General features: G+C 42.0%; 1 protein-coding gene across 1 annotated transcript; it reads left to right on the forward strand.

The window, feature by feature from the left end:
* The first annotated feature begins 31443 nt into the window (after positions 1-31443).
* KLF7 (Kruppel like factor 7) lies at positions 31444-116927 on the forward strand. The gene is made up of 4 exons (XM_039217481.1): positions 31444-31977; positions 74318-74948; positions 107808-107931; positions 114703-116927. Exons 1-4 carry the CDS (start codon positions 31876-31878, stop codon positions 114752-114754), a joined length of 909 nt encoding a protein of 302 aa, XP_039073412.1. The 5' UTR covers positions 31444-31875; the 3' UTR covers positions 114755-116927.
* Positions 116928-144179: the final 27252 nt, after the last annotated feature.

Consider the following 144179-nt stretch of genomic DNA (forward strand, 5'->3'; position numbering starts at 1 on the left):
AGGTACGGATGTTTATCAGGTAGCTCTGAGTCCATGATTATCATGGTCCAGAGCACCAACCTAGCAATTTAGCCATAAATACACATGGGTTCACATGGGTCAGTTTAACCTCTTCTAACTCAATCAGAAGCTCCTTGAAGGCAGAAGCCAATTATTATCCTACATCTATAAAAATGCCTTACACAATTATTAGCACATTTACCAATCATTTGTTGACTGACTGACTGGTCCAAGGGTAGCTGGGTCTCTTTAGGTGTGGACAAAGCAGCTTTCAACCAGGTTAACTGGCCTTGATAAGAAATAAAGCCCAAATCTGACTGTTGGAGCTTAATTACACTTTATAAACAAACACATCTACACCTACATCATTGCAAATTGGAGAAAATCTTCCATCTATAGCTATTCTTCATTTTCTCATTGGCTTTGTAGCAGCTCATTAGTGTAATGGAGATGCCTTAAGGCAAGCTTCGATAGCCTTAGAGCACAAGCAGACATCCCTGAGCTCAGGAAAGTACCTGGACAGGCCCTGAAAGCATGAGAGAAAGCTTTGGAGAAGGCAATTGAGAAACCTCCTGGCAAGACATTGTCTGCAGATCACTGGCCCGATATCACATAAAGGCCCCATCTGAGCCATTACAGCCTATTGTGTCAATGTGTTTTCTGGGAGGCTGTCATCCATAGATCACAGTCGGCAGCGAAGGTAATGCCTCCACGGGAACTGTTACTATTTCCCATCGGTGAATTCTATTAGAGGTCCGTGGGTTACTGCCACTGGAGTTCATATTAACTCAGTCAAAGGGATGGTGATTGATTCTGTGGAATTTTGTGAATACACACAAAATACATTTCATACTGTCATCTGGGTTTTGTATTGCACTTCCATGATCCCTGCTACATGGTAAATCCAATATCATGTACTCCAATTGCTACAGAGAAAAAAACAAATTTCCCATGCCATTTTAAAGCTAAAATATCTGCCCATTTCTTTTCTTCTCCAGTCAGAAAAGATTTAGACCTGACTATAAACCACTGACTTCTCTTCTGACTTAACTACTTGATCTGATGGGAAAGGCATTTATAGAATGCCCACTGTGTACCAAGAAATAGCAGTGGGTACTACAGGATGATATCAGAAAATTAATTCAGTAGGTTTGTGTCCCCAGGGAATTTACAATATAGTTAGACAGAAGGCACTTATGAAATGATTAGAGAATATAATTATGAAACAAATAACAGGAAGTACCAGATTAATACACATGGTATCACAAACACAGGGCAATAGTCATATTCTTGAAAAGATAAATGGGACTGAATCTTGTGAACCACTGAAACAAAAAATAGCTATTTATAGGGGTCCTTTATGGTAAATATGATCAGTTTATAGTCTAATTTATTGACACTAAATTTCTAAAGTTTGTGAAACTCTCTGTTCCTTAAAGTAGGTTACATACTTCATATCCCGGGCCAGGAAAAACACCAAGTTTAAGAGTAACTTGAGAAAGTTTCCTAGATAAATTGAATTTTAGATGAGATGCTGAAAGTGAAGGACATGAATTAGTAGTGGTTTGAGAGAGGACCCACCTTTCCATGTGCTCAAAGCAGAACAAAATACATCAGGCCTCCCTTTCCTTCCCCAATGGATGTTGCTCAACACAGGAAGAGCTAGTGCTGAAATGCTCATGTTATTTGCAATGGAGTTTTGTCACTGATGCATGAGTCCTCCCACGAGCCTTTCTGAAATGCATTCTGACATTTCTATGTTTAGTGCCTTGACAGCCTGAGACCTTATGTGTACCTATAGATAAGCAGTAGTCCATTGACCCCACATCTGGACTCCTAAAGGAGAAGAAGTTACTCTCAGGGCATCCTGTGTTACTGTGGTCAGTGGCACACTGAGTGGAAAGGCTAAAGGGTCTCACTCACTACTGGAAATCTTTTGTTTGCATGATCCTTCTCTCCGAAGGTCTTCAAAAACAGCAATAATGGTGGGAGCTTCATTAGATAGAGGTCTCTATTTGAAAAATGGAGTGATGATCTGGGTGGATAAAATTCCTTTTAATTCCTTCATAACAACTACTACCCCTTGAGTTTGTGCCTCCTTTTAATTTTCAAACTCTCTTTGTTGTTTGGGCTTTCTTTGCCAGATAGATAGATAGATAGATAGATAGATAGATAGATAGATGACAGATAGATAGATAGATAGATAGATGACAGATAGATAGATAGATAGATAGATAGATAGATAGGTGATAGGTAGGTGGTAAAGTAGGTGATGGGTAAGTGATAAGCGGAAGATAGCAACAGCTCTTAGATTATTCTAACATTCCTCTCTCCTTTGTCCAACCCATTCTAAAGTTAGCTGGAATGAAGCTGTAGTTACCCCACTGATTAAGAATTCCCTATTGCTTATATTAATGGGTTCAAGTTCTTCACTCTACACCAAGGTCCCTCACAAACTCCCTCCCAGTGCAACTAACCCCCTCTCTCTGTCCCTCTCTTTAATCATCAACATCTTTCCTTCCTTTGTACTCTCTGCTATCTCCTAAGTAAAGTTGGCTCCTTGCTCTTCTGTTGTTTTCTGGGAGGTATCTCACAGCTCAAAAGCCCCATTCACTGCTCCCTTCCAAGCCACATACTGTGAAGCACAGGTTTGTTGTTGTTGTTGTTGTTGTTGTTGTTTTAATAAATTGACTGTCATTTAAAGAACTGCTTGGAAGGTAGACACCTTATTTCCATGGCCGAATAGTTGTGCAGCCTGAAGAGACAGGATCATGGGGGACCGAGGAATGCTTGTGCAGCAGTCCCAGACTTGGCAAACATGGGACCCAATATCTAAACACTTCCTTTTCAGGGAGCCCACATTGGTCAAATGCAGACATTAGATCTGCAGAGCCAAGAAGGAATAGGGGATACCTGCCTCAAGCAAGACCAAAAGCTGAGAACAAACAGAGAAATGATTTAAGCTTGAAAATTACAGGAAAGCTGAAATTCAAGCCCCAGACAAAGAAAATCCCAACAACCAGTTCTGAGGTCAGAGGGCAAGGTTCACACAGCTGAGAGTTCAGAGGCAGGAGGAAGTCAGCCCCAGAGTCTGCAGGAGCTATGGCATCCCACAGTGCTAGTGGTGGGGCCAGGAGAGCAGGGTGTTGGCAGGAATGTGGTATGGGAGAAGCCATCTTCTGCCTCCCAAGGGCAGTGGAAGGGACCCAGGGATGCAAGGCTCCTCCTCACTCTCTTGGCTTCTGGGGACTGAAGTGCCCCCCTGACATAGACAACAGTTTTGTTCAGGGTAGGTAAACATTTATCATAGGCATGATTACATCCTCCTGTATATACCTAAGGGAGCTTAGCTCTATGAGAGTAAGGGTAGATCTGCTTTGTTCTCTATGTATGCATAGCCTAGTGGGCCACCTGGCACCATTTCTAGGTAATATAGAGCCACTGAATGGGTAAGTTTGTAGAGAAAATTTAATGAAATAATACATAGAAAGATGTAATTGGCTGAGTGTTTGTATTCCCTTAAAATTCATACAATGAAGCCCTAACCCCCAATGTGAAGGTATTTGGAGATGTGGCCTATGGGAGGTAATTGGGTTTGGATGACATCATGGGGCCAGGGGTCTCACAAGAGTATTAGTGCCCTTATAAATGGAAGAAGAGGGGGTGCCTGGGTGGTTCAGTTGGTTAAGCGTCCGACTTCAGCTCGGGTCATGATCTCGAGGTTTGTGGGTTCGAGCCCCACATCGGGCTCTGTGCTGACAGCTAGCTCAGAGCTTGGAGCCTGTTTCGGATTCTGTGTCTCCCTGTCTCTCTGACCCTCCCCTGCTTACAATGTCTCTCTCTCTCTCTTTCTCAGAAATAAATAAAAACATCAAAAAAAATTTTTAAAAAGGAAGAAGAGATCAGATCTCCCCTTCCCCATTTCTCTCACTCTCTCTCTCTCCTCCCCTTCTCTTCCTCTGCCATGTGAGGATACAGTAAGAAGGCAGCTGTCTATAAACCAGGAAGCAGGTTCTCACCAGATACCAGATATGCTATTATTGTTATAGCAATGTGAATTGACTAAATCCAAAGGGCTTAGCCACAAGTGAATCATATATTGTAAGATTGATTTAATGATACTAATTAATTGGTGAAAAGATCTAACTTGGAATCCTACATCCATATCTTAATAAGGGGCAACTCTTCTGCTATAATATGATATATATATATGCCCCAAAAAAACCAACAAAAAAGCTTGTGTTCTGCAAAAGCCCACACTAAAAACAGTAGCACTTCTGGTAAAAATAACATTGAAGCAGACCAACTAACACTGAGACAACATTGTAAGCAGAGTACCAAAAACATAATAATTTCAATTAAATTCTCATATTTTGGGTGGCACCTGGGTGGCTCAGTCCGTTGAGTTTTCAACTTCTGCTCAGGTCATGGTCTCACTGTTCATGAGTTCAAGCTCCGCATTGGGCTCTGTGCTGACAGCTGGGAGCCTGGAGCCTGCTTTGGATTCTATGTCTCCCTCTGTCTCTGCCTCTCCCCCGTTCGTACTCTGTCTCTCTCTCCGTCTCTCTCAAAAATAAATTAACATTAAAAAATGTTTTTAAAATTCTCATATTTTTAAAAATCAAAGTGATGCCAATTTCTTAGTAAATATATGCTATGGTATTATATATAAGACTTTAAAATTCAGGTCGCTTGATAAAAACGATGTTAAAGGAAACATTGAGCCTGCAGATGATGGAGACAAGGCCAAAATAGAAAAAGACTGGGGAAAACTGTGTAAATAATCACTTCTAAGACAGAACGGGGTGAACAGAACAATGTTGTATTCCTCTGTGACTTGCTGCACTGAGCTAGGCTAATGTGCTTTGTATCCAACTGTCATTGCTGTGTGACACAAAGCATTAATGTGCTGGCAGAAAACTCTGTGTGAACCAACGTGTCATTTATGTTAACATAGTTCTTTTATTTTCCAATCATAGATTAGCTCTTTTACATTCTGGAAACATGTTTAGAAGTAAAACAGACTAGATTCCACATTCTGAATAAAGATGATCTGGAGAATTATTCCTGTGGAATATCCTGAGTTTTTCCATTGAAGAAGGTTCATGATGACTTGTAGAAGTCTTCTGTGTGGCTTATGCATTACGTTTAAGAATTTTGAGTTTGTATGTTCAAATTCAAATATTCAGAGTTTTTCTTTAATAAAAATGTGGATTTGCTGCTTCTGAGTCCCATGTGGCGATAATTGAGTGGCCTGGCTGATGGCTTTCTCCATTTCAAGAGTGGTTGTATTCCTTCATGTTACCTGCATTTTCCTGTTGGCATTGGGGTTGGCAAGACTGGTTATACTTTTCATTCGCTAGGGCTCTGCTCTTACGTATGTGTATTCATAAGTTGGATATTTGTAATTTAGGGAATGCCTGCATTTTATTTATATCCACAGTCCTTTTGTGGACTTCTCATTACCCTAAAATGCATACTTTTCAATTTAAAAGTGACCCAGATCCATACTAAACAGGTCATAGGTAAGAGAGATAAATGAATCCCTGAAATAGAATAAGAAATAATGAGTTTTATGGGCAAATCAAACATTACCTTCCTAATTATCACAGTTAGCTGCTTAAGGAAGATCTGTTGATCACCTTTGAATAGTGAGTATTTTAGTACATTCTTCTAAATTTAATTTGATTTGATTGCTGTGGTTCTTCTGAAAAGACAAGTATATATAATGTCAATGTAATTTTATTAGCTGCCTCCCACATAATTGCTTTAAAATAAGATAATTTTTCATTACTACACCTTGAGGTTCTATTATTATTATTATAAACAGAACCTTTAATTTTTGTGTGACAACTCTCTATCAGTTTTACTATTGATCTTGTTATTGAGGTGAAATCAATACACATTTACATATTAGATCTTTATTTTTTCCAACAAGATGATGAATACTACTTTATATGGATCTAGAAAATAAAACTGGCACCAGGCTACTCCTCAATGTACTTCTTATGTTGAGAATGTTTTGCTTTGGAATTTGGCGTTTCTTTACATCTGATTCCCATGGTATGTAATCACTCCCCCACATACACTCCAGTGAAGTGAATAATTAAGAGCTTTGTTCCTGTGTTTGACCATGGAAGGGTTTGTGTTATGTATAAGCTTTATTTGAAACAGTTCATATTCCTTGACTTGCATTTAATGGATATGTGCTCACTACCTCAAATTCACCCTGTCCTGTTCCAACAATGATTGACGGCCTTGACTGAAGACCAGTGAGTTAAAGGCAGATTGTTCAAAGGACGGCTACCATTCCCTATCAGGATGTGAATGGTCTACAGATGATACACAGTCCACAAACTTAGAGCTTTTCAAAGAAAGGGCGGGAAGAGAGAGATCATAGCAATATAAGTGTAGGAAACTATTAGTGTAATAGGTTCTTTTCTCCTTATTATTTTACTTGGCTAAAAGATTATTGACACTAGGGGTGCCTGGGTGGCTCAGTCGGTTAGGTGTCTGACTTTGGCTCAGGTCATGATCTTACAGGTTTATGAGGTCAAGCCTCATGTCAGGCTCTGTGCTGACAGCCCAGAGCCTGGAGCCTGCTTCTGATTCTGTGTCTCCCTCTCTCGTTGCCCCTCTCTTACTCTTGCCCTCTCTCTCTCTCTCTCTCTCAAAAAAAAAAAAAAAGATTATTGACACCAATCATGAGCAGTCATGTAGCATGAGATAATTAAGTGAACTATAACTGAGTTGTTATAAGTCATTGTTAATTTCATATCCTACCAAACCTGGAAGCTCAACTTACAGTTCCTTTTGGGGTTATTGCTAATTAGTTGTTTTCAGGGTGAGAAATATTCGATGCATTTTTTCCCATCCTCCTACCACTCAAGTGTTATACAGATAAATATATTTATAGGATTTAGTTGTTCATTCTCTAGTCAGTCAAAGACTGTGATTTTCTACCTCCCTGTATTTCTGATAGAATAGTGTATTTTCATGGAAAGTTATAGAAAATTATTTTCATGTCCCAGAAAAGAATCTCTCTTACCTCTTCTGCATCAACTACTGTATCTACTGCTGTTGTTGTCTCTGACCATCTTTACAGATGTTTCTTTTTTAGCTTTTTCATCTCTGAGTTCCTAAGTCAATACAAAACTATTTCACACAAATTCCCCTTCCCTCAAATAGGTGCTTATTTTTTATTCTCCAAAGCTTCAAATCATCATGGTTCCTAACAAGGATTCCTACTCTCACCTTTGGTGATTCTATTCATGATTATTAAATAAGTTACTGAATGGATAAATGAATTGCCTCAATTTTTACCTCAAAAACATTTTAAAACTTCATTTTCAAGGAGGTTCCAGTTAGGAAGGAAGGCTGTAAGCGTGCTTCCCCACCACTGCTGGTCTTCATGGCCCTGGGGACCCGGCAGATACTGTCAATGACCATGAAGAAACAGTGAGCCCCAGGCTTCTGACATGCTACCTTCTTTGGAAAGAGCACTCGGATTGGAGGTTAGGAGAGCTCTCCTGACCTTTACAATATAAATATTTAGTCCCCCACCACTTACTGCAAATTGTTTAAGACTACTTACAACAATATCGCAACATTAATAAAGCCATAGATGGAAGTAATAAGGCAGGATAAACGAGAAGAAAACCAGAAATATGCCAAGCCTATAGTCACGAGAGTTGCTGTTGAGCCACAGCCAGGGCAGGGTTACTGTCCAGTGTCTGTCTCTAACACACTGGTAACCTTGAGCAAGATGTTGCATCTCTCTGGAAAGTACAGGGATTACATTATTGAGTGATTTCTGAAATATCATCCATCTTTAAAATTCCAGGTTTCCACAGTTTGGGGCTTTCATGAGTCATTCACCTGAATATAAAGAAAAAATGGTTTTCGGATGGATGGAGTATCTGGTAAGCCTAGCTAATTATCTTGCAGATGGGGCTCCTGTTGCTCATGATACCGACAGTGCAAGAAAATGCAGAATTGAACACCCTATCTTCACTGAGGGATGGGGGGGGAGCCTCAAAGCTGACCATGTTTTTATTTTCACAGGGATGGTATATGCAGTTAACCTCCGAAGTACAATATCTTCTGCTCTTCTCTTCTCTGCAAAGTGTCCTTTCAACTTTGGACACAACCAGTTTTTTAGATTTATTCATTCATTCACTTAGATATGAGTCTGACTTATTTTTAAAGGAAAATTACTTTATAGTTTGTATACAATATACTTTTTTACAGCACAAAGATATTTTAACTGATCAGGAGAGTAAAAGCAGAACGTTGAAACACAACAAAACAGCAAAGAAAAACCAAACTAAATCCTACAACTCAGGAATCATAATCATTGATCATTTAAATAAAGCTACTTTGAGAGAGTAGATAAATAGAAATGCTTTTATAAAACTGGGTAATAGTACACTTACTATTTTATTTTACTTATTAAAAAATTTTTAAATGCTTATTTATGAGAGAGAGAGAGAGAGAGAGAGAGAATATGTGTGCATGAGCGGGGGAGTAGCAGAGAAAAAGAGAGTGACATAGAATCTGAAGCAGGCTCGGGGCTCTGAGCCGTCAGCACAGGGACAGAAGTGGGGCTCAAACTCATGAACTGTGAGATCATGACCTGAGCCAAAATCAAATGCTTAACAGACTGAGCCATCCAAGCCCGATACTATTTTAAACACTAAGAATTGATTTCAGGGGCATCTGGGTAGCTCAGTCAGTTAAGTATCTACTTTTGATTTCAACTCCTGTCATGATCTCACTGTCATGAGACTGAGCCCCTTGTGGGCTCTGCGCTGGGCATGGATCCTGCTTAAGATTTTCTCTCCCTCTGCCCCTCCCTTACTTGAGCACACGTGCATGTGTGCTCTCTCTCAAAAGAAAATTGATTTTAATTTAATTTCAAATTTAAGACAAATAAATGTAAACTGAAATGAAGCTAAAGGAATTACTGAGTTTAAAAGAAATACTTGCCCCCCCCATCTGTTATGAGAAGGTGACTTTTACCTCACACATTTATCCCACACATTTATATTCATTTACAAGGGGGTACAGAGACCAAACCATTTAACGCTGAGCTCATTCTCATAACTTTATCATATGCTTCTACCGTGATAATTAAGTGTGACATATGCCTATACCTTAGAGTGTAATTCCAGTTCAACTTGAGTATTTGGACCAATGGTTCTGGGGGGATAGGTACTGCCCGGCCAAAAGAAAAGAAAAAAAGTTCACATGTTTGTGTTTAATGGTTAATCTGGAGGGAGTTTCTAGAGAGATGATGCGGTGGCCCTGAGTATAAGTAGTGCACGGCATGAGCTCCTTTGCACACTCAGAACTACGTACTTTTTAAAACTGGAGAGAGGCTGGATGACCAAACAGATGTGTGGAAGGGAGCCCAAGGATCTGGCCCCCACTCCCACACCGCAGGCAATAATCCAGTGGTTTCCAATTTTAGTATATGCGCTGCCGAAGCAAGCACAATAATCCGATGGTTTCCAAAGCAGAGAGAACGCAGCCTAACGAACAAATTTTAAACTCGTCCTTTCCAAATGTCTGTTTTTGGTGTATGCTTTACAATGTATCTAATGCATTAGTGCAGTAGTACAAGTATATCACTTACAAAGAAATGAACATAAAGGTATACTTTGAGGATGCATGCTTAAAATTTTCTTAGAGACAGGAGTGCTCAGTCACGATTTAGAGACCCTGCATTAAATGGAAGTGGAGCCAGCCTCTGTCTCTCCATTCATAGATTACAGTTCCTCTCCCCTCTGTTCCTTCCACCTCGAGGTCCAGAAAGAACTCTGTTGCCCTAAAGAGCACAAATTCCATAAACATTCTGCATTAACTGGGGTAATTTAATTCAGATTAAAAAATTGTTTTATAGCACTGATTTTAGTTCATATGTTAATGGTCTCCACTTCTTATGTTTAATTCATGTTTGTGGGCATTCTCCCAAATATATATTCTGAATTAAATTAAGATACCAAAAAAAGAAAAATGTCTGGAAGAGGCTGTTGACTGTACCTGACAGATTCACACTAAATCCCTGTGCCTTAATATACAACCAAGGGGGATAACTTAAGTGGACTCGGAATTTCTCCCAGGTAGCTCATTTACAAGAGTACCTTGGCTGCTAAGAATCTGCCTCTTGTTGGCCATCAGAACACTTTCAGGAATATTTATTAGTTATTAACATGGAAAGTGTGTTTGCATGTGTGTGTGCACATGCTGAAGGAAATGTAGCTCTCCGGCTGCTTACTGGGTTAGCTTATTATAATATGTTATATGTGACTTAAAAAAAAAAAAACTAGATCTAAGAGTGAATGGAGCTGAGACTCAGGACGAGAGGGTGATGGGCTGATGGGGGCAAAAGCAGAGAGACCCTCTCTGTATTCCTGGGATTCAGAGACACAGTCCCCCATAAATCTAGCTGCAGAACTATTTCTGCCTACCACTGTTGGCTGTACCAGTCTGCTCAGGCTACTAGGCAAAGCACCACAGGCTGGGTGACTTCCATGTCAGAAATGTATTTTCTCCCAGTTCTGGAGGCTTGAGGGCTGAGACCAAGCTGTCAGTAGGGTTTTTTTCTTCAGAGGCCTCTCTCCTAAGCTTGTAGATGGCTACCTTCCTCCTATGTCTGCACATAGTCTTCACTCCGTGGGTACCTGAGTCCTAATCCTCTGTTCTTATAAGCACATAGCAGACATATGGGAGTAAGGTCCACCCTAGTGGTTTCATTTAATCTCTCATTTTACCTCTTTAAAGGCCTTGTCTCTAAATACAGTCATTCTGCAATACTCCAAGTTAAGACTGTAACATATGACCTTGAGGGGCCACAATTCAACCCGCAAATAGTGACATGCCCCAAAGTGATGGCCGGGCAGTCATCCTAACAGCATTCCAGGTAAGTTACAGCTAAATGCACACTGGATAGTGGCTTTCTTTGGCCTGGACTATCTTGATTCACTATTGTGAAATGCTTTATTGTGTAGCTGTTAAATAGTTTGTTGCTTTCCATGCCAGGGGTGGCTATATTCCAGATATGAATGAAATGTTTCTTGTGCTTTTTCTGTAATGAGAGATGGTGAGAAGAGAAAATTGGGGACATTAGTACTGTCAATTATTTTTATAAGTGTTCAGAACTGCGTGTTTTCATCTTATTTGTAGGTTTCATTTTCATGGAAAGAATTTGATTTATAAATCAACATAAATTTGGTTTATTTTCCTCCTGATTCAATTCCACTAGAAGGGACTTGAACTTGAATTCCTGAGAATATAGAGGAGAGGGTCAAAATGCAATTGGTTTGCTAAACTGCCACACAAGATTCTCTTGTTAACATTTGCAGTATTTTTCTTGGCTGACCAAGCACTTTTCTCCCTGGAAAGTAAACAGCTATTTATGAAATAGGTCAGAGCAAATATATTTGGTCAGGTGCAGGATAAATAGATCATAGATTGACTGAAATAGTCCTGAACAAAACAGAACAAAACAAATCTCTAAGCCACAAAGATCCAACCTGAAGGCTTTCAAAGGCAAAATAGGCAAACAAAACATCTAATGTATTCATGATTAGTTCATATTTCTATTAAAGATATGTTTCCTAAAGCTTTATTCTGATAACTATAGATGACCAGAGCACCAATGAACCAACCAAAAACCATGAGCTTGACAGAATTTTTACAAACTATGGTATCTCATGATGTCATAGACCAGAGAGGTGGTAAAGATTCTGGAACCCTCAGAATCATAGAGAATGGAATGATTGCTGCCTCAAGAGATAGGAGAATATAGGAAGTTATAACCAAGCCGGATATTCCAGATAATGATGAGTATTCTTTTAATGACCAGGAGAGAATACGAGGAACTATATGGACAGAATTTATAGAGAAGTAAAATACTCAACTTGTAGAATCAAATAAACAAAATCTATCACCTCCACCGAAAATAATCGAGACAATGAGACATTTATCTCATCTGTGAGATATCGACTTTCAAAGGCTTTTGGATTTTTCCCGTTCTATGTCAATTATATCAGTCCCTTAGCAAAACCCAATATCATTACAACTGTCAATGCGGATCAGAGAATTCTAGATTTCAGTGGGAAAGTAGAGATAGCCCTTCCTTGAAACTCCCTTGGTTTTGATGATATTGTTCTTTTTTTTTTCTTACAAATAGTTTATTGTCAAGTTGGTTTCCATATAACACCCAATGCTCATCCCCACAAGTGCCCTCCTCCATGCCCATCTCCCCCCTCCCCCCCCCACATCCAACAGTCCTCAGTTTGTTTCTCAGCATTCAAGAGTCTCTCATGGTTTGTTGATGATATTGTTCTAACTTGGCTTTTCTTCCACCTTTCTTGTTGATTTTTCTTAGTCTTTTCTGCAACCTCTTCATTCTCTGTCCATCCTCAGGTTCTGGTGGTTTAGTTCTTTGTGTTTTTCTCACTCCATCTGGGTGATCTTAATCACTCCTGTGTTTTCAGCTGCCATCTTTGTACTAATGACCCGAGGGCACATCTTCCTTCTGAATCACAATTCACAAATCCAGCTCTCTGCTGTGCACTTCCACTCACCTTGATACTACATAAGTACTTTAGGTTCAAAACAACACCCTAGATTGAAGCCTTCACTGTCGCCAGCTGAGATAGCCAGCTGATGGGATGACCCCCACTATGATCCTTGCTTCTTGGCTTTTATGTCCTGTTGTATCCCTTCCACATTAGATAGGGCTGACCTGTGTAACCAAGAGAAAATTGTAGAAATGATGAAGTGTGGATTTCAAGGTTTAGTCATAAAATTGTGGCTTCTTTATTGCTCTCTCTTAGATTATAGGCTCAAAGGGAAGCCTGCTGCTATGTCATGAAGAAACTGAACAACCCTATGAAGAGGACCATGTGGCATGGAAGATGCCTCCTACCAACAACCAGCACTAACCTGTTAGGCCTCTGAGTGAGCCAAGCAAATCTCCAGCCCCAGTCAAGCCTTCAGATGACTATAGCCCCACCCAACATCTTGACAGGCACTTCTTGAAAGACCCTGAATCAGAAGCATCTAGCTAAGTGACTCTTGAACACTGAACCATAGAAATATTGTGAAAAAATAAATGTTTACTGTCATTTTGGACCAGTAAGTTTGGTGGTCATGCAGCAAATATATAACCAATATTCCAACCAAACCTAAAACTCCTCCTGTGTTTTCCTCCTCAGACATGTATGCCAGAGTATAATTTCAACAAGTGGTATAAGGAATAATGAGGACCTGGTTTAAGGTAGTGGTAATGGATGTGGCAAAAAGTGAATGGACTGTGTAGACATAAAGGTAGCATTTGATAGACTTAGTGACAGGAGGTGGGGGCATAAGAGAGTGACAGGTATTTAGGATGAGAGGCTTGTTCACTTGGTTTTATGTTTTGCTGAATTCAGTTCTAAAGGAATGAAGGAAAAATTCAGCCAAATAACCTTTAATGAGTTAGGTCTTCTTCCATAAGTCAGTTTGCCCAATTTCTTCACAGGAATCAGATTTTAAATATCATGACTGAAAAGAGAAAATGGCAAGAGGAGGATACCTTTATGGTTGGTCAACAAGGATTTTTTAGGGGCGCCTGGATGACTCAGTAAGTTATGGGTCTGACTTCGACTCAGGTCATGATCTCACCGTCCGTGAGTTCGAGCCCCGCATCGGGCTCTGTGTTGACAGCTCAGAGCCTGGCCTGCTTCAGATTCAGTGTCTCCTTCTCTCTCTTAACCTCTCCCCTGCTCACACTCTGTCTCTCTCTGTCTCAAAAATAAATAAACATTAAACAATGATCTTTTATGGTTTCGTATTTCTGCTTATACTCTTGAAATTTCCTTTATATGCATTAGCTCGTTTGCTGTTTACAACAATATTATGTATTAGCTCAACCAGTGTTTATGCAAATAGAAGCAGTGAGAAAAAAGTGAGATAATGTGCCAGTTAGTGCATTCAATTTTTAATTGAAATTGTGGCAGAAGACTCAACTCAAACTGGCTTAAGCTAAAAAGAGATTTTATTATTAAATTTGTAGGAATAGCTTAAGATCAGTGTGATTTATTCCTCAACGAGGCCACCAGCATCCGTTTCTTGGCTCTGCTTTAATTCTTCCTCTGGAATGGCTCCTCCTTAGGCTCTATGTGGTGTGGCTCAGTGGCATAGGCTCCCAACAGTCAGACTGATAGAGCTAGAACAAGCTTCTTCAGGTCGCTTCTGGTAAAGTCCCAAGATTCACTTTGAGTGGCTGTTTACCTCTAAATCATCCACCTAATCCAGGGAAATATGAAATGTTGACAGGGCAAGCTTAATGTACACTATTCACCCCCAGACCCAAGAAGGGATTTACTCCATCCTGAAGCTCAGAGGAAAACCAGAGTGAGGTTAGCAAAGCAGGCAACTCAGCATGCTAGAACAGAAACCAGTAACTGCTCAATAGTAATATTATATGTAAAAGCAGGGAACATGTACCCAATGTACAATCATTACCAAGAAAAAGTGTTGTTAGGTCTAAATGTGGAAATTGAAGCAAAGAATGTGCCTAAGCTAAACTAGAAACCAGCAAACCTGAGTGTTAGATTGATCTGAGCTACCTGTACGGGGCCCCTGCTGAGATGAGAGTCAGCTGTCCCGCAGGTTGCACATAGTGGATGGTTGCTCTCGTATCGCCAGCACCCCACCCCCACCTTCTCATTTCATGGCTGGGCTGAGTTATCTTGTATTCTTAATGCTGACAGTAGAGGTCATGGCCATGCTCATATATTATCTCTGAGCCTCCTGTGACTGCAAAGATCCCTGACACTTGCAGAACAGAACCAAAGTTGGGGGGTGGGGGCTGGCACCAATGGATCAAGCAGCAAACTGGAGAGAAGGGACACCTCTACCCAAAGCAGTACATCGGAAGGATGGCAGAGCAATAGACATATCGTGCATCCTTCATCGGTGCGGAGACCCCTTCCAGCTTGTGGTCCTGCGGAAGGGAAGCCTTGCCTCTAGCCCCACAGCAGGGGGCACCGTGTCAAGCAGGGACACTGCAGCACAGTTGCAGCAAAAACTCTGAAGTACTGTGGGAAAGTATGTTTCCAAGGAGGGGCCAAAGTGATTCTTCATAAACGAAGTGCTGAGAAAATGTGAGTAAGAGGTAGATGAAGCAGTCAAGGCATGATCACTTAGTCATGGCATCATAAGAATTCTACTCAGAGTCCTTAAAAGGTTGTCCACTAAATTCCCTGACTCAGGTGGGTCAGCTTTGAAGTCATCCAAATAGTCGTCTTCTGTGCTATGTTTAAAGGCATTTGGAAAGGAAGATTCCTAGTCTGGAGACGTGTTCTTATACTGAAGCGCTGTTTCAATCAAAAATTCCTTCTTGCATATTACTAAACTCCATTTTTGGTCTCTAAAGAGAGCTAAATAATTCAAATCTGGGAAATGAGTTGAAGAACCAATTTTTCATGACTATTGGACCTCACGTTTTGTCCTCTTCCTTTTCAGTGCCATAATTTTTACACCTATAAATCAGAAACGATAAGCAGCCTCCTTTATAGGAATATAATGAAGATGAGAAGATACAATATTAAAAATATATTGAGCCAGAGACAGAAAAAGCTCCCTTTAAATAAGTGTATTATCCTAACCTGAATTACTACTAATAATGATAGTTGTTGTAATATGTCTATGTGCAGAAAAAAGAGAATCAAGTATAATTTCTAGTTTGGGTAAAGACGTACACTTGAATCAAGAAAAGATGAGTAGTAATATTTAACTATGATTTTCCATTTGTTATAAGAAAACAATTGAGAATTTCTTTCTGTTAGAGAGAGACACAGAGAGAGAATGAACCATACCAAATAATAAGCAATATTTTGCACTTGAGGTTGAAACTGGAAATCTGTATGGCTTCAGGTTTTGTTCATTACTTTTCATACCTTTCTACAATAGCCCCCAGATATGTTAAAACCAACCTTTTCATTTCTAATCTGGGGGCATTTTCAGGTGTGGATGGTCATAAATTTCTAAAGGAGTCCTGCTCACTTCTTATAAGAATTACTGGTGATTTCTAGGTGGGAGCACAAAGTCATGTATCATGCCCATGAGCATTATGGTTTTCCCAGCAGAGATGCTCAATAGAAGTCTGGCAGCTTTCATAGCTGCCAGCAATTTCACGGTTACTGTCCAAAGCAGAAAGGGCACATCATCAAATTCTTCCTTCTAATGCAATCTTGTCTTCCTAGAATTTGTAATATTTTTCCAATATGAATAGGGGATATTTTTTGAGAGTGCACAGTCATGTTAAAGTAAATACCCTGGAGAAATACTTTCAATTAAAATTCAGAAGGTTTAAAAATCCAGGCTAGAAAGGATTTCCCTGACCTACAAAACCTAATAAGATTTTTCCTTTCCATTTTCTCCCTCCCCGTCCCCTCTAAGTGTGTGGAGTCGCCCTGCTTTCTTACCTCGTGGCCCCGTTTAGCTCTGCCCTCTAGACATTTAAGTCAGAATGTGGCTTTAAAGAATGTTTTGAGAAAACTTGACATACTGATCTACTCTCAAACTCAATGAAAATTTTTTTAAGCTGGAAAAGAGAAAAAAAACGCAAAAGCAAAGCAATAATAATATCTTTTAGTTAAGTAAGAAAAATCTGACCAGGAGACGAAGAGGTAGAATTCGTGGTGATTGAGGGAATTGAAATAAGAAAAACTGAGAAAGCAGGGATTTTTAGGGCTGAAGGGAGGACAGGATGCAGGCAGTGGATGTAGGAGTGGAACAAGGTGGACCCACGTTAGAGGGGCCGGGGGCCACTTATTTAATTTCTCATGGTCTCAGCTACAAGGTAGGACCTGGATGGTGCTTACGTTGCAGAATTTCTTGTGAGTATTACAGATAGTATACTTACAATACCTGTACAGTTTGAATACATAGCTACTTGCTTGTTTGAGGTGTCACCGTAAAAAATTAAATGCCTGGATCTGAGGGAGAAAAATCTCTTTTTCTGTGAATAGTATAGCTATTCAACTGAAAGTAATAATAGATCATAGTATCTGTTGGAGATCATTCTTATCCAAAGGCAGGGTGAAGACAAGAGAAGTGCCCAGGGTGAACGTTAAGAGGCGCTGGCCCTGTACCACACAGTGCGGAGAGTGAGCACAGGGAGGCCCTGTCCTGTTCAGAGGACAACCTGCCTCACTCATTGGTAACTACCTTCCTTGGCTTTCTCCCCAGCACTTTCCTTCCTACTTACAATATCTGGAGTCACGATAGCCACTTGTTGTCAGACTCCTTTGGCTCCCCAAAGATCCCCAGAGAGATCATTACAAGACCCAGCATGTGAAAGGGAACACAGATGCATTTAAGACTATAAATTTTAACTGCAGAGATGATCCCACATTCAGTCGTCAAAGAAGTACACGGAGAGACTTACTAAAATTTCCACTGTTGAGGGTAACAAGTCATGACCTCCTCTCCCACCAGAGCCTTGGTATAAATGCTAAGAATAGCAAGCAGGATCTTTTTTATCGGCTTGTCAAGAACAACACTGGGGGATGGAAGACACGAATCTCCTTCACGAAATAGCGACAAAGGGGAGCTTGATGGTTGTTTGGTGGACAGCCTCCAACATACATATTTTTCTTAGACGTTGTTTTCAAAATGTCTATAAAAGGTATGATGCTTCCATCATTCAATTCCTTCAACCTCTTTCTCAATCTAAATCATTTATAAGCATAGCCTGATAACAAATAGCTCTTTTACTCTGGATTATTGTATAATTTGACAAAAGCATGTAAAGCCAGTTATTTGAGGATGGTAATGTATATTAAGAATGTGTTTGGCTAGAAGTCATGGAAAACCCCACGGCAAGGACTTTTAGCAAAGGGGTTAATTTTCCTCTTGTAACAGATATGAAGAGTCAGACAGTTACTAACGTCAGTTCTACTCCTTAGTTCTCTTGGTCTATCTTTCCTACTCCCAACAAGGCAGAGCAGGTCCAGCGATTGAGGTAGAATATAAAGCAGAAAGGAGGACAGTGGCTGGACACCATGGCTGTCCCCTTCTGTGAGAAAAGCAAAAGTTCCCCAGGAACACCATACTCCTCCCATGTTTTGGGGTTGAATTGTGTTTTTCCTCCCAGCCCCCTAAGAATATGTTGGAATATTAACCCCACATTACCTCAGAGTGTGATCTTATTTAGAGATAGTGGCTTTATAGAGGGGAGTCAAGTGCAAATGGGGTCACTGGCATGGGCCCTAGACCAGTGGAATGGTGTCCTTATGAAAAGGCAGAACTTGGATATAGAAACACGCACACAGGGGGAGTGCCATGTGACACGTCAAGGAGAGATGCCGGGAACAGACCTCTCCTTCATAGTGTTCAGGAGGAACTGATCTTGCATCCACCTTGATTTCAGACTCCAGCCACCAGAGCTGGGAGACAGTGCGCTTCTGCTGTTTAAGCTATCCCTTGGGGGCACTCTGTTAGCCCCGGCAAACTCCTACAGCCCACGAAACTTCCATTTAGACCTCGCTGGCCAGAATGCCATGGGGCACCTCTAACTACAAGGAGCAAGTATGTATATAGCTGAACCTAATGGAAACATTAGGTTTCTGGTAGCAAATTTAAAAAGGAGTTGGCTGGGCAACTAAGAGCATTTTCCACAGGGGAGCAAGTGTTAGTGCTTGGTAAGTGATGCTGGGATGGGTCGCTCTCCCTCCAGCACTACTCAGAGATTTGGAGCAATAGTTTGGAGATATAGGTGTGCAGTGGAAAGAAAGCAAAGGGTCTGGATACTGCCACTGATGTTGCCACTAGTTACTATATGGTTTCACAAAAGTTGCTTTAAGCTGTAAGCCTCAGCTTTCTCATCTAACAAATGGGAATAATGAGCTATGCTCTGAACATTTTAACACTAGCTATGCCATAGAACTGCTGTGAAGACCAACAGCAGTACAATAGCAGCAATGAAAGTATTTTTGAATGTAGGATTTTCTATTCAGGTGTAAAAGGATGATTAAGGAGGAGATATTTCAGCTTCAGTGTCTTGGAAATGAAGGAAAGTTGGAACAAAATAGACTTGGAAGTTGGTGGAAGGGCTAAGGGAGTAGCAGTTCCTCTAAATCTAATTCTTATCAACAAGAAGGCACCCACTGATGAAGTGGGAGTGCCAGCACAGGAGACAACTTCATGATCTCAGAGCATATAGGAGGCAGGTAGGTGGGTGAGGTCAAGTGGAAATGGCCGTAGGCTTAGGAAGCCATTCATAACAAGTCTAGAAACAGAGAGGTCATGAGCCGTTGGCCTCTGACAATGCTTCTCAAGCTTTGTGTGCACACAGATCACATGGGCATTTTGTTAAAATGCATATTGCAGTTCAATAGGTCTGGGGTGTGGTTTGCCAGTGTGCAATTATAACAAGCTTCAGCTATATCAGTATAGCTGGTCCAAAGACCACACTTTTAGTAGCGAGGTCTGTGTCCCTGAAAGAGAAACTGAACCCGAGAGGAGTAGGAAGGAAACTTTCAAAACTGAAACTCACAATATATTGATGAATGACTCTACTGAGGAAAATATGTAAAGAATCTGAAGATTCTGCCCTGTCTTGGGGATATCTTTGATAAGCTTAGCTTCTAGAAGAGTATGTAAAAATTGGAAAGAGATACATAAGACCAGGGACAATTACAAGCAGTGTAGACTTGTCTAGAAGGCATTAGAACATAGTTATCTATAAATTACTTAAATTTATAAAACAATGTGAGGGGTACCCAGGAGGTAGACCCATGGCCAAGAATCCTATTTTTCTTAGTAACATGGGTATTCTTCTTCTTTTTTTTCTTTTTTTAACATGGGAATTCTGATAACAGTTTCTCTGGGGACACATTGAAATCCCTTCCTGGGTCAGATTATATTTTGATTCTTGACATCATTTCTTAGTCAAATTCTAGAATTAATTATTAAACTCATGACTTCCACAGTCCCCAAAAGGGAAGCCACCATCCCCAGGATCCAGCATCTATCGCACAAGATGGAGTCAGGCCAAAACAGGCCAAACGGTATTCTTGTTTGAGGGATGACCTAGCCAGAGGCAAAGGGCATGTGGACATCTAAGCAAAGCAGCCAGTGAAACCTTTCATGGTATCCTCAGACAGGGTGACAAGATATAGAATGTGAGATAAATAGTCTATTGACTTTATAGTCCCCTCCCCTTAATAAAGGCTCAACTTGGAAAGTAGTCTTTAAAAGAGTTCAGCATTTTAGTCTCATCTGTATACATTTCCCTCAGAAATCTGAAAAGACAAAGCATAGGAACTAAGCATGCAGGCTTTGTCTTCGATTACCTGACCTGCCACCTGGAAGCTGTGTGGCCCACAGCTTAACCTCTGTGTGTTTAAGTATGCATAATGGATATATGTTTAGTACCTAACTCAGAGGGTTGTTGTGAGCATGAAATAATACATGCAGACACTCAGAATGGTGCCTGGTACATAGGAATGTTTATACACATAAGCTGTTATTATTAGGCCTATCCAATTTGTAGGTGACATATAGTTGAGAGGAATAATAAATATGTTACACGGCATAGTCAAGGGCCTAAGAAGGTTTTTGACACAAAGAAAATCTGCGCTGAAATTAACAAAATTTTCCAGTGAATAACCATATACTCACCATTCTACCATTTGCATTTTACTATGCTTGCTTACATATCTGTCTACATACCATCTTTAAGTAGTTCACAATATATTACATTTTTTTCTATGATATTCTCTTTAACTTATAGGCTATATAGTAGTATATTTCTTCATCTCCAAATATGTGGGGACTTTACACTTATCTTTTTGTTACTGATTTCTGGCTTAATTCCCACTATAGTGAGATCATCTATTCTGTCTAGTTTTCACTCTGGAGTTTGCTGAGACTTGCATATGGCACAATGTATGGTCTGTTTTGTTAAATTTTCTGCATGCAGTTGAAAATATGTTTTCTATGAGCATTGTATCAGGTTCTATATTTCATAATTAGGTAGACATCTTTGTGCTCAAATCTTTTATATCCTTACTGATTTTTGTCTATTTGTTCTATCAGTTACCAAAAAAAATTTTTTTTAACTCTATCACTTTGATTGTAGATTTTTCTGCTTCTCTCCCACTTCTTCCAGCTTATTGTATCATTTTGAGTCTATATCAATAGATATAAAAGTGTTGTATCTTTTCATGGACTCTATTGTATTATAAAATACCTCTCTATGTGTACTGTGCTTACTAACTGAAAATTTAATATATTGGTATTCTTAGAGCTAAGCCAACTTTGTTTCAGTTATATTTGTACAATCTTTTATCTTCCTTTCATTCTCAACCTTTCTTTTTCCCTATGTTTATTAAGTATATTTTATAAATAGCATTTATTTCTGATGAAAATACTTAAAACTGCCAATATTAGACCATTTCCAATCTATAAAAATGGGAATTTCATTATACCCAAGTTTTGTTTTTTAGGCAGTTATATACATGGTCTTTTAATTGGATACCTTAGTCTGTTTGCAATGATTGAAATAACTGAAAATTTTGGGTTTAAATATGCCATCTATTTATTCTCTATTTTTACTTCTTATTTCTTTTGCTATCCTTTCTTCGATTAATAATTTTATTTCTCCCCTTTTATTAGCTTGTTACTTATGATTCTTAAATTATTTTCTTTAAGTTACCTTAGAAATGATAACATTTCTCTTTGATTTGTTAAAGGCTAATACACATTACTACTTTTCCATGTCTTAGGACAATGCAAGGGTATTAGACTATTTCTTTATTTTTATGCTATTTTAATTTCACATCACTTAAAACCTCATAGATCTTCTTCTTATTGTTTTATACAATCAAGATTTATATTCCTTTCTCTCATCCATCACCACACCTTCTTCTGGTACCATTATCTTTCCGGTGAAGATGTGTGCTTAGTATTACTTTAGAGTAGATCTGTCCCCAACAATTTTGGAGGATATTTTCACTGGGGATTGAAACCTAAATTGGCAGTTATTTTAAATTGGCAGTTGTTTTCTTATAGCACTTTGAATAGGTCATTCCGTTGTCTTTTGCTTCCAATGTTTCTGATGAGAATGAAGCATTAAGTCTTACCTAGGCGACTTGGCGAGTTTTTGTTGCATTGTTACGTCTCCAATTCCTTCATCATGTAATTTTAATATTTCATCTACATTTCCTAGTTGTTCTTGGTGGGGGAGGGAGGACGAAGGGGAGGGCTCATCCAATACAGCTAGTCTACATTTGCTGGAAGCCACATCACTCAATAGCATTTTTTAAGCTCCTTTTTAAAAATGTTTTATTTATTTCTGAGAGAGAGAGAGAGAGAGACAGTGTGAGCAGGGGAGGGTCCAAGAGGGAGGTAGACACAGAATCTGAAACAGGCTCCAGGCTCTGAGCTAGCTGTCAGCACAGAGCCCAATGTGGGACTCGAACCCACAAACCGTTAGATCATGACCTGAGCCGAAGTCGGATGCTCAGCCAACTGAGCCACCAAGGTGCCCCTAAGCTCTTTCTAAGATACAGCCAGTGCTGGGAATATTGAGTGTAAGAGTGCTCTGTGCCAGAACTGATGTTGAATCTCATTCTCACTTAAATTTTAGCCCAATGATTCCTTATTATCTTGTCAGCTCATCAATGCTTAGGTCCCAGAATTTTGGTTATTTTTGCACAGAGGAAGTCTGTCTCAAGAATCTAGTATGTCGTATTACCCATATTATTGTTTATTTATATCTCTCTTCATTTAACATCTCAGATCTAGAAGAGTAAGAATCATCTCATTCAGCCCCCAGACCACTGTTTGACAGAATAGGTGCTCAATAAATGTTGAGCAAATGAAATCATATGGTTTTAAATAAGACTACCTGGGCATCTTGTGGAGTCACCAGAATGGAAAAATAGGAAGTTCAGTGTTGCAAGTTTATAAACAATTAACTTCACAGAGGTGAGATTCTGTCCTTGAGGGGTATGGGTTCACATGAGTCAAATTTACAAGAAAATAATTTATAACTAAAAACATAGTTTGATCAGTGTTGACTAGGAGACACAGTTGGAATGATAATGGATTCTTATTATATTTCTTCTTCCCTCATCCTTTAGTACTGGACTTCTGTCTTTTAGTTAATGCTAATAGTTTTCTGTACTGTCATTCTCATATTTTATTGTCTTTATTCATACTTCCTCTCTAAACAGTGAAGAAATAATAAAGTATGTAAATAAATAAAGATAGGCATTACATGTTTACAAAAGGCAATCTCATATAAGTAAGTCGACTCAGAAGATGAAATCATAGGTCAGACGGTTGCTATGGTAAAGGTAAAACAGAAAGAGGAAATTCAAGGTTACTGAATACTTACTTTCAAGTTGCTAACATAGATCTCTATTCTATGTGATCTTTAAAGGCCATTTAGCACCAGGACACCCTTCATCCAGGTGAGTGAAAGAAACTTAAATTTAACAAATTTCCAGCTTTCTTTTGGCTAAAGTTGTTACTGGTTCTCAGAAAATTCTGTTATTACATCACTCTGTGAAATGTTACAATATTCAAGATTACAGTCTCTTTTACAGTGTAACAAATGTAACAGCCTCTGTTTCCTGATAGAATGGGAAGTGCCTTATATTTAAAAATATATGATCTCGGGTGCCTGGGTGGCTCAGAAGGTTAAGCTTTTGACTTTGGCTTAGGTCATGATCTCACGGCTTGTGGGTTCGGGCCCTGCATTGTACTCTATGCTGACAGCTCAGAGCCTGGAGCCTACTTCAGACTCGATGTTTCCCTCTCTTTCTGCCCCTCCCCTGCTTGCGCTCTGTCTCTCAAAACTAAATAAATGTTAAAAAATTTTTTAAAAATATATGATCTCTAAATCAGTCTGGAAACTGGGTTCCTTGACAACGTGTCTCATGTACTTTATGTAGATGTTGGTAATTTTAATTACAGACATTTTTGCTAAGTGCCTTAGATCTTCATTTTCTTTTAACCACATTTGACATCATTTGAGGTAATGCCATTTCTTCCTATTTAGGCTAGCCTAACAGAAGCCGGCACAAACAATACAGTGTCCAAACAGTACTGGAGAAAAGAGAAATATTATTTTTAAATTTTACTAAAAATATTTTGTATGATCTCTCTTAATTTGGGTTTTAAAAACTATGCATACTACAACAGATATTGGATTCTCTATAGGGTGATCAGACAAATGTCCCCTAGAAATCGATCATCTCAAAAGGGCAACGATACACATGAACATATGGAAAGGATGAAAATACTAGGGACCGGTTTAACATCAACATCTCTCAAAGCTCAAGAATCGATATTGCAGAAAAGCAAAGGCTACATTAATGTGAGGGTGAAAGAGAACTGGGTTAGAATTTTACATTTGGACATGCTGGGCGGAGGGAGTGAGCCCCTTTGTGTTTATGGCCTTTTGGTCTGTATCAGTGGAATTTCCCTACCTTCCCAAATAATGACCAGCACTGAAGTGAAACAGAAGAGGGTGTAGTATGTGGGGCCCAGTTTGGGAGAGGCCAAAATGAAATGACTCTCCGTAAAGCCCAACCACATTGGCTTAGAATGGTCTGTGAGCACAGCAAAAGAGTAGGGAGAGTGGAGAGAGGACTGTGAGGCTGTAATGGACACTGAAGCATCCTCCCCACACACCCATTTGGATCGTATACGCGGAGACTGGGGCATTTGCCTTGCTTACTCTTGAGCAGAGCAGTGACTAGCATTCAAAGCTGTGACTCAGCCGACTCTTCTAACCATTCAAATGGGAAGGCTTCTGGTAAAGAGAATTCAGTGAAATTCAAATGAGCAACCACTCAGCAAAAAACTGCTGCTGACATTATTAATCTTCCAAACTACCCAGATCTATCATACACATAAAAACTCTTCATTGGACACCTGTGGAATAGGTATCCCTCACTTAAAGGAATGGTCACAGTCAGCAAAGTTTGCGGCACAGAGACTTTCTATCAAATCAATCCTATTCTCCCATTGATTTCCATTACAAAATCTGAGATGCATTCTGCTGTTAAATCCCATTAAGCATGTACCAAACGCTTTGGAAATGGCGTGTTTAAAAAGAAAATGATAATATTCTGATAAAACATTGACAGTGATGTTTAATGTATTAATAGCAACGTTGGGCTGTATTCAACATGTCACAACAAAAAACTCAGGGTGAAACATAACACAATTTTACAAACTGTGCCTTACACACTGCAAAGGGTAATAATCCCTAAAACATTAGCAACTTCATTTCACACAGACTTCAAACTGTCTTGGCGTTTCGATCATTACATAGCCAAAGGGATTCTTTTATTATTTAAAAATCTTTTCTCATTTTCTGCTGGCCTCTGTCCCAAAATCTTTGTCCAGAAGCCCCTGAATAGATTCTGATGCTATTCTTAGGTGGGGAAAATGAGTCTGCGAGGCTCCGTCACAGCGGTTTATCCCAGTGTCTGCTGGGATTTCCCCAACATTGGAGCAACTGGGCCTCTCCAGGAAGGAATGTTGCAGAAGAAAGCAGTGGGCCTGTGAAGGTTGGACTAGACACTTCCAATGCCTTTTTAAACTTCTAAGACAAAGTACTACTAACATTGGTAATATGTCTGGTTACGATTCTATTTTCAACATATGCATTCTGCTTAATATCTATTAAATGACCAAATGTTTTGTGTACTATACGATGAATGACTGAATGTTTTGCATCATATTTGTTGAATAGCTGATTGAATTTATATGATGATTTTGTTCTTCATTTGGAAATACTGAAGCTTGTAAGTGCTGGTAGCTTAAGCCAGAAAAGTGACTTACAGGGGCACCTGGGGGGGCTCAGTCAGTTAAGTGTCTGACTTTGGCTCAGGTCATGATCTTACAGTTTGTGAGTTCAAGCCCCACATCGGGCTTTGTGCTGACAGCTCAGAGCCTGGAGCCTGATTTGGATTCTGTGTTTCCCTCTGCCCCTCTGTCCCCCCCCCACACACCCCAAATAAGTAAACATGAAAAAAAGTGACTACAGATATTAATCTCCATAGGAATAATGTACCACAGGTCATAATAACATTAAATGTTCAATACTAAGGTCTGGGAAAGACATTCCTGACAGTAAACTTTTAAATAAATTTTTGAATTCCTTACCTTTATCATTATGACAAGTCAATTTTGGTTAAGCAATGGACTCTTTGAGTCAGAGCAACATGCTCATCATGAGCAATGCGCCTTTACCCAGTTTGGATAACCCAGTGCAATGAAGAATCCAACTTTCAGGGTTGGCTTTAACATTTCATTTAAAAAAATGTTTTGTTTTTTATTAAACTATAACATACCAAAAGAATTCTGACAAGCCAATAGCAAGATTGGCATGTTTTCTGGAGATCAGCAAACTATCTGCCTAGAGTTTTTGGTTAATTCATTAAGACCTAGATTTCTTTCCTTCCTTCCTTCCTTCCTTCCTTCCTTCCTTCCTTCCTTCCTTCCTTCCTTCCTTCCTTCCTTCCTTCCTTCCTTCCTTCCCTTCTTTCTTTCTTTTAGCTCATCATGTCCAGAAACCTCAACATGTCAGAGTGTCAAAACTGAACACATTCAGGGAGCCAGGCCCATGCTAACTATACTCACAGAAAACACAATTATAACTAAAATGTCTTTGTATTGACAAAACAGCCAAAACTGTCAGGGTGAGCACCGGGCTCCTGTGGCTGTCGCCAGTACATTCTTTCCCTGCAGGCAGAACAAGGAGGAAACCAAATTATGAGCAGAAAGTGAGTACAGAATGAAAACAAAGGGAGATGTCTACCCTTGAGGAGTATTTTTTTCCAGGACATGAGAGCCCGATTAAGCTGCCATTTTTTTTTAAGCATGAAACAACTCTCTGGTTATATCTGTATATGTATGTCATTCACTGTATGACACATGTGGACACATATTTTTTCTTCCAGATTCAAACTGTGTCTCTCAGTCTTATTTACTAACCGCCACCTCCTCTGACATGCTTGTTTCCTGTGATATCATCAAAGCATGCTCCCTAAGTTCATACTTTCTTTCACTGTAGTGAGATTGTGAAGGGAAGCAAAAATCCTAGGTGTGTGGAAGTATTTATTAATGACACGGCCACCTACAAATGAGTTCCCCATTCAAATATCTCTTAAATACAAGGCTCCCCTTCATTACTCCCCATGGTGGTAAGCATTTATAATCCAATGCAAATAAATTCAGATCTGTTGCAAAGCGAAATTGCAAATCTAGCAAGAGGTATGAGGTTTCATGATGTCAATGAAAGTGAAATTGGTAAAGTAACTGGCAAGTGAGGGTCTATGAAGTTAAACAAACAATTGAAGGTAAAATCAACAGGGACGATGACTATATTGATGCTTTAGAAGAAGAGAGGACAATACTTTGAATATCAAAAAATTAATTGAGACCCTTCGGGAAACTGATGAAGCCCTCAAACATCTTAATAAAATGACCCTCTTTTTGATTATGGCATAGAAGTCAAAAATGAAATAAAGCATGTTGCAAGGTGCTTCCCATTTCGTAAAAATAAGATTTAGCCAACAATAATCTTGATTTATTGTTTATTCATTCTAAAATTAGCATTGTACTTACAACACAAATTTTGTTCAATATAAGATAGAGTAAATGTATTTTAATAATGTTGAGTTTTATTTTCAAGTGAAGTCTACTTTTCACCAACTGCTCTGAAATTTGGTCCCTGTTTTAAGTAGATTTATTTTTAGGAGGCTTTACCAGCGCTAATCATGCATGGCTAATAAAGACTTCCTATGCTAACGAACGAGACTTTTCTAGGAGAAACAATCTGATGCCTTGGTTGTGTCTACATATCACATTTTTACTATGTTGTTCACAAAATATCTCCAATCGTTAGTTTTGTTGGGCAGGGGAGAGAAACATTTACTCTTAGCTGTTCCCTAACAGGAGAACTTCCAAAGGGTGATATTATTAAAAGTGGTATTAGTGTCCCCTAAGGCAACGGTGTGTAGAGGACACAGACTTTGGCGTCATCTTGGATTCAGATCTATAGTTGAAAACGCTTCTACTACCTAACAGACGTCTGGTAATTGGTAAATTATGTACCCTCTCTTAACTTTGATACCTTCATCTGTGAGAATGGAGCAATGATAGCTCCCTCAAGAGACTGTGATGAAGATCAGATGAGAACATGTATAAAATGCCTGATACAGAGAAGGCATTCAATATATGGTACTTAGAGTGGTGCTGTTTATTTTTGGTTTGTTTGACTGTCAAAGTTCCCTTGTGATCTTAATTTGTTAATTATTTTGTACATTCAGATTCTTTGTATATGTTTTGCATGGGAGCCTAGGGTCTCTAGGCTATAAAAAGTAGCTAAAAATGACTGATATGGAAAATGTGACTTTAGAAGGGCCTTGTTGCATAAAATCTCTTAGAATGAATTCTAAAATATTCTATAAAGCTTTGAAAAAAGTCATAATGAGGTCTTTCGGATTTATCCTGTAAGACTTGGGTTGAGTTCTGTAAGTTGGATAGCTGATATTTACAAGGAGAAGAACGTCAAACTTTTGGTGAGGCTTCTCCACACCAAAGCATTTTTGTAAACAAATCTTGACTTAAAACAAGAAACTTCAGTCTTTCACTGCACACAGACCTCTATGCAAATCAAAGTCTTGAAAGTCAGAGGCTCCTGGATTTGAACCTCTGCTCAGCTGCTTCTTAATTGTGTGACCTTGACCGATGTACTATTTCTAAGCCTGGGTACTTTCATCTATAAAGTTGGAGATAACAAAAATAATTCCAATAGGTTGTCCTGAGGATGAAATGAGGTACTGCATATTAAAAAAAAAAAAGTGTGCCCATACAGCCTGGCATAGTGAAAGTGTTTAACTAGTTAACTATTATCTGTAAAATCTTTGAACTCAGAAGTTAACTAGAATGTCGTATTTTGTTCAAAAATGGTTAAGAGTGTAACACAAAAAACAGAAATTAGGTTCACTTGAGTTCAGACATCAGATTACATGTTTTGGCCTTGCCTTGCCTTGCCTTTCGCTTTGAGTTTCCCTATGTCTAAGTAAGTTCCTTTCGTTCCCCTACATACTCAAGAACTTGTTTTCTGCCTCAGGGCTTTTCAATGGTCTCTTCCCCATCCCCCACACAATAGGACCATTACATTTGTAATACTTAACTACAAATTGCCAAGCGGCTTATACCTCTCCTCTTAGTTTCTAAGACTTTGGTATGTCACCTCCTCCACCCTCCCACCTCCCCACTCTGCCCGCCATGGGTCTGATTAGTTCAGATATACTATTTAGTTTCCTTAGCTAAAGTCAGGAGATAATGATGGTTAACATTCAGTATCCCCCTAATAGCACCAGATACCATGCTAGATGAGTTACAAACCTTACTTTGATTCTTCATAACAACCAGGCGAGGCAGATACCACTATTTCGATTTCTGAGGTGGGTAATTAATTAGAAGCTGAACTAGTAAGCTCAGTCACAGGGCTAGTAAACAGCAGCACCAGTGACCGTAAGGATCAAGTTAACGCTTTAATTGGGATGTGCTGGCTCTAAGTGGTTTTCAACTTCTGGGAAAGGCCCATCTGGCCTTTCAAAGAGAGGCCTTCATGAGAAGTATGCACTGATGCTAACACATATGTGTGCTACCACGTATGCCGTTTAAACTTTTTACACCACTAATGTGTATACCTAATACGAAATGCACTAAGGTCCTTGCACATCTTATGCACATACACTCCAGGAACTACACCAATTATATTCCTACAATGGATGCTGTAGACCTAACCAACAGAATCCCAGAGATCACAAAGTAAATAAACCAGACTTTCCGCAAACTCCATAATTCCTGTTTAATTTCCCCTGGCAAGAACTAAATTTCAAACTGTGTTCGTTCTATAAAGCAGAATCTTGCAAATATTATGATATGGAGTTCCACATAGTCAGAAGGAGGGAAAGCGGAGAAGGGAGATTAAGGTGTTTCTTTTCTTACGAGTAAAATTAAGTTTCTCGTCTGAATAAGCACCTAATTCTGCAGTCGTTCCAAAAGCGTAAACTCAGCTCACGGCACGTTCTGGGGAAACATGAATCGCACTGAACACGGAAGGTCAAGCACACAACTGGTCGCGTGCGGGATTTTCATCTGAGAGGAGTTATCTCTGTGTATTTCTATACGCCAGCTCCAGAGTCGGATCCGGTTCCGACTCTTCACCACCGCAGCTCGGTAGACACCTCTCCCGGAGCCACAGGGCGGGGGGGGGGGGGGGGCTCAGCTTTGAGCCCCCACAGAAGCTGCCTGCGCCCCGCGTCTGCCCGGGTGCCTTCCATTCTGACTCCCACTCCCGCGAAATGCCCTCTTTCGATCAACTCTGACTGGGCGTCTGCCTCGCGACGCGGACCCCGCGTGGGCCCCGCGAGGGGAGGGCGGGTGGCGGCGCGCACGGGGGCGCCGGCGGGGCGGGGACTGAGTGCGGGGGGCGGGCGCCGGTTGTTGTCTCCGCGCCGCTCCCCTTTGTTCCTTTCCATTGTGTGCCACTTCCTCCTCGGGCGCTTCTTCCAGCGCCCTGGCAGCCTGTGGGCCATTTGTGAAAGGGCTCTGGGGGGCCTTTTTCTTTCTTTCTCGGTTTATTTTTCAGTGAGGCTCTCCTTTGCACGCCTCTCCGCCCCCGGGTCCCGGAGGGAGGCCGAGTGGGAAGTGTCAGCGCCTCCTCCCCCACACCCGACGGCGGCTCCGCCGGGCTCCCGCCCCGCTCCTCCTCCAGGAGGCATTGTAACCCCGCATTCTGGACTTTCACCTCCCGACCGGCCGCGTCACCGCCAGGACGGCGACACGCGACCCTGCCCCTCCGAGGGGCGCAGGCTCCCGGCGCCCCGGGCTCCGCCGGGCAGCCGGAGCGAAGGTCGGAGGCCGGCGCGCGGCCCAAGCCCGGCCGCCTCGGCGTCCCGGGAGCCGGCGCGAGCGTCGCCGCGGCCCTCCCCGTCCCTCGCGCTCGCGCTCCCCGGCCGCCGCGCGGCCGCCTCAGCCCCCTTATATAGCCCTCTAAAAATAGCTCGCCTCGCACCGCCTTGTAAGGCAGCAGGGAGATCCGCAGCCCGCCAATCCGCGCTCGCCGCCAGGGCCAAGCCCCGCCCCGGACCCCTCTCCGTGCTCCCCATTGGTCCTCAGTGACTTCATGAGCCCCCTGTTTACCTTACATGGTCACACGCGGCCTAATGGACGCCCTCCTCCGAGATCCCACGGCTGCGCGGAGAGCCGGGCGGAGGGGGGGAGTTTGGGGAGGGGGAAGAACCGGAGGAGGAGAAAAGGAGGGGGGAGAGACTACAAACTAGCAAGGATGGGGTGGGGGGTGGGGAGGGAAGGGACGGGGGGGAGAGAAGCGATCGCGAGAAAAAAAAAATGCAACCTCCCAAAATAAAGAGCAAAGATTGCATTAGGAGCGAACAGCGCTGCAGAAATAGATGGCAGCTTCGTGTCAGTGAGTTTGCATCCCCCTTCCTGATCCACGAGCTGGAGTGATTAGAGCCCTGGAAGGGAATTGTTACTCCCGTGGAGAAGTCCCCTTTTCCTGGCAGCGGTCTGCACTTGTACACGCTGGATGCGTCTCTCCATCCACCCCACTCACTCTCTCCTCTCTCACCTCCTCTCTTCCTCTCTCCTGCATTGATTTTTTTTCCTTTTTAGTTGACTGAAACAAAACAAAACAAAAGGGCCACTGGATGTCTGCCTTCTTGGGGGGTGAGCCAGACAGACTGACAAACAAACAGACCCAACTGTGTTCGGGGGAGGGTTTCTCCTCCCGTTTTGCCCGGCAGCAGCAGCATGGACGTGTTGGCTAGTTATAGTATATTCCAGGAGCTACAACTTGTCCACGACACCGGCTACTTCTCAGCTTTGCCATCCCTGGAGGAGACCTGGCAGCAGGTGAATGATTTAAATTACTTGTGTAAATCGTGTGGTGGCGGCGGAGGCGCAGGGGCTGCGTTGGTGCGGGCTGGGGGTTGAATTTTTTTGTTTGTTTGTCTTATTCCCCCCCACCCTTTTTTGGCTGTTTGTTGTTTAAAATGTTTTCGGAAACAGTCATCTGCGCTTACCTCTCCACCCACCCTCTAACCCCTTAGCGCGCGGAGCTGAGCAGCCGGTCTGAGCTGCCTGCGTTTCAGTCACCAACACACATCCTTGCGCACACGTTGTCGGGCTCGCTGTCCCCAGCACAGACCTGCGTAACTTCTGGGGTTCGGAGGACCCGGGTGGAAAGGTGGTTTGGGGCTTTATGAGCCATTAATGTCGGCATACCGCGTCCCTACACGCTCGAGCTCTACCTACTTGGTCCCTTAAATCGGGTTCAGTTCTTTCAACTGGTACTGAGGACCATCAGATGGGGGTCAGGAGGTAGGAGCATAGCGGAGTGTTTTCCCAGTAATTAGCGAGTGTCAAGACAAGAGAGAAACTTGATTTTGAGATGAGAAGGTGGGCAGAGGGGAGAGGAGCCCAGTGACAAAAGGTATTCAAGGATATCTAAGAGGAGGATGGTAAGATGTATCTATCTAACGCTGACCATGCATTGTAGGTTTCCCCGGTGCAATGCCTCTGTATGTGTCCTTGTTTCTCTCTCTCTCTCCTTTTTTTTTTTTTTGTTTGGGGTCCCTCCCTAGTTAGACAGCACAACCTCTGACAAAGGGTGGTGTGTGCTTCCATGCCTCTGACTCGGTCTTAGAGGACTAGTTAAGAAACTCCTATGATGCTGAAGGGCACCGATGCCAAGTTGGCTAGGCGTCCCACTGAGGGCAAAGTGGGTCTGGTGACAAGTTCACTGGGCTTTGTGAAGTGGAATAAAGAAAGTGCTGGTCAGTGGAAAGTGCTAGGTCTGCTGCGGAAACAGTGGTTTTCTCAGCGAGGATTAGGAGCTGCTGAAGGGACACTCTGCAGGAAAGATGGTGGGTGGGGGGGGGGCGCAGGGGGTATTCTTTAAAAATACTACAGTGTGCACCATGGAACGTCCACGAACACAGTCTGGATTTGCACATCGGAAGTGGGAACTCGCACAGTCCGTCTTGGAGAAACCAGCCTGCCCTTGGGGAGGACCGAGAAAGGGTTGGTGTGTGGCTGCTCATGTAACTTCTCTCCATGACAGCAGCTTGTTAAGGCTAATGAACGGCTGAATTTCTTCTGCCAGGACCCAATGTGGGATTTGCCAGCTTGAGGCTGGGATGTAACAGTTGCCGTTTTAGCCAGTGAGGTTTGGCTTTTGGTGCAGGGTGAAGAGGGGCAAAGTTGATCCTCTGACTGTATCTTTGTTACTAGTTGCTGTTCCCCCCGATGAGAGGCTGCGAGTTTTCCTCCATGTACCGGCCCCTGGTGTCTGTGTGTCCACACGTACGTTCCTGCCCAGGGATGCTGGCAGATACACTCGACTTTGTCTCTGAGCGCACACATAGTTCACACGCTTTTAGCACAAGGCATTTCTTCAGGGCATCCTTTCCCCCATCCTTAATGAGACTGTCTCCTAAGGGTCTCACTAGATCTTTTCCTCCTTTTATTTCACATGCTAATTAAGCCGAAATGTTGCCAGAATTTCATTTTCTGAAATAGCCTTCATTTCACATTGTCAGCCCACTGGTGTCAAACCCGTGGCATATTAACAACTGTCTAGACAGGTTAGGGTAGGGAATCTGTTGATTTAGTCAGCCTGCCCAAGGCAGCCCGTGTTTGTGACTAACTGTTAAGCAGTGTTGGAGAGAAGAAAGTTGGCTTTATTTGTTACAGCATTCCCTCCTGATGAATCACACAACTTTGTTTTGGTTCAAGTTTTCACAGTAGTAAAGCCTGCTTTGGGGGAAGGCCTCTCCAGAGGAAACCTGCTTTTCTAGATCTGGTTAGAACATCCAGGAGAAAGTCTGGATCTGTAAAGAAACATCCCTGGTTTGATAAATCGGGGATGTATTAGATCTATTGTTTCCTCAGAAGCCTTCTCTGCTTTTCTTCCCCCTCTCTACCCCTCTCCACGTACCTCCTTCAAGGAACCTCTAGCTTAGTTTCTACTGCAGGCCAAGGAATATCACCCCCCCCCAACCACACACACACACACACACACACACACACACACACTTACCTCCTTACTTCTTGCCTTAACCCTCTCCAACTGGCAACTACTCTTACCTTAAAACCCTTTGCCAAGCTGTTTGAGAAGCATGCTTACAGTCCGTACTGAAACAGAACTTGTGGGGAAGCACTACTAAATAAGACACCATTCCAAGGAGCTTTCTGCTCCCGTCTCAATAGTCACAACTGCTCTCTTTAAAGGTTACTATGACTCTGAGTTCATGCTGATGACAAAACCTTCAACCTCCATCTCTTCCTTCCTCCCTCTCCTTGGCCCTCCCCTCCCCCACCCCTTGCTGCTTCTGTGTGTAAGGAGAGGGGGATGGTTATATGCAACTGTTAGGGCCAAATCAACCGTCAGATGGTGAAATTTTGAGACTCCTTTGCTCAAAATGGCTTAAGAAGGTTGCTGCAAAGAACCCGAGGCAGGAGGAAGTTTCCGGATGCTCTGGGGTAATCAGATTTTAGAGGTCAAATGAGGAGCAATTATTAGATGTTCTCCGCAAGTGAACAGTGTACCTGGCCTCGAGACGAGCAAAATACAGAGATTCTAATAATCTGATTTGGTTTGTAGAGAAAGAGTGGCTTGGATGATAAACCCAAGAACATCTGTGCATTTGGAAATTAAGGAAGGACTATTTGGGGATTTATTTTAAACCTGGGGTCTGGGATAATTGTCCTGCTTAACAGTCAGTGAGCTTGGGATGGTCCTCCTGTGACGGGGGTTGTCATTTTGACATTGGGCTTTCAGGCAGTGATGTCTTTAGCAACATACAGCTCCAACTCTGAAAATCATTGCTGGTGTAATTTTAAAATCCATCTGGACATCCTACATTAACAGCTCTCCATTCCCGGGCTCTGACTGCGTACTTAAGCACTTGGCCCAAGTAACGTCATCTCTGCCTGTCGTGTAACTGTAAATTACACCGTGCTTATGTGGTCTTTTATTTTATGGAATTCAGCTGACGCACAACTCTTAAGGCTACTAGCCTTAAGTTCTTTGGAAACTTGCAGGACATTTTCCAAGAGCTGTCTGAGCAAAAGTAGGAAAAAGTCAAAGGTAGGACAGAAGCTGGAGCAGCTCAGAGGGTACCACTTGATGATGGTTAAAGGGGAACACATTCATGAGTTTTGGTGCCAATAGAAATCATGATTTTTCTGGACCCGCTGCTGACTTGGAAAATAAAAAGGATTTGATATGATGCTTTTGGTCATTTTTCTCCAAGATGCTACAAAGACTTTGAGAATTGGGCTATATTTTCTATACCCAGTCTGCTCTTTCAGGAAAGAGTGCAGGTCAACTACCGAGGTTCTGAGTTCATATTTGCACTTAGCTTTGCTTCATGTCATTCAGGAGCATGGTATGTTGGCTTGAAAACTCTTATGGAATTATGCTTGTCATTAATGCTGATTCATAATTGGCCGATGGGGTCAGTTTCAGGCCTCCTTTTTGCTCCGAGAAAATTTTCCACTGCTACTGGAAACAAATAAATAAATCATAGAATATTCCTCCCTCCTCCCCTCATTCCCCCATTGTTTTAAACTAATGGCATACTTGGCTACTGTAAGAACTAAAGTGTCCCCATAACACTGCAATTTCAGCTTGGTTTCAGGCACCCTGTACGCTTTTTACAAGGGCCTTTGATACGAGGCATCCCTAGGGGACAACCTACAAAAATGGTTGCCTTCCAAGAACAGCCTCATGATACCAGGGATGGGATTTGTTCTCTGAGCTGCATTGCTTCTTCTTCTTTATGGTGATCTTGCCTGTGCACTGCCTTCTACAGGCCTGAGCCGCCAGGTGCTGCCTCAGTCGGAAAGACAAAGCAAACTGTAGGGTCCCTGCATCTGTAGTTTGCCTCTGTCCCCAATTTGCAGAAAACCTTGTCATGAATTAGAATTTCTTGGCAACAGCACCACCCAGGGAAATTTGTAGACACAAAGGAGCCTGGCTAACCCCACTGAAAGGATAAAATAGCTGGCTTTTTTTTTCCTTTTTGTATGTTATTTGTGTGCTCTTTAGTTACCATAAATCCATTTTTTTAAATTTGAAATAGTGACTTGGGAGATGGAAAAAGAAATCTGTCCCGTGATTCAGGTTTTCTTTATAAGGATGCAGTCACTAAATACATGTCGCTTTACAAATGAAAGCACATGTGTACGCCATCAATCACACACTTAGCCTTTCTTTAATAGATTCTTTCCATGTTCTTTTTAATGGATACATCTTTGTGTGGATTTAGGAGCTCACAGACATGATCTTTTGGTCTACCTGTTTGCAGTTTGGTATGTTAAAGTGAGTGGATGTTACACTGCAGATATTCTTACTACATCTGTCTTTCGTGGGGGGATAAAGGAAGTGATGACTTCTTTGTTCTCCATGCAACTCCCACCCCCCTGCTCCCTACCCTGAGGAGAGTGTGATGTTGGGGTCCAATCCATTTAAAGGGCAGAGCAGAAGATGCACTGTGACAGCCTCACCCTGAAATGATTTATGTAAGGGTATGTCAACAGACCTTCAGTGTTCAGATGTGGGCTCTTCGTCTCTTCCAGCCCATTTTAAATATAAATGCCAGTGGGGGCTATTTGCCTCTCCACTTAAATGGGAATAGTTTCGAGAGGGTCCTGATGGGGCTTTTAGTAGCCGCACTTATAAATCTTCAGATTCTTCTCCCTTCAGAGAATTCCTATATTTCAACTTTTTGAGTACGAGAAGGCATCGCAGTCTTCCTTAATCACTCAGTGCCCACTGGGCAAAGGAGAATACAGGTTACTCTGGCCAGCTCCAACTGGCTCATGCTGATAGAATGGCTGACGCCCCTCATGTCTACAGTTTGTAGTAGTGCGCAAGGGGTCCTTCATCGCCTATGCTGGACCCTGTGGCTGGGGAATGCAGAGAAGTCTGTGATTCTGTTCGCTCAGTACATCAGTTAGCATGTATGTTGGAATTAGGATTTGCTGAAAGTTTAGGACAGCTCCCCAATTTAACCTGAGTGGTGCCAGAAGAGTGAGGGGTGGAGATTTAGTCTCTGCAAAGAAATCCCTTTGTTTTCCTGAATCCTCTGAATGCTTACTTAGCATAAACAAGTAGAAACATTTTAACCCAAACTGCCCAATGATAACAAATACCGTGATTAGGAATCTCTACAACTACTAATGGTTTAAAATCCGTGGAACAATTTGCATTACCTCATCATTGATGTTACATGCAACATGGGCAAGTTAAGAAATACCCCTCCACCCTGTTTCGTCATGTGTCTAGAACACCCACCTGAGAAACCATCCTTTTTCAATTTAGTGTAAGAGGTCCCCAATAAATGAAGCATTGCCTTTACCAGGACATGCTTTCGCCTAAAAATGGTCATGATCTTGTTCCTACCCCCTTCTTTGCCGTTATCTGTTGCTGCTGATTTGGAGGATTCTTTCTACCGCCTTGAGTCCTTTTTGTTTTCCTCACTTGGTGTTTGGTGTGCCGGAGAACTTGCTAGGCGTCCTGCTAAGTGTGTTGTGTCCATTTCTCCCTGTATTAGAGCAGTTTCTAGCTGCCCTCGCCACCACATGCGTCATCATGTTGGTATTACAGCCAAGGGTCAGCAACAGCCTTGGTTAGGGGTCCAGTGCCAGCCTGCTTGAAGTGTGGGTGACTTCTGATTTCATAGTGATATTGTTCCTGATTGAGCTGGTAGATGCAGTCAGTCACACCTTACGAGATTTTGTTTATATTAAAATATGGAAAATATTTCACAGTATATACTTCCCTCCTAAATTCTGGTTATGTGCAAAAAGACTCTTTGGGTGATGCAGAGTTGACTTGGATATAAGCTTATGACTGAAGGTTACACTGCAGGTATTTACTACATATCTGTCCTCTAAGCTCGACTCCAGTAGGGGAGAGTCAACATGTTCAAAATTAAGTAATACAGAATCAGAACATAACTGCCAAAAAAAGAAATGTTAAGTCCTGTGAGTTTTTGAGCACTTCCCTCTGCTGATCTGTATTTCCCCACTTGCTACAACCTTGTTTATAACATGTGCTTTAGAGTTACTATGTCCTGTTGTTCTTTTAGCTAATGGCATGTTGGGGCTGGTGGCCCTTGCAGGGCAGATGAGTGTACAGTGTGAATGCACATGTCCGTAATGGCCAGGAAACAGCATCCCTGTCTGTGTCATTAGGAAATGATTAGAGGTAGTTAAAATAATTAATGTAGAGCCACATGCGATATCTATTTCTGAATATGAGTTTATTGACATTCCCTGAGGGTCATATTGAAAGTCAGGTCCTAGGCCTTGTACCAAACCTAGGAACATAGAACCTTGGAATTTCAAATCCTGGAAAGGGTCTTGGTTTCTTCAGTTCTGAGACTCTAGTGTTGGACCAAGTGGTTGTTAAAGGAGATGAAGCATTGAACCCTCCAAGGTCATACATCTGTGGTTAACACTGATGGTGGCTCCAGGCTCAGGACCCTTATGGATGCCCACATCAGTTTGCTTGCTTTTTGTTACACTGTCTCAATATGCTTTGAGTCACTTCTCATTCTTTCCTCCTCTCTCTTTCCCTCTCTCCCCTTTAAGGGAACAGGAAAGTGCCCTTTTTACTTAGAACAGTACTAGTGCATGGAATTTTGGAATTATCTGGGACCTAAACCAAGCTCTTGGTTTTCTTGGCTAAGGCTTATGTATATGATTTAATCCCTTTTCCACTTTTAATAATGTGTGCTAACCTGGAAAATGTACACTGTCCTGAAGAAAGTGAACAAAAGCCCCCAATTATAAGTATAGTTTTGTCACTTAAATGATAACACATAGAGCAGGAATAAGGAGGGTGCAGGATGTGGACAGTAGGGGGTTGGATGGACCATAGAACTGGGATTTTATGTCAAAAGCATCAAATGTTCAATGGCTTTGTCACTGACACCAGGCCAACCAAAGGGCTGAACAAAACTAACAGCAATCATGTCCGAATTCAGGAAAAAATTTTTGAAGTGTTTTTAAATGTCTAGAGCAGGTTGGATGGGCAGTGAGGTTGTCATGTTCTACAAGTTTAAACAAAAACAAAATTCTCCATATTGGGATAAGCAGTTGGGAAGAAAGTCAACTTCTGTAACCTTTCCGAATGTCCTTTCGGGGCTGGTGGATGAAGCAGGCTTAGTTCCACAGTGGCCGTCCTGAGCCAAGGAAACGTAGGGTGCTCTTTGCCCCTCTGCCTGTCGTCTTGGGATACAAGATTGGGAGAGAAGATCCTAATCGTGGGATGCTCTCTGTGGGAACGCATCTCACTGATCTTAGAAACTGCAGTTTCCTTTCCAAAGGGGACCCCTTTCTTTCCTCAAAGCTGTCACCTGCATCTCTAGCTCCAGATGCGTTCCTGAATGTCAGGTCTCACTTTGGATTGAAAACATGGGAGTGACAACAAAAGCCTTTGGGGTTGTCTCCGGATCACCCCAGCTGAGTATGTTACAAAGCTTGACCTCAGCAGCTTCTTTCCCTTCTTCCTGGCTGCGCTGTTTCTTTCTATGAGATGACCAAATCTCACTGATTTGGCCCCTGACATACTACACCCTGGTCTTCAACTTCCTGCTCCCTCTTCCATTGCCTCAGGGCAGCCCCTTGCACCTCCCCTGGATGGACTTTCTACCTCCATCACCATGTTTTCAAGCCATCAATGGCTCCCTATTGCATCCCTAGGATGGGGTCAAACTTCTAAGAGTCAGGATATTCTAAGATGTTCCCAGCCTGGAATAGTCACGTTTCCCCCTCTCGTGTGCAGCAAATGCCATCCCAGCTGGATGACTGTGCCTTTCCTGCTTCTGGCTTTGTTTCTGTCATTTCCTTTAGCCTTTTCCTTCTTCCTCCCTCTTCCACTCTGATTCTGTTTGTCCAAATTCTACCCATCCTTCAAGTTCAGGTGGTTGCTATGTCTTCCAGGACCCTTCTTTCCCTTCCCTTGGCCGATAGTAATTGCTACTATTTGTACACCCTGGTGTAGAACTTTTTAATTTTTCATGATGCTTTTTAGTTTTGTCTTGTAGTACAGCTTTCCTTTTTTTCTTTTCTTTTTTTCCTGTTGACTTATTTTTCCAGTGAGGTTGTATGATTTAGAGCAGAGTTGATGCCTTGGTTATAATTTTGATAGTAAACTTCTTTTTTTTAAATTTCTTTTCTTTTAATGTTTATTTATTTTTGAGAGAGACAGAGACACAAAGAGCAAGAAAGGGAAGGGCAGAGAGAGAAGGAGACAGAGAATCCTAAACAGGCTCTAGGCTCTGAGCTGTCAGCACAGAGCCTGATGTTGGGCTTGAACTCACAAACCATGAGATCATGATCTGAGCTGAAGTCTGACGCTTAGCCAACTGAGCCATCCAGGCACCCGATCGTAAACTTTTTTTTAAGGTTTATTTATTTATTTTGAGAGAGAGAGAGAGAGAGAATCCCAAGCAGGCTCCCCACTGTCAGTGCAGAGCCCAAAGCGGATCTTGAACTCATGAAAAATGAGATCATGACCTGAGCCAAAACCAAGAATCAGATGCTTAAGTGACTGAGTCACCCAGGTACCCCAGTAATAAACCGTCAGTATGTAACCCTTCAGGTTTCTAGACAGCCTTGCACACAGTAGGCATTCAATAGATATGTAGGGCTTACAGTATGACAGGGAGTTGAGATTCGACTATGTCTGCAGCAGCGGTTCTCAATCATGGCTGCACCCCAAACTGCCCAAGCCAGTATCCCTTTGAGTGGAAGCCAGGCATCAGTGTTTTGTTTTGTTTTTTAAGCTTCCAGGTGATTCCAATATGTAGCCAAGCCTTTGAGCCATTAAGCTTTAGAGAGTTAATATCAGGTATATCAAAGTTGTCGGTGCCTGCTGCTCATATGGAAATACCTGATTTCTTGTGTACCTTGGAGTCTAAGTGTAACAGAGGTTTAGAATAAAGCAGGACAGTGCTGGTGGACGTACTTCATCCAGCTCACCGGTTAATAGCGACTGCCAAGCCTTGTTTCATCTTTCTCGTTTTGCTTTCCCTCACCTTAAAGTGTCAAGTGTGGTCCCATTTGGCTCACATTCCTGTGACCCTCTACAGGTTTACTTAACCTGGTCAGATTCCGTTTCTGGTACCTTTGTGGTATTGGGCATTCAACTGCAGCCATGCCGTGCTTCAAATAACTCATTCTCGGCAGGTCCTTGACCATGATTTTCCACTTACCTCAGCCTGCCTTATGGTTTTGCAGGGATGGATGCGTGCACAAACAGATGTTGGATGATGCCAGATAGACATTAGGAAGCAGCTCTCCATATTTCTTACTGACCTCACTGTTTGGAAGTAGACTTTGTTTATAAAGGATTTCAAAGAACCCATGTTTCTAGTAAGAGGAGTAAAAATAAACCGTGGAAAAATCGCCACTGAGGACATTCAGGCAAGGAGGCTGCCTCCTTGTCCGTGGAAGGCTTAGCTCTTGTGGTAATGACCGTAGCATGTGGTGATCTTCACAAAGAAGCCTTAGAAGTGCCTCTACTCCCTACGGTGATGTTTGCAAAAATGTATGTACTGTAGCTGCATCCTTTTATCTATAAACTGCCTTTGATGGGGGTACGGTTGGCAAGAAAGAACATCGTGAGAGGAGCTCAGAGCTTAGGGTTGAAGGATGCCTTTTGGAAAGCTCAACCCAGCTGTGAAAACGGCAATTAGCCGTGGAGCAGTTGCTGTGCAAGGGAGTGCCTGCCTGTTCCTCACCCTGCTCTCCCGGCTCACCTTCCGGAGCTCGGGTAGCAGGTGGCCATCGAAGGGTCCCGGTGCTGACTCTTATTTTTGGAGGGGCGGCACAGTTGTCAGCGTACAAAGGAGTGGAAATAGATTGCCCCCATCCCGTACCTTTTGAGCTTCTGGTGTTTGTTCCTATGGCCGCTATAGACCCTGATAATAGAGCAGAGTCCCTGCCTGTGGTGATAGAAGATGTCTTCTGCGAAGAAGCCCTATGTGGTGCTGATTTGCCCCTGAGCCACGTGAGATGCTGCTCAGTGTCAACTTGAGTCTCTGGCTTCACTTCTGTGTTCTAGGATTGGCCAACCCTCTCCTGTGCATTGGCCTCTCTAGATCAAGGTCCTTGCTTTTGTCAGTATGGACCAAGAGATTATTTCCTCTGTGATGGGGATTTTCTTACTGCTGAGGAGAGCCTAACACACATCTGTATTAAGCATTTGTTCAGGAGGTATTGGGGTGTTTTGCTCATGGTCTCGTCATTAGCACATTCCTTCTGTGACTAAGGAGCAGTTGCAAAGCCAGTGGTGGAACACACTTTCCTCCTCCCTCTTCTGCTTGGTGACTCTTCCTATCACCATAATAAGCATTATAATACTATCTAATATGTATCTAATATTTTCATTCCTGCCTATGATCTCATTGGAGCACCTTAGCTGCAGCATTTCATTTCATCCTCCCAACCCTATGAGATACAGATTCTGTGTATCCCCATTTTACAGATGGAGGCATTGAGCTTGGAGGTATTAAATGTCTTGGAAGTGACTGAGCCAGGACTCAAACCCAGACAGTCTGCTCAACACTCTGAAGTTTGAACATTTAGGCTGACTCTTGGTTAGATAGGACACACGAGGGCAGAAGCTAAAGATCATGGCCTGGCAGCCGATGGACCTGTATGGATTTGAACAATTCTCTGGTCTGGCTTCTTTCTGGGGCTTGGTGTCATCATCTCTAAAAGGACCGGATTGTGCTTGATCTCCTTTAGGTCGCAGTGTTTGGTGGTAGTCAAATTACAAGGAGGTTTTGGAATAAGGCAGAGCTGAAACCTTGAGCCAGCCAGTGTCTCTGAGTTAATAAGGGTAGGCATGTCGGCTCTCTGGCCCAGGGTCTGGCACATAGCACCACTTAACATGTTCTCGTTCCTTCTCCATTTTCAACTATCCTCCCTCTCCCCAGTAACAGTGTGAAGTGGCACAATGCTCTTTTCTCTAAATGGTATCAATGGAGTGTCTAGGAGAAGGTGAGTGATGGAAGGCAGGGCAAGAGAGAGGTCTGGGCATTGGGCATACCTTTGTCCATCCCACGGGCGAAGCTCTTGTGAACGAAGCTCTTGTGACGTCACTTGTACTTAGACCTGGGGAAGGTACCCGGTCCCCCTGACGGTGGACCTACATGATGTGCTGGCCCGCTCGTGTGTGTGTTGAAGCCATTCCCTTTTCTTTCTCTCCTGTCTTCCTTAGGACTTACTTCTCTTAAGTTTTTCCAGCATGTGGTTATGTTTTAAGAGCCAGAATTAGGCATATATAACATAATACAGTGCTGGTTACTATACCTGCCATTCCTGCCTTACCTGATGACTGAGCTTACAGCAGCTTATGAGAGTGAATCAGGTTTTATGAGATCTATAAATATCTCAGATAGGATTTTTATTTCATTTTCCTCCTTCAAATAAGACATAATGGAAGCACTCACATACACAAGGAATATTCTTTCTGTGATAAAGCAGGGCGTTTTTAAATGGGCTTCTGAAAAGCAATAATTTGATGTGGTTGTTCGTGGTGGGAGTTTTATGGGGGAGGGGGAGGAATCATGCACATGCTGCTATAAAACTCCAAGAGTATTTCCTCATATTGAAGGTTTAGCCCGGCACCTGTGGAGAGATTCATTTCAGAGATGCCAGCCCCGTGTGCAGACTGCCTTCCCTCCTTCTGTGGAGTGTGTACACTTGTGTTTTCTTAGCCACATAGAAGCCCAAGAAGGCAGGTCCCGTTGGTTGGCAGGAGGGGGGGCTCCTTGAAAGAACATTTCCAGGTCTTTTTCTGGTCTGCTTCCAGCTGTTTCAAGAGAAAATGTTCTCATCCTTCTCCCCACTTCATAGATTTCCTGGGAAGACTTCATACCACTTAATATATCAATGAGATATTTTTCCTGGAATTTCACTTAAAAAATGTCCTAAATTGGAGCACCTGGGTGGCTCAGTTGGTTAAGCGTCTGACTCTTGGTTTTGGTTCAGGTCATGATCTCATGGTTGTAAGATTTAGCTCCGTGTGGGGCTATGTGCTGACAGCATGGAGCCTGCTTGGGATTTTCTCTGTCTCCCTTTCTCTGCCCCTCCCCTGCTTTCTCTCTCTCTCTCTCTCTCTGTCTCTCTCACTCAAAATAAATAAACATTTTAAAAAGTCCTACATTTATCCAATTTCGTAAAAAATATACATTAGCCAATTCCAGGAATGGAAAGGATTTTTCTTATATTGCTCTTTGAGAAGTATCTAGAAGGAACATTGAACGTGTGACTTTAAAATACATATTTTGAAAAACAAGATGTAAGGATTCTAAGTACCCCACTTTTTCTGCCTGGAAAATGGAAGTCAGGAACTCCATTTACCACTAATCCAGGGCCATTGTGACAAATTTAACTACAGATTTAACTACCTGATTCTCCCATTACTTAGGTATTGTTTTGTACAGCCTCTCTCTACATAAATCCTCCCCCACTTCTGAGTAGCGTTGTGTTTAACTAGATGGTTAATTTGTGTTCAGGTGAATTTAGGGTACCTGAACCAAAGACATGTAGAGGGTTTTTGCTTTAATATCATTTAATTTTTTCTATTTAACATCATCTTAGTCTGCAACATAATCCTACCATTTTGGCTCTGCCACAGATACCCACTGTTTTGCGCTTATCATCAAACATTATGACCTCTCTGGACCTTATGTTTCCTTGTGTGTTATACCATGGGGTGGAGCTAGGAAAAGTCAGATTATCAGAGATACAAGCAGGAAGCTCCTAGGCTGAACTGGCTTGAAGAGATGTTGTTGTTTTTTTTTAATTTTTTTAAGTTTTTTAATGTTTTATTTATTTCTGAGAGAGAGAGAGAGCTCAGAGCGTGAGTGGGGGAGGGTCAGAGAGAGAAGGAGACACGGAATCTGAAATAGGCTCCAGGCTCTGAGCTGTCAGCACAGAGCCCAATGTGGGGCTTGAACTCACGAACCGTGAGATCATGACCTGAGCCAAAGTCAGGCCCTTAACCGACTGAGCCACCCAGGCGCCCCTTGAAGAGATGTTTTATTTGACTAACATACCCATTTTCAATTTTCTTTTTAATTTGAATGCTTTTAGACAGATTACGCGCTCTTCAATTAACCTTGTACCAATTACTTCTACCTAACTGCATTTCTTGATCTCTGACCTGGTGACCATGCATTTGGATTTGTGACCCTTAGACTGGCGGCTCTCAAAGGCACCTTTGCCTCCAAAATGCTGATTGGGGGACCACCTTTATTCCCCTGCCCCACCCAGTCACAAGCCGGTTTGGTTTCTGGTCTCACCCAGAACCCATTTTCATGGTGTCTTAGGTTTCTCTGCCTTGTTGAGCGCCTTTGTTTAGGATTCTATTTTATAAAGCAGCTTCCAAATTGCATCTGAATTTCTCCTAGTCATCCAGGTTCTGTTGTAGATCTTCAAAATCTGGGATGGAAAAGACCATCTGGTTTACCCCTCTCCCTGCCTGCACGGAGCAGCAGTTGCGCCAGAGATTGTTCATTCCTTACTGGGATTTGCAACATTTTCCAGTTTGGAAACGGAGTTTCCTGAGCATGCAGCCTCCCCTTGGTCTAAGTGAGAGCAAAAGGGAGAATCCAAAAGAAAAGTATTTTTTGGTCAGACAGCCTTCATTACCAAATGACTGCCATTTGTCAGGGTTTCTTTTGTCACTCCCAGAGACTCGATGGGTCAGTGGTGGGAAAAACTCCTTTTCTGTGGGAGAAAACGTGTAGCCAGTTCTGAAGTTTCTCAGTCTGACATAGAGGCGTGTTATACAGAGTCCTATTGACTGTTTGAACTGCTGATTTTTTTGTTGTTGTTGTTGAGGTGGATTTTAGATGACTCGTTTTACTGAGGAAGTGATGCTTTTTGTGTGGAGAACTCCAGAGCATTATAATAAAGTACTTTCCTGAGAATTCAGTAATTTGCTTTCTTCCAACCCTTGGCACGCAAATACTGCCAGCAAGGCACTTGGCCTTCATTTTCTAATGCTTTCAGGATGCTGTTCTACATTAGAGGTATTTAAAAAATTTTATTATTTTATAGTGGCTCCCTTATATTAGTAAGGATATCACTTAGGTTGACCAGATGGTGATTTTCAGGGTCGTTCTTTTCCTGTTTAAAAAAGCCATTCCTTTCAATTACTTGATGCTGGGGGTTCCTCCTTCTTTTTTCCAATCTCCAATTCCTTTTCCTTTTCAAAAATTTCTGAGTGCTAAGTAAAGGCCCAGGGTCATTATCTTGTTAACATACATGTTCATTACTTTTAAACTAATGACTATTTATCTTCCTGTGTGAATTAGCTACCATTAAAATATTTCTGAGAAAATAATTCTAGGAAGGAAGGAAGGAAGGAAGGAAGGAAGGAAAGAGAGAGAGAGAGAGAAAGAAAGAAAGAAAGAAAGAAAGAAAGAAAGAAAGAAAGAAAGAAAGAAAGAGAAAGAAAGAAAGAAAGAGGCAGACATTATGCGAACTTAAAATGTCTCAACGCAGGTTTCCATGAGAGAAGCAGAATGCAGAAAAACCTTTGTCTTTCCTACCCAAGATGTGTCTGCCTACTTTTCCTCCTGCTTTCGCACCCATGATCTCTTTTTATGCTCCTTATTCATAGAGACGAGGATTTTACAAATATTGGAATTTGAGGACCATGGGACATGTTATTGCAATTGCTCTTCCTCCTCCTCAATTTGCAGATAACCTGTCTGAGCCTTAGAGATCATTAGTTAAGTCCTAGCCAGCGTTGGACCTTTAAGAATTGTGAGACCCTTTTCAATATTTTAAATGCATTCTTGTGGTAACACAACGCACGCACGCGCGGTGCAGCATGGTTGAAGGCAGTGCCTCTCATAGGGTGGGCTGCCCTCCTTGAACTTCAAGAACCCTGTTAAGCAACAACAAATCACCATGGAAGGCAACATTTTACCCTTTAGGTTTTCCTTCCAATCCTGGGACTAACTCAAGGAGAAAGACTCAGCTTTGTAGTGGTGTGTTGTTAACACCAAAGGCTTGATAATCTTTCCTTTTTTTCCTCCTCCTTCTCCATCTTCTCTTTGTTTTCTTGCTTTCTCACTTTCTCTTTCTTTCTTTCCATCCTCCCCTCCCTCCTCCTCATGCCTCCTCCTTCTCCTTCTTTTCTTCTCCTCCTGCATCACCTCTTTCTCCTTCTCACAAAAAGAGAACAGATCTCAGACCCAGAACTTTTGGCAGGCAAACATCTAGCTAAAAGTTAATAATATCATTTTGGTTCTGTTGCTTTTAATTTTATGGTTATCTTTTATGGATGGACATTTACAGGAAAAGTATTTACAAATATATGCAGCCTTAGTACAGAATGCCTTCGCGAGACAATGAAAAAAAAATGATAGGGAAATGATTATACAGGTAGAATGCTGTTTTGGTATAAAGGTGGAATGGAAATGGGCTTTCCTACTAGTATGGTAGGAAAGTCAAGGGTTTTGGAGTCAGAAAACCTGGAATTTTGTTGTGACTTTGTAAGTATAAACCAGGGCAAATTGCAAATGCGTTTTCCTAGCTGCAGTGTGGGGATTAGAATAATAGGATTGTTATAATCAAATGATATATGGATGTGAAAGTGACTTGTAAGCTGTCACATGCTATATACAGTGTTATTGTTTTCTATTCTTCGGTACGAAAAGCTTTTGTTTCATGCCTTAAACTAGCACTTCTTGTTTGCTTTCTTCCTCCTTATGATTTCTGTTCAGTTTTCTGAGCGGGAATATGGTTGCTTCTTATTTGTTCAGATAGGTCTGTTATTTGTGCCTTAGTTATGGCACTTGGAAAGAATTTTCCTACTGGCTGTCTGAAAGCAGGGACACAAAACTTTCTAATTTCCTTGTGTGTGTATGTGTGTGTTAGTTTTTATATACATTTTGAAAAAGCAAACTTAGTTTATAGTCTATAGCATGTCAAAACTTCTGGATAAAGATAACGTGTTTGGTTTAATTTTTAAGATAAATTTTTAAAGATTAAAGTATTTTACCATTCATAAAACAGTTATGTGTATGTGTGTGTTTGTACCCAGAGATGAAAGAAGTTTGGGGTTTGTGTAGAAGTGAGAATTCTGGGCACAGTTTGCTTCTGAAACAGAAGTCTGTGTGACTCATTAACAATGTACTGTCACATGTTGTTAGATGGTAAGAGAATGGGGGCTTACCCGGGTAGGAAGTCCTAGACTTACCATGACCTCTTAGCTTGACTCCCAGGGAAACCCAGCTTACGTTGCGTAGGGACTGGAGCGACCGAGCGCCATGGATGCCATCTAGGTAACCCGAGTAGGAGGTTAACTATAGATGAAAAGGGAGGTTGATCTCTCTGACGTGACGGCCACACTGACTCCACTGAGGATGCTCAGATCTCCGTGCTCCGTAAGTGGGGGCCATATGGCTGAGGACTTCGGAGGCCAGTGTCAGGTCCTGAGGTCTAGCCGCAGCCTGCCTTCCCTGGAGCACTGGCAGAAATGAGAACATACCTGGATCTCTGTCAGTGAGGTGCCACCAGGGTTTTAGTCTGTCTCTCTTTTGGCGTTGAGTGGCTCTGTCTTTCTATATCCATTAGAAGTGGGTGGAAGTTTGCACCTGGGGTGGCCCTGGGGAGCCAGCCTGTGTGATGGCTTGGCACGGGTCTCTCTAGCTCTGCCTGCTGGGTCAGATGGCAGACGTGTGCTCCCTCCCACCCCCCACCAGTGTGGGTAGACAGGGATGAGGTCCCTGAAGCTCCTAGCTCCCAATCTGATCTAGCTCCAGACTTTGAATGTAAAGTGGCAATGAAGAGGGACAAGAACGTCAGCCTCTCAATCCACTTCTGTAGGGATTTGTCAGGACATCCTTTTGGCTCAAACTCCCACGTGAGAGATTGGATTCTGGGGTCAGGAATGCGACAAAACACTTGAGCGTACAGCTGGGGTTTTGCCATCAGTGTGATTTGCAGGGAAGCGCGGCCATCAAATGCTTGAGATCATGAACTGGATGGACTCTCCACCTGGAGAAGTCCTTTACCTTTCTCTACAAAATTAAATATTTATATACTTTTAGGGTTTAGTTTTGATTTTTTGATAGAAACACACTCAACTATTAAAAAAAAAACACTGTACAATGCTTTGGATCTAGTGGTAACATTTCTAAGTTCACAACAAATTGCTCCATTGGAAAACATTGTTTTGGTTTTGAAAAAAAAACCAAATCAGTCCTAAGACATCCCAAGCGCTGGCACGTGTGCAGGCCTGGCCGCCGGGCACCACGCGGGCAGCAGAGCCCGGGGGCCCATGCTGGCCTTTAGCGCGTTATGTTAGCAGAGAGCTTGGTCACTGTCGCTTCCTCCTCTGCCTCCCACTTGAGGGCTCCTCCACTGTAACTTGCCCCGTCAAGCACTGACTTATTTTCCCTTTTAAAAGCATTTTTTTTTTAATTTTTGCAGTAATTATAGACTCAACAAGGAGTTACAAATATGAGTCCTATGCACCTCCCACCCAACTTCCCGCAGTGGAGACGTCTTATTGTAGAGCTATCCGATGGTTCAGTTCCCTCCGAGGCACTTGCTCTGAGGGAGTGGGGTGGGTGTGGCAGAAAGAAAGACCTAGAAAAGGATGGGCAAAGGTTGCTGTGGGCAGGGATAGAGCCCGCAAGCTAGAAGGATTCCAGGCCGCCCAACCCCAGCCTCTTTGCAACTGGCTTCTCTTGACTGTTAAAGCGAAATGCCAATTATCTTCTGTGTAAATGAGAAAAAAGAGGAAATAAAAATGTCTATTATATATGCTGATACACTTAACATTTCGAATAAAAGGATATGTATAAGCACTTGTTGACAGTTTGGGGGAGAAGGAGGAGAGAATGATGGGGGGTGAGGAAAAGGAAATTTTTACTTTGTATACCCTTTCTGTTCCATTTAAATGCTTTTGACTTTCACATATGTCCATTACTTAATTTTTTTAAAGAGCAATCTAGTTGATGGAATAATAGGCCACTTATGTTTTCCTCCTTATATATGTATTTTTAAGTCTTACGTGTTAGTTTGAAAATTACGAAGCTTCTTGAGAGGATCAATAATATGGACTGTTAACAGTTGTCTATAATTATAGTACGATTTCTGTTCTTTTAGTGCAGTCGGTAAATTAAGCCCACTTCCCTCCCCCCTTAATCTTTGAGAAAATAGATTCAAGAATCAGAGAGACAGAGGTTGAATATCAGGTTTATCATTGATAAAGCCGGAGTTAGACCCAGTTGGGAAGTGCTGTTTCATTCTGGCTTCTCAGTATTTATCCTGTCCCATCTCCTGCTAAGCTTCTGGGCCAGCGCATCTCCGTAAGTATATGACCCACTAAAAAGCAGCTCCCCAGGATTCCCCAGGCCAACCTGTCCCCAGGGTGCTTCTCCCATGGCAGAGGGTAGAGTCAGGCCCTCCAGGGAGGGGTCAGGGTGACCCTGCACTGTTTTTCTTTCCTCTCCTCCCCTCTCCTCTCTTCTCTCCTCTCCACTTTTTGGTTATCACCAATTACTTTCTTTCCTGAGCAGGAGTGAGTGAAGTAAGTAAAAGGAAGTTTGGAAGCTTTACTTCCAGGATCTTCTGGGAGGTATTTATTTCTGGGGGTGGAGGGCCCTCAGGGAAACAAAGAATAAGGGAAAGGCTTCCCTCTACCCAGAATGAAGTCTGAGGAAGAAGGAGTACCAAGACTCCAGAAGAGGGGAGGGGGAGCCCAACAAAGCAAGAGAGAGGCCTCAGGGTGGCAGGAAAGAAGACCGGAGTCAGCAGTGATAGTTTTACGTTGGTCTGTCTGACTCAGGGGAAGGGATCAAGGGTACGCTACCCTTGGCCCTGGTACTTAAAGAACACTGACCAGAGAGGGAATGTTCAGGGAGTAATCAGGGAAGGGGAATGACCCAAGGTGTGTTTGGTTCTAGTGGATCTTGAATTCCCCAACCTCACCTACAAGTAAAAATGGAAAAAAAAAAAATTGAGGACTTTGGACCAGCAGCCTTAAGGCAAGAGTGGTATACGTGGAGAGAAGAGAACAGAAGAATCCCATGTCTCTGTAGCTCTCTGGCTGTGGGGATTGCTTTGTCCTTCACCTGTCCACCTGTCCACGACTTCTTCTTGGCCACTTCACATCAGAACAGAACTCACTCCTAGTCTCTGAAGTCAACTGGCCCTTGCTCATCTGACTATGTCATCCATTAACAAGGGGTGAAGACATTAGGACAATCACACTGATCCATAGTAAACCATTGAGATTATCGAAAGGGAAATTGAGACTACTTAATTTTGTAGCTATGCTTCATTTCTCTTCTGTGATTTGTTGAGGGAGGGTTCTCTTTCTTTAGGGGATTCTCAGTGGTGCCTTGTTTATGAATAGTTGTTAGTTGCTCATCTAAGAGAGGGAATGAAGTCAAGAACGAACCATGTCACCATCTTGCTGACATCGCTCTCCTGGTTCTCTTTCATTCATTCATTCATTTAATTCCTTCCTCTCTTTCTCCTTTCCTTCCTCCTTTCTTCCTTTTTCTGAGGGCTTTCAGTATGCTAAGCACTGGGCTAGGTGCTAAGGATGCAGTGGTGACCCAGGCAGGCATTGTCCCTGCTTTTATGGAGTTTAGAGTCTAGAAGTAGAACCCAAAGATAAATACACATGGAAGTTTGCATCATGACTGGGATATAAGGAAAAGAACAGGATGCCAAGAGAGAATATTTCTTCAGTGACTTGCCCAGTCACATCTGAAATAGTCAAGGAATTTTCCTGTTCATCTCACAGCTCTTTTGTATACTTCCCCAAAATGTTCCCAGAACATTTTCCTGGAAGTTTACAGTTACCGCTCAAAAGGAATCTAAAATGGAACAGACACTTTAGAACTTTTAGATACTTTTCTTTCATGTATGCCTAGCCTCTTGGGTTTATAACTTCCCTGCTATGTTTGTGGCTGGAGTTTTTAGCCTTGCTAAGCAAAGAAGTCATCACATTCCACATTCCATAGACATTGCTGGCATTGAGTACATGTATTACTATTTAAAGATTTTGTTTTTAACCTTATTTTCTAATAGATTTGTATTATTCCTTACATAGAAAAGAAAATGAGGGAAGTGTGAAGGAGAGGAAAAGTTAAAAGTCTTCCCGTGTTATATAGCAGAACAGAGCAGGTGAGAGATTTTGCCTCTGCGTGTCTGTGAAGGCCTTGCTTTGTAATAAAGTCTGTTCATGTACAAGCAGGAGGTGGTTTATGGTCATCAGTAATGCCAATTTTTAGAAATATAACTATGATCAGCATTCCTTTCCTTAAGTTCTGCTCCAGAGCTGATTGGCGAGTTGCCATTGTCCCGTTGAGTGATGTGAACAGTATCAATGAGTATATCCAGCTGTATTTGTTCTAATTCTGCCGTGGTATGTGGTGAAAGGAAAAAACCTTTCTGGGAAGAGTGATACCTCTTTAACAGCAAATGGGTTGAATTGATGTAGGTATGATTTGCCACTTGGGATTCTTAACCTATTGTTTAGAGTTGGAGAAGCTCAAGGCATTGATAGCCTTACAAAGGTAAGACATTTGTTTTATCTGCAGGGTTGGAGGAAGGATTTGGGGATTAAGATGTCCATGAAAATTTAGTTTGTTTGCCTTTAATGTCTGCCAGTTTGCAGCCCTGCAATGCCAGTTACTGTCACTATTGAGGTATGGGGGCAAGATAAAGGAGAGACCAAGGCATACCTGATATGAAAGGAAAGGTGAAACGAACCCCTCCCTGGTCGTTGGGTGTGCACAAGATTTGTTGGTGACACTGACTTGGTGCTAGAGACAGTGGGGTTGGGTCGTTGGATCTGAGAATGGGAAGTGGCAACCCAGCTGTGTGGGAGTTCTGGGTAAATCGGAATGGGGGGGCATAAGGATAGAGTTGGTGCTTTCATTTCCACTCAGGTGTACCAATAGCTCTGCATTTTCTTCTGGTGAAAACACTTAAAGCATTTATTTTGGTACTTGTAGGTAACCCAGGAAAACTGAGTGAAAAATTAGCAACAGTGAGATGCTTTCAGATTCGACACTGCCATTGAAAGAGCATTACATTTGAATGATGTATTGAAGAGTTTGTCCTTGGTTAGCCCCCTGGCATGACCTTTTGGAAGTTTGTACCATACAAAAACTCTTGGCCATTCAGACCTTGCTCCATCCAGCTTTACTTTCTTCCAGGTAACTCCTGGACCAAGGGCAAGATTTTTATGGGAGGCTATCAATACCAGGTTCATCTGTTGAGCTTAGGTGGCAGCTGCCTCCCCAGAGTTAAGACTTTAATGAAGCATCCTTCCCCCTTGGAGCCAGCCTGCTTCTACAGTCTTTCCTCTCCACCCAGGCAGAGAGCAAAGCCTTCTCTTATGATATTGCAAAGTTAATAATGCTGCTCTATTGATTTTGTGAGCCTCTCAGTCACTGGGGAATGAGAGGGGGATGGGCCCAGCACTCACAGCGTGCTTCCTCCAACTCTTTTTCCAGCCCAGTTTGTTTTGAATCTGGAAGCTTCCAACGAGGGCTGCATTTCCAAAGGTCAAATGTACCTGCACATTTTGTCCTTAACGACTTAGCTCTGCCCTGAAGCCCTCCTTGAACTCGCCTGAGCAGTTCAACCTGAGCAGTAGGAGTGGTAGCTTCATAACCAGATCCAATTGCTGACACTCCACCCTTGAGAAGTGCCTCAAGGAGCCACGGAGGGTTATTGGCCAGGAGAATGTGGTCATAAATGCATGTCTACAGGAATGGGTGAGGTTTCCTCTTTGCTTAGAAAGCCAGAAAAACATCAACAGAGACTACAAAGGAGAAAAACATTTCCAGGAGCTAAACCTTTGGTCCCCTCACCAACAAAACATTTGATGGCTTTTAATGAGGGAATTTTACCTTTTTTTTTTTTTTTTTTTTTTAAAGAGGGCGAGATGCGTTTTTAAATCATCTCTTTCCCCTTTTGTTCTTTCATCTCTTCCACATTGTCTTATCCTCTTCTCCTCTTGTTTTAAACCTGGTGTGCACAGCTCAACTGATCTCTAAGGAACTGATGTTTCTTTTATTTGATGATGAGAATTTCTTAACTCCTTTTTGATCTTTTTGCCTTGGCTACCAGGATACTCAGGGCTAAATTTAATTCTGTGCTTTATTCAGTAGCCTTTTTTTTTAAGCTAAATTTTTTTTGAAATATTTATTTCTGTCTTCTTTTATTCTCGTTTTAAGGAGTGTTACACGTGTGCTTTAAATTAGGAGTATAAATCTGAAAAGGAAAATTCCTGAGATGATTGTCTAAAGCATTTACGTTCAGGAATATTAGTTGGCAACATTAATATGACCGCTGAGCCTCACTACTGTCTTTTGAGCTCTTAATTTTTCTCTGAACTATCACTGAGCAGCTAAAGAAACAGCCACTGCTATTCATAAGTATAAAGGTTGAGGCCAGAACAAATGGTGGTGTTGGAGGTGGGGGAGGCCTGAGGACAGAGCATTGCCAACCAAAATCATTTGGCATTTTTGAGGACCTGGAGATGCATTTCTTGCTACCCTACAACATGCACCCCATGCTCAGAACCCCTAGGCTGCTCATCCTTTTTCAAATGCACAGCGGGGCTTTCATGTGTCTACACTATCACTCATGTCGTATACTCTTTCTAGGATGTCTTTGCTCCCTTTCTCCACTTGATAAAAGTTCACTCATTTTGCAAGGTCTAGCTCAAATGTGATTTCTTCCCATGGCCTTCACTGACCTCTGTGGGAGAGTGAATTGTTCCTTCTTTTTTGTTGCCATAACATTTTGTTCATTCTATTTATTAGTTACACATACACCTTGTTATCTTTAAGTTGTATGCATTTCGATCCCTCTTTCCCTGCTATATACCATGGGCAACTTGTAGGCATTGAACCCTAGGATTCCCTAAAGTGTCTAGCAAAGTGTCAGGTAGAAGAAGGTAGAAGCTCAGGAAATACTGTTAAAGTAATTTAAAAGAGATACAAGGTATAGTACCTCTCCTGAAAGGCCAGTTAAGTTCAAATGGGTGTAACTTGCTTACCCTAGCAGAGTTCTCTCTCCCTGGTCATTATCCTACTGGAAAAATCTACCAGTCTGATCCAGTCACCCAGGGAAGAGCATGCAATGAGAAGTAATAGTGGCTCTTCGTTAAGATTTTTAAAAAATCATTTAAGAAGTATTTATTGAGCAGTTGATTATGCCAACCGCTGTGCCTTAGCCCAAGGGAAGTTTAAAACTTGGTGCCAGACCTCCAAGCTTTTGTAGATTTGTCATAGTTCTCACTGTCTCTTGCTTGACATTTCATGGTGCCGCCTCTGCAAATTTCCATTCTTGTGACGAGATTCTTGTTGAGAGCAGAGGTTTGGGCTGAGTGGTGCTGGGCAAGAGTAGCTGAACAGAGACTATCGGAAGCGGAGTCTCTCCTTAAATAAGGAGTTGCATGGAAAATTGGGGGAAATGTTTATCACAATCCCCACCAGGCCCTACAGTCATACTCCTTGACTATTTTACTAATGTATGTGATCTTCTGGGTCCCTGTAGGTACTTGAGTTTGTGAATCTTCACCTAGATTTATCAGGAAGGGCACTGTTAACCTCTGGAGTAAAGCATCGGTGGAAACAATACTTGTCTACTCCAGCATCCCAAGGACAACCATGTGGCCTTGTGTTATGGGACCTCATCTGAGAGATAGGGCTGAAATTGCAGTCCAGAGTCTGAAATGGAGATACTTGGAGACATAGTACTCCTATAGGTAGGGGGATCACAGTAGTATATCCTGTCTTCCTCATGCCTTGGTTGCATTAAGCAAGCAAGATTTGATCATGAGAAGCCAAAGACCAAAGAGGAGTTCACTTGAGGAAGGCCAAAACTAATTACAGAGGAAGAGCTGGTAGAAGTCCTTCCAGCTTTGGTCTGTGTTCTCTCCATGACATTGAATTGTCTTTGACTTTATATATCTTTAAAAAGTCCCAAAGTTGAAGGACTTTGATATCTAAGATTGGTTAGGCACAGTATCCCAAATGCAACCCTAATTACCTGGTTTTTAAACAAAGATGGTTTTCTAACACCACACATTTCTTAATCACAGTAATTTCTTCACCCACTGACCATCTTCCTCTCTAGTTTGTTACCACCAGATGATTATAAACAAAGCCACTCTAAAATTAATGGTTAGGTTTCATGTAGGGAGCAGGGCCAAATGTCAGTTATGCCCTTGAGGTGATCTGCTGCCCAAAGTTTGATGGATTCCCTTGGTTAGAGGTATGTAATCTGATAAGAGCTATTGGCATCCAGGATTTGTACACAGGGATGAGATGCTTACTGTTCATCTATTTTCCATTGCTGCTATTTTTTCCCCTTTTCTTTTTGCTGCTTCTGTTCCTTCCATGTCCTTTTTTAAAGCTGCATATTCTATTTGACTCTTGAACAAAACTGAAGAGTGATTGATAATACTGGTGTTGAAAATGGGCCAAGAGCCACTATTGTGAATGGCACTGGTTGGAGGAAATGTTGAATCTGGTTTACTTAAATATGTATTTTAATATTTATTAAAACTGGGAAGTTTTTTTAATGTTGGGTAGCAGGTTCAAATTCCCCTTTAAGAATGTATTATTTCTAGTTTTCATGTATTTGACATTAATCCAGTAAACAAATAAAATTAGGTCCTCAGTCACAGTTATGATAAGTTTTCTCAACACAAGTCTTAAAAAATGATACCAGCCTCATATCTTCCTATCTCAACAGTGACACTTGATATGGACAGGTTGGAATGATTGAAATCCTATTTACTTTTAACAATTCAAGCAAGATATGGAGCAGTCAGAGAAATCCCAGGAATCTCTAGGTAAAGGGTGGTATCAATCCAAGGCTCTTCTTTCAGTCTCACCAGGAGAAATTACACAGAGATATGTAGTTGAAAAGTTTGTGAAGTTTGAGGTAAGGTGTGGTGTTTCCAATTTGGGAAGATCCTGAACCTTTGTCTGGAATCCTATTCCTTCATCCTGAGAGATGATGATTTGTTGAATTTTTAGAAATCTTTTTTTTTAAGTTTATTTATTTATTTTGAGAGAGACAAAGACTGCAAGTGGGGTAGGGACAGAGAAAGAAGGAGACAGAAATCCCAAGCAGGCTTTGTACCATCAACACAGAGGATCCTGATACAGGGCTCGAACCCATGAAACTGAGATCATGACCTGAGCCAAAACCAAGACAGATGCTTAACCAACTGAGCCACTCAGGTGCCCCTGTTGAATTTTTAGAATGTTTGAGATCCTGGTAGAAGGTTGAGAGTTGGACCAAACAAAGCCTAATAGTAGCCAAGAAACTTTTAGTTCTGTTTCTATACGGCTACAAAACTGTGGAAAACCCAGTTTTCTTTACCAGGTTGGGCTCCCCATAAGTAGGATGGGGATTTTAATTCTTTGCTGCCTAGATAGTCTTATGGGGGAACTCCGAGGTTACATGATCAATATTGTTAAGCATTTTCAGAAGCTGTTCACAAAGGAATTCTCTGTAAAAAAAAGTATACATCATTTCGTGTGGATTGGATTTAAAAAGTCCCAGTTTCATCTGGTTGCTGTAGTTATGGCTCTGTTTCTCTGTTTTTTTTGTTTTTTTTTTTTAAGAAAAAATGGAAGGTTTCTCTAGATCTCTGATTCAGTGGATCATAGGTTGAGAGCTCAGACTACTTTTAATAATAGCACAGATAAAGCACCCCTGTCTTAGCAAAAGCGATCCTTTCATTCACAGAGTTGTTTGCACATCCTGATAGTGTGGATGACATTTCCATTTTCTTTTTCCAAAAGGCATATTCAAGAACTCAAGTTATTGACGATCAAGCCAAATACGACCAAATTTCATGGCAATCGCAGATAGAGACACAACATCAAACTATCTCCTTAATTAAGGCAGTGGCACTGCTGGGGCCCACATTCCAGGATTCTCAGTAGAGAAAACATGTTTTCTTTATAGGGAAGTTTTATTAGCAGCAATGTTCCGGTATGTGGTTCAGGTTAATTAACGATGTAGTCACACTGGTGTCTTGCCATGAGTTTTATTCCAGCACGTAGGGCACTAGGAAATTATATTGGCATATCCTGTCATGCCAAAAAGGAATCCTTAATTTGGACCATCTCGACGTTTAAAGTAGGTCTTAGTTTAGAGTTCTGTCAATAAAGTAGTTTAAGAATTCTTAATGTGGGTCCTGCCTCAGACCGAGAATTCATTCTCCATAATCTACTAGGTAGCAAGTCCATTGGTTCCAATGAATATATACTGTTCTAAAATATTTTGCTGGCTGAGATGATTGAGACCTCAAAGCCACAGACCACCCACCAGCTCTGGGTAGAGTTGACCCTCATTGTGTAAGGAGATTTGTATCAAGAACCACCTTTTCCCCATGAGAGTTTTTATTAATCTTGAATCGCGGTGGTGTTTTAAAACTTAATTTATGTTGTGCATATGTAGGAACCTTCCTTAGAGGTTGAAACAACAAAGCAACCGGACTGGAAATTAGATTTTCCCCCTTATGCTGCTAATGTAGTTCTTGTTCCATTGGGATTTCCCCTTTGCATGGGCTGATGATTTCTTTGAAACTGTATGGAAATTGGTTCAGACAGGAACAAAGGGGAGAGGGGATGGCAGTGATGATTCAAATTAGTGTCTCTTCTTCAGTGAGAGTCTGGTGTGCCTGAGAGTACGTGTCATCTGATATCAGCTGAGCCACCTGAGGTTAAGCGAGGTCCCTGAGCTACTGGAATCCAAACTTCAGGGCCCCAGCACTTGATTCTTCCCTGTCAAGTTTGGTTGAATTCTTAATTTGAAAACTGTATATCGTAATGTGGCTCAGAAATGGGCCAAGCACAATTTTACTTCTCTTTACATGATGGAAAACCTTCTCTTCATTTCTCCCTCGTCTTTGTCCAGACGGCATGTGAAAGATTCCTATTGCCTGACATAATGAACAAGAAGGGGGGTAGCTTTGTGTCTCTGGAGCAACTATAGGTTTAGAGAAAAGCATCGGAAATACATGAAAAAGAATCTACATTTCATTGTCAGTGACACACGTGTGCGCACACACACACACACAAATCCTGTACAGCTATATTCAACATTTTCACCCTTAGCTCTTGCCTAGTTCAAACGCCATACCCTCTTAATTGGATTTTGGCTCACTTCCAGGTTCAGTGTTTGAGGGCTCTGTATCTGTGAAATAATGATCCCGAAATAAATAGCACCTCTCAGTAGAGATATCTTTTTATGTAAAATTCTTAAAGGGAATGGAGAGAAACGAAATGCTTCTGTGTCTAGGAATTTATGGGAAAGTCACCAGAACGGACCCAAGTAGGAATTTCTGGAGGCCTCGCCTATGTCAATGGAGTGTGGCACTATTTAGGATAACAGAAAACACAAGCCCCTGATGACTGCTCAATTTGAATGAGGCTTTTCATTTAAGGGCCTTTTATTTAAGGACTGATGATGCTAGTAAGGATGCCAATGTTGGGGACCCACCTGATGTGACCCTCAAGTGCTTTGAAAACCAGTGGCCAGAGTTACTTTTTTCACAGAGGTCCTTTAAGGTAATAGAAATGGGAATAAAGGATATAATGTGGGTTGAGCCTCTACCTTTAATCTATTCCCTCAAGGCACCAGCTAATAAGCACCTGGTGCAGAGGCCTGGAGAGGGGTGGGTTTTGTTCATCTGAGCGACACTCAGAGCGTATGATGCAATATACACTGCTGAGAAGAAATGCCCTTTTGGCATCTGTTTGAATGGGGCAGATTTGAGGACCCAAGACTGATCTGTTTGTGTTGAGCAGAGGCCCCATTTTACTTCTGTTTGATGAATGTGCACCGAGTGTCTTCTGAGTCCTAAAAGTTGAACTGAGGAGAAATGATGATGAAGCCTTAGACCTGATACGGTAGACATTTTAGGCCAGCTTTAGGATAGACCAGCTCGTCTTCCCTAGAATCCCAGGACTGATTAATGACTTTGCTGATTCATTTGTTTATTCATTCATTTGTTTTGGATGCCTTTTCCAGGTACTGTGCTAGGTCCTGGAGATTCATTGATTTATGAGGCTAAGTCTCTCTTCTCTTGGAACTTCCATGCCAGTAGAGAAAGATAGACAATAAGCACGGGAACAAATAATTTAGACTTGGTAAATACTAAAAAGCAAATAAAGTGAGGTAGTATGATGGTGAACAAATAGGGTGTTTGGGCTAGTTTATCTAAGCAGATCAAAGGACACTGAATAGGTGACAATTAAGCCCAAACATGATGGACTTAGAAGGAAGCAGGTGTGCAGTGGCCTGGAGAGTCTGCTTCTGGGATGTGGGAACAGCGGCACTGTAGCGCTGAGACAAGGTACAAGCCTGGCACGTTTGTGTGACTGGGAGAGGGGGCAAGAGAGGAGGGAATCACGGCAGATCAACGGAGCTGGTGCGCTGCGACCAGGAGGCCCACGCGACGGCCGGCCACCGAAGGGTTGTCAGCAAGGATTTTGAGCTGGAAGGGATTTATGAGAGTGTGGTTCACTCGTCTTACAGAGAAGGAAGTGAATGCCCTGCTCAGTTCAGTAGTTTAGTTAGTGGGGGCGGGAGAGACAGCGTGGGGAAAGGGGGGGATTGAATCTGATTCCTAGGTCAGGTTCTTTTCATCAATAAAGAATGAGAGTTGAAAATAGCATCTTATCCACTTGTCTTTATTGCTTCTCTTTCTGGTGGCTTCTAGAGGTCAGAGGAGAAAAAAGCAAGGGGCAGAAGAGAGGGAGACACTGACTTAGGTGAGGAATTGGTTTCTACTTCCTACCCAAGTCCATATTCCCAGGGCTACCCTGTGGCCTTTTGTGAACCTAAATGTGCCTCTTGGTTGAGAATACTGGATGTAGGTCAGACAGGAAACATGTAAAGATTTCTTTTTTCAAATAAAAAACACTGAAGAGACAAGTAAATATCACCTATAGCTAGATCTTTAAATACTGACATATCCTATAAGAAATAGTGGTAATAGATGCATACACCTTGTTTCTGATGTTGTTTGTTCTAAGAAGGAAGAATTTTTGGCCTTCACCAGACACCTGTATTCCTGCATGCTCAGGATTGTGATTACCGTTGACTTTTGACTGGCTTGTTTGGGAGTTGCTTTATTCATTCATTCATTCATTTGACAAATGACTGAGACAGGCCATGATGATTCAGGGACTGTTAGGTGTCTTTGAAGAGCTTCCATTCTAGTGAGGTTTACATTTAGATGCTGGTGAAGCTGATATCCATGGTGAACCAGAACATTAGTTTCACAGTATCCTGTGCAGAATGGAGTCCAAGGACCATCTTCTTCCAGGGTCTCCAGCCTCCTTCCCCCGCCCCACCCCGCTGGGCAGCGGAGCCATGTGTCAGTTTCTTGGAACCTGATCTTGAGGAGCCATACCCACATTTCCTTCTCTACCCTTCCACCATGATTTCACAGCCTCATAGAACCCTAGACTAGTATGGTAGATTCCTTAGAAGTCCCACCCATTTACTTGGTAGAAGAGAAAACTGAGTCCTCGGGGAGGCAAGTTGCTCAGCGAGAGTCCCCTGCTTTACTTTTTTAACCTTTTACACACAACAGGTTTATTTTACTTTGATAATTACTTGGTATTTTTTCCCCCTTTTTCTGCTGTTGTTATTGTTTATATTTACCATCTTCTTGGAAGCATAGTGAAAATAACACTAGTTAGAGAATAGCTACAACATACATAGTGTATGTTTCAGGCCCTGTTATAAGCACTTGGTATATACAAGTGATGGGATTCTCATATACTCCTTTGTGGTGGTCGCTACTGGTATTTATTTTACAGATAAGGAGACTGAGGCACAGATGAGTTAAGTAACTTGCCCAACAATGATTCAACCTAGTAAGTAGTATAGCCTAATTTTGGACCCAGCCAGTCTAGCTCCAGGGCCAATACTCTTAACCCCCTGTCTTCTGCCCCTCAGTGTGCACAGGGCTGTCTGTTTTCTTAACTGAGGTGAGCAGTACAGTGGCACATATGTGCAGTTGCCTTAAATATTGTGGGAAGTTGATTCTAGGTACCTCAACCTAAGTAAATGTACAACCTTCCATGTCAGGAAAAGTGGCTTAGAGCTTGGTTTCATTGTATTTTTGGCTGCCATTTTACACCGTCTGAGGAGTAGAGCAAATATTCCTCCTAGTATTCCCAGGTCATTCCACAATGGAAGTTCCTGAAAACTCTTGTATTTGAAAATATCCTCCATGATCACCAGCCACTAAATTGCATCTGCCATGAGGGGTCCCATGGGATTTGAACCTGTTGTTTTTGGGAAATTCAAGCTTTGAGTGTGGGTGTGTGTGTGTGTGTGTGTGTGTGTGAGAGAGAGAGAGAGAGCGACAGACCGACAGAGAGAGACAGAGAAAGAGAAAGAGAGAAAGTATGTGTGCACACATGCATGTGTCTATACATTGTACACATGTCCAGCTGTGCTTTTGGGGTAAAAGAAGCAATCATACATGTATTTTTAAGGGGGATTAGGGGAAAGGTATATTTAATTAATCCAAATGAGAAGGATATAGCAGTGTTCCAGAAGGGAGTCAATGAAATGAGTTTGCTTTAAAAAAACAAAACAAAACAAAACTCCCAGTAGCCTGAGTCAGCCTGTGCAAGTGATTTGGGAGAGGCAGGGGAGATGATGTCATGGGTTCGGCATGTTCCCATCTTGGCCACTCGGTGCAAAGGGGCCCGGGGAGTTTGGGGAGGGTGTGTGCATGTGTGTGCAAAGTTAACGGGAGCGGGCGGTGGTTGAGTAAGAGTGGGTTGTAAAACAGGATTAATAACCCCTTGTCAGACCTTTCTCTGTTCCTGTGTTTTTCAGTAATTTTGGTTTGAATGAAGGCTCTCTAGCCAATTAATGTTTATTTGTTTCCTTTGGCAAGACCCGTTGGGGGAAGGGATGAGATTGGTGAGTTTAAAATTTTTGTTTTGTTGTTGCGTTTTGGAAGAAGAGGCAAGTAATGTGAGTTTGGGTTTTCAATGAAGGCTCCCCTACCCTTCCACCCCACCCCCTTAAGAGGCAGGAGGCAAGACAGGACCAGCTGGTGCCTTGAACTGACACAGGTGCAGAGGCTGTAGGGGGTGGGGAGCCAAGAATAATTACAGGTTTGTGAAGCATCAGGCCCTGCCTGACACAAGCGCTCATCGAGAAAACTGCTCTTTATGGAAAATTAATGGTGAAGCTGAAAAACTGTCAGGGCCATTGTTGTTCTTGAGAAGCCATCACTCCTCCGAGGGGAAGCCTTCTCCCAAGGCCTTGGGCTGTCACGAGTGGTGGGGATGGTGGGCCTCCCTCCCTGAGCAAGGCCTGTGGCACTCTCATGTACAGTGATGGGTTTTTCCTTTAGGAGTGCCTCCTCTGCACTTTTTTCCTTCTTAAACCTCACTGTCAGCCCAAATCTAGATCTTCGGTCCAGAGTGGGATGAGTTTTCATTGACCGTTAAAGCATGAATTTCATTTCGTCCATGAAAGTGTAATGACCAAAGCAGGGGTGTCTAATGAACCTTGTTTTCAAGCTATAAATTAATAAATTGGGTTTCCTCCGCGTGCGTCAAACTAAGTTGAGGCTTGGTTTGGTAGCTTCTCCATGCGTCGCACGGGATCCAGCTGTACATGCGCAGTGGTGTCTCTTGATACAAATTTGAATTTAGATGTAGCCCAGTGGCCAGGTAATAGCAAGTGACTCTTCTTAAGGACTGGTGGAAGGTAGATGCAGCAGTTGTGGGTGACAGACTTTGAATCGGTATGATGTAACAGGTAACATCTGGAGAAACAACTCTGAACCAAGGTCGGAAGCCTGCTCAGGGCATGGGCCATCCTGTCCCTTATGGACACTTATTTCTGATGATCGTAGATATTTGAAGGAGGAAGTGCTTTTCCAAGCTGTTGGAGGTGTGGGGGACTCCAGTGCCTTCCTTCAAGGAGTGTAAGACCTGGGCCCCAGCTCTGCTCAGGTTACGTTAGAACTCACCTTAACATTTAATTTGTATTTGAGTTGTTTGGGGATTTCTTTTATGTGCTGCAACTAAGGAATCCTTGGAAGATGAAAGGGCTATTTGAGGCTGCTTATTTCAAAGGCAGCACCCAAACCCCAGGCCTTTAATCTTCTCTCCTTGCTCCCCTGCCTCCCCAAGGAAAAATATACAAACAAATATTTTCTTTGTATGTTGAAAATAAATTTTTTTTTGGTTGTTTATTTTGAGAGAGAGCGAGCGAGGGAGGGACAGAGAGAGAGAAAGAAAGAAGAGAGAGAGAGAGAATCCCAAGCAGGCTCTACACTGTCAGTGTGGAGTCTGATGCAAGGCTAGAACTCACAAACCATGAGATCATGACCTGAGCTAAAATCAAGAGTGGAACGCTTAACCTACTGAGCCGCCCAGGAGCCTATGTATGTTGAAAATAGTTTGGGCAAGGAGAGATGCTGAAGAATTTTTGGTACAAATTTCCTAACTTTCATGTTGGTTTAGTATTCAGTTCATTTTCACTGCATTGTCTGTCAGAATTTACAGATTACTAGAGGGAAATATTTAATTTGGTTTCATCTCCAGCCACCAGTTGATGTGAGAAACAGAAGGAAGGAATGCGATCTGACGGTATAGTCCCGTGGTTGTTTTGTGGAATTCAGCAGTTCTGACCGTGACATGCAATGCTCTTGCACCTCTGGGGTGTGCTATTGATGTGGCTTTGGGGTGGGTTCTTTTTTCTTTGAGGGCATTTATTTATGGTGGGGTTTTTTTTTTTAGCCTAATAGCTAAAAAAAATTCAGGAGGAGATTTTTACTTATGTTATATAATTACTTACCTTTATTTTCTAGACAAAATCATTGTCTCCTAACCTTCCACCTTGATATTTCCTGACAATAAAAGTCAAGAAAAAGTGAATATTTGTTTAAAGGAATCATTCTTTGCATCTTGTGTGGTTGATTCTTGTCGCTGGCTTATACACTGTCTCTGCCGTGAGTTAAACTTAGTATTATATTCTCCTCCTCGAACCCACTTTAAAATGTTGAAACCCAACATTTTAAACCCAGGAAGATGTGCAATAAAGTCCAACCACTTGGTGTCTGAGGTTCTCCCATGGGCTTAACTGAACTTATTAATCATAATCATGATGCTTCTTATCTCTCCTCTCACTCCTAAAAAAAATGGTACCAGAACTCTCTGACGGTGCTGTCCACTTCCTTTCCCTTCTTTCAACTCTGACCTAGTTTTAAAACATTTGAAACATGTCCGAAACATTCATTGTATCATCCTTTAAAGGGGAAAAAAAATCACAAAACTCCCGTACATATCAAGCTTTGCAATCCTACAGAGTTGGTTTCAGGAGTCAGAGGAATAAAGATTTTGCTAAAAAGTATAAAGTCTACACATATCTAATAAGGAATTAGAAAAATAAATGAGTATTTTTGAAGATCATTTTTAAAAAGAAGCTCCAATTACCCCTCTATCACTGGCTTATTTTGTGTTACTTTGTATTTCCATTCTGGGATGTGTGTGAAGATTTCAAAGTACAAAAAAGTAATTAAGCTTTGGGATAATCCCAGGAGAAAGGTAAGGGATTCATCTCCCTGTTTCTGCACTTTGTGCTCTTTGGGGATGGTGGTACCATGGTTAACAGCACGTGACAAAACCACACATAACAAATATCGGAGGGGGCTCCCATGGGTAGCTGGATGCAGTAACCTGCATGTGCAGTTACCTGGGTGAGCATTCTTTCTGGGAACAGAGTTCACTCCTTCGTTGCTAGAAGCATCATCATCATACTATCATCACCATCATCATCATCATCATCATCATCATCATCATCATTATCATGTCCAGGTCTGATCTCAGAAGAACATGACTTTGCAAGTTTCCATAAAGGGGAAATCTATATTTCCTCATATTTTTTGCATCTATATTCTTCTCCCAATTTGCTTTATCTCTTTGCCTTTTTAACTCTCGGGTCTTTTAGGTGAGTGAAACAGGTAGAATGATTGGGATTAAGGGTAGCTGGCTAAAGGGACCACAAATGACTGATAATTGATTATAAACATAGGTAGTAGTAGGTGGCCTTTTATTTAATTGACTCTATACTATTCTAGAAAAAAATAATTCACAAAATACAATTTCTTTTTTTTCTATCTTGTTTTTGATTCACCAACTTGAGTATTCATCGATCCAAATAATTAATCATAATGACACAGTAATGAGTGATGGCAAATATATTGGACCAATGGCTTTGTCTTATGTTCAAATTAAAAGACACAGAAATGAAAACAAGAAATTTTTATATTCTAAACACTTGGTTTGTAAAGGGATGGCCTTGAGGAGACTGGACTAGAGTGTGCCCAACTGAATATGGATGTAGTTACAGTGGTGGTTATGGGTGGGAGTTGTAAGGCGATTTTAGCTCATTCTTTCCGAAAGTTCTGACTTCTACAACTTTATTCCACTTCAGACACTGATATCATTGCCATCTGAGATAATGAGGGAGAAGTTTATTTCTAAAAGATTACTTTTATTGTTTGAGTACCCATGTGGTTTAAGGAAGATGATCATTGCTTTTAAGAAGATGGTAATTTTTAAAAATTAGTTTAATAAAATTTTTTCCTTATTGAGAAATATTGAGACACATTACTGTGTAAGTTTAAGGCATACAGCATGATGGTTTGACCTATATATTATTACCACAGTAGGTTCACACAATATCCATCTTCGCACATAAATATAATAAAAAGAAATGAAAGGAGAACACTGTGATGAGAACACTTAGGGTTTACTCTCTTAAAAGCTTTTCTATATATCACACAGCCATGTTAGCTATAGTCATCATACTGTGCATTACATCCCTAATTTTTATATATCTCATAACTGGAAGTTCTTATATATCTCATATACCTTTTGACTACCTTTTCCAATGTCCTCTCCCCCCACCCTCCACCTCTGGTAACCACAAGTCTGATCTCTATCTATGAGTTTTGTTTTTGTTTTTGTTTTATTTGTTTGTTTTTAGATTCCACATATAAGTGAGATCATACAGCATATTTCTTTCTGTCTGACTTATTTTGCTTAGCATAATTCTTTCAGGGTCTACCCATTTGTCACAAATGGTAGGATTTCCTTATTTTATTTAATGTTTATTTATTTTGAGAGAGAAATAAAAAGAGGAGCAGTGAGCAGGAGGAGCAGAGAGAGACAGAGACAGAGAGAATCCCAAGCAGGCTCTGCTCTGTCAGCCCAACACGGGACTCAATAGCACATATCCTGAGCCAAAATCAAGAGTGAGACACCTAACTGACTGAGCCACCGAGGCACCCAGATTTCCTTGTTTTTTTAATGGCTGAATAATATTCCATTGCATATATATTCTGCAACTTATTTACCCACTCATCCAGTAATGGACACTTAGGTTGTTTCCTTATCTTGGCTGTTGTAAATAATGCTGCTATCAACACGGGGGTGCAGATATCTTTTTGACTTAGGGTTTTTGTTTCCTTTGGATATATTCCCAGAAGTGAAATTGCTGGATCATATGGTAATTCTATTTTTAATTTTTTGAGGCTCCTCCATAATGTTTTTTATAGTGGCTGCACCAATTTACAATCCACCAACAGTGTATAAGGGTTCCCTTTTCTTTGCCCCCATGCCATGCTGGCATGGATGGAGAGAAAACATTCTAGAAAGAAACATAGGAATAAAACTCCTGAACATGAGTCTTGGTAATGATTTTTTGTATATAACACCTAAAGCAGAAGCGACAAAATAAAAAATGAAGTGGGACTACCTTAAACTAAAAGCTTTCTGCACAGCAAAAGAAATCATCAATAAAGTAAAAAAAAAAAAAAAAAGAACCTGTGGAGTGGGGAAAAAATACTTGCAAACCATGTACTCAAGGAGTTAATATCCAAAATATATGAAGAATTCATATAACTCAATAGCAGGAAAACAAATAATCCAGTTTAAAAATGGGCAGAGTACCTGAATAGGTAAACAGGTACATGGAACGATGCTCAACAGCACTAGTCATTAGGAAAATGCAAACTAAAACCACAAGGAGATTATAATCGTACTAAACCAGGCATACCACCAATCTATGGACTCATAGATTCATTTTGGAGATAACTGTTTAATTGTCCAGGATTGAGGAGGTGTGTATTTCAACACTTGGCAGCCAGCATATTTTCTTAATTCCATTTTTCTTCTAGACCAAGCTTCCTGAAGAAGATAGACTTCATGTTGAACTTTGAAAGAATGATTGGTAGGAGGGAAGTTGAAAGATTATATCAAGCATATGACTACAAGGGAAAGCAGAGTGGAAAAAATGGTAAAGGAAATCTTTAAGGGAGGGTTGTAGGGGAAATGGCAAAAGTGACTGGAGATGTTTGCAATCCTGAATGACAAATTTCATATAATTTATGATGAGAAAAGGACAGGTTTAATGAAAACCATTTGGTAACCTTGGCATCATCATGCCCATATATGGCCAAATTTTCTTACAAATTTCTTGATCCCACGAAAGTAACTACCTCTTGCCAACATTGAGAAGGTTTGGGGGAACTTAATTTGTGCTACAAGACTTGGGTTATCTTGTTCTCTGTCAATTTCTGCCTCCGGAACCTGTCACAGAAGTTCTAGGCATGGCAGTAATAGGTTTGAATTCTTTTTCTGTTTAAACTAAGCCTTGGATTATCATTTTTAATAAGCATGTTTCAACGAGTAATATGAACAAAATGGAAAGAGTATTAAAACAGATTTTAGGATGATCAAATTTTAGGGTGATTTCAAAACCAATTTCAGGTGATATTTGTTAGGAAACTAGGAGAAACAGCCACACATTTCAAAGTTGAGATGTTGGAAGAATCTTCACAAAGCTCATTTGGACCTCATAAATAATAAGAAAATCACTTTGTACTTGGGCACATTTCCTTCCCATTGCTGACTGTAATGGATTTTTGAGGGAGTGGAAGTTGATCCAGTGACTCAAGTCTTAAGTTTATTATTAGGTCAGGTTAAGGGAAGCTTCATATCTCCAACATGAAGTATTGAAAAGGCATAATTTATGTAATTAAATTGACATCTGCTGTCTCTGAGTTGAGGTTTACTGGCTAGAGTATCATTGGGACAGAGTGAATCTCTGGTTCTGGTAGATAAACAAATATTTGAACTTTACATCCAAATTTGCAATCTGGAGATACTCCTAGTTTGCTAATGGTTGTTTCTTTCTTTTTCCCCTCTCTCTCTTTTGAAATAATTTGGACTTACAGAAAAGTGGCAGAAATTGTGCATAGAGTTCCTGTATACATTTGCTCAGCTTCCCCTAATGTTACATGACCATAGTACAATGAGCAGAGCCAGGAAATTAACATTGATACAATGCCATTGACTAATATGTATACTTTATTTGAATTAAATGATTTTCCCCATCCATATCTTTTTCCTATCCAAAAACCATTGCATTTAGTTCTCATATCTTCTTAGTCCCCTCATCAGGGACAGCTTCTCAGTCTCCTTTGTTCTTCATGATCTTGATATAATTTTTAAAGGTTTTAGTTATTTATTTTGAGAGAGATAAAGACTGTACATGGGGGAGGGGCAGAGAGAGAGGGAGAGAGAGAGAATCCCAAACAAGCTCCACACTGTCAGTTCAGAGCCCAGTGAGGAGCTCAAACTCATGAAACCATGAGATCATGCCCTGATTAGAAACCAAGAGTCAGAAGCTTAACCAACCAAGCTACTCAGGCATCCCTGATTGTGATATTTTTTAAAGACTACTAGCCAGTTATTTTGTAGAATAGCCCTCTACTTGGATTGTTCTGATGTTTTCTCATGATTACATTATACATGATTATATATTTTTGGTAGGAATGGTATAGAGTAATTTTGTGCCCTTTTCAAAAAGCCTGTCATACCAGGGTACCTAATATGATTTTGTTTTGTTACTGGTACTGCTAACTTTGATCATATATTTAAAGTGGTACATGCCAGGCTTCTCCATTGTAAAATTATTATTTTTGTCTATGTAGTTAACATCTATCTATCTTGTTGTGGGGTGATACTTTGAGACTGGCAAATATCTTGTTTCTCATTATACTTTCATGTACTAGTTTTAGCATCCATTGGTGATTCTTGCCTGTAGCCATTATTACTTTTATTTTTTGCCTAATGGCGATTTTCTATTTCCATCATCTCTTCTCTGTTTATTAATTATAATTTTATTGTAAGGAGGAACTAACCCTCTCCATTTGTTTATTGATTCAACTATTTATTTATATCACTGTGGATTCATAGATATTAATTTTATTCCATGTGTTAAAAATCCATTATCACTATTCCTTTCTATTGCTCATATTGTCCAGATCTGGTCACTGAGAGGTCCTTCAGATTGGATCTTGAGACTTTTTGACATATCTCTATCACTTTATGAACACTTCCTTACCTTCCAGTACCACAAGATATTCTAGGGTCATCTTTTATTTACTTTGCCCCACACTTTGAGTCAACTATTTCTCCAAGGTGCCCTGGTTCCCTTTATTGGATAATGGTATTTAGAAACCAAGATCTGTACAGTAGGTGTGCTCACTGCTACCAAGGTGTCTTTGCTTGTAGACTTTTCCTATGGACAGAGCTAGAAAATATATGTATGTATACCCCCCCACACACATATACATGTTCATTTCTATATAAACCTCTGTCTCTGTGTATATGTATTAATATCTATGAGCAAATACTTCAAATTCCAATTAAACAGCAGTCATTCCTTGAGGGAGTCCTTGTAATCATTAAAGAAAAACATTGGAGATAAACTTTCTCTTTGGCTTATAAATAATCTAACATTAAAATTCTCCTCATTCTTGACATTTTATTTTCCAGCACTCCTGATGAGTTTTTGATTAATAAAATCTCTTCTCTCTAAGTAGAATATTATAGGAAGTGGATTTTTCAAGACAAAAACCATTCCTGAATGATTTCATAGGGTTATCCAGCACATCCTGATGAGTACTTCTGCTTCTCTGATTCTTTGACGGAATAAGAATGCCCTGTATTAAGGTTGCAAATGATAGCTGCTCTTAAGTGGTCTCGCATTTCCCATATTTTAGTAGATGCAGTGTGACCTGTGTGCTCCTGGGATTTAAACTAGGGCATACGGGGTAGATTTTTTTTTTATTTCCCACAAAAGTGTGTAAATGTGATTAGAATTTCCCAGTTCCCCAGATCTCTGAATATGAAGAGATCTGAGCTTCCTAACGATCACAACAATTTCTTAGTGACTTTCAAATCTTTGAGCTAGAAAGTATGTAAAAAGACATGACATACAGATATTCTATCAAACTCTATGAAAAGAGTTATGTTGTGAAATAATCTTTGTGTGTAAGGCAAGGAACTGCCTCAAGGACAGTTTATAACCCATGATTCAGCTGATGTTTACCCAGGACATATCTGTGTCTCAAAGGTCTCCTTCATCCCTTTGGTCAAAGCTGAAGAAGCATTAGAGTTATGTTCCAGAAGACATATATTAGTGGTCATTTCTAAGATTGCTAGCCTCAGCATGGTCCAGGATAGGGTGTCAGGAGATGACTGTTGTGGAGTGGAGGAGATAGAATAATCAAAGTAAGAGTATAAAGTTGATTTTGTCCTTGTTTGATAGATATTATATACCTGTTGGGTGCCAGGCACTGTGCTTGGTAGGTGAGGGTTTTAGAAGAGAAGAGGAACTTAAAGGGAGGTTTTAGGAGTGAGATTCAGAAGTGAACTCACTGAAGCTAAACCTGAGGGTTTCGTTATTGGAGAGAGGTAAATGACAATTTCTAGCAACAAGGTGGAAAAAGGGAAGGGAAATTTTTGAGACATGGAATTCAGAAAGGGAGCAACTGAGGATAATGCAAATTTCTAGACCTGAGAAGGCGGTAGGGTTGGTTTCAAATATAAAGTGATGGGAAGCTACTCAGCTAGAGCTATTATTTAATCAATAAGTAAAATAGAATAAAAACTTACTTTCCCAATAAGCTTTTCTTCACTAATACCATTGTATTATAGACTGTAGAATTCATTGTCCACTCATCCCCTAAGAATTTATCAACATACTTTATATTATGTTATTTGGTATTACTTTGCTTTGTAAATTCATGTCATTTTTAGATTTTAATTACCTATTCTGCACCTACATCACATGGATCTATTAATATCTTCTCCTTCCAGCACACCAAAAGCCTTGTACCTTGCTGTGAACACAGTAGTTGAATGAAAACTTGTGACATGAGTGTTGAATGAAGATTAGACTCATTCATTAGTTTATACCACTAAAAGTCAACAGTGAAACTCAAAGTTGATTCATAGTTAAAAATCTGGTTTTCTTAATCATTAATGCAGACTTTTACCGTGAGGCTGATTAAAAACCAATCTTTTTGGTAACTAGACTTACTGTGGTGATCATTTTGCAGTGTGTACAAATATTGAATCATTATGTTATACACCTGAAAATAATATAACATTATATGTCACTTATGCCTCAATAAAATATAATAACAAAAAATAAACAGAAGACAGAAGACAAATAAATATATAACCAGTGAGAGACTATAAACAGTGATTTAAAGATTTTTAAGATTAAAGTATATAAGGTGGTATTAGATACTTTGGCAAATAGGAAAGAAAACTTCACAGGGAGAGGTTGGGTAACTCAGAGAGGAGGAGTGAATGAAACAAGCAAGGAGGAGAAGTTGGGCATGAGATGTCATTGGGGACTGGCAGCCCTGAAGGGGAGGCTGGCAGAGAATACCAAAGGCAGTGACCACCAATGGATTCTGATTTAGAGGTTAAGTACTAACCCTAGTACTAACACAGCTAGAACCTTGTCAAAATAGTGAGCATGGCATGGCTATTGCATGCAGTCCAAGAAAAACGGGTAAAATGCTGACATATGCACATGGTAGAGAAGTACAGTCTATATAAAAGCCAGACAAAGGGCTCTGAAACTCCATGGTTCTATGATTCTGTATCTGGGGAAATGTAAAACTCCACATTGGCTGAAATGGAAGATGCTCTACAGAGGCAGTAAACTAGGAGCTAGTCTCATTTTAAATTGGTCGTCAGTGTTTCTTTGTTGAAGCCCAGAGGAAGCCAGAGCAAATTGAGCTGATGGTGGAAGTTAGTGCCACGGTTTTACACAAGATTCCGGAAAAGTCGGATTTTTAAGTGAGGAGCTTTCTAGTACAAGTTAAATATCCACGCTGTTGCCATAACGTAACAGCACTTCCCAACCTTACAAAGACTTAGAAGCACATTGGGTGAAGGTTTGTTGTAACTCTGAACTTTGCAGTTTCCTCTATTTCTTTACCAGGTGAAAGCTTTATGTTTGAAATATCTTGGGTCCTATCTTTAGCAAGTCAAACAGCTGTGTTTGAACTTATTTTTATCACATAGTCAGAGATGCAAAACCATTGTAATGGGGCTCATGCTTCTTGCCACAAAATAGGTCACGATAGCATTTTGAAAAACTTGCTGTAAACAATGAGAGTTTTGTCTTGTATATCAAAGGTTTTGTGAGAGGCATTCTTTAGTATCTGGTCCTCCTAGTTAGGGAATCCAAAGCAGGACTTGCTGTTGGCTCATTGTGGCTGAGGTCACCTCAGCTTGGATGGGCATGGTTTGTTCTTCAGAGCAAGTTGGAAAATTGATTTATTTTTGTGGCTTGCTCTAGTCTATTTGAAAAATGAACTTGGAGTATGGGAAGTCTTATTTTGGTATGAAACACTTTGTGATTCCATCTGCCTCTTGCTTACACGGGAACTCCTGGGGCTGCTTGGAGCATCTCACCTGCTGACTTGGGTTGTGGGGCAGGAGATGATTTTAACACTGAATATTCTCTGAGATCCTGATGGGGGTGAGACAGCTCTTCTGGGCCTCCAGTTCCCCTTCATTAAACTCACATGATGTGGCCCTTATGAACCTTTCAGAAGTCTTGAGGGAGTAAATAACAAGGTCAGACCTTCCACCAAGAGAGTTTTAGACTCCGGCCACAAAACCATTCTTTGTGTCTTCCTGCCCTGCCCGTCAACATGTGGCCTTGTGGTGTTCTTTGCCTCTGATGGCTGTTTCTCTCCCTCCCGCCTTCCCCTCTGCAGACATGCCTTGAATTGGAACGCTACCTACAGACGGAGCCCAGGAGGATCTCCGAGACCTTCGGTGAGGACTTGGACTGTTTCCTCCATGCTTCTCCTCCCCCGTGCATTGAGGAGAGTTTCCGGCGCTTGGACCCGCTGCTGCTCCCCGTGGAAGCCACCATCTGCGAGAAGAGCTCCGCAGTGGACATTCTGCTCTCTCGGGACAAGTTGCTATCTGAGACCTGCCTCAGCCTCCAGCCAACCAGCTCTTCTCTCGACAGCTACACAGCCGTCAACCAGGCCCAGCTCAACGCAGTGACCTCATTAACGCCCCCCTCGTCCCCTGAGCTCAGCCGCCATCTGGTCAAAACCTCACAGACTCTCTCAGCCGTGGATGGCACGGTGACGTTGAAACTGGTGGCCAAGAAGGCTGCGCTCGGCTCGGTAAAGGTGGGAGGGGTGGCAACGGCAGCGGCGGCCGTGGCGGCAGCTGGGACAGTTAAGAGTGGACAGAGCGACAGCGAGCAAGGAGGGGTGGGGGCCGAGGCATGCCCCGAAAACAAGAAGAGGGTTCACCGCTGTCAGTTTAACGGGTGCCGGAAAGTTTATACAAAAAGCTCCCACCTAAAGGCCCACCAGAGGACTCACACAGGTAGTGGTACAAGTTGGCCGCACGTGGTTTCTTCCTCTTCCTCCTCTAGCCTCGCGGTGGGAAGGGAGTCGGTGCTGCGAGGAGCGGCCGCGTGCTGCCTCGGGGGCGGTGGCCAGGCTGGAGGGCCAGGGCGGGGCAGCTGAGGCACACGTGGCCTTGAGCTCTCCGGAGGCCCCGGGCGCAGGCCACGGGCTTGTGGCTCGCTGGCAGTGCGGTACTTTCAGAGGCCGTGCCAACCACGCGGTGCAACCACACGGTTCCAAGGATGCCCGACTGGGGCTCTGGCAGTGTGACTCACCGCCGGGTGCTCACGGGCACTTGTCACCCCCCGACTCTCCCCGTTGTTTAGGAGTGTAGTTCTGCAATTTTGATCAACCCCGGAATCTGAGAAGGCACATTTGCAAGAATTCAGTTACACAAGGTAGTCGGGGTGTCCCTATTCACTCTTTTCCCAGCATCCCTGATCTTTCATCAAAGTCACCAACAGCAGGAGGGTTTCAGAGTTCATTTGATGTGATCATTCTATAATTAATTGGCATCTCCTCTTTTGCATTGTTCTCTGGCGCGTGCTTTATGGAGAGATGGCAGAATTGCTTTTTAATGAGCTTGTTACTGAGAAGTTGCTAAAGTGATTACATTGCTATGTGTGTGGTAGGGGAGAGTGGGGACTGGCAGGGACTGTATATTTTATTTGGGACTTCTGCGTGATTCCCAGGAATCATATGGATCTTTGGAGCAACGGGATAATTTGGAAGAGTGGGGTTTATAGAGAAAAGAGTGAGATCGTCATTTCCTTGAAACCTGGCCTTTGTTGTATGGTTTAAGGTACAAGCTTAGAGCTGGTGTTTCTTCTCGGTGTTAGCGTCCTAGGAGCCATTACTGTCATTGGTGGTTTTTAAAGGAGTCCCGACTGTGTCGTCTGTATGGTTTTGCATACTGCTTGTACGTTGCAACTGAACCGGGGAAAACTCCAGGAGTAGAAGCAGCGGAGTAAAAGTGTGGCCAGAGAGAAATGGGTGATTGGATTTGAGCCAGAAGTGGCTGGTGAGAGTTCTTTTTGGTCTTGCAGCCTGTCTTCTTGGCACTCTATGGTGGGTTTCGGCCAGTGCCACCAAGAAGATGTGCAGTGGAAAGTTCATTGGCTGGAAAATCAGAAAAACTAACTAGTTCCAGTTCTAACTCCGCCACTAACTAGCTCTGTGGCCTGGAGAGTGTCCCTTTACCTCATGGGCCACATCTGTCAAACAGGCTGGCGTAAGGCCCCTGGCGGCTCTGATGCACTGGTGTGTGGGGGCATGAAATGCCTTTGTGCAGTACAGGAGCACTTCCCATGAAGTAAGGTGCATCATATGTGTCCGGAAGAAATCACCATTTTGAACCTCAAAATCATTCCCATGGGAGGATGAGAATACAAATCTTTGCTGTACAGGACTTTGGCACGTAAGTCTCCTCCAATTCTGTACTTGACTGTCTATGTAGCTCTTGCTCGGTTCATGGGAAGATCTCCTAACCTGACTTTCAAATCCCACAGCTCAGACCTACATAGGGTTTCCCATGAGTTTGAGGGTGAGTTCTCCATTCCACAGACACCAAGGCTAACGTTCCCTGCTCAAGTTAGCTTTCTTTCTCTCTCTCTGATATTGTCCTGGAGGTCATAATTATTTATATTTCTTTTTTCTCAAGTCAGTGAGGAAGGTAATGACAAGACATTGCCGTGCTCCCAGGCTTCGTTGGTGACTCACTTCCTGTTCTCCCCAGCAAACCAGAGAAAGCAGGATGAGGCAAGACTGTGGAGCTTCGTTGGGGGTGCGGAATTCATGAGTATGGACACATTGTTGAATTATTGACTTTAAGACAGGCTATATCCTGCCTAGTATGGAGGCCGGAAGGCTCTAGGGAAACAAGGTTCTTTTTTTTAAGGGGGAGTCCAGAGCGTTTGCTTCTTTTTCCTATCCCCTTTTCCCAACAGATGTGTCAGAAGGAGACCTCTTAGGAGTAATGCCTCATTCGGTGCTTTGTTTTTGGGGCATTGTCTACGCAGAGCGATTACTAAGGTAGAGCTCATTATGTTCCCCAGCACCTGCAACCACTTGCTGTATAGTGGACTGAAGTGGAAAGACTCCTCCCCATGGGGGATTTATTCAGGGAGGCACCATGCATTATTGAAAGGCAGTACTGCAGGGCGGTTAAGAGTGAAGCTTTGTGGTTCGGTGCACTTGGGTCTGAATTCTGGCTCTACTGCTTCTTAGATCTGTGACCTGGTTAAGTGCTTTGTCTTCCCTAAGTCTCAGTGTAGTCACTTATAAAGTATAGGGATAACTTTATCTACATCCTAGATTGTTTTGAAGCTTCAGTGAATAAATGTGTGTAAAATACGTGGCAGATCTTAAGAGCTCATTAAAGATCGTAGTGGAATTGGTTGTAGTTATTACAATTGCTCTTGATATTGATTAGTGATGATTGTGTGAAAAAACGCCTCTATGTATACTAGAAATAAGGCTGTAAGCTAAAGTTGAATACTCTCAAAAAGGAAGAAGCTTTATTCATCACTCTGTGCAGGGGGCTACAATGCTTGGGTTCATCGGTGTGGAGAGTGCATCGAGATGTGCAGCCATTGGCTCATTGAAGGTGGCAGCACTGTAGAGCTTGGTTTTCTTAAGACAATACAGAAAGCAATCACCTTGCCTCCTCCAGAAGCATCTTGCCTGTGAAACCTTCCTCTAGATAAGCATGGAAGGAAAAGCAGGTGCTATAAGAGAAATAGGAGGGGAGGTAGAGGTGGGGATGGAGGATGGAGAGAGAGAGAGTATGAATTAATTTGGATTAAATGGATGAGAGTCAGAAGTATTTATTTGGAATTGGTGTGAATGGGGCACATGGGGAACTGAAAACACAGGTGATAATTTATGTGGTGTGGATGAACTAAGAATAATGAAAAAAGCATGAAGGATGGAATCAAATTAAGTGCAAACATATAAAAGCAATGGACTAGTAAAAGCTTGAGGGCAAAGGTATAAGGCAATGGGAATTCTGGTTGGAGGAGTCAATGATATAAGTGAGTGAAGGGGCAGAGCTGCCGACCAAATGTTGAAATGGAATTTTTTAAAAATGGGCTCTGGTTGGATTCAGGCTCACTTTAATCCAGTGGAAATATTTCTTTATTTGTCAATTGAGGAAGTGTTTGGGGACAGAAAAAAAAAAAAAAAAGAAGAGGAGAAAACCACTGGGTAAAAAGAGGGAAAATATTGGCCTTCTTTTCTCCAGAGTTATATATATGCTATATCTCTTCTATATGGTAATATGTTGAAAAAGAGACACAGTTGCAAAAATGAAATACAATAAAATGTGTGGGTCTCCCTTTATGCATAAGAAAGACAATACGTTATTGGTAACATGGATTTGCTTGCACTGAAGAATTTTTAAAATGTTATTCATTTAATCTTTATATAGATAGAATTTACTGAGCTGGAAAAGATATGCCTTTTTTTCTCCCCCTTCTGCGGCTGTTCTTTTGAGGATGCTGAATCCTTCAAACTTTCTGCCCTGGAGGATGTTAGGCAATGAGGTGATTTTTCTTTCTTTTTTTTTTTTTTTAAAGGTAGCAGATGTTCAAGTTGGTAGCTGGGGCACAAATACCGTTTGCCCAAGGAGGTGAAGTTAGGGATGGGGGAATCGAGGGAGGGGGAAGACAAGGCAGGGACTGGGACAAAGGGAATATTGTGAAGTCTCAGGATCTTAGTGAAAGGAAGCATATAAAAATGGACATATGGTTTATTCATTGCGAAGAGCACTTAGTGCTGGGATGTGCGTAAAAATGTCCTTTAGCAGCCAAACCATTACAGACCTTTCTCTCCCACTCTGTTTTCTGGTCTTTGTGTAACAGATTTTTCTTGCTCAATAATTCAATCATGATCATAGTTTTATTCATTTTCTTGGAGTCAGCTAATTAGTTCTTATATTTTGATGCAAAGGAAATCTTCACTTTCAGTCGAAAAATCACTTTATTATGCCCATGTTCAGCACAAGTCAGTTTGTTAAAATGTTAGTGGTTTCTATGCAAAAAGAGAAAGAATTGGTTTCCACATTTCTTCTTGATCACTTCCAAGAAGAAAAAAAAGCCCGTGATGGAATGGCACTTTGTGTTAATTGAGCAGACTTTTCTAATATGGAAATTCGTATAAAAACATTTCCACATGTATACTATGCAGGGTAAGTCGTGTTGACAGAGTCAGGACAAAGGCCAGTCATGAAATCTTTGATTGTTGGTCACAGAGGAGGGAGAAAAGGAGGCCATGTTCTCACATGTTCTGCTTGCAGGGTTCTTCCTCTGGACACGGGGTTGTTTTAGGCTAATCAGTGGGTGTTGACAAGTACATTCTGGATTTTGTACCAAAGAAGGTAAAGGGGTGCTTTTTAGGTGGACAGATAACACAAGTGTGCAATTTACTTAACAGTTTATATCTGCATTGGGACAGGCCTCATTGAATCATGAGTGGCACCATTTCTAAGTTTAACTCAGATGTGGGGAAATAGTTTGTTTTCCAATGAAAAAGTAGCTAAAAATATTATAAACAAAAAGATGAGTGTCATGTTTAAAAGGCAGACGAAAATGCTTAATTTATATAATTAAAGTTCTTTAAAGTTTGAAATATTTATTTTCTTTGTTCAACAATGATAAAGCAGTTACTACATCCTGGACATTGTTCTAAGTCTTTTACAAATATTAATCCTTTTAATCCTCATATTAATCTAATGACATAGGTACTATTCTTATTTTATAGAGGGAATGTGGCCCAGAGAGGTCAAGTAACTTGCCCGATGTCACACAGCTCCTGGGTGGTTGGGCCAGGATTCAAACCAACTGGTATTGCTCAAATATGAGCTCTTAACTTCTATGCTAACTAACAAGGGGAAAAGAAATCAAGTAGATATTTTTTTCTTAATAACTCATTATTAAGAGGAAATGAGAAGCATAGTTTAAACACAAATTGACAATGAAAACTACTTTAAGTGTCTTCTAAATAGAATAAAGTTGGGAGGGTCCTTAAACATATTGCCTCATCAGGTGACTAAGTACCAGAACAAGGAAATTACGAAGGAATGGTCTTCCGTTTCTCGGCCCATTATTGTTACTGTTATAGTTACTATTATTATGATCATTACTATTAAGCCATTTTTTTTTACCTTAGGATTAAAGAGAGACTTCTAACAGTCCCAATGCACTCATTAACATGACGAATGCTAATACTCTAACCCTATGAAATCAGGCAAGCATTATCACGTGTGGGGGAAACTGAGCACCAACAGTGTAAAAATGCCTTAGCCCAGGTTCTGTGACCTGTCATTGAGAGAATTAAAATTTGACCCAGGCCTCCTGTCCCTTGGGCTTGCATGCTATTTAATAGATCATCATCGTATTCGCTTTGTTTGTTCTATCAGTCATTCCTCAACCGGGTAGTAAGTGCCGGTAGATGTCAAGCACTGTGCCACTGAGTAAGCAAGCAGTGCTTGGGGAAGCCCTACCAAGGAAGGGTGCAAAAGGAGACAGAGCGCTGAATGAGAGGGGGGTGCCTATCAGAGGTCAGAAGCAATGAGCATGATTCAGAAAAAGTTGCTTTTCTCTTTTTGGACAGGGTGTTTATTGATGCTATTCATCGCTTCAAATGATGCCAATGTGATAATACACTAATTTGTATAAACAGAAGCCCTAATTCAAGGTCAGGCATATCAGCAGGATAAAATTAAATACCTCAGTCGGGAACTGTAGGGGGCCCATCGACCACTTTCAACCTCCTCAGCCCTATAGATAAGGATTCTTTGAATTTATACAATAGCAACTGAAATAGGGCAATTTTAAGACGTTAAAGGGCCTTTAATATGCTGAGACACATGGCTGCTAATGAAGTTTATCCATGTGTTGAGGCAGAAACTCATTAAACCCCTATTATGGGATGGAAACTGGAATAAGGGTTAACTGTTCAGTTCACAAGGTGGAGAGAGTTTAATAGGAGGGTGTGATAGTTTGGGTTTAGCATATTCAAGAGCTTAAGAGAAAGAGTTTGAAAAGAACGGGTGTGAATGAGATGATGGAAAACAATTGATAGGAGAATTTCATGATTCAAGAAATTCTTAGAGCCTCACCACATGATAATTTAGCAATATGCTAGCTCCTAACATTTATGAAGATAAATTTAGGTAAACATATATTGGATGGAATGGTGTAAACTTGGCATATACACAGCAAGCATATTTATTTTATTATTTTAATATGGTAATAAATGTAGGCTTCATGGGATGCCTATTCCAGATGTCCTTTTAATGGATAATTGGTAGTCACAAAGTAAGTAAGCATGTTAAAACAAGAATGGAAGGAAAAGAAAAAAGTATGAAATTAATAACCATTTCATCATAAACGATATTTCTTGAACACCCATTATACTAGACACTGTTCCTTCCCCCATCTCTCAGGACTTTGCTTTTTGATGCAAAAGCCTGAATTGTGGTTTTATAAAGTCACTATATTTGGAACCTGATCTCAAAAGAGAAGAGAGCATGGATTGGGGGTGGGAGGTAGGCATGAGGAAAGAGAAAAGAGGAATCGCATTTCAGAAAAGGCAGTTGAAGTAATAGAATTTTATAAATTCTAAGACTTAAAGGTTAGGCTAGCTCTGTTTGAAAAAGAAGGTCATGAGAAGTCTGTGCAAATGAAGGAATGACATTGGGAAGGCCGAATGTGAACTTAAAAAAAAGTAACTGTTCTGTTTAATAAATAGATAATGTACAGAAGCTGTTTCTATTATAATAAGAATGTTAATCACCATGATTATCGTGGCTATCCTATATATATATAATAATATATATATTACATTGGGAGGTTTGAGGAGATTAAATGAAGGTTTGTAAAGAGTACAGGCTAAGTGATATTATAAGAATTAGCTGGGGGTAGACAATACTTATGTCTTATGTCTGCTGAGGTTAAAACAACAGTGGAGTGTTTCTGTTTGAATCAGACCAACAGAAAGGAGTTTAAGAAGGTAGCATGTAATAAAAAAATTTTTTTTAACTTTGGAATATCCTTTTCAAAAAGTTAGAATATAAGGAAAGATGAAAATGTATTTGTAAAATGATTGTCTTTCTTTGAAAACTATCCAGTTTGAATTTAGTAGAAATTATGGTTGAAGCCTGGAAAATGGATGAAGAGAAAACAAACTTCTCATGTAAGGAAGTTAGTTCTGATAAGTAAATGGAACTCTTTGGGGAGCCAGCCTACTACGCTGGGCATATGTGTGGTGGGCTCAAAGCTCTGCCAGGTGACGCAGGTATTAAATGGTGAGAGCCTGGTTCTTTCCAACCAGGGGATTTCTGTTTGTCCCCACCCTAACGGAGGTGCCCTGGATGGCCCTAGGCAAATCTGTTTCCTAAACTCTCAGTTCCTTCTTCACGCCCCCCTTAAGAACCTTATACCTGATGCTTTCCTGCAAGGAGTTACTTCCTGCCTTTGAAGCCTTCCTTCATTACCCTTCTTTACGTCAGAATGACATTTCTTATTGTTATTATTTTTTTAAATTTTCGATTACGGGAGGCTGTTAGCGGAATTTCAGGAATCTTCAAGCAAGCAGGGAGACAAGATGGGGGTGTTTTGGAAGCTGGGACCGCATTTTTCACCTTACGTCTTCTGCTACCAGATTTTCTACATTTTCAAAACGTAACTTCTTTTCAGACATTTTAAAAAGCCTTTTTGACATATTGACAGTTATTAAGCTAAATGTTAGTGGAAGCAAGACTGTTCCAAGTAATCAAAAGTTAGTGACTTTTTAAGTGCTAGTTAATTTGGCCAACCGAGGACAAGAGTTATTCCTCATTCCTGCAGTGTCTCTGTGTTTGGTTGCCAGTGTTCGAATCGGACTAGCTTATATAATGGAGGTCAACCCACTTAAATTATTTAAGAGTATCTGCAGTGAGAATAAGCTTTTCATGGTGTGTCCCATATTTCTGTTCACCTCTCTTTCTCCTTCACCATTTGTGCTTATTGAGGTGGAGAGTTAGGGACTGACCCAGGATTGGACCCCCTAAACTAGGCCTCATTGGCACACTGCCCCTGCCCCTTTCCTTGGATCCTGAGTCTTTTGCTTTCTTAGCTTCAAAAGTTACCTGCATTCAGGTTAGACCCCTTTTATTTTGTTTGCAAAATAAAATGCATTTATAATTTAAAACCCATTTTATATTGTAAACCACTCATCCAGTATCATAAAACATAGAGTTGGGCTTCTTTTGTTGTTTCTGCCTTTAGAATATATCCCCTATTCATTACTATAATTGACATTTAATTTATGAAGTAAAGTAAAACAGTATTACCACACATACTGTTTTCACGCAAGCAATACAATTTTTAAAAATCCCAACTTTGTTGGGATAGAATAGTTTCAACTGTTTTACTAGGTTAAGCTAAAGTTGATAAAGGCAATCAATTCTTTTGTTTTAGGGAAGGAAGCCAGAAACCTTCTTCAGTTGACAAAGAACTTTCCCTTCATGGCAGATTATTATTGCCCAGTTAAGTGTGTCATGGTATATAATGTCTTCCTTTGGAGCCCTTGCTATTTTCATATCAGGGAAATTTTGTAAAAAGGACTGTAAATTGTTCCAAAAGTGAAGGCACTGTTAAGCAAGAAAGGTTTTGGTGTCTAATGGATGCCCTAAAAATTGTAGAATTATATAATCTATGCCCTGATGAATAGAACCCAAGAAAAAGCTTGACTGGTACATATTCTAGTATCTAAGAGCAGCATGATACAGTAGGAATATCTGAGGATAGCTGTGCAGCAGTCATTTTTAAAAGTTTTTTTGTCATCATTTTGTGTGTTCACATGGTTTAATGTCACCTTACTGGAATTCGTTACTGGTATTATGAACTTCTGGTGTTTGAATCTCCTTACTGTGGGGTATGCACAGTCTTTACCCCTACTCAAGTTCTCTTGTAGAAAGGAAATAATGATCGTTCATACTGAATTCTCAATTGGTCACAAGCTTGTTGAAACTAGTATTGGTATTTTAAAAAGAGCAACAAAAGATACATCTCCCTTCTCTGATATAGGTAATAAGACATTTTATGTTCCTAGCGTTCAGGAGAGAGTGTCAGAAAATCAATATGAATAAATTCAAGTACACAGAAGATTCAACCTATTCGGAAATGTAGCGTATGGCAAAATGACAGTATGTATTATTAAATATTTTTGCTTCACCCACATGTAAATATTAGCGTATAGAAAAGGTACCATAGGCTACTTAAAAATTTAGGCAGAGGCGATTTGCTGGCTTTTTTTTTTTTATTCTTTGTTGTTGTTGTTGTTGTTGTTTAGTGTCTCAAGGCTTACAGCTAATCTAAATTTGAAACTAAATACTGTCATTACAGAAGATATTTTTCTGAGTTCTTCCAATTTCTCTGGGGACAAAATAATGGCCGCTCGAAGCAGTAGAGAAACAGTAATTAGGGCAAATAGTAATACTGTGCATGATTGAGGAAAATGTGAGGAAGGGAGGGAGAAAAATGCAACAGACAGACTTGTACAGCCTGTTACTAGGAAACCACATCAGCATTAAATACAGTGTGCTAATTGGCTATCCTGTTTCTGCCTGGGTACCAGCCTGGGCCTGCTACACAGCTGTTTCTGCTCTTTCTGGTTGCTAGGTAACTGCATCATTTTTTTTTCCCCCCTCTTTGTATTCTGGAGGCTAATTGGCTACTTCTGCTCCTGGTGTTGCTGCTGGGTACCAGTCTGGGCCTGCTGCTCTGCTGTTTTCCAAAGGGATTTAAAGGGGGGGAGGGAAGGAAAAAGGAAAAGGAAGATATGCTGGCAATTAATGGAGCATAAGTGCAAATTCTACACAATGTCTGGCACCTGCGTCCCCTCATCCTGCTTTCTCAACTAAATCCTTTAGCTATGAAAACAGATTCGAATCTTGGAGTCTTTCTTTTCTCTGCATACCTTTTGAATATAACTTAAAAGAAATAAGACATTTGAAGACTACTTAAATGATGGATTTGGTCTTCTTTAGACAGAACTGGCAAATTATGACACATTTATATTTGATATGGGCACTAATAGCATTTGCACAAACATTAAAATTACTAACGTAATAACAAAGCAGCATCTTTAACATCTTAAAGGCAGTGCCTCTTTATCTCTTAAATGGACCAGAGTCTTTTGCAGCCATTCTTCTTGGTATCATACAGAGTATAAAGTAAAACATAAAATGGACTAAAAGCAATCATCGGATTTTCCCAAGTGTTTTATTCATTAAGAAGGAGTAAAAGGAGACTTCTAGACACATGACTTTTCATTGTGGATTTCATTCCTCTGATATGCACAGCACAGGTCTCAAATGCTTTTCAGTGGGGCATTGCCTTACACAGAAGGAATGCATGTTTTGTACACCTCATTTTCTCTCCTTATAACAAATGAACAAATGTGGTGCAAAATAACCGAAAATCGGTTTTGTGACTTAAAAAACAGAAAAGTGTAACTGCTTTCCATATAGCTGCATCTCCTATTGAAGTAGAGGTTTCCATTTCATCATTATTGAAATCCTCCTTGGAAGTATGAGGATGAAGATTCTTCAGAAGTGACGTGATATTTCAAGGGATGGGGGGTCCACTTTAAATGGTTGAAAGGTGTATGCAAATTGAGGCCCCTTGAAGAAGCATCTTCATTATCCTAGAAAGGAGCTGTTTTATTGAGAAGACTCTCACACTGTTGTGTGACTGTGCTCAGAAATAGTTAGCAAAGGCAACTCTTATTTGACGTTAATAGCGGATACTGGTTCTCTATACTAATGACAACTACCACTCCCTCTCAAAAGTGAAGAAAGACGAGTTCTATTCAGAGGAACAAGCCACTCTAAGACCAGATCAGCCTCTGTGGAATCTTTTCTGCCTAAAGTTCTACCTATTTTAAGGATACTAGTTTGAGGGAAACCTCAAACTCGTCTAGGATGATGCAGAGAATATTATAATGTTCCATAGGCCTTAAACCAGCTAACCATTAGCAACCACTGCAAAAGGAAACCTTACCATCAGAGGGTAACTTCAGAGCAGGCAAAATATTATTCCTGCTATTTCTTTTCAAAGGACCAGTTGTTAATCACTCAGGAGTATTTCCTATTAAAGGACTTAGCCATTTGATTATGGGGAGCCATCAGATGCCGGAATATTCCTTCATTGCTTGACAGGTTTTACATTCTGTCTTTGAGAGGGAGTGGTTTTGAGTGCTTGAGTGGTTTTAGTCTTTGTTGATGGAGGATTGTCAGAATACCAACTTTCCCTGTGTGTTGTGGATCATCCCTGGTCAAGTGAAGCAGGATCTGGAATGAACAGTCCAAAGATGTCCTGGTGTTTGGCTTTTCCACCCTTCTTTACCCATCCATTGGGTGCGGTTACATATCTACACTCTGGCTCTGGTAAGACCTGAGAAACGGGGGTTTTTGAAGATGGATGTAGTCGGGGGTAGCCTCAGCCATGAGTGAACACCAGTACCCAGTTCTGAGCTTCCTATCTTCAAACCCTTGTGGGTGGGCAGTCTTTATTCTTTGGAAAGCAGTTGTGGGAATGCAGGCCTGCTTTGGGCGTTGAGGAAGGGAGGTATTCCACCTACCTGCTTCAACCTTTCAATTCTCCTCCGTCACCTGCTTTGCTAATTCTCATCTGCATGCAATACTACCACCTCGTACATGAGGTAAAGCAGTTGACAAACCTAGCAAAGAGGAATCTGATGGCTGCTGCCTGCCCAGCAGGCCTGCTGCGAACCCATATTATGCCTTCATGGGAATCAGGAAAAGGTGCCTCTTTTTGGGGGGCAGGTAGCAGCCCTGTGTCAGAGAAGGGCTGAAGTCAGTGGGCAGCTGCACACCCTGTGCTCACAACCTCACATGGCCGCCTGCTCACCGCAGGTGCTGATCCACTCCAGCGGGCCTTCCCTGACCCTTCAAGAACTTGTGAGGCTAATGAGGTTCCAGCAGGAACAGAAAAGTCGTGACTGTTTAAGGCCGTGGGGGGAGGGGGGTCCTGGGGCCTGCTCTCAGTGGCTAAAGAGGCCATTATACATGAGAGCAAACCTTTTAGCCCAGCCACTCTCCCCAAATGTGAGATCATTAGTTGCCTAATGCAGTGATTCTCAACTCGGACTGATTTTGCCCCTCAGGGGACATTTGACAATGTCTGGAGACATTTCTGGTTGTCCATCTTGGAGGGGGTGTGGCTACTGGTGTCTGGTAAGTGGAGGCCAGGGATGCTGCTAACCATCCTGTAGTGCATAGGACAGCCCCACAACAAAGAATCACTGCCCTCTGAAGGCCCGTGGTGCCAAGGTTGAGAAACCCTGGCCCAACACAACTGTAGCTATCCTTTTCTTCTCTTTGTGTTACTCTGCACCACTTGCAAAGTATTTCCTTATCCTCTTAAGAGTACGCCCCAGGTTCTGGTTCCCTTTTATGATCTTTAAAAAATGGACTAAGTATAAATATTGTATGATTTATTATTTCTGTCAGGACTTAGACGTGCTGGTTTCCCCTCCCCACTCCCACCCCCATACTAGGAGGGAACTCTCTCCACCTCCGCGAGACGCTTAGCTTTCTAGATTTAACATTTGTGATTGGGACTCTTCACAAGTGACATCCCCTCCCCGCTTGCTGACGGCTCCTGACCTGTAATAATTTGAGATTTTGCTGAGGCAGGGATTTGAATCACATGAGCTGCCAGACTGGTGCGTGGGAGGAAGGCCTTTAGCCAAGTGGGCCCCAGCCGACTGGGCACTAACGATCATATTCTACCTGTCCTCTGACTTCCGGCAGCCTCACTGGATAATAACAATTGTTTCCTTGTTATTAAAAAGAAGTTTGGCTGTTGGTGCAGAAAGAAGTGTTTTCAGTCAGAAAACAGAACTTCCGTTGGGGAAACTGTATTGCATTTGCATGTGCTACCACAGCGCCTTTCCCGTCGTTCACGATTCCAGTTCACACCAACACTGTGTGGAAAGCACTGTGAAGCATTTCGAGTTCTCAGGGAGAAAGGTGCTATCGAAGGTAAAAAGACTTAAATGACATTATCTAATGGCCACGTACTTGATGCTTGCATTTTTGTCAGGAGATGTGAATTATGCATCGGCCCTTTCAGCTACACTCACGTGCATAGAAAATAACATTGTCAGAAGTGTCAACCCCAGATACAATGGACAATATGCTATTAGAATTGTATGGCATTGTCCTTGCTGTTTGGAGATAATACTGCTGACATTATTCCTCTCATACATGTGAATGTGGCTGTAGGGAGTACGTGACATCTGTGTCTTTCACACAGATTAGCTTATCCCTTGCCTCTTGGAGGGATTGCGATTCGTGAGCTGGCCTCCTGGGGTCATGGTAAGTGCCATGTTTTGGATCACAGTTGTTATCGGACCTTAGTTTTAGGCCCAGTAGGGAATTAGTAATATTTAGCTTGATGACCTGAAGAGGCAGTGGTTATTTAGACAGCTCCCCAGAGCAGATGGGCTAAAAGAGGGTAGGCTGAGGCATTCCTACTCAGATTGGCTTTGGGAATGAGGAGGCAGTTGGGTACCAAGCCTGGGAACGGCTGCCTCCACATTATTGCTTTTTCCGAGTAAACAGGCAATAATATAACTTGCATTAACCTTTAGAGTTTACCAAGTGCTTTCACACACCTCATTTCATTTCACCTTCCCTTACCTACGGGGCAGATATTCTCATTGTTCCCATTTTATAGATGAAGAAACTGAGGCTCAGAGGGTGGTTTTTCACAGGTTTCTCTGCGGGGCCATGGAGCCTGCCTTATGCTGTTTTTCCTGTAAAAATCAGGCGTGGTTTTTTTTGTTTTTTGCTTTTGCAAGGGTGCCTAAATTAAAACAGGATATAAATGGGGGCGCCTGGGTGGCTTAGTCGGTTAAGCGTCCGACTTTCGCTTAGGTCACGATCTCGCGGTTCGTGGGTTCGAGCCCCGCGTCGGGCTCTGTGCTGACTGCCAGCTCAGAGCCTGGAGCCTGTTTCAGTCTGTGACTCCCTCTCTCTCTGACCCTCCCCTGCTCACGCTGTCTCTCTCTCTCTCCTAGAAATGAATAAAACATTTAAAAAAAAAAAAACAGGATATAAATGAATTCAGGTATATTATTATAGTTCAGCAAAATAAAGGGCCTGCTATTTGCCATTCTACTTATTTCACACCTACGCTAAGTAACACAAGGTATTATCGTACTTGCCCCATACAACAGCACATTCAGAAGAGCTAAGAGAACAGAATGATATATGTATAGGGATATTGTTATGTTCCTATACCCTGTCTATTTTGATTGAACTTAAAAATCCTTGATCTTAGGTTTTTTTCCATTTTAAGAAAGAAAGCTAGTTTCGAAGATGCAGACACACATAGGGTATAGATTCCCAAAACGTTATCTCAGTACTAGTGCCTTTGCATGTTGTCGAAAATCTGTGGAGAGTGAACAGACCCTTCTCCCAGATCTCCTAGAAGAATGCACCTTGAAGTCCTCATTTAGTACTAAACTGGCAAATCCGAACGGAGGTGCCTTAGGGAAGTTGGAAGAAGCTATGGGCGGACGGATCTTGGTGTGCAGGTTGCACATTGCTGCCGTAGGTCCACCCCAGCTTTGCTAGGGGCATGTGAACAAACAATTTGTGCTTTTATTTTTATTTGTATGATAAATGTCAACTCAGAGACAATCCTGCTTTAGCCCCTTTCGCGCCCCACTTTTTGGAGGATATTTGTGGATATATTAAATGGGTTCTGGAGAAAAATCCTTGCGCGATGCAGGAATTCTCAGTCCCCTGAGGGGCAGCGACCCCAAGCTCAGGTTAAGATTCTGCTGCCGTGTTCACAAAAGCACGCGGTGAGGAAGAATAGCTTGTTTCTAACGCTCGGCCAGGGGATCTTCGGGAAGCGCCGAGCGACAGGCCCTGGCATTGTCTTCCAGAGATCTGCAGAAAGAGAAGGTTTTAACACCAAAAGACAAATCCCTGGAAGGTGGTAGGAACAGCACACACGACCTGTGTGGGTTCTTAAGGACTGTTCGCCTACAGATAACGTTTTTTTGTGTCTGAGACTGTGTTCCTATCTATCTTTGTATTTTCAGATTTACTTTCCCCTTTTGTTTATTCTACCTGCTAAAGAAATAACCTTCATAAATTGTTATATTCGGCAGGCTCCCCATCTGCATTTGATATTCGCCTTTTGCTCCCTACTGAGTTTACTGCCAAGCATGTAGAGTGCTTCCTATCCCACCTGTGAGCCTGCCCCTTGCCACAGGCAGGTCTTGAAGTTGTCCTGTGGTTTTCTTTGGTGTCCATCTTCTCCACAAAGAATGTTTAATAAGCAAAGGCAGAGACTGGAAAGAATCCTTTCGTACCTCCTTCCCACACTGTCCTTGCCGGAGCTAGAAGGACCATAGGCACAAAGCTTATGGGATCAATTACCACGAGCTCACTGTTAACCATTTTTTTTTTTTACTCTGTTGTGGGAAGAATAAAGCAATAATTAAAATTAACTGAACAGCTTTTGCTCTATTGAGGCGTTAAATCTTTGTGTAAACACAATCACATTGTGCAAACATAGGTCTTTTCAGCTGGCTGATTTAGACAGTGAAACCACTGAAGTTTTGAGGTCTCTGGGTCAAGGGCCCGTTTTGACACGGTTTGAAAGGTCACCTGCTCATTTGTGTCTGTGCCGCGCTGCTCGGAGTGCCGCGAGCCGGTACGCTCCCTTGCCCGCCGCAGCCGCACAAAGAAGAGCTGGCTGGCATTTGGCAGATAGCGGGCTGGGCCGAGGGGGCAGGAAATCTGCGCCCAAAGCAGGACTGCGGCCCGCACGGGGTGGGTGGGGGCTGCCTGCGAGCCCCTGGGGCCAAGGCAGCCAGACAGCTCGAACGTGGAGAAAACAGCGGTTATAAAATATAAATGTGTTTATTATTACACTGGGCCCATGCTATATAATTTTACACACACTCATATTAGTGATTTATGGCTGCAGCTCCATGCGAAGGAGAAGCGCGCTAATTTACCCAAATTGATAGGGAGGCCTCTGAAGATGATCAGATTTGAAGGAGCAGTATGAGAAAGAAAAAGGGTCTCCTTAAAACAACAATGACAACAAAAAGTGGCTGCTATGTCAGGAGCATCCTTTGTTCATTTAGTTTGCGAGCAGAGCTTCGCTTTAATTATTCATGACAATGCCTGCCCTGGAAGGAGTGTGCCTCCCACATCCCTCGGCACCGCGCTCGGTCCTCGGTGTGGCGAGCACCCAGCCAGGCTGCCCGGCCTTTTGGGACTTGTGTTGTGCTCTTGACTGCGACAGGTGAGCCGGCTAAAGGTTGGAGGGGGCTTGTCCGACACACCTGCTGCCCCTCTCTGGGGGGCGGGTGTGGCGCACACTGCAGCGAAGGAGAAAGGCATAGCCTCCCAGCCCGGATTCATTCCCGGCGCCCTGTCTGCTCAGCAGGAAGCTGCTGGTGCTGTACCCGTGTCCTTGTCCTAAATCCTGCGGGTGGGGCTTTCCCCACGGAGGAGAGGTAAACCTGGAAGAGCCCAGGGGTACCCAGGTAGGAAGGGGCTGACCTGACTTTTGAGTCTGCTGTGACTCCAAAGCCCATTCTCCTGCGTATTCTCCTGGAATTTCCTAGGAAAGAAGCCAGGAAGAGGCCTGGGAGCGAAGACCCCACCCTGCTTCCACTGCAGCCCATCCCCTGTGTTGTGCTTTCAGCCCATTTCCTGGTCTCAGCGGCAATTACCCTCATCGTTTCCGACAGCTCTCCAAAGTGTTTTTGTCTCTGCAGAATCTCGCGGTAACTTGTTCTGAAGCTCTTCAGAAGGAAAGCACTTTGGAACAGCATGTGCTGGTTCCAGAGTCCCAGAGCCTCCATGACTCATGCCCCTTGCAGGGGAACTTCATGTAGACAGCCTCCTGCGTTCCCGGGATAACCTGATGGGCTGTTTTTACCCGGATGCGTGCTTGCTAGGGTGTGGAAGCTGACTGACCACCCAGTCTTCATAGCAGAGCACCGGGGAGACATTCCTGATACACATCTTTTCCTTTTCCCCTTATTCAGTCAGTATCCATATCTTTTTGGCACTACTTTCTAAGCATGTTTTATATTCGTCCACTTCTCTCCCTTTCTGCTGCTAGGGGCAATGCCATCTGCACTTCAGCCACTGTCTTCTGTCTCTCGGAAGTCCTCTCACATCAGCTCATTTCCCTCTACAGCCCATTCTCCATTTTATAGCCAGAGTGATACTCTGAGAATTCACATCTAATCATGTTGTGCCTCGGCTTAAAAGTTCACAATGGCCGCCATAGTTATAAAGTCTAAATCTTAAATGTGGCCTATAAAATCACTGCCCAATAGAAATAAATAATGTGAACCATGTGTATACTTACATATAAAATTTTGAACAGCTTTATTTATTTCCATTAGTTTATTTCCTTTATTAATTATTCATTTATTATTTAGTTGTACTAATTAATTACTTTAATACTAGACTTTACCTCAATATATCCAGGCTTATTTCAACATGTAATCAATATAAACAATTGTTAATGAGCAATCTTACATCCTTTTTTTTTCATACTAAGTCTTTGACATTCAGTGTGTATTTTACATTCAAAACACATGACAGTTCAGATTGCCCACATTTCAGGCGCTCAGGAGCTACGTGTGGCTGGCGGCCACCAGATTCGACAGAGCTCATCTTTTTTTTTTTTTTTTTTTAACTTTTTTTAATGTTTTATCTATTTCTAGGAGAGAGAGAGAGAGAGAGACAGCGTGAGCAGGGGAGGGTCAGAGAGAGAGGGAGACACAGACTCTGAAACAGGCTCCAGGCTCTGGGCTGGCAGTCAGCACAGAGCCCGACGCGGGGCTCGAACCCACAAACCGCGAGATCATGACCTAAGCGAAAGTCGGACGCTTAACCGACTAAGCCACCCAGGCGCCCCTGGACAGAGCTCATCTTTAAGCCCTTGTCATCTAGCCCTGCTTGATTCTCCAGCCACACTGTGACTCTCTATCTCCGTGAGACATCTGGGCATCCGGGGTAGGTGTGGGAGAGGAGGTGGCAGAGGAGTAGAGAAACTCACCCCTGCTAAGGAGTAGAAGACATAGCCCAACACTGGGCCTTCTTCACTTTACACTCTGCCCTGCAGGGCTCTCAGGCAGCTGGAGGTGTGGAAGCCTTGGCTTTGCTTTTGGCCTTGGAGGGGTTTCCATTTTCAGTTATCTAAGGCTGTGTCAGGCTAAACAGATGGGTTTTGAGAAAGTGAAGGGAATTACGTGGAACACCACTGGTAAGGTTGATCTGTGGTATTCTTTTCTGAGGACATTCAACTACGTATCCCACACAGACATCCTGTAGTGTGTAGCACTGTTCTGAGAGCTCAAGATGGATCTGGGGGAGGAGGAGGGAGTTGCACTCCACACCCTTGGCTTCTAGTCTCAATAGGTTACATTCCCTCACTTCCTCACTTTTAAAAAGTTACAACAGCTATTATATGGGTGCACCTAAATATTTTTGACATTCTTTCCGCTTGAAAGATTCACTTTATCAGAAAATGTTTCCAAGGGGAATGTAAACATTTATTCTATTTTAATTGCTGGCATTTCAGTAAGAGTCAGAGTGAGGTGGTGGTTAAGCCTGTGGACTGAAGGTGCAGCTGCCTGAGTTTAAATCTTGACTGGACCACTTATAAGCTGGAGAACTTGGTGAGTGGCTCTTTTCTCTGGCTCTCAGTTTTCTCATCTGTAGACTGGGGAGGATGTATCTCGTAGGACTCTTGAGAGGATTAAAGGAGAGAACATACATAAAGTCCTTAGTTTCCTATAGTGCCCAGCGCATAAGGAGAGCTCGCTAAATATTGCCCAAGAGCCCATTGCCCCAGGATTTGTAAAACACTATCATTAATTGAGGATGGCTTGATTGGGCCACAGTGTTGGCTCAGGATGGTCATTCAAGGTGCTTCCTCTGAAAAGATACATTTATTGTCCAGTTTGTGTATGACATTTTGTGTCTTTCTCTCACATTCAGCTGTCTACACTATGTATATCTCTGTGAGGAAGGAAAATATAGACATCTCATCATGGTTTGATTCTGCCATCTATATCTCCAGCAGAAAAAGCCAAATATATTTTAGTGCATGGTATATGAGGCATGGTGAGATACATACCATATTTTATTGGTACATGGGCGTTGGGCTACCTTTCTATATGTGGTGTTGGGTTTGTGCTGTTTGGTCTAAACTCTTTCGCTTTCTAATCAATGACGTGTTGCCCGTTGAGACACTGAGGCTTGGGGTATTGAATTAGTGGAAGGCCAGCCCCAGGAGACACTCTGCTCCTAAGTCCAGAACACAGATCTCTGCTCCTCTTGACTAAGAACAGTGACAGCAGGCCATTTATTCACTAGGAAAGTCTGTTCAGGCACAAGGTGTTTTTATGAGCCACCTTGCATAAAGGAGGATTTTTGTTCGGAAAATTTTAATAATCACCACACCTATAAGTGCTTTACAATATACAGAGCATTAACCCAGATATTATCTCTCGTCATACTTCACAATAGTCCTGTAAGGCCAACATCGAAGAGGCGGTTAGCTCCATTTTGCAGAGGAGGAAAGTGAGACTCAAAGAGTTTGTAACTTTCCTAAGATCATATACTACGTAGTGAGAACGGGGACTAGAACCCAGGTCTCCTGACTGTGAGTCATGTGTGCATGTGCATGTGTGTGTGTTCTACTAAACTGTACTTGTACACATGAGACACCATTTACAGGAGCTCTGGTAACCTTTCTGAGTAAAAGACGTGATTGAGAAATGAAGTAATGTTTATACTGCAAGAATGGGCCATTTAGGCAGGTATTGTTTTCATTCGTCAGTTTCTGTTACCCTTTGAATTATTAAGAACATAAATGAAGCTATGTATAATAGAGATCCAAGCTAGTAGGGGCTAAAAAAGATATACGATTTTTTGCTCCTTCACATAAAAACCGAGAATCCCAGACAGCTGTTCTCAGAGAAGTTGTCAGCAGCCCAGACTCCTTCTCTCCTGTTTGTCCCCCATCCCTAGAGTTTCTGTCCTTCAGGAATTGCCTGTGTCCACACAATTCAAGATGGCCACCACCAGGCCTGCTTTCCGGGAACCTAGTTTTCACGAGGCAGTTTTGAAAATGGGAAGAGGAGACGATGTCCCGACCTTTAAAAGTACAGCTTGAAATTGCACTTGTCACTTCCACTCACATCTCATCAGCCAGAACTTAGTCATATGTCAACAGACTACTGCAAAGGAGCTGGAAAGCAGTTTTTATCCTGGGTAGCAATGAGCCCAACTAAAATTTGGGGGTTCTCTCATAGAGAAAGGGAGAATGAATATAGAAAGTTAGGTGGCAGTTGTGCTAAGCTCTCTGTCTTAAGAATCGTTTCTTTTTAGCTTGTAATGCAGGCATTTGAACATGAAACAGGTACCTGAGTTCTGAAACTCCAAATGTATAACATGGTAAGGGAAAAACTGTAGTATATTCTCATTGGTGGCACATTGCAAAATCAAAATAACTGCATGAGAACTAGGTTCCTGTGGAATGCCAGAAGTTTTGAATGGAAACTTAATTTACATTTTGCATTTTATGAGAATAGTCCATTACTGGAATAATACGAAGTGAATGGGAAACTAATAACTAGAGAGAGCAAGCTTATAGTGTCAGAATAACCACATCTTAATCTTTCTTGCACTCCCCCCCCCCCCCCCCCCCCCCCCCCAGAGAATAAAGTCACATTGCCTTGTCATTTTTCCCGGGATCAAAATTAAGGAGAAGAATAAAGAGAAAGTATTTTGTGGCTGTGAGTTTAGCACAGACAAAATTAAGGCTGTTTCAGGTTAGAGGTATGTAGGCTGACAGATTGTGTGGGGGTGTTTCTATATATGTGGGTGTCAATATGTTTGTGCTGAATTGTTTGCAGATTTGGGGGGGATGTCGTGTGTGTGTGTGTGTGTGTGTGTGAATGTAGATTCCATGGGTGGCTTCAGTCATTGTGTTTTCTTCCTAATTATTCATATTACAGAGCAGCAGAAAGAGCATGTAGGAGGATCTAGGTTGCAGTGTTTAAAGAAGCTTTGAAGAAGGACGAGTAACATGCGCATGTTCACTCAGTCCGGTTAATCGAGGGTCTTTGACATGTCTTCAGCATTCTGAGTATTAGAAACGCTAAAGTCAATAAGCCTGGTCTCTGTCCATGAAGGAACCGTTTGGTTTTATGAGGCTACAGCATGTGGAGAATTATTCAAACAATATGATGCGACTCTTAAAGGAAGTTATGGGAACAGAGAGGAAGGAGCACCCAACTCTACCAGAGTTGGTACAGAATCACTTCCCAGAGGTGTGCTTTTCAAAGTACCAATGCCCCACGTTGGGCTAGGCTCTGAGGATACAGATACGCAGAGACATGGGTTCTGACCCCAAGGCAGTCGTCTGTCTCCTGGGGTGATAACTTGTCATCAAGGCCCCACAAGGTCTGGCTCTTACCACCTCTTCAGCCATTCTTGAAATTCCTCCTTATAAACTCGTCCTTTACCTCAGCTATGACAAACCACTCTCTCTCGTCTCTTGCCTTTGCACACGCTGTTCCTTCTCCCTGAGATGCCTGTCATCGTGTTCCTGCAGAGCACTGGGGCTTCCGTCCTCCACATGTTCCCGCACACACATTTACCAGATATGCCAGGCCTCGTGTTTGTATGCACCCATGGGGCTTCCCCACCTGGGTACTCCTCCAGTGCAGAGACCCTTTGCTTTTGCCTTAAATCTCCAGCACTGTCATTGCTCAGTATGTATTAGACCAACAATTAATGTCGATTGAATCCAACTTGTCCCATTAAAGAGGCTGTATTTTCACCATCAGTGAATGAGACCAGAAGGCTAGACATTTGACTCTGCTTGCTCACCCATGGACAGAGATGAGGTAGTTCAGAGATGATGTATGTTAGAGGTTTTGAATCTGGAAGGCAAGGTGGTAACAGCTTTTTGTGCTGTTAATTTTTGATTGATCTTCAGTCTGTTAATTAGCAAGCCTTGTATTGATTCTGTATGATGTGCCTGAGCCTGTGCTAGACATTGCGGATGATGACACAGAAGCAAGTGAGAATCATCTAGCCCCTTTCCTGGACACGCAATGGATTCTTAATCCCATTTATTGAAATGGAGGTGTAAGGCCTCCCAATGTGAAAAGCACTTTCTATGTAATGTGGGCAGGGAAAGCAGAGCGAGGGATCAAGACGTAAGAAATTAAATATCTCATAGGATGTAGTAAGTAGCCAAAGAATGAAAACTCTGACAATACTTTAGGTTTCTAAGCAGGAGAACTACTTTAGGCTGGGGTGACATGTGGAAGACAGATACATTCTGAGTGGAGGACGTTCTAGTAAGTGGGACAGGCTGGGGAGGGCTGAGTGGAGGATGATGGAGAGTGAGGGGTTTATGTAAGGAGTAGTGGGTAGATTAGGGTAGAAAAATAAGTGAGATGGTTTTGTGGACATCTTTTTTAAGCACATAGGCAGTGGTATGTGAAGAGCATCTGTCTTAGGTTATTATTTGTCAAAATAAGACACTTAAATTTCCCTTTTGAGTTACCCTTTTCTTATATTTCATACTCGGGTGAGGTACATATTTGGGTTGCCTTAGCTAATGAGGAAGTTCAGTCTCTGAAAAACAGTGTTTGATCATCTTGGAAGAGAGTTAGGCAGACAAATTGATGTTTTAAAGCTTGGCTGATTTAATATTTACCTCTAAAAATCTCTGGAGAATTAGATCCATACTTTAATCGTAGCCGGTCCAGGGGAGGGCCCATCTCTTTATCATCTCTATGTAAATTACCCAATTTGTGCTTCTTGAAGACTGATAAAGTTACCTTTCTTTTTCTTTTTAATTTTAGGGCAGATTGCCTTATAAAATAATCATATGCTTGGGTCACTTCTTCTCCACCATCTGCATTTATGTAATCAGGGAATAACAATTAATATTAGCTTTAGCGTAATCAGAACAAATTCAACATGCTGCAAGCAATCATTTGCTAGCTTCCAAAATCCAATCGAGGTGGTTTTTGGATTTTTCACTCCCATGGGTTTTCTAGACCATTGGTGTATTTCTTTCCATATTTATCAAATGTGTACCAGAAAGTTAACTTTAATCCTAATAGTAAATGATTTGGGCTTATATTTTCCAATTTTTAGTTAGTAAAAACTTCAGTGTGCTCAGGACGATATAGATGATCAACTACTGTGATACGTGCCAGTTGATGGCTGCCATGGGTCCTGGGTCTCATGAGGTTTGTTTCAGCCTCCCCTTACCCCCCCCCCCACCTATCCTGGACCTCCATGCACCCCGTTTCCATCACCTCCAGGTATAGTCCTCACACAATGACCTCAGTCGTCCCCAGGAGCTGTCAGGTACACCCGCCTTTCCTCCCGCTCCACATTTGTGCTTTCCCTCATTACTACCCTCCACGCAGAAGACTCAGTTCCTTGCAATACGCATTTGGAGTTGTACACCTGAGTCGCCAACCTCTGCAATGAACTGGATCTTTGGGGGAAGGGTTGTCACCCGTTATTGGCTTACTTCTGAGGGACCTCATCTGCTTTAGAGATGTCACTTTCTGAGTGGCTTGTTGATAACTTAGGATATTAACTAAACTTGGAACATGTACAGAGCAAAAATAACATTTCTTTCTCTTCATTTACAAATTCTTAATTTTTAAAAGTGATTCAAAAATTAGTAGTTTGGTCACTGTGGTGGTCTTAGGCTGTGCCTGCGTATGTCCTCTGCAATATGACCATCTTTTCGGACCAAACCAAAGATTGTCCCTGAGTTTAAACTTCATATTTTTAAACAATCATGTTCCTATCTAAATACATCAAATTGAATTGTGGGAAATTGGCTTACAGAATAGTACCTTTACTACTAAGTGAAATAAGTGTTCTATAAATTCATTTTTAATAAATTCACACGGGGTCATCATCTTCACAGGATAAAAGATAAATGTTTTAACTTTTCTCTTCAAATTTAGTTTATATCTAGCCTTTAACTTTTTGTAACTTTGGTAATCACCAAAATGTACTTAAGTTTCTAAGTTGATGTTAAACTTGCTTTGAATTTATCTCTACAAAAGCTGATAAAAATAATTTTAAAAATTAACACAACAAAGACAAAAAAGAATGAAGCCAAGTAAGAAAAAAATGCAAAAATGCAAAAAAATAAATAAACAAATCTCAGTGTGAGAAAAGCATGGAGGGAACTGCATAGTCATGCTTACCTGTTTTATGACTTGAGAACCTATAACTTTAGGTATGAGTGTTGAAATCTAAATTTTGGAGTGAGTTTACAGTCTTTTGAGAATTACAGTAATTCCTATCTTAAGACTTGTGGGATTTTATTTTGGTTTTTGGGGGGAGGGTATGAGCCCACTAAAAATATTAGAACACTGCCTATGTTTCAAATTAAATAAAGATTCGATTTGACTTTGAGGCTATTATGATACCCCTTGGCCTAAGAGAAACACGCTACGGTTTCTGAAACACGTATATTGGAATCACAGGCTGCACATTGAAAAAACTGCAATTGCCAACAGCTATACTTATTCCAGCATCTGGGATAGTTGCCAGTTTTCATGACCAACCCTGTCTTCCTCCAACATTTCAAACAAATTCACCAAGAATCTTTCCTTCCAAAGAAACTTTTTGGTAAAAGTTAAGTCATTAAAAATGGAATCTAGCCCCCAAAGATTTTAATCCTGTGTATTTCCTGGCTGTGCTTCACAAGGTAAGGTGGGTCTGAGAAGTGATGCTTGTGCTCTAGTTTAAGTCTCATTGGAGAAGCCCTTGCGCCCACAGCCTTCTCTGGCCTCCACGCCCTGTACGCTCCCTTCTGATATCCCCATCATCATGATAACACCTTTCATGCGTTTGGGACTTTGTAATTGACCAGTCACTTCCATAGAGTAAATGCCATCAAATCTTCATAACTAGAAGGGGAGGAGGGCAGATTTTTTTCATATTCCTTCCCTATACAGTTAAAAGCACTAAAACCTGAAGAAGTTTACTGACCCTACACGGCCACACTGCTATTAGGCAGCAAAGGTGGAACTAGAAGAATCTGGTTTTGATGACTCATCCTTGTTCTTGGTAATGAGTCCATTTTTCTCTAGTAGAGCAAGGATTCAAGTCTCATCAAGGCGTCAGCCGTGGCTACCCGAACGTTCCTACAGGGTCTTCAGGGTTCTCTCCTCCACATGTCATTCACACGTATTTGTCAAACACACGGGTCTTGGGTTGTTTTTATGTGTGTATGGGGCTTCCCCACATGGGAATCCTCTACTACAGAGATCTGTGCTTTTCTTTAATCTCCAGCAGTGTCATTGCTCAGTACAGATTTGAGCCAACAATTAATGTAGATTGAATCCAACTTGTCACGCTGAAGACACTGTAGTTTCATCATCGGTGAATGAGACTTTAGTCTAGGTATTTGACCTTGCCTGCTCAGCTGTGGACAGAGATGAGGTGTTTTGGAGATAATGCCAGCTAGGGTTCACGGATCTGGAAGGCAAGGTGATAACAAGCTTTTTGGGCTGGGCATGGGGAGAAGTTTAGGAAGGCTGAATCCTTGTGCTTGAGGTGACAGTGGAGTTTCCACATAGAAAATATATTTTAAACCAGTGCTGTCTAAAATAGAAAGCAAGCCATGTATATAATTTAAATTTTTCTAGTAGCCGTATTTTTAAAAAGTGAAAAGGAATAGGTAAAATTAATTTTGACAATAATATTTTACCTAAACCAATATATCCAAAATTTGATCATTTCAATATAAAGTCAATATGAAAAAAATTAATAAGACATATTTTACATTCTTTTTTAAAACCAAATCTTTGATATCCAGGGTGTATTACATATACTTACAGCATATTTAAATCTATATGCTAAATTTTCCATGGTTAAAGCTAAATGTAGTTAGTCCTACCCAAACAAGAGTATAAATTATGCTTTTTGTTTCAGTTTCTAAATTTTAATTAAAATTAAATTATAAGTTCAATTCCTGAGGTCACCTTAGCCACATTTCAAGGGCTCAGAACCACATGGGGCTAGTGACTGTTGTCCCGGACACCAAACAAGATGTCAGTAGTTGTGGGGTGATGTCAGAATTCGTTCTTGTCTCTCTCCATGCGCTGAAGTAGGACCTCTTTCTAACTGAGGGTGTGGTTTAAATTTTAGATTATACATTTTAAACGGTCATTTTAAGGTGGTGATCCAGGCTGTAAAGATTTATCCTAACGTCAGTCAGTTATTGTTTTGTTAGTTGTTTTATGAACAACAAAAAAAGGAAATGTGTGCTCGGTGCAGCAACCACTGCCTGATGCAGAGTTAACCACTCAGGTCCTAGCACCTTATAGCTTTGGGTGAGCAAGTAATGGATGAATGAAAAACCCCACATGGAACCTGAATAAATGAGTACACATTTTCTTTTATGTTGTGGTTAGAAATGCTTTTCAAGTTCTGGAAAAGAAAGCCTGCTCTCATTTTCCAACAATCACCTGATCTAAAATACCTTGGAAAAAGAAAATATTGAAGATTCAGCTGGAAGGTAAAAACTCTGAGCCAGTTTTCCAAAGCAGAGTTAATAATGGGTTTTTTTTATTTGCTGCTCATATACCCTGAGAAGGGATTGCCAAGCTGTGGAGTGATGTTTACTGCTTACTCTTTCTCCAGTGTTAAGAAAGCTTAGTGACATTTTCTCGCTCGGTGTCTTTATTCCCCAGGTGGCTTAAATTCTCTAGTGCCGCCGAGTGTGATGTGAAAGCAATTGATGGGTCTTTGCTGATTTCCTCTAGATGTACTCAGTGGCAATATAAACCCATTACGAAATATTCTTCCTCCTTTCCATTTTCCTTTTTCATTTCCTGGTCTGCAAAATTTCAAGTTTCTAATCCAAGTTCTAAGGAGACTAGGACCTTGACATGCCCAGATAACAGAAATCTAGTAACGCTTTCTAAAAAGTAAAAAGCAGTAGATAAAATTAGTTTTAACAGAAATCTGGGCATGTCAAGGTCTTAGTCTCTCTAGGAATCGGATTAGGAACTTGAAAATTTGCAGATCAGGAAATGAATGCAGAAAATTTGCATTAACGATGTTTATTTTCAAGGGATTTTCAACCTGGAATGCAAGATTCTGAAATGTTCAAATTTTATTCTACAATCTATATCTTAAAGGCAAATGTAGGGTGCAATACATTTGACATATCACTTATGCTCTCCCAAACACGTATTCAGTGAGAACCTTTACAAATGAGTTCCATAAAATGACGCACTTGGCTTCCCAGAGGGGCTGTTGCTCAGGCGTCTGTGGTCCCAGGTGTGAGAGGAATATTACGGGGAGATTTTCAGGATATGCCTTTCTTTAGGCTCAGGCAGATAGAGAAGAAGAATGACCTTTGATGGTGAGGGAATACTTAATCCACTGTAGTTCCATACTTGAGTCCCTGGAGTAGAGGATTGGCCAGCAAACGAACATTTTCTACTCTTAGGCCAGTTCAATATATAGAAAGACAGGGACTGAAATCACACAGGCTGCCTGCCCCTCTGTGTGCACTTGGTTCTTTGTTGTGGCTCAGGATGCCGTATTCATTCACTGTATTCTACAGGATTGAGCCAGGCCCTGCCTTAGTGTTGTTGTATCACAGAGAACCAAACAGGTGCCTGCCCAAAACTTACGCTCTAGTAGCGGAGGCAGACAATAATATACACAAACAATAGGCAACCTAACTTCAGAGTGACTGAGCAGAGAAGGTGACAATCTGCTGTTCCATGGAGGATGGTGAGGGTAGGTCTCTCAGAGGGAGAGACACTGGCGCAGGGGCCTAAATGGCATGAGGGAGCAAGTATTCCAGCCAGAGGGTTTAGTAAGTGCAAGAGCCCCGAGATGGGGGTAGGAGATGAGATTAGAAAGGGGCCAGATATGTGGCGTCTATACTACAGGGCTGCCCACGCTTTTGACTTGGATTCTGAGAATGACAGGAAGCCAGTGCAGCATTTATACTTTAATTTCTTCTTAACCTTGTTTGGGTCATGAACGTCTGTGGCAGTCTGGTGAAATCTGTGTGTAGAATGTTTCATAGAGTGTTTTCGAATGCACAGGGGATGCCAGAGAAACCAATTGTATGGAAACATAAAGACTAAAATCCCCTGTAAATGACCCACCTGCTCTGATTTATATTTTCAAAGGATGTCTCTGACTGTTGTAGGCAGGATGGGCTGCGGAGACTGAATATGGAAGCACCGAGACCAGGGGGCTGGGAGCCACACTGCTCCCATGTATCTATGGGCCAATGGTCTCTAAAGTAGGGTGTGCAGCATAGTCTTTTTGAGTACAGGAAGAAAGATGCATACCTCCCATTTATAGTTAATTCACTCTCCTTCTTTTTAGTTTCTATAGCGAATGCATATTTTATCATATCCTAATGTATTAGGACATCAGTGTACTTATATAATTCATGAATAAACCTACTTATACTGGAGGTGCATGCTTAAAAGTATTTATGTGCATTTTGACCAATCACATTTGATGATCGTGATGTAGAGAGTTACTCTGTAAGAAACTAAAAAAAAAAAAGTGCCATACTGGTTTTGCCCACATTCCATTTCAGAGGCCATTCTGTGGGAGAGCATGAATTCTTGCCATGATTCAACCTTGCTAAATGTCAAGTCCTGTTTCTCAAGCATCCTTAGCTCTCCTTAAGAGCCCTCGTATGGCTATAAATCCATTTACACCTGATTAGACCTACTGTCACCTCTGAGGGAAACACGTCTCCTGGGGCTAATTTCCAGATAGGAAAAGTAGATCTTGATATTCCCCCTGCAGTTCAGGAGGTTCTGGCCGAGTCTCCGCCTGTGGCCCTGCGAGCTGTGCAGGCACGGGCACGCTCCCTCATCCATCCAGCTACAGCCCACCTTCATCCACATACTCCTTCCAGACCTGGGTCCTCATGTTTTAAGCCTCTCTCCATCTGCCTGTCTCATATGGACCCCTCCCGGACATTTTTTTTATCACTGTTGAGTTGCAGTGAGCTGGGTGGCGGGCATTAGCGGAGTGCCATACCATAGAGCGCTGTGCAAGGGGCATGCCATTTTCTGTTTTCTACCCTGAGTAGTGCCTGGATTGGAGCAGGGAGAGGAGGAAAGTGAAAGAGAGGGCAGGATGAAGGAGATAAGCTGATTTTGGATGAAGTCTGCTCCAGTTACAACTGAACGACCCTTTTCTCTTTTTTTCCTCCTTCCTTACTTTCTTTCTCCTTTCCTCCCTCCCTCTGGCCCCTTTCTCTTCCTTTCTTCCTTTCTTTTAGAAAGAAAGCTGTTCTTTTATAAAGAAAGAAACCCAAGCTTTTGATGAAATGCACAGAAATCTTTATGTAGGCTGTTCGGATGAAAACTAATGCATTGTGGATATAGGTAGTTCACTTCCCCGCCTCCCCCACTGTCTCACCGCCGCCCCAACCCCGAGATTAAGCAATGGATGCTGGGGTCCAGGGAGGTGTAATCGTGGCCATGCCAAGTACTGACAGAGGATTTTCACTGCTACCTTTCAAGTAGATGTTGCCTTACCAAAGCCAGTACAGAACCCAGAAATGAGGCCAGCCTAACCCCTCTTTCTGAGCCCTAAATATGAAGTCTTGTTCCCGATTCTTTAATTTTATTTATTTATTTATTTATTTTTGCTCCTCTGATTTCTGAACTCTGCACTGTAGCAGGCACGGCTTCTTCATTTGGTTGAGTTCTTTCTTGGTTACTGTAAATTTCATATTATTGCATATTTGCAGAAGTGGCAACCTGTAGGTAAATGAATCAGACACTGGAAAAAGAGCTTGATGAAGCACTGTGTTATAACTTGGCTAAACTTAGCAGGGCACAAAGGGGCTTATTCCGGGTGCAAGCTGGAAAGTACGTTAAGTGATACAATCCAAAGCCAAGTCAAACTCTCTGTAGTTACTCTGTCTATACACTGGCTAAAGGGACACTGAAGTAGCTACTGGATAGGATAGTTAATTTTGTGCCAGAATTAATTAAAAGTCTACATTTTTTTTCTAGAAAGTGACTAAATCCTTGATATTATTTGTCAAAATAAAATGAAACCTATTTTTAAAAATTCACCAAGAGGAAAACCAAACAGTTTGAAGTAATAATTTTTTGAAAAATACCCAAAGACATCCACTTGAACCTCCATTTTCTCTCTGTCCTTCATGCGTCCTTCAAAATGTGGTTGCCTTATGATGGATGGGTTAGTCCGATTGTGGCATTGATTTTAGGGACAGTATGTCTCTGCTTGGTGCTGTAGAATGTCACGGGATTTCCAGATGCCTTGTTGCATTTGGGGTGTGTTTAGTTCCCCTGGGTTCCAGGAAACTCCAGTTTTACTTGCATTTGAGGGCATTGGGGTGGAGGGCATTGTGAATTTCTAATACGTTTGGTGTCTCATTCTCCTTTGTTTGTTTGTACCAGATTTCCTTGAAGTAACGGAGCCCGGTTGGTAATCAATCACATTAAGTAAATGATGCCGGCACACCTCTCTCCAACTGGGGTCTCTTATTTCCCCTTCAGCGTTTCACTCATTCTGAGTAGATCTAAAGAACGTTCCATTTTCCTGGTGCATTCTCCATCAATATACTGAGAAAATATTTAGAACTTAAAAAAACACTACTTTCCAATCTTGAGGTTGCCCAGAGTGATTCCCAACTCAGCTGTCTGGAGCCTGAGCTCTGGAAGTTTTGGGTGACGGCCGTTAGACAGCTCCTGAGAACACAGGTGAATGTGGGAGGAAAAGAAGTTGAAATCGATTGAATATTTACCTCGTGTCAGGCTTCAGGATATGTGTCTTCTACTCGACAACATATTTAAACCTCATAACAAACATGGGAAGCTCAGCCCCATTTGACAGAGAAGGACACTGAGGCATAGGGTCTGTAATGAACTCGGATTCCAAGTGTGCTAACCCCAAAGTTGATTTGATACCCCCATTCTGCTACCTTCTCTTTCAGCAGGTACAATTTTCTAAAATTTTGGCTTTAAGGATTCAGAAGGTGAACTTTGAGCATTGCTCAGTGATTTTTTTTTTTCCTGGTTTCCAAAACTGAATGGGTTTCCTCCTGTGCTTCAAGCCGTCCTTCATGTTCTCTTGGTTCCCTTTAAAAGAAGTGCCCGTGTTTCTCATTCCTCTTCTCTATGGGCCTTACAGAGCCGTGGCTCACTAGGGCATCGATTTAATGAAATAAAATTTTCAATCATGTTTGGTTCAATTCCAGGTGATACAAATAAAGAATTGTGAACACTTTGTAGTCAGGCTTAAAGGGAAGGAGAAAGGTGGAAAGAAGAAAGTGGGTCAAGTATAGTACCTGGGCAATGTCTCCTTAAGCACTGCCTAGTGAAGGTCTAGCTATTAAAAATAAAGATATAATGGGGTAGCCATAGTACTACTTTGGCACCCGTGTGTGTATCCTGAAGTTGTGGCTTTGGCGATTTGTAATATTTAACAGTTACGTCAATATTAAGTGTGTCAGACACTGTACTAATTAACATATAAAACATAGGTATATTAAGGGATGCTCTTCAAACACTTTGAGGTACATACTGTTATTATCTCTAGAAAGACAGAGGCACAGACAGGTTTATCAGCTTGCCCAAGGCTAAACAGTTGGGGGGAGCATGGGAAGCTGAGCCCTCGAAGGTCGACCCCAGAGCTCATGACCATCGTGCTACCCTGCCTCTCAGTTAGGAGGGCTCCGTACTTCTCATGATTTCGTGGGGTTTTTAAGATTATTTTTCTTCTGAAAAATCAGAACCAGCCCACCATACAGTTGGAAGGGTAAATATTTGCCATGTTTGGTGACAGACGTTTGATGGGTTAAAGAAAAAAAAAGAGGGTCTAAGGAAAAATCATGTACTTTCTCTTACATATCCCTCCATCTGTATTTACTGTGCAAAAAGGTCACTTGAGCACAAGGAGCTCGAATTTCATACTTATAAGCAGCTTCACTGTGGCTAAAACCTTGCTCTACAAATTGGCTTTAAAAATATTTTGTAATACTCTGTATCTCTCTCTACTATGAAAGCTCTGGAGCCATTAAGTTATGGGCTTCGTAAATAGGACTCTGTGACTGTATTTTACATAAATGCCAGGAATCGTCAAGTGATTTTTGTCTTACTCTCAAACTGTAGCCCTTTCTTCGGACTGTCCATCCACTCCCGTTTACTGGAAGGCACCGTGGTTCTGGGAGACCTGAGCTGTTTGCCTTGTCAGTCAAGGCCCTGGCTCCAGTTTGTGGGGGGAGGGAAGAGGAGGGAGAAGGCTAAAAAGGCTGAAATGGTAAATTACTGTAGGTTCTGGAGAAAAATAGAATTAGAAGCATTTGTGGTTCAGATGAAAATAGCACATTTCCTTTCTGCTTGGACAGTGGGGGTCAAAGTGCTCCAGGGAATAGAAAATAAATAAAAATTGATCCCTCACCAGTTGAAGGAAATGCTCTGACTCTGTGAACTGAAATGGCAGCTCCAGATTAGAGGATCCTGTGAAACCACTTTTGAAGGTTAAAAACAACAACAGCAACGGCAACAACAACACACCAGGAGATAAAGCAAAAGTGACACCGTGTATTAGGCAATGTAGTCTTTCAGGAGTGACTTCCACAGCCCTTTTCCAGCACAATGGATGGGCAGCAGAACGCGATTGGGTGTGTGGCCAGTTTGTTCCTGTTGTTGACCATGATTGTTCCCTCTCTTCTTGCAGGTGAGAAGCCTTATAAGTGCTCATGGGAAGGGTGTGAATGGCGTTTTGCACGAAGCGATGAGCTCACGAGGCACTACAGGAAACACACAGGTGCAAAGCCCTTTAAATGCAACCACTGCGACAGGTAAAGAAACATAGAAGCTTCCGGGATGGGGAGGGGAGAAGGTGAGGTGGGTTGGGGGGTGGACTGCCCATATGCTTCTGGGGTTATCCCACCCCTCTGTCCCAGAGACTCGGGCTTGGGAATGCCTTTTACTTTGCCACTGGGAAAACCAGGGAGATGAGGGTGCCTTCCAGGGTAGAATCAAGAGATCATCTGGATTCTTGGTCCAGTGACACAGGTACTTAGTGAATGCCAGCTTTGAGCCAGGAATCCTGTTAGTCGCTGAATGGCAAAAAGACACAGTTCCTACTCTCAAGGAGATGATGTGACAGATAATTTTACTGTAATATGAAAAGTAATAGGCTAGAGAATGGTCACCTGTAGCTGCTTCTTCTGATCTTTTTATTAACATCAATACCAGTTTTCCTCACTCTTAATAACATGAAAGAATAGAAAGCCTGCTTAACGGAAAGAAGGTTACTCACAAGGCTCTCCTCGGAAGCGTTATTAGAAATGAATTTACTGGAGAGAGGTCCCCATTCTTTGGGGGCCAGGATTCATTCTTTCTCCTTTGAAAATAGGCACTAAAGTCTAAAAGATGGCGAGGCTTTGAGAACTTATCCTATAATTCAATTTCAAACCTTCAGCATTTGATAGTGGAAGAAGGAGCACGTAGCAACAGATACTACACAAGTAATAGTATCTGACAGCCTTGGCATTATCAACCAATAAACCCCAAAATGGAGACTTTGCAGGCCAAGGTGAAGGCAGGATTAGGTTTAGACATAATCAAATAATGGGCTTGCATCTGAGCATGTTATCCTTCTAATCCTATTTCTGTGTTTAAAAGGAAGCTTAAGAAAATTAACCATCTTTTTAATGCAATACTAAAGGTCTCAGTTATGATGAGAAAAATGCTCCTAATACGATAAAAGCCCTGAAAGCCTCAGGGTTCCCCAGCCCGCAGGATGGCAAGAGGGGTGTGCAGGATGTCCGTGGAGGCCTGGCTCTCCGTGGGAGGAAATGCGATCGCTTTCACATCCTGCCTCCCCGCGCCTGTGCTGGCACCTCCCCGCGCCAGGCCTTCCTCTGTAGTCGTGTGTGTGTGTGTGTGTGTGTGTGTGTGTCTGTGTGTGTGTCTGTGTGTGATGTGGAGAGCAGGGGAGCAGTGGCCAGCTCTCATGGGTGGCCAGTTGGCTTGGTGCTCCTTTAAGATGCTTATAAAGGAGCATTCATGTTTTTCCTCCTTTTTCCCCCTTCTTCCTGAAGAGGCTATTTTCCTCTTATCTTCATTCTTTAAGAACTAAATAAAGCCCCCATGCCTCCTGGAGTCCAGAGATAACCTCCCAGCCCAGGGCCAAGGAAGTCCACTTTACAAAGCTATTGTCCTTCATTCCCTCGGATCTCTCTTCTGTTACCCAAGAACACAACCTGATTTTTAGTTTCTATCCCTTACCACCAAGGCCTCCTGAATTTATGTGAATCGGCTGCTTTTCCACAGATTATACTTCAGTAATGTTTCTTATTTGACATCTTCCCTCCACTGCCATCTCAAGTTCATTTCTCTCTAGTCCTGGCTGCTAATAAAGAAGCTGCACATGGGGTGGCTCTTTGCCCACAGCTCTTTGAGGGAGAGGATGGTATCAACTGGGGTGAAGATGAATCCTCTGTGAGTTGTCACAGTCTCGTGGTAGTAACCATACGCCAAAGATGCCCATCCCTGAAGAATGGTAAGGCACTCAGAAATTGTGCCTTACAGATTGCGTTCATCCTTAGAAATGGAAAAACAATTCTTATTGGGAAATTGCCAGGGTTAGTATTCCTCTCTTTAGATCAACTGACTTAAGGAATTTACAGCTGTTGATAGCTTAGGACTGAATCTGCCCATTTGTATGATTTCTGTAGAGAAATACTGCAAGCCAACTGGGTATTTCAGTGAAGGAGATGTCAGAGATGGGTAATTTGGTTAGTCTTTATTTTCTGCACCAAAATGTATGGTTTCTAGAGCTAGAAGTTCACGGGGCAGATGGTACATGTTTTATGACATGGTATTTGGGGGAGATTGTGATTCAGGAGAGATCTGTGTCAAAGTCCTGTGGCATTGGCATTCTCAGCAGTGCATTCTCAACAACGTCAGGGATAAAGGGTTGGATTCTCATTTAGCGTCTCACGTCGGGCAGCATCTTACATTTCAACTGTGGCAGTTGGTGCTAAAAATAGAGCAGGTCCAGGAGGTGGCATGGAGGACCGGAGGGGTCCCAAAGCAGACGAAAGTGTAGCGTGACAGGGGAGCAGGCATTCCTAAGAGGACTCTTACCTTCAGAAAAGAGGGCGTCTGTAGGTAGAAAAGCAGGACTGCGAATCCCGTTGGTGCCACAGTGGTAAGTGTAAGAAACCTCCCTCCTGCCTCTTGTGCTTTGAGAAAGCAGACCACTCTAGAGGCTAAGCTAGCAAGGGGGCTTCTTGTCTCTAAAGCAAGTTTAATTTAGACTTTTGTTTTGCCTGTTGGGTAGGTTGAAAAAATAAATGAGTTTTTCTTTGTTTATTTGCTTTGATTACATTTAAAATCACCAGATGCCACAAAAATGTCTGCATCTCTGGCTTTGTCCGGAAAAATCCGAAAATCCAGTCACCCTGGGCTCACATTCCCATGTGGCCATAATTTTCTGAAGCTAAACAGTCATCACTATGCATTTGTGACGGCCATGTGACCTCTACTTTCTCACTGTTCCCACCACACCCTGGGGCGCCCCAAGGTGAAGCCAGACCACCCGTTAGCATGCATCCGTGCTTGCTCAGTTGTCCCTTCTTAGACAAGAGCAGCATCACTTCATATCCGTGCCTTATCAAAAGTAGAATCCGATAGTCCTTGGCCCATTGCGCTTGTTTACTTTATCTGCCCGGCCCCTGAAGACTTTGGGTTTTGTGACTTCTGGCCTTAGGTTTGGGGTGGGGGAGAAGGCCGTGAGGCTCTGCCACTTCCTTGCCATCAGACTAAACGGGATAGCCCGTGGAGTGACCACTTGCTAGAGGCGTGAGCCTTGTGTCTCAGCCAATGCAGCCTAAGGCCACTGGTGCTGGTAAACAGGGCTCTGTTTCCACGAGCAGTGATATATAGGCCATTGTTCTGCCAACTCAGCATAGTTATAATTCAGAGAGACTGCTATGAGCGCAGTACCTTGGAGATCTTGGGCAGTGGAGAGGAAACATTGTGATCTTTGCGTCAGCCCACTTATAGGTGGTAAAAAATACCAACCCATATCCAGCCCCTTTAGTGCCCTAGAGGGTTGCTGTTGGCTTAATGCCCACATGACTTTACCCTGCCTTTTTCATAAGCAAGCAGAATGACAATAGCAGTTTGACTAGTTCCCTGTAGTGAACAAATTTCAATCATTAAGGACCTTCTTATTTAAGGTCATCTGACTGTTGTATAGTCATAAATACCCTCTGGGGGTATATTACCCTTAGAATTATTTGATTCTGCATTTCTAGATGGGGAGTTTATGCATTACCTTTTTCTATTCCTATGTGGCTCTAAGTAAGTATAAATTAATAAGTATAAATTAATCACGACTAAGTATCTTGCTGGTATATTGAAATTAAATACAACCCCAGTGGTGAGGGATCTTGTCTGAATTCTAAGCACCATACACTAACAAGAATTTGCATGAATAACGATGCTGGTTTGATTCAGGGGGAGTGCACTTACATTTCCTCTCACGTGAAAGACTTGGTTTGTTTTCTCACCTTGTTCCCTGAAAGATCTTGAAGCGTAAAGATAGATGCCTGTGCATGTATTGCTAGATACCCAGCACATAGTAGGCAACTGGTAAAGCAGAATAAACATCTGAATGCATGCATCACTGAGTTGTTTCTTAAGATGAAGCCCTGTATCAAGAATACTATTTTCCCTTAGGTTCTCAGGCTATAGAAAGGAAAGAGGCTTTGTCCAGAAGGCAAGACCTGTCCTTTACTGCCACCATCTCCAGTTGCCATGTTCCTCTTTCAGACGGCCAGGGCTCCTGGTGCTTCTGCTTACTGCTTTCTCACAGGTGCCCACCACTCAGGCCTGAGCACATGGTCAGGAATCCTTCTGGATTCATCTTCTAGTTGCTGCCATTACCAATTGCTACACATTTAGTATGTTCATTATTTAACTTTACAAATGCATTCTCTTATAGGCACCCTCTTACAGGTAACCTTCTGTAGGTTACAAGGTCACACCGGGCTACAATCAAGCTGTCAACAGGGCTGCATCTTTTTCTAGAAGCTCTAGGGAGACTCCATCTCCTCATCTTTTCCAGCTTCTGGGGGTGGCCCACATTTCTTCTCTACTCACTCGTCCCTTCCCCTCCAAAGTGTTGAGTTCTTGAGTGGTGCCATCTCTCTGTTTTCTCTTTCAGTTCCTTCTTCCATTTTTGAGGATATTCGAGATGACATTGGCCTATCCAGATAATCCATAATAATCTCCCTGTTTTAGAATCAGCTGATTAACAAATTAATTCCATTCACAATCTTACTTCCCTGTTGCCACGTAACCTAGCGTATTCACAGCTTCCAGGGATTCGGTGTAGACACGTGGCAGGGGGCAAACCCATTACTCTTCTTGCTACAGACTCCTTAAATTGACAATTCAGCCCTCCGTTCTTAGTGTTAACAGCAGGTGTGGCTAGAGCATGGGCTCTGGAGTCACACTACTTGGGTTCACATTTTGGCTCCGCTTCCCTCTGGTGACTGTCCCAGCAGGTGGAGACAAGAATGGCGTCGTCTTTGTAGAGTTCTTATTGAGGATGTTAACTTTTTTTTAAACGCCTACAAAAAGAACTTCCAACTGAGATCCTCTTTCTCTAGGCTGTTGGGCTGAAGGAAAGGAGGGAAGAATGAAAGGAGGAAAGGCAAGGAGGGAGGGAGGGAAGAAAGAGAGCAGGCAGTGGTCAATACTGAGTATACCCTCGGGATAGGACAAAGTCCTGGGAGTTAACTGCTGGATTCCCTGTAGGCTGTATTGCTAATCTGTATACCAGTGACATCAAACACTTACTTTTAAGGAATATTTGTCACTGTTTTATGGTAAGTTAAATCCCTTTAGATGGCACCCTAAGGGATTATCCAAATATCTTGCTCATATTAAATTAGTGCCAGAAATAAGTGGGTGTAATCAGAATTATTATTATTCAATACCTTATTGGATTAGATTATTTTTACTGTACTTTCCCCATTTTTACGTGTTTTTCATTTTCGCCTTTGTTCTGTTTTGTTTCATTTCCTTGGGGTTATATCCTGCATGTGTACCTATTTAAGAAGTCAACACAGAGCAGGTAGAGTGGGTTAACTCAACACAGAAGGTAGGGTGGGTTTTTCGTTTGTTAGTTTGAAAGGATGAACAAACACCAGGGAAACCCTGCCCCAAACAGGAAATCTTGCTAACCTGATCAGGGCAGCTTGCTAACATCCTAACAAGAAGGTTGGACTGTGAGCATGTCTTGGGCCTCAGGAGAGAGCCTGGGAATATTCTCACAGGTAAGAGAGTGGCCAGTTTCAAGAGAAGAATCCAGAGGGAGAGCACACACTCAGAGCTAAGACTGATTGCTGTCTTAGTGCTGACTGCACTGGGATTCTAGCCAGAACCTTAGACTGTAGGCTGCAGGGATGTGGAAATGCCCACCCTATTAGTTACATGATACAGAAACCTGCCTCAGACTGCTCTTAATCTCAAAGGGTATTTGGTAGCTCAACTGACTAAGAAGACCAAAGTTGGATTGGTCTTTAGGTTTGGCTGGATCCAGAGTCTCAGATGTTGTCATTGGGACTCTTTCTCTCTCTCTCTTATCCTGCCCATTTTCCTCTGTTGACTTCATTCTTAAGCAGGCTGTTTCCCACATGGCCAAATGGATACCAGCAGCTCCAGCTTCAATCTCAGTAGCTCAGCAGCCCCAGTGGGAAAAGAGCTTTTCTCTTCCAATAGTTTCAGCAAGCGTTCCAGGACTGGCTCTCATGAATCTTCATGGCGCACGTGATTGTTGGCCACTGTAGCCATAGTGTTAGTCTTAGGAAGAGGGTCGGCTCCACCCCCCTGGGAGTGCAGAAACTTGGCTACCCAAGGGAAGATAAAGTTGCTGGTGTCAGAGGAAAGGGGAAATACCTAGCACAGGCCTGCATGTCCTCTCATTCTCAATAAATCTGAACTTACTTCTCCATTTTTGTTCTTGACTTACTATATAATAGAGTGTCTGTGTAGACCTGTAGGTATCACAGGCAGCATTTCTGGGCTTTCCTTGTAAAGCTCAAGACTGAAATCTGGGTGTTGAGATGTTAGAATTCTACCATTAATGATACAGGCTCATCATTTTTTGCCATGCTTCCTGTATACAGTCATGTCCCGTGTTTCTGAAGCACTTTTACATTAGTTTCTTCTTTAATAATGGCAACCTTGATAATAGTTAACATTCACTGAGGTCTTATGTGCCAGGCTATATTCTAAGCACTTTACATGGATCGTCTCGTTTAATCCCCCAGACCATCCTGTGAGGTAAATGCTACATTTATCCCCATTTTACTGAAGAAGAATTAAAGCACAGAGAGGTAAACATGCTCAGAGTCACACAGGTATTGGAAGAGCTGGCATTTGAACCCATGCAGTCTGACCTCGAGCCCACCTTCCCTACATACTCCCTTATTTCTCAATACATTTGTACCGGCTCCCTTTAAGGTAGGGTTAGTCATTTTCTCAGGGGTGCTGGAAATTGTTACCTGGACCCCTCTTATATCCTTATTGTTGTTTATATTTCCTAGGTGTTTTTCCAGGTCTGACCATCTTGCCCTCCATATGAAGAGACATATCTAAAAACCCTAAAGGCCAGAGTTGCCATGGCGTCGGCCGTTGTCTGAAGGAAATGCCGTGAGGCAGGGGGCTGGACTTCAGGCGGGGAGCCATTGCCTCGCAGAAGAAAGTTCTCACGTATAAACCTCTGTGTACACACACACGCAGACACACACACAGACACACACACACGCACTCACATAGACCCACACACATGCACAGTCATGCACTCAGCTATATTTAAAATATATACGTCTATTCTTTATGCCTTGCCCTTGCCAGATGGTAGAAGACGAAGAAGAAGGAAACCAGGTGAACTCAGCAAGGCAGACTGGCTGCTTACTTCAGCACTATTGGAATTATTTCCCGCTGTTGCCAATGGAAATCAAAGAAAATGGATGTGACGTCTCTGCAGGTGGACGGCAGTAAGAGGGGCTTATTTAACTTGCTTCTCAGTGCAACTTGATAGGAGAATACAACGTCTTAAAGTTGCATATGTGTAGCACTAATGTTTCTTTTTAAATAGTTGGGGGAAAATGACCTAGAAAACCAAATTGCAGTTTGGTAGCCAAAATTAACTCTTGGTTTATTTGTCCTTTGTGTGTGAAAAGTCCTACTATTCCGTGCGTCTGACTTCCTCACAGAACTGTTGATCGGTTTTGGTTCTTCTTAGTACTATCGAGATCTTTCGAGTCAATACCAACGGCCTTAGCGGCGGCAGACTCTGGAATAACACCTTACACCTTTCTGGCCTGCATTTCTCTAAACTTCACTCTCAAGGGAGGAGTTTTCTTTTCTTACTTTTTGACTCTTGCACACCATATGCACTAGGGATTCTGGAAACTTCTAGCATGACTGCAAAGTGGCCAAGAGAATAAAGTCCTTGATGATAAATCACAGTATATCCCTTGAGCCTCACCTTATTGCCAGTGCTAGATTTTTTCTTTTTAATCTCTCTGTTTTTGCTAACGAAAACTTGAAAAGCTTATTTGGAAGCTTAAATGTTTTATCTTTTCTCCATGGACTAAACCTCTCCAGGACTCTCTCGGCACCTGGATGTCCAGCTCTCGAAGCAGCCAATCAGATGGGACATCACAGTTCTCTCATCCCCCTTGAGGCGTCATGACCTCAGCTCATAGTGACCAACCCCGTGCTGTGTGTCATTGCCACCCTAGAACCACTTTCAGCATAGATGTCGCTAGTCTCAAAGGGCAGCTGCATATTTAACCTAACTCTGGGTTCTGACCTGACAAAAGCCAAAAATATCACTCTTTCCAGGAGTGGGGAAAACTGAGGATGCCTCCCGAGGCTAGTGACTTCAGAAAACATCATCCTATCTTCCTCTCTCACACCCACTGAGCTCATATCCCCCCACTTGTTAAAACACACGATTCAAAATGCCATTATGGGAACGAAGGGTGGACGCTTAAGGAAAGGGTCGAGAAGTTTCTCTCATGGTCTGTCTAAAAGGAGAGACCTATTTCTAATTCTTTTTTGGCTAGACACCCTCCCCATGACTTGTGACCTAGAGCACCCAGGATCAACAGAGGCCTCACATGTACTCCGCAAGCTGACTCCAAGGGGGTTTACATTCCTCACTTTCATCCCACAAACATCCAATATCGGTCTCTATCTACCCGCATTCTTAGCTAGCTGGCACTGGCCTCAACTCCAAAGACTGCCTTTAGGACCATTAAATGGCCTATGCAAGCAAGCGGGGTGGTTATTAGGACAGATTGTATATTTTGTATATTCTGGGACCATCCCTTCAAGACACGTCTAAAAAACAAAAATGGCGTTTGGTCCACACATGGTTGCTGCTTCCTCATACCAGCTGGCTCCCCTTCCGCCCTCCTTTGACTGTTTGACTCATTGACTGTTAAAATGCCGCCCCATATCTATTTGGGATGCAACACTGAAGTCTTTAAAAGGAAATAATAATCTAAGAAACACAAACACATTTCTGACAGCAACCTTCAAGATCCTTGGCATTTGGTTTCTCAGCTTTCTGCAACCTTTGATTTCACTGAAATGTTGAAACTATTCGTCTAAGGGTAAAGGAGCCTCCTTATCACAAATGCTGTAGCTGCCAGTTGGACGCTTGGGCATTCTGAGGTCTGGCCCTTAAAGTTTTCTTTCTCTTTCTCCTTTTTTTCAATTTAGACCAAAAAACAAAACAACAGCAACAACAACAACAGCAACAACAAAAACCAACAACAACAACAACAAAGAAAAGAAAAAGAAAAACCACCCTAAAACACACACACACACATACACACACACACATAAAATAAAATCTGCCCATTTGCCGGAGGCAATTCTGTATATGTTAGTTGGAGGGTATTTAAAAAAAAATCAGTTTTATTCCAAAGATTTAAAACTAGACATGACTTAGAAACATTTTCTGGAGCACTGCTTGCTGACAATCTTGTAGTTCTCTACTGCATTTGAGTGCATTTTGTGGCCAGTCCATCAGGGCGTATCATGGGATTGTATTTGAATGTGTGGTGCATCCTTTCTGGATGAAGGATGTGTGAGGGACCCTAAACCTCAGCTGTATTAAACTGTAGCGCCTCCAGTCAGTGCACTAGATGAAACTTTAGACACCCCAGATTTTGTTGGTTTGTTGATTTCCCTTTCGATAGCAGCTTCCAGCATGAATGCACGCACATACCAGTGATGGCATTAGCCGTGGCTGCCACAATTTACAAATGTTCTCTCCCCAGCTGGAGCTGCTCTTGCCTCTCGAAATGCTATTATTAAGGGTTTATAATACTGAATTTAACTTTTGAACTGACCAATGCAAGGCTCTATTAAAAAGAAAGTTTAAAAAAAAAGAATGCAAAAGAGTAATCATTGCTTGTTTGCTCCCTGTTTTCATCTGTGGTCTTGAAAAGTTCTCATTTGAATGTGGCAGAACAAAGGCCGCTTTGGTCTTCCTCAGTGTCTGAAATGTTCAGCAATTCCTCTCTCTTTTGTATCAGTGAGGTCCTTTGTAATCTGCTCCTGACCTTTCTCAGAGCAGGGTGCGCTGAACCATGATGGTGAGGCTTGCTTGCTTCAGAGTCATTTGTGGACTGTGAGAATTGGCCCGAAATTCGGTGGGTGCTAAGTGTATGACTTTGAAACTGTTCTCTAGCCCGGCTGACACCTGTGATCGATGACCTAGCCACAAAAGGGAGGCTAACACCCAATCATTTTGGAACCGGATGTGCTAAAATGTCCATCGTCTCTGAAAATGGCAGACATGGTTGGATAGAGCCTGTGAGAGGGAACAGGCTTTCCCCAAAATAACCATCTGAAGATGCTTTGCTCCCCAAGAGGACAGGTTACTTAAAACAGTGCTTTAATGGACATTTAAAACACATTAAACCGCTTTCTCATTTAAATCGTTACCTCCCGACATTCCGGGGATCCCAAATTTGGAAGGAAAACCCTGGCATGGCTGTTTCCTGTGGTTGTCCTCTGGAGCACATTCTATCCAGGGTTCAGAGCTCGATGTTCAGAGCAAGAGTGTTTCTAAGCCGTTGACCATTTCCTTTATTTCAAGTTGTGCTTCTTCCTCCTGCCACGTGGCTGTAAGTCAAAGATGTGGCAACGTGAAATTATAATGCTTCTCCTAGCTGCTGGCCTCCTGCCCCAGTAACGGTTAATTGGCACAGCTTAAAGCCTGGTGGTGATGAGTCCTGTGTCCAGCAAAAGAAATGTTCAGATTCCATGACAAAGCTGCGTTTTATAAAAATATCGGAAACCCCAAAATGAACTCATGCTGACCATTTCCTTCTCCTCTCTGTGTGCTTTCCCTTGCAAAACCCTTCAGATACCCTCATCTCCTCCCCTCCTGCACCTCTTGTGCCCTTTTTACATCTTCGATTGCCTGATGATAACAGGGTAAAAAGACAGCCAACCTCACGCATGATTCGCAGAACTGATTCCTATTTTTTAAAAAATCTTCTTTGAGTCTCGAAGCCAAAGAAGATTTTTTAAGGACTTTAGTTTGGGATAAGCTTCCAGATTAGCTATGTCTGTTTGCATCAAAAGAGGAGATAAGCGGGACTTTCAGGGCAGCTCACCTAGTGCATTCAGAACATTCCGCCCATAGCCCCCATGCCCGAATTGTACGGCAAAGGCAAAAGAAATGAACTCAAATGGCAAGGACAACAATATCTGGTGATCATTTTCATTGGTTCAAAATGATTTCCACCATGGAAGTCACTTCATAAGATATAAACTGCAGAGCAGAGTGTTTTTGTCTTCTCTTTTGCACGAGTTGGTTTTAGGAGAAGGAAGCAGGTAGGGAAAGTCAGAGAGATGTAACGTGTTTCACAGCAAAAATCAGGTTTATCGTTTCTTTCTTTTTAAAAAGATCTTACGAGGGCCAGCATTTCTGGCCATAATTTTGCACCCAGATCTTTGCCAAAGTGAAAATTCGTCAAGTAGAACTTGTTTGAAATGTACTTGTGGAGGCTTTCCCTGGAATCTTCCAGAAGTGGCCGCCTGCCAAGTTGGGGTTAGGGGCAGGAGGAGAGAATTCGAATTCCGAGTCTGGGTTCAATTTCGGTAAACATGGTGATATCTCAGTTTGGAAACGAGAGGGGCTGGCCTGAGCATACATCGGTGCCTCTTTGATGGCCTACTTTCCTCAATGAGGATCTTTGGGAATACTTGAGATGGAACAACAAAAATGTGTCCAAGGAAACAAAAACTGCTTGTAAATGTGAGATGACATGACTAATGGCCTGAGGCGTCAGGGTTTTCTCTTGCTTTTAACACTCTTAACTCCCCTCTGTTGGTTGGTTCCTAATAGATCCCGGAAAAGGAGGGGAAATAAACTAAAGCTGCAATTCACTTTCTTATGTGCGCCCTTCCAGTAGAGTACTGTATTCTTCAGGTGTTTTGCATTTATGTTTCTAAGTCCTCGGGAAACAGGTATCAGAAACAAGAGCGAAATCCTAGGCCGTCACTTCACTAATATCCCAAACCAGATACTCTTTTCAAACAGGGCTCCCTCTCAGCGGTCATGAGGAAAGGGTGATACGTTCTTTGTTGGGGACTGTTTATACCATTTTTTTCAACTGTAAGCTTTGGAATCGTAAATTGCTTTGACTCCAGCTTCTGTCTACTGCCATAAAATGGACCCCACGTCAGAATAATGAGGGTGGTATGTGTGCACACGCCTAGACAAGTGTGCAGATGTACCTATTGTACCTTCGCAGAAGGAAAACAGGCTACTGACGTTTAAGAGGAGTAGCCACCAGTGCCTAATATCTTTTGGGGGGGATGGATGCTTATAATGCCAGTATATTGAAACCACACTGGGAGTCCCACATGGAGGGGAGGGGCGGAGGGGGGGAGAGGGGACATTTTAATCCTAGGCCTTCAGACTGGAGGCAGAATGATTTCTGCAAATCTAGGTCCTGAAAGGCTTTGGGGCTCATTGGCTGGTTCTCAACCTTTTTCTTTTTTCTTTTCTTTTCTTTTCTTTTCTTTTTTTTTTTCCAGCATGCATTTCTTATCTAAACCCAGACTTGATTTAATCTCCTTTATCTTTCACTTCTGCTTCATTCCAGGGAGGAAAAATACACCTATTATGGCCAAGATCTCCTTGCTAACACAGAGGCAAAAATAAATGTTTAATGTTTTTGCAGCCTCCCCTTCCTTTCCATAAATCGCCCCAAACTCCTCCTCTCTCTCATCACCCTGTCCCCATGCCCACCACACGACTTCCCAGCCACCACCACTTTTCTTTCAAATCTCTGTTATCCTCTTAACATTTGCTTGAAGAAATTTATTTTTGCACTATACATTTTCTTTTTGCCAGATGTGTCTAACAAGTGTGTTCGGAGAGACCTACTCCCAGCCCCCGCCCCTCCCCCACCTCCCCCGGTCACATTCTCTCAGGCCTTCTCTGGTATTTATAATATATCACAGAAGTACCCAGTCTTATAGCCCTCGGTTATGCCTTTTTTTGACATTTTATTTTTTTTAAGCTTTTTATATATATATATAAATATATTACTTTGTCAAGTTTTTTTGCTGTACAAAAGTCTTAAGATTTAAAACTATTATTTGTATTATATGATGGTGGTATGTTAATGTTACAAAATTATTAATGAAGAAAAAATTTATTTTTGTTACTGGTCTGTTTCATAATTCTTTTTTAAATTGGTATATTGTAAGATATCTATGCAAAAAATGTTATGTGACGCATTTTTATTTAAGAATGTAATATGTGTAATAAACAGTAGAATGTGTTTGGCCTTGGAATGCCTTGCTGTATTTCTCCTTAGCTTATTTTGACGGGAAGAAGAAAATCCTCAAAGAGACACAAATGGGTCCTTATATACCTCACAAGAGAGTTTTCTTTCTCAGAGAGAGAAAGGGAAGGCGAGATTATATTAGGCCATTTTTCTTTGTTTGGGAGGCTGTTGGTCATGTGTGTGCATGTGTGTGTTTGTGTATGTGTGTTTTATGGTTTCGCTGAGGTAGCTCAGTGCCCAATAAGAAGGAACTCTGAAAACAGTTTGTTTCTTAGAGAGGAGGGGAGCGAATGGTTGGAGGTTATGAAAAGCAATATTTTAGAATGAGGTGGGTTATGGGATGTTATTTGTTTAGGGGGTTAGGAGAGGCTTATTGAAAGCAGTTTATTTGGCGAGAGAAGGGGAGAGTTTGTTCCGGGACGGTGTTAAATAGGAACATATTTGGAAAGGATACCCGGAAGCAGTTTGTGGAGGAAGGAAAAAGGGGCAAAAGTTGGAGGGAATAATTGAGGTAAGGGTTTGTGGGGAGTCGATGTCCAGGAGATGGCTGGTAAGGAAGTGAGGAAGAGGTGGCTGACTAGAGGTGGAGAGCTTCAGGTGGCCGTGTGTAGTGCAGGAAGGGAGATGCAAATGTAAGGAGCCTCAAACACCGAGACGGGGATGAAAGGCCTTGGGAAATGTTTCAGAGCCGAAAAGAACACTCTCTAAAATTTTGTCTTCCACGCATGACCTCCAGGAAAGAACATCCAAGTGAGGAGGCAGGTAGGGAATCTAACTGGTGTGATTAACCCATCACCCCTTGCAGGGTGATTCCCTAAGAGATGTGGTATCGTTATCTGGAAACAGCAGCAAGCACCTTTCTCACTTACCAGGGACACATCACTACTCAAGCTTTCTTTTCACGCTTTGGATGTGGAAATGGATAGAACGGTGAGTAACTTCAGTTCCTCATCAAATGAATCTGACAAGAAACTTTTCAGTAAATTTTCACAGAAAAAAAAAAAACTGGTGCAGGGGCACCTGGGTGGCTCAGTTGGTTAAGCGGCCCACTTCGGCTCAGGTCATGATCTCACGGTTCGTGGGTTCGAGCCCTGCATTGGGCTCTGTGCTGACAGCTAAGTCAGAGCCTGGAACCTGTCTTCAGATTATGTGACTTCCTCTCTCTCTGACTCTCCCCTGCTCACGCTGTCTCTATCTCTCTCTCAAAAATATATAAAACTTTTTTTTTTTTTTTTAACTGGTGCAGTGACCGAACTTAGTCCATTGGCACAGGCATGTCACAGTCTCTGAACAGGGAAACTGGTGTAAGGAGGGTTGGTGGGTTGGGAAGGGAAGCTGAGTGATTGCGTCCTCACCCTGGTAAAATTTAAGCTACAAAGACCAATAGGTGCTGCAGGGACCAGGAAAGGTTTTAAAAATTGTAAATATCAGCTGCCACATCTCTCGAGCAGGCAAGTGAGTGTGGGCAACAGAGCAACCCAAGGCTGACTGAGGAGAAACCTCGGGCTCCAGGGGAAAATCACTGGCCCGGCAGCCACGGACTTGTCTTCTGGATCTCGGTCATTCAGTAGCTCCATAACTAGAGGAGTGATTTAATTCTCATAACCAAAGTCATTTGCCTAGATATTTCTTTGCAGGAGGAAGGATAAGATAGTTTTGCAGTATGACTTGGAACAAAGGTTATTATTCTGTAATGAGAAGCTGACTGATAAAAAGCTATCGATTTGGATATTTTAGCTGGAGGACGACCAGCTCTGTGCTGAAATGAGAAACAGGTAATAAGTCTGATCATTTCACATAAGGAAACAAGCTGGTTTACATAAGGGGATATTCTAGACAACTGAAGCTTCCACATTTAGAGACTTAACTTTGGCTTAAAATATGTCGAAAAATACACTACCCACTTTACAACCTTTTTGAGCATCCATTTTTGCAATATAATACAAGTTCAGGGAGGACTCCAGACTTTGGGTTTTCTCAGCTCACACTAAATGACTCCTCACTTTATATTGGGTGACTCTCCCTTCTCTGCTGTGTCCTCCCCATCACAAATTATACTCTCTGTGTCAGCTTTTGTCCATATTTATCGCCTCGTCAACTAGCAGATTGGAGAAGCAAGCTTGGTAACTAGTGAATGCAAAAATAAAGATAGTTCTGATTCAACGGGCTGTCATCTGAAAGTGTAACCTGGCTGTCCTGGGGGAGAAAATGTGTAAGCCCCGTGACAGTTGTAATCTGAGGCCGTGTATCCAGTTGGGTACTCTGTGCTAATGGAAAGGAACCTTATAAAAACAGAGCTCAGTGCAATTGATAAATAATTTAGTCAATTATCAAATAATGTAGCTTATCCTCCATTTATGAGTATAGGTTTAAAAGAGGAGATGGTTTAAACTTTTACCTGAAACAAGATTTCGAGATGACTGCTAGGGGATGGTTTTCAGGTTACCCATGATGAGCCAATCCATGATTTTGTCTCCAACATTGAACATTTTATCTGAGCTATCAGAAACAATCAACATTGACTGCTTGAACTTGACCCAGTTCTTTTTAAGAGATTCTGTCTGATCATGATATAGCTACACATACCACCAGACCGTTTACAAATAATGAAAAGAAAAAGACAGGTTAAAGGGTGGTAGAACAAGGCTTATGTTTGTATAGAATTTTCTCCTCACATGCGCTGCATTTGAGCTGTCCAGCAAGACTGCATAGTAATGGAATAGGCATCATTCACCACCATGACTCTTTGCCCTCACAGATAGAGAACCTGGGGCTCAAAGGGGGCAGGTGACTTTGTGAAGGCCCAGGGGGCAAAGTAAGTGACAGAGCTGGCTCCTACGTCCTCTGATTCTCAATCCAGGGGACAACAAGCCAGAAAGAGGTAACCCTATACCCCCTGCTTCTGGATAATCCAGGAGCTAACTTGATGCTTATGTGTGTCTAGCCATGACATCACCACTGACAACACTGACTGTATTTCCCTCATTTCCTCCTCCATTCGTTACAGTAGGTAACCTTTAATATGGATAAGTCATCACACAGTAGAAAGGGAAGCTGGAGATCTCTTTCAAGGCCACCATTGCACTTGAGTAAACTGTGGCTCGGAGAGGTTGCCACTTGCCCGAGGCCATATAGCACATCCTTTGCAGAACAGAAGTCAACCCAGGGTTGCTGATATGTAGTAATGCTCTACTAATATTGGCAGTGTTTCTCCACATTTAGTCACTTGAGTACAAACTTCAAGATTCTTGTGATATCCTTGCACTATTACTTCCTTAATATGTTTTTTTTTTTTACATCAAACCACTGTTTGAAGCCTTAAATGCCTGTTATAGCTTCTCTTAAGCAAAAATATACCTGCAAACACCGATCTGACTGCTTTTGCTTTCAATACAAATGAAAATAAACATATCGCTCAAAATAAAAAATGTTCCTCATTGTGTTACATTAAAAGACAATTACTCCTGGTGGTAGTAGAGAGACACTGTTTTGTGCCATCGTCTGAAATCTATTCTGTTCCATTTCTCTTCAGCTAATTATTTAGTCCATATGATGCTCCTTGGAGCACATTTCAAATTGAATCTAAAACTAAGTGCATGTGAAAATTTAATAAAGACTGATTTGATGACTGGGAAGTTACTTAAGGACCCAGAGGTCTCTTAGGAGGAAGCAGATAATGTGACCGTGAGTGAAGTGTGCATGCATTCTCTGCCTTGTTTCCCCATCTTTGGAACACCCATCTTCCCTCAGGGAAAAGCACTCTCCATGGATGGGCTCATGGCCAGGTCATACCATTATCCTGGGAATGGCGCCCTAGACGTTAGGCATTAAGACTGAATCAAGGAAATCACCTTTCCTTTGTGTCCCCCCATCAATAGTCCCTGCCTAGAAATAAATGGATGTACTATAAAATACAACTTCAAAAATGTACTCACCTCTGTGGCATGTTTCCTGAAATTCCCAGGCCACCATCTGTATGTGCACACATATACACAATGTGGCCCCCAAATATTTTTCCAGCCAGTTTCCAGGCATTTGATAGTCTACTCCTAAATATTTATTTTTTGCCTAGTGGCTTTCCTGTTTTTAAACTACAGCTAGCCAGAAAGAAGTAACTCTATGCCTTATCCATCATGCATGCCTTAATGTGCACAAGTTTATTCTATCCTTTCATAAGAAAGGCTTCAAGTGCAAGGTGAATGGGAGATGTGGGGATCATGGATAGAAAAAAAAAATCATATACCCAGGTGGCTAACTTTGGGACTTGGGAAGTGGAGAGGGGTAAGCACTCAAGCAGGCAGTTCTTTGCCCATCACTACACAACCACGGGAGAGTCAAATGACTTCATAAAGGGACTTAAACAATATTTTGTTGCTGGCAAAGTCCGCTACATGATCAAAATAAGAGTTTACAGGAAGCTGGTGTGCAGAGCTTATCACAGGAAACAGCTACCAGTAAATGGGTGGCTTCTAGTTAGATAATAATAGCAATGACAGACCCCCCCAGTTGCTGGGCTGGGTTCTGCTGCTTGAAGCAACAGCTTCCTGGGTCCTGATCTTGTGAGCAGAAAGTCAAGTTCCCTTCGTAATAATGGGAATGTGCTTGAGTGTTTGGGGGAATATTTAAAGGATCATCACCAATGGACTCTAACTGATATCAAAGCCAAAGCAAGAAGATATATTTTCTGCAGCTTCACCAGGGAGTTGAGTTTGCAGACTGTTCTGAGACGCACATGACCCAGGACCATGGGCTGCCAGTCAAAGGACTCAGACTATACAAAATAAATACCCTGACCTCATTTACATGCTCTGTAGAACTCACCGAAACATAAACAAAGGCTTGTCACTTGAAACCTTACCTGAATGATCTCAGTGTCAAATTTGTTACAAAATCATTTTCTGTCCCTGCTTAGAAATAGCTAATCACACCCTAGCGTATATAGTATACAATGACAGTATTAACGTATGGCTATACTTTGTATCTTCTCTTTGGCCCTGGGAACTTTTAACACCTTTCTATTCCCAATCTTGATTTCTTTTTTTATTTGTGGTCCCATTTATTCTCTTTTCCTCTTTTTTCCTTCCCTGCTCTCTGCCTCCTGGTATCTTCAGAAAATGACTGTGAGGAATTGGCCCCAAAGCCCATATTGGGCCTGCTTCTCTGGTCTTGTCCCAGTGACCTGGCCTCATCTTCCCTGGTGCCCTTTCTTCCTCTTCTGTATCTTTATAACATCCCTATTTCCCTGTGGAAGGGTGTACATTTTTCAGCATAACTTAAAATGGTGCCACTAAGAGAATGCTTTGGGTTGTTTTCCTGGTTTCCCTGGGTATAGTTCAAAAACTGCAGGATGACATGGGAGATTCTAACCCGTCTTCATCTGCTGAACACTGTGGTCTCCAGGCAGTGGGCAGTCACTCTGATTGGCTCAGAGTTGTAGAAGATTTGTCAGCTACATGCATACCTCTTTGAACATTTCTTTAATAAGACACATAAGCAATCATGAAATAATAATAAAATGGACCTTAGAGAGTCAGGACTGTAAAATACCAAATGTCGATTTTCTTTTTTAGCGCACAGTCCTGTCCATTACAACATAGGTGGGTTTTGATTCATACAACATATTTGTCCCCCACATAGAAATTGACTTCTGTTTAAATGCATACAGAAGCCAAGTGTGTGCAGTGTTTTTCAGAGTGTAGACCAATGACCACCTGCATCAGAATCATCAAAGGTTCTTTTCAAAAACATGGCTTTCGGAGTCTCATCTCAAACCTGAATCATATTCTTTGGAGGTGGGATCTAGACATGAACATTTTAGCATGTTCTCTTGGGGTTATTTTCAGAGCATCTCAGCATCTGAGAAACCCTCACATGTAAAGCAAAGCAACAGTTCAAAATTTCATGGAAGTGTTTTCTAGTTGTTATTCTGTGAAAATATGGATTTTCGTGTGCACTTATGATTGGCTCAGAGTATAGTGTGTCTGACCGCATTGTTTAGGATCTGTCACTATGAGGATGGCCCTTCCACCAGTGACTAGTGAGGGACGTCCAACAAGGTAGCTGATCAGGTGAAGTCCGAGGGATCCTCACCTGAATGCAACAGGTGGTCTCTGGGTCTTTTCTTAGAAATAACTCCAGTGGTAATTCTTTGGGATAGTAAAGTTCATCTTTCTAGGTTTTGATTCAAACTTCTTGTATGACCTTGGCAGCTCATGCCCTGTGCAGAGATGATCTTTGGCAGAGCCCTAACCTGAGCATAGAAATGCCAGCCTATTACCGGGCCTCAATGGCCCATTCCCTCTGGGCACAAGACCAAAGTCTGGGCCCTGTCTTTGGCTTCTGAGATGCCGACAACAACCTCTCAGTGTCAAGTCCTATTTGTTTTTTAAACCTTTGCCTCCTTCATCACTGCCCCTTGATACCATTGAAGTTCATCTTTTAACCAGAAGTCAGCTGTGACAAGAGCTTGAGGACCCCAGAGGAGTCTGCTGTCTGTCAACAGAGCCATTGAGCTAAGCCTGGTTTTTACATCCAGGCTTTATCAACTAAACTAGAGGAACAAATCCATGTCACAGTTGGAGAATGTGGGTTTTTCTATATTCTGAGAAAGTTGTTCCAAAAATAGGCCCGTGGAAGACCTAACAGGGAAAACTAGGAGGAAAGGGGAATTTTCAAAATGATTACAAAAGCTCTCCTTAGAAATACGGCCACAGCTTCCTGCTTATCTCCTTCCTCTGACCCAGAGCACCCCAGAGATGAGGTGGTTGGCTCAGAGAACAGGAAGGGAATTGCCATAAATCTGAGCTAATTTGGAAGGGGAAGGATGAAGCAGATACTCGGCAATCAATAGAGCGTCGTCTTGTTTTGTGGTGAATGTTTACAGCTCTGTTGCTGGAATGTAATCCCGCCGCATCAGAACATGGGCCATTAGAGGTGAAATGAGTTCACCTAATGCCCTCCTGTGTAATTGGTACGCATCACTCTTCAATGTACAGGATCCAAAGTCCCTTGCTTCCAACTAGAGAAAAGGTTTTAGATGATTCTCCACATCCTCTTTACCTCTTATTACTTCATGATTCCCAAGAAAGAGAAAATGACCCATTTCTCTTTCTTTTAGCTCCTCATGTTTGCAGGATGGGATGTACAAACACCACTTAACGTTTCCTTCCACTCCTGAAAGTGCTGTTGGAAGAGCAAGCAAGGAAATGAAGCCCCAAGAGAACAGGGACTAGACTGTTCCCTCGCTGAGTAAGCTCAAGGAGTGATACATCGCTCGGCCGCCTAAGCATGTGTTTCCTTGTCACAGAGAGGAGAGGGTATAAAAAATGCTTTGACTGAAAAGCGAGTTCACTAATTGGTTGTTAATGACTATGCAGCCCTAAATGTCTGGAATTTGGTTTAGATTCAATGTAATTTGACATTTGCCAACCATTATCAAATCCCTTTGATGCTGTCCCTGTGCAGCAGCGAGGAGCGTCTGATTGGCTCTTGGGGATGGAAAATGAGGCTGGCTGGGCACGGTCCACGGGGGATGTGGAAGGCAGCCATCGTCACCCCTGTCCCCTCGGCTTCACCAGGCTTTGGTCCTGCCCGTCCCCGTGCCTGTTTCTGTAGCCTCTCTTCCTTCTGCCTCATTCTCAAACGGCCATTCCTTTTCCAGCCCCAGCTCACCTGCCCCTTTCCTCTCCTGCTTCTTCTCGGAAGTCACCCTCTCTTTGCAAAGAACAAAAATTTACCACAATTGTATCAAGATAGAAAGATGAATAAAAAGCTGCAGGGGAATTTCCTCAAAACTCATTATGGGTCAATTGTCCCTGAGGGAATTTGAGAGTCATTGGGTCCCCCACTCCCACCCCCATAGTTTATTTCCATTTTCCTTTGCCTGTTGCTCTGCCTTTCCTCCTACAAATAAGCTGCTTGGCTTCCTCACCCACCACATACAGCCTGATACTTTCCCCTCAGCTGCCCTCTAATAACTCCTTTGGTTCCAGCCTCCACAGGGCCTGTCAACCTGGCTACCCTCGGGAACGGACACAGTCCCTGGGCCCCAATTCTCAAAATGCGGGCAGCTCTGACACACTGCCTCAGAACAATGTAAAAGGGCCTTTTCATTTGCCAGGCATCTTAGAATATCCAACACAGCCTTGCAAATGGCTTTGTTTTTTTCTGTTCCTGATTTATAATAAACCCCAACACTTGCATTGATACACTCACTCTGCCGGGACTTCCAGTGGCTCCTCATTCACATTTCTGCCATGTCCCCTTTCAAAAGATTGAGGAGAGGGGGTCAAAATCAGAGCACCAGGAGAACCAGGAGAAATGTTGCAACGAGGGGGAAAAACACATAATTCTATTAAGGACAACGACGAGTTTCCCTATGAAATCACATGTGAAGCAGTGAAGGCAGGGGGAAAAAAACAGGAACTATTTCCTGGCTCTAACTCTGTCTCTGGTGAGCTGTGGGACCTGCGGCGAGTCATTTAGCCTTTCTAGGCCTCATTTTCTTTTCCTAAAAAGTAAAGAGAACAGATTAGATGAATCTGTAAGTCCGTTCTTATTCTTAAAGTCTGTGACAATACAATTTCGAGAACTGTATGATACGAAATTTAGAGGACAACAGTGTAGAATGGTCCCAAAGAATGGGTCATCTTTTCATCCATTCTTTTCATTCCTTAAACAAAAAATTATTGAGAATGTTTTAATGCCAGCTAATCTCCGTCCTATGCTCTGCGCACACAAATGGCGACAAACGTACTCCACACTCACAAAAGATACAATTTAGCACATTAAGGAAAAGCTTTATTATCTACATTGCAGGATTTATAAGGTAAACCTTTTTTATGTTTAATGCTATTTTCTGCCATATATGTCTGAATACACTGATGATATATGGCTTCTTTCTCTTTGCCTAACAGGGAATGCAGACTTCACTCTCTTGGTGAAACACTTTGAAACCCTAACATTTAAGTGCTGCAGAAAAACATGGACATGGGTGGTTAGAGAAATTGGCCCACTTTTCCATCTCCTTCTGTGTCGAGTCTTTCTAACAAAGGCTCCTTTTTAGGTTTGGAATAAGTTCTCAAAACACTGGACGCCTTTATATCCAAAGATAAATGTAAAAGGATTGTGAAACACAATCAGACATTAATTATGAATTTTCTCCCACGTTGACTGGCTGAACCTCTGTTAGCAACTTAAAGATGGTTTTAAGAATTATGCCTTAATACACAGAAATGATGAGACTGGTGCATGTTACATGCTCAGCCAAGTACTTCTGTGTTACATGCTATATGTAACATATTAATACATGGAAATGATGGCACTGGGATATGTTACATGCTCAGTAAGTGCCTACTTGCTGCATGGCACATGTTACATGCCTGGTACATGCTATATGCTCATTAAGTGCTGGCCGTCATTATTATCACTGATAGCAAGCTTAAACATTTCAGGGAAGGGTTTCCTGGATCTGAATCTAATCATAGTCCTTGAGAAATTGGACATTCTGCTCACACTCACCCCAAGTCTTGGACTGGCAGCCTCTGCTTTGGGCTCAGAGAAGGAAAGACCACAAAGGGAGCTCCATTCACAGCACACAGCCTCTCTTTTCCATCCTCTCTTGCAGCCACCCCAAGTGCTGTGTCCCCCACCCCACTCCTCACCTGGCTCAGATTCTCCTTGACTTTGAAATTTGCAGAGATGCTAGGGGGAAAGGCAGGCAGGGGGTGTTGAATGTTTTCCAAGTTCAGTCCTTCTCTTTCTCCAGAGACTTCAGCCCCAAAGAGCCAATCAGTGTGTTCTCAGAAAATATTACCCCGGTGGAAATGTTTGCCATTTTCTTTGCTAAGTGTTATTTTTTCCATATTAGAGGTCCAATTTCCTGCAATTCTTGGAGAGTACCAGGAGGAAGAGGGGTCAGGAAACTCAGCACAGAGGGGAGCAGTGATTAAGTGCCCACTCATTTCCATCCTTTTCCTTCACGACGGCAGGAAAGGGTTTTGAGATGTTCCTGTATTGGATATTTTTGTATAGAAAGAATGGGGCCTTTGTTAATGGACCCCAGATGATATAAGCAGAAGATTCAGCATTTTGCCTTCAGTTTTGCCACTCACGAGCCATGGCTTTCCAAGAGCCTCATCTCACTAGGCCAGTTTCTTCAGCCCCTAAACAGAGACAATATGTGCTTGATAAATGATTTGGATTTCCTTCCAAATGAGATGTCAGGCAAGTCTAACTTACTATTATTGTTGTAAAAGGCTTCTGTCTTGGGAAGTAGCGCTCAGTGAGAGGTGAAGAAAAGAAAGGAAATCTTCAAAAGGGAAAGGCACCAAAGAGAGTTATAGAAAAATATGTTGAGATATTCTCCACACCCCCCACCTCTCTTTAGAAGGAACTTTATAGAGGTTTTCACCAGCTAATCACAGGTCGCAGTGCTTTTACCAGTACAGCTGTCATAGGATTGTGGGATTGATTGATTTGACTTGATTATTTATATTTTTAATATCAGCTCTCCATAGGTACAAAATGAAGGAAAACAAGTTATCCAAGTATTCACTAGTGACATAACAGGATAATAACAAAAGTTATCCCCCACTTTGCTTATTGTTTAAATAGCTTGCCCATAGCTTGAATATACCACTCACTTAATATTTATAACACAATTGTGCAATCAAGAGGAACGACATTTATGTAAGCCTAACTCCCTACCCCCTATTTGCTTTTGAATGAGGAAGGGAAAGCCCAGGGAGGTTGGGTGACTTGCCCAAAGTCACAAATGTGCTAAGCAACAGAGCTGAGGTGATAACATCCCTCTTCTCTTAATTCTTTCTCCCATCTACCAGGGGCCAATCAGCACTTCATGAAGCAAATGTTACCAAAAGATTTGGTTCGTTTAATAGATATTTATGTTTATAATTAAGTTACCCTAATATGTTGGAAGTTTGTTCAAAAATGAGTTTTGCTAGTCCACATTTAAAGGTTAAAAACACAAATGCATTATTACATTTGGTCATTTATAAGATCAGGCATTTTTGTTTAGGATCGTGAAAACTGTATGACACAGGAATTTAGATAAGTATTAATTATTGGCCAACACATCTGATGAGTACAATAAGTTAAAGGCTGTGTTCAACACTGAGGATTCACAAGTATGCAAGCAAATATATTAGAGTTGTATTTTTATGTTTACTTATTTATCTTTGGTCGTAAAAGAAATTCAACCAGAAATGGTCTATGCCCAAAAGGGGATTCATGATAAGGATAAGGGTGTAATTCACTATAGGTATCTTAGGGTATATTTGTGCAAACCCTTAGATGTAGACTATGATTTCTAAAACAACTAGAAATGGTGATTCCAGCACTCAGGAGCCTCCATCTCAGCTCTATTCCACTCAGCTCATTTATTTCATTCTTGTCTTTCTAAACATTCTACTTCTTTTGCCCTCATGTCAATAATATGGCTGCTGATAACTCTGGAGTTTATTATTTTAAACCAAGAAAGACTGGGTTTCTTTTCTTAGTTCCAATTCCCAAATTGGATCAGGAGCTCACCCTAGGTCATATGACTCTGCCCCTTGGGGTAGGATGCTCTGCCTTGGTCAGATACTCACTCCTAACCAATTGGTTGGGGGTGGGGATGATATTACACTGGACCAGCAGGATGGGTCATATGATAACCACTCAGGCGAAGGTGAAGGTGGGCTGCTACCAGGAGGGGTGTGGAGAAGACAGTCCTCTGAAGGATGGACAGTCCCAACTCTCATGAAACTCCCAATGTCATGACATATAAAGAGATAACGACCCTATAATTACATGAACCCAAGAAAAGGAATATATCAAATCACTCTAAAAATACACAAGGAGCAATGACTCGCCTAAGAGGAAATCAGGAACAAAGAAAGTAAGATTCCAGATGAGTTTTGAAATACGATAAAAAAAATGATCAGTAAGGAAAGGGGCATTCCAGGCAGAGAGAACTACATGTCCAAAGGCTCAGCGGCAGAGAACCGTGATGTAGAGGTGAAACATGAGGCTGGAGAGGGCAAGAGCACTCTATATCCCTGTGTCCACAGGTGTATGACCCATCCACCTTCCTCATCCTCTAAGAAGCAGATGAGGTCTTGAGATGATAGGAAGCACATCCTACAGCACTTTTGGCTTCTCCAAGCATTTTTATTGTAAGTTTATTTCTTTATTTTGGGGGAGGGGAGGGAGAGCAAGCACGAGTGGAGACAGAGCAGAAAGAGAGAGACAGAGAGACAGAATCCTAAGCAAGCTCCAAGCTATCAGCCCAAAGCGAAGCCCCCTGAGGGACCTGATCTCACAAAGTGTGAGATCATGACCTGAGACAAAGTCAAGAATCAGATGCTCAACTGACTGAGACACTCAGGGGTTCCTCAGAGCACTTTTACATAACTTTTTCATTGGATTCACACAATTTTGGCATGATACAAACTGGACAGACATTCCTCCCACCCCATTTTATTGATGAAGAGAGAAATTTTTAGACGACTGTGACTTGGCTAAGGTTAGTTTAGGGGAAGAAGGGTGAATGGAACTTGGGTTTTCAGTTCCCAACTCAGTGTTCTTTCTGCCCCTCCTTGAGTTTTCCTTTAATGTCAACATAAGGGATCACATCTGTGTCACTAATAATTCAATCTATTGTGACAAGCCACTTGGATGGTGCCAAATGAGCTCTGCATATTTTGTTTTGGCCAGTTATTAAAATATCTTCTGGGGTGCCTGGGTGATTCAGTTGGTTAATCATCTGGCTCTTGATTTCAGGTCAGGTCATGATCTCACGGTTTGTGAGTCTGAGCCCCACTTTGGGCTCTGTGCCGACAGCATGGAGCCTGCTTGGAAGTCTCTCTGGCCCCCTCTCTCTCTTTCTCTTTCTCTCTCTCTCTCTGCCCTCCCCTGCTCTCTCTCTCTCAAAATAAATAACAAAGTTAAAAATAATATCTTACAGGGACATCTGGGTGGCTCAGTCAGTTAAGTGTCCGACTTCAGCTCAGGTCATGATCTCACGGCTCCATGAGTTCCAGCCCCACGTCGGTCTCTGTGCTGACAGCTCAGAGTTTGGAGCCTGCTTCAGATTCTGTGTCTCCCTCTCTCTTTGCCCCTCCCCCACTCACACTCTGTCTTTCTCTCTCTCTCAAAAATAAACATTAAAAATTTTTTTAAATTAAAAAAAAATATCTTGCAAAGCCTTCATTCCAGAAAATTACCTGAAAGAATATATCCTCACCTGGAGGGAGAGGTGAGAGGGACAAAGAAATAACCTCAGGAACTGGCTTGTTGGATTCTTTTGTTATGATCAATACATGCAGATTTAAGCATAGCAGATGAATATGTAAAATAAACTGGTGATCATTTTTTCACCTCCCTGAATAATTGCCTGCTAGATTTTAAGCTACATGAAGGCATACTTTTGAAGGGCCAGAATTTGCTCAGAGTATCCTGCTGTGCCCGGCACTTACTTTGTAAATGCTCAATAAATGTTTGATGACTGACTGAATGAATCAACCAACCCTTTAAAAAATAAGGAAACTTTAAGAAATAAAGACACAACACAGATCTATGATTAAGAGCCTTGGTATCAGAGGTCTTAGGATCAGGTGTGGGCTGAACCACCTACTAAATGTGAAACAATCAGTGAATTATTATCTAAACCTTTACCTCCTCAGTTGTAAAATGAAAATAATAATGGAACTTACTTCCAAGGTTGTTTACTTACTGAATAAAAATTTATTGAGGATCCACTAGGAACCAGGCAGTGCTCAAGGTTCAGGAAGGTATTTCAGAAAACACAGGTAACAGGGTCCCTAGACAATAAACATGAAAATAAATATGTAAATGAATTAATTTAAAATGTGATGCAGTGCTACAAAAGAAGTAAACAAGGTAATGTGGACTCAATTGTGGCCATGCAGGTGGCTTTAGACAATGCGGTAAGAAGAGGCTTCTCTAAGGAGGTGACATTTGAGCTAAGAGCTTGGGAGGGGAGAGTACAAGTACCCATGTGTAAAGCTAAGGAAGAGCTTTCTGGGCAGGAGAAGCAAAGGCAAAGCCCAGGGTGAGGACACAAATGCAGAGCTGGAAGAACAGAAAGAAGGCCCTGGGGCCAGAGCCTAGAAAGCAAACCAAGTAGGAGAGAGGCAGGAAGTTGGCAAGGACACAAAGTGCTTTGTGGGGCAAGGTCGGGAACTGGGGCTTTGCTCTAAAAGCAGTGGGGATTCACTGAGGAATTTAAACAGAGGGGTATCCTTAACTGATTTACATTTTTAAACAAGCACACTGCCACAGTAAAGAGCACCAACATTTATTTAATTGCTCATGTGGAAAACCTAAGTCCTTGGATCCTCAGTTTCCCTCTCCTGCTCCATTGATGAATTCAGTGAACTTGCTCCCTAAAATAAACCCTGAGCATCTCAATGTCTCTCCACTTCCACTAAAACTACCTTCAGTTCAGCTTCTTTGTCTTGTCTAGGCTATTGCCACTTTAGACACTGTGAGTTAGAGAACTTATTTCAAGTTCAAGGATTTTCAAGGAGGGAGGTCAAGTAGGTAGTTGGACATTTAAGACCAAAGGTCAGGCTAGGGTTACATGAGATAATGCTTATAAACACTTGACAGAGCACCTGGCTTCTTGAATGTTCTTAATACACATGATTTTTTTTTTTAGTAGCATCCATCCTCCTTGTACTTTTCAACATGACAAAAAGATCAGGGGATTTGGAGCAGGAGACTTGGGTTTACATCCTAGTTTCAAAGAAGTGTGGCTTTGGACAAGTTCTCATTTCTCTGAGCTGCTGTTTCCCCTTCTGGAAAATGAAGTTTAAACACCTGTCTTTTCCATCATACAGGACTGTTGTGAGCTTCAAATGTGATGACGGATGTGAAAATGCTTTGTACGCTGAAAAGCATCTCTTCATGAGTGATCAACTATATGAAATTATATTTAATTTAGTTTCCCTTTGTATGTGACCTCTCAGGTTCCTATGCTGTAAGGCAGCATTATGAAATAAATTGTATTATGGGGCACTAGGGTCTTTGGTTTAGAACAAGACTGAGTCCCAGATTCTTTTTTTTTTTAATGTTTTTTAAAATTTTTATTTCTGAGAGAGAGAGACAGAGACACACACACACACACACAGAGAGAGAGAGAGAGAGAGAGAGAGAGAGAGAAAGAAGAAAGCATGAGCAGGGAAGGGTCAGAGAGAGAGGGAGACACAGAATCTGAAATAGGCTCCAGGCTCTGAGCTGGCTGTCAGCACAGAGCCCAAAGAGGGGCTCGAACCCACAAACCACAAGATCATGACCTGAACCAAAGCTGGACGCTTAACCAACTGAGCCAGCCAGGCAACCCGAGTCCCAGATTCTTAAAGCCCTGCCTTATATAGTTCTAAACCAGTGCTGTCAATAGACCTTTCTCCAGAAATGAACATGTGTATCTGTGCTATCCAACATAATGACCAGTAGCCACTGAGGCTAATGAGCATTTGAAATGTGGCTGGGATGATAAAGGAACACTACATTTTATTTATTTTTAATTTTAATTAATTGAATTTTAAATAGCCGTATGTGGCTAGTGGTTATAGAGCAGCATCCAAAAACTCTACTTTTTCAAGGCCCTCACCTATAAAAGGATGTCTTTTTCAGTTCTATCTGTGCTTCTACATAAACAATTCGGAAGTAGAGAAGCCAATTTGAATAAAAAAGGGCTGAATCCTGAGTCACTTTTCTTATTCTTGAGTCGAAGATAATCCTAGATACTTTTTTTTAAAAGTTCATAGCTGCTTTATTTATCAACAAGAGGAAAGACTTCAAAACGATGACAATACAGTGTCAAGTAAAAGGCAATCCTGGAAGATGAACTACTTTAGAAACACATTCTCCTGAGAGTTGTATTTTGGTATGAAGTAGACTACCTGTTCCAAAGTCAGCATTCTCCATTTCTCATTAAGAAAAATCACTAGGGAAAAAATATTTGGAATTGAATAAATAAATGGATGGCTGCAGTGGGGATTGTTTATGTGAAGCTGACAGTTGTGAGGTCATCAGGGGTTTCACGATGAAGCTGGCACTAATTCTGTCTCTCCGCATAAGGACCGTGTTTCCATTCCTGGATATTTAGAACATAAGGTGAAACATGGAGAGAAATGGACAGGACAGGAAGGTAACATGATTGAGGTGTTTCAGGCAAAAATGAGAGCTCAGCAGAAAAGAAACCCAAGACAACAGAAAGGACTAGAGACAGGGGATGGCAAGAAGTGAGAAAAGCTTTTGAAGCAGAGAAATGAATATGGAACTGAAATCAAGAAGACAGAGAGGGAACAGATGGGGGTAGGCGGGGTGAGGATCAGAGAAGAAATTCCAGATCCATTTGTGAACGACACCAGGAGCTGTCTGTGGGGGGAGAAAAATAAGGAGCAAAAATGAGGAAGACCAAAAAAAAATTACTTTGGAAAGAAAGAGAGTGACAAGGTAGTGAGGACAAGGAGGGACAGCTGTCATCTCATTTAATTAAGAAATTATTAATGGAACAGACGGGACAGCCACAGTGAGCCTTTACAGATGAGATGCTACTAAAATTCCAGATAATAGCAGCTGAAAGTTACTGAGAGCAAAAGTGGTGAGGATGCTAATTTAGTTGATAATAGCATACTTAGCACAGTGCTTAAGAACTTAAAAATCACGCATCAAATAAATTTAAATGGTTCTGGTTATCATCTAATTATGGTTGTTTAAATAATGTAATACAATTAAGTGTTAAAAAAAATTAAAAGCCCTAATAATTTTAAGCGATCACTCTCATATTCCGAGTCCTCCGTTGAAGCAGTTTCTGTTCAAGTGTGCAGTCCTGGCGGAGGTAACATTACTCTGATGGCTGCACTTCTGCCAAATGTAGCTAGTTGTTGAGGCAGAAGACAACTGGCAAATAGGTTCTAAATGCCTTATTCTTTTTCCTCCTCTGTCCCTTACTTTTTCCATTATTGGCACAGGCAGCGTCTCTCCTGAAACACCTACTTTTTCTTTCTCCTTCCTCCCCTTGCCAGGCAGGTCCCCTGACAACGTGTCCCTGCCTTCATCATAAGAAAATGTGGCACTGGTGTTTTTGGGGTAAGTGTAATATCGGCCCAGTAGGATCCTTGTCACACAAGTTCACTCAGCCAAAAAAAAACCAAAAAACAAAAAACTGTATGGATTGCATAATTGGAGCCAAAGGAGTAGACTCGTGGCCATGACCATGTGGCTGACTTAGGCTGGAGGAGAGAAAGGCCATATTTGCTCACCTGGCTCATTTATGGGAACGAGTCCTAAACTTCTCACTCAGAGTAATAGCTTCTTAGTGGGTAGAAAGGAAAAATCAAAGCAACTGATTCATTTGAAAATATCCTTTATTTTTTCCTAATAATACAGAAATGTAAGTTATTTTAAAAAAAACCACAAAGTTAAAGCCTACCCAGATAATCTTATAACCCTACCCACATAATCACCATCAAGAATTTGATGCATGTTTCCAAAAATCAACATATATATATATATATATATAGCATAATGGAATCTCCTCAATGCAGTGTTCTATAGGATCTTTTTTTTGCTTCACGTATGATGGCCATATTTTCGTGTCAGTATGCCAGGCTTCAGTGAGTGAAACGCACTTCTAATTGTAAGGTTATGTATCTGCAAGAAAAAAAAATGCTACAGATTATAATCAGCAGGTTCTGTAGATGATAAGACATATCCAAATTTCAGACATGTTAAAATATTTAAAAGGCATCTTATAAATGATGAGACAGATTAAAAAATTACCTTAACCTTCTGACGGCTACAGAATATTGCATTGTAGAGCCATATCGTAAATTACTTAACAAATCTTGCATGAGTGGACATTTGTGTGGTTACCAATATTTTCAAATTTCTGTGAACTTCCTTAATGTAAATCGCTGCACACTTGTTATATTCCCTACTCAAGGTGAATTCCTAGAAGGAGGATAGGTGGATTAAATAAGAGTGTTGATACCGTTTACACCGGGTGATATGGATCTGTACTCTTAGCAATTGTGTCTCAAAGTGCTCTCTTCCTCAGTCATTGATATATCATCTAAAACCTGACCTTCAGATGAGAAAGATCCAAACTATTCACTTCATTTGCCATCCACTACCACTCTGATCTTTCTTCTTGGTGTTTCCATTATTTTTAAAACTTCAGGAACGTGAAATGGTGATGTCCATAGATGATTCCCCAACAGTGAACAAAGCCTGGATCTACCTAGCTGCAGAGAGCTACCCTTAACAACAGGAGTGTATTCAATGATCGACCTGATTGCCAGTTAGGGACCAGGCCTAAGGATCATATCTCTGGGTGTGACTTTGTATTAATAGCACCAGTAACTAGGAATTATACTGGGGCTACTCTCCTGAATCCTTTTGTTCATTTGATCTGAAATCGGTGAACCCACAATGTGCCCTGGGTAGTGGGGACACAAAGATGAACCGCTTACTGTTCCCACCCAAAGAACCTGCAATCTAAAGGGGAAGATGGGATACACTCATATAAAGTTTATATATATAGAATATATAGAATAACAGAAGACAAGATTATCGATTTTATGAGACAGGATATGATTTAGTGTCAAATGTGCAGACATTAAGTACAGAATTTGAATGAAATCAGGAGACAATGCTCTGTCCCTCTGAGACGCACCAAGACCAATGCTAATGTGCCGTGACCCTCTGGAAGCACAGAGATGACACATGGTCGATCCTTTTCTAGGCAGCATCTGTGTCCTGTACCGTCCCCCAGGAGTCTAAGGCACATCAACAAATGCTCAGTCTTTTCCTGGAGCACCAGAGGCCAGCTGTCCCAGTGTCCTGTGTGTCCTGGAGGGGAGGAGCTGAACCTTTTGACTTGAGCCCCTCTTCAGGAGGAGTGTCCCAAGGGCAAGACGGAGTTCCAGGATCCTAAGCGCATAGGACTCAGGCTGCTATGCTAGAAAGTGAAAATGCACCGATCATATTTCCATGCCCAGTGGCACAGGGACTAAAGTCCCATTCATAAAGCAAGCTTCTTAGTTAATCAGTAATTCAAGTTTAGGGACATGTGCCTCCCAAACCAAATTTCATGAGAGTAAAAGGGGGAGGAGGAGGGACTCTTTTCTTTCATTGTTTCTGAAGCCAGATACACATGGCTTTTAAGAGGCACCACATCGTGTCCTGCTTCAGGGTGCTGATTTAATAAGAATGGCAAGAAACAAACGCCTCAAACGACTCACTTGGCTAATATCGACTCACTTGGCTAATATCGAAAGAGGGCAAATGCACCTGCCCCAGGCCCTCCAGGTCAGGACATATGTTTATAAATGACATGCAGGCTGTGAACCGGTGGGAGGAGCCCTGGATGGGGAGTCAAGAGAGGCAACTGGGCCCCATCAGTGGATCTTAATCAGAGCTGTAGGACGGAATACCAAAGACTGTTCCAAAATAGATGCAGGTCTGGACGCATCCAGACCCACCTAAAGCAGACTCTTGGGGTGGGTGGAGCACCGTCTTGCAAGAAATACCACCAGTGACTCAGATGTGCTCCTCTGGTTAAAAATCACTAAGTTAGGTCATCTCTAGCCAGGAATTATCAGAACTCAGATCTGACTTTGGGGGGTTTCTATGTAATCGAAAAATCAAAATGAAGCTTAAAAATTATTTAAATAGCATAATTTGAACCCATAATTTATGTTTACATTTAAACTAATAACATTTAATATAAGGCTGCAACGCAATTTAGTCTTGCAAGATAATTAAAGATTTATGAAAAATAGTTATTCTTAGGGAACCATAGGCAGTCTGATCCAAAAATGGAACACAAGTTTAAGGTTGTATGATGAATAGCTTCTTTCAGTCCTGTCAGAGTAACTCTGAGACTGAAGACACCATCTCATTTGGTAAAATGATTAAAATATAAATTTGACCCTCTTCATTAGTGGGAAGCCCAGGCCCACAGTTGTCCTGCCTCCACTTCCTCCCTCCCCCACCAATGAAAGTCCTGCCATGAAAATCCGAGGCTTCAGCTGTAATGAACAACGACCCCTTGGTCTAATGTTGGTCATAACGCTCTAGGCTGACTACTTTACCCCCCAGGGGAGAGTGGTTAATGATGATATTAATAAGAGCAGCTAACATCTGCTGAGCTCTTACTATGTTTCAGGCTCTATGCTCGGGGTGGAAAATAGATTTTCCTTTCTATCCCAGGAATCCAGGTCCCTGAGAGTTTATACAATTCAAGAGAAGCAGACTGTTTTCCAGAATAGGCTTCTTAGTCGCATTACAATTACAAGTGTGAAATGCGGTTCTTTTCTACTCTTTCAGCCAGTGTATTGGCTTTCACATAATTATCATCTCTGTTTGGGATGCTCAAGTACCATTCAGGGTCCAAGTCGTTGACATTGGACACAATCCTGTGATTTAATGATTAAGAAATACATTGAGCTGATGAGGCAAGACAAGATATGTGAACAGGAGTCTCCAAATGAAACAAGAATAAGAGAGTGATGGCACAGAGCTCGTAGGTGTGCAGCCTGCAGGGTCAATCTGGTCCTCATGGGGTCGCATCTCTTTCCAACATCCTTAGGGACATCTTCAGCTGAATACTTTTCTGAAACTTTACACTTTATTTCTTTCTTTATGATATTTTAAGTTTATTTATTTATATATTTATTTATTTAGAAAGCAGGGAAGGAGCAGAGAGAGAGAGGGAGAATCCCAAGCAGGCTCCACATTGTCAGCACAGAGCCCAATGTGGGGACTGAACTCACTAAACCTGAGATCATGACCTGGTCATGACCTCAGCTGAAACCAAGAGTTTGATGCTTAAACCGACTAAGCCACCCAGGCACTCCTACTCCCCACTATCTAAAATCCAATTTATCCGTGTTCTCCACACCAAACCCAAACAATCCTTTTCTCCTAACTTATTTCTATATATTTCTTAATCTGAGACCATTTCTTGATCTAGCAAGAGCTCAGGGCAGAAATATCCCTCCTACCCCAAGATGGGCAGAGATGGAAGAAGAGTGGGCTCTGCTCGGTCACTCATGACTCAGGCAGATAGAGGTTCTGCCACCTTCAATGCATGGCTTTCAAGGAAGTCTCAGGGGCTGACACCCAGATGTCAAGAGTAGAAAAGCCATCGAGGATTGTTGGAAGAGGTTCACACAGTCCAAGCTGGGAAGTAGCACCAGCATTTTGTTCACATTCCATTGGCTAGAACTTGGTCACATGGCCTCCTTGCAAAGGAGGCTGGGTAATATTATCTGGTCATATGCCCACATGGAAATAGGTTTTAGTGAGTAGTTAGCTGTCTGCTAGTCTCCCTATACCCTGAGTCCAAACCCTGAAAGTAGTATCCCTCATGTCTTCTTCTGACTGCCTTCTCCTTTCCAGCTAATCCCCAGGTCCTGTTAATATTTCCTCTACAACATCACTGAGCATATCCAATTTCTCTTTTCTATTCTCAGTACTATCATCTTACCTCAGGCCTTCCTAAACTAACTGAGTGGTTATAATGATCTCGCTCAAGTCTTTCTCCTTCTAATCTCTCCTTCATTCAACAAATATTTATTACGCACTGCATTATGCACCACATTAAGTGACTAGGGGAAAATGAGGAAATAGATGGGACTTGTCCCTGCATTTACAATCTTGTGGGGAATATAGATGAATGAATGACCCTTCCCACGCTGGGTGGTTATCACCTGCTGTGGGGAAGTGTGAGGTGCAAGGGAAACAGTTGGAGGGACCCTAACTCTTGTGACTACTCCACTGAAGTAGGCCATAACTGTACCCTAATCACTGACTCCATTGCTCTAATTGACCCCTGGCCTACCATCTTGTTTTATTTTCATCGCGGTCCTAAGCACCATCTGAAATGATCATGTAGAGTTAACATGTTTGTTTTTTGGTCTTGTGTCTTCTCCCACCAGAATAAGTGCTCCACCAAGAACAAGGACCATGATTAATTTGTAATCAACGTGGAGACAGGATCCAGAAAAGTGCTGACATGTAGTACATGTAGAAGGGAAGGGATCTAGTTTGGGGAAGGAGTCAGATTAGGTGTCTGGAAGAAATGATGGTTAGGTTGAAGGATGTATAGGAGTTAACCAGGTTTTCTGGGGGTAGAGAGGAAGGTAGAGTAGGAGTTATTGTTCTGCACAACAGGGGAGAGAGCATGGCTGAAATTCAATGCTGGAAAAGGGGAGAGCTAGGGACAGATGTGTGAGCTTTGTCTTGTAAACTGTGTGTGTGGGTTTGGATTGTCTCCTAAACCAATGAAGAACCATGAAGATTTTTTCACTGGCAGCCGCATTAAGGTCCAATTAGAGTTTTAGATCCCTTTGCTGCTCTTTATAGAATTGACAGGAGGGCACACATGAGAACCTCAGGGAAAGACCTTGGTGGCATAAACCAAAAGAGTACCAGTGCATTTCGTGGTAATTTTTCAAAAGTCTTAGTTCAGTCAATGTCATTCTCACAAAGAAGTCTCCAACCGGTGAACATTGCAAAAAGTGGGATGATCACTACATTTTTCCACTTCTATTTAACTTCCATCCAACTTGAGTCCTACCTCCTCCCTGAAGCTTTTGACGTACCTCTGCCCTGAATTCTAAAATTTCTTATTTGTGTAATTCAGTTGGCATGCATGCACTCTTCTATACTTTTTCTAACCTTTATATTCATCCCCAATCTTTCCCCCAAGAGATTGCTAGCGTCTTTGAAGAGTGAGCCTTGTACATTATTTCATAAAAATGTGCTTACAGGAATGTAATCTGGACAAACCTATCCACACGAGGGTGTTTGTCACTAATGACAATCACCCCGATGATACTGGAATCCTAAAAGGGGAAAAGACTTCCTTGGGAAAGGAGAAATATTTAGCCCAGTCTTCCTGAAATCACATCTCCTAAGGATGTTCCAAATTGCAAATACGGCCCATGGATTTACTCCAAATCAATCTTCACAGAATTTCTGGCACCCTTGGGGAGATACGTTTAAGCAAAGCCACTGTACAGACAGTCCCTCCGAGGGGAGCCTGAAGCCAGTGCACCAGCACTTTCCCAGGCTTCCTTCCTGCCTCAGGAACATTCAAATGCTGACCATCACACTCTCCAGAGAGTCTGAAGTGGCTCAAGACAGTA

Source organism: Hyaena hyaena, unplaced genomic scaffold, assembly GCF_003009895.1.
Source record: "Hyaena hyaena isolate Hyena2069 unplaced genomic scaffold, ASM300989v1 scaffold_698, whole genome shotgun sequence".
Classification (NCBI taxonomy): Eukaryota; Metazoa; Chordata; class Mammalia; order Carnivora; family Hyaenidae; genus Hyaena; species Hyaena hyaena.

What these genes read in the sequence shown, in the direction of transcription:
- KLF7 (XM_039217481.1), top strand. Translation starts at nt 31,876, where the DNA reads ATGGACGTGTTGGCTAGTTATAGTATATTCCAGGAGCTACAACTTGTC. An exon ending in CCACCAGAGGACTCACACAG is followed by an intron (nt 74,949 to 107,807) that starts GTAGTGGTACAA and finishes CTCTTCTTGCAG; the next exon opens with GTGAGAAGCCTTATAAGTGC. An exon ending in AAATGCAACCACTGCGACAG is followed by an intron (nt 107,932 to 114,702) that starts GTAAAGAAACAT and finishes TATATTTCCTAG; the next exon opens with GTGTTTTTCCAGGTCTGACC.